Raw genomic sequence first — 115,028 nt, 5'->3', positions numbered from 1 at the left:
AATCGAGATCGACTCCAAGGCAGTTAACAACAAACTCTTTACAACGGGGACTGGCACTCAGAGTCTTCAGGGAAACAAGCTAAGATGCCTTTCTCTGAAGATTGCCAGCCACAGATGCTGGCGAAACGTCAGAAAGAAACTCCGCTAGAACATGGCCACATAGCCCAAAACCCCCCAAAAAACTAAGATACCTTTTGTTTTTGAGCTAGTCAGCTGAGGTTAAGGAGGCCAGACATCCCACTTTGCAGAGAGGTCTATGATCAATGGTGGGACTGGGAAATGCCCAGGTAATCCCTGCCATATTTCCCAGGTGAATGCAGGGCCTTGCCAGATGATGATATGTGTATGTGTGTATATGTATGTATGTGTGTACACACACAGAGAGAACAAAAGTATGTATGTGTGTTTGTGTATATATGTGTGTGCGTATACACACACACACATATATATATATATATACACGCAGACCTCTGATATACATACACACACACGCACACGGAAGTGCCAAGTTCATAGGCATCTCTCACTTGGCAACCCAAGGGTCCTTTTTCCTCCTCCTCCTCCTCCTCCTCCTCCTCCTCCATCCAGCTGTAAGGCTTTCTAGCAGCACTGGCTTCAATGGAAGCTGGAGAGAGGGACACTGTGAAAAAGACGCTGTCTGAAGCCATGGACCTCCTGGGAGCCTCCTGGAAAGTCCACTAGCCACTGCTTCTTCTTAGTTCTCCTGGGAACCCAGGGGCAGAGGTCCACCAGTTTTGGGGAGCCTTGCTCTTGAACACTTCCCGAATAATAATAATAATAAACCATTCACCTTTAAAATGATTATACTTTTAATTGTAAGCCTGAAGGCAGAGAACATCTAATTAAACATAATAATTGCAAGTCACTCTGATAGCCCTTAGGGCTGAAGGGCGGGGGATCAATACCATAAATAATAATAATAATAATAATAATGAGAATGCTCCACGTGCAAAGGAGGCCACGCCCCTCGGGAATAGGCAGCCAATGGGAGCAGAGGAAGGTCCAGGACAATTGATGGAGGCCACGCCCCCTCAGGAATGGGGAGCCAATGGGGAAATCACATGAGTCCCCATAGACTTCGGTTTTATTAAGATGTGGCTAATAAAGAACATTCCTGATCCAATGGCGCCCTCTTGTGGCTACTCAGGACACTGCAGCCTCTAGATCGATCCAAAGAGAGAGAGATCCCTCCCCTCTAGGGCTCCCCTGAAAGGCCCATTCTGCAGCAACATCTATTAAAAATACATACATGCATACATATATATATAATGTATTTATTATGTATATATCTATATATTTCTAATTTATATGTGTGTGTATATATATATATATATATATATAACTGTCTATTATATATGTGTGTGTATGTGTGTATATATATATATATATATAAAACTATGTGTAATATTATGTATATGTGTGTGTGTGTGTATATATATATATATATAATTATACACACACACATATTTAATTATATATGCATATATGTGTGCGCATTTATATACAATTATAAATATGTATGTGTAAAATTATAACTTTGTATATACAATTATATATGTGTATGAGTATATATATGAAACTCTGTGTTATACAGTATATGTGTATACGTAACTGTGTGCACAGGAGGAGACCATTGGAGCCATTGCTTCTGGCAAAGGAGTTGAAGGCTGCAAGGGACTCCTTCCTGGCTCTCTCTCGGGCGCCCTCCTGTGGCTAGCATTGGTTGACTTTTGCTTTCCTCTGAGGCTGGGAGTTATATATTGATGCAGTGCATGTACAAAGGGCTGTATGTGTGTGAGAAAGAGAGAGAAAAAGAGACACACTGCAGAAATAATCCAGTTTGAAACTGCTTTAACTGTCCTGGCTCAATGCTTGGTCATCCTGGGAATTGCAGTTTATTGTGGCACCATTGCCCTTGGACTAAATGTCTCACAGTACTACAATTTCCAGGATTCCCTAGCACTGAGCCGGAGCAGTTAAAGTGGTCTCAAACTGGGTTATTTCTGCAGTGGGTTTTGGACCAGAGAGAGAGATCTTTGCACTAATCTTCCTAGACCTATCTCAATGCACAGACCTTTCAAACTTCCAAGGTGATACACACTTTTTATACACCCAAAGCTGGTGCCACTGGAGTCAGCTAGCACTGATCCCACCCCAAATCCACACACACACACACACACACACACACACACCACATCTGAAGCCACAACCTTGCCAAGAATCACGTCTAGCTGCTTTTATACATATAGGAACAATATTTACCCTTGCGGAGGAGCCAAATGCAAGCGCCTATGAAGAAGGCATTGGGTGCTTTTGCCCATTCACAAACACTGCCTTCACTGTGCGGCAGACAGCAGGCCCCTTCAGCGCTTGCTGACATTTCGCCCCTCCGCTCCGGCTGCTGAAGCGGAGTGTCTTGTTATGTCCCAGGGTCTCAAAACCAAAATTTGGGTCATGCTTTTGCTGGAGAATGCGAGGCTTTGCCTTTTTACGTAACACTGCTGGAGGCTGAAAATCTGAAAAGGATCAAAAGAGGAAGACAAACTGAGCATTCCTAGCAGTGGCTCCAGTGGGTTCTTCGCTTGCAGCAGGAACTGGGGGTCTCTCAATCCCCCTTTATGTGTCTATGATGCTGTGCCTGAAAAGTTACTTTTTCCAGTTACAACTAGGGATAGCCATGTTGGCTATACAGCAAATCCAATAACTGCCTAACAATGGAGTTTATCACACAGGGTTTATTCCATGTAGAAAAGGGATTTAAAACGAGAAACTTGCAAAAGCAGACTAGTTTTCACACAACGTCAGGGGTATTGAGCATTAATCCGGCATTAACCCATACAGAAAGGGAATAAAATCGGCCACTTTTTCCTTTTGGGATTCGCTAGACCCATTTAACCCACGTCTTTTTGGATAAATCGATTCCACACAAGTGTGAGCCAGATGCGGATGTGAACCACGAGTGGGTTGTTTTATTTTATTTTGCAGCAAGAAAATGCGACCGAAGCAAACGTAATAGGAACCACGCTCCGCTGCTGAACTGATCCATCGATTTGGATCGCAAAGCGATTTATTTATAAGCGGGAATGCAGCCACAGCATGTACCATCGTGTCCTAAGCTTCAGGTAGCTGCAAAACAAAGGACATGGCATCACAACCAAGCAAAGCCCACAAAAGCACATTACAACGAAGCACAGCAAGACTGGTGAGTGTTTCTCCCTTCCAGCGGCTGGAAGGTGCCTCTGCAATTCCCTGTAATTTCTGGGTATATTTCTGGACGCTTGCTTCCGAAGGACGGAGGAGGCACAAGGCGAGCTTTCTAAGCTGTGGTTTCTCCCAAACTGGTGGAAAAGGAGGGAGGGGAGCCCTGCCACTCCTTGCCCACAGACAAACCCCAGTTCAAGGGCTGAATGTGCACACATGCGCCTAGATCCAGCAGTTAGTTCCAGCTAAAGGAAACCTACCAAAACCATAGGAAGCATAGGCTGAGATCCTGGAGACAGAGCACACCTTTACTCTCAAGGAGTGAGATGGCAGTTGCGTCGTGCAATCATTGACTAATTACAACACTGCAGTGTGCCTTCTGTATGGAAGTACGTGTGCAATGTACACCCATGTGCGCTTATGCACGAGGGCATCATGTTCTGGATTTCACTTCTGCAACCAAAATGTGAACCGTACTGAAAAAGTCCAGTTTGCAATTGGAAAGCCATTTATTGCCTGCATACGTCGCCAACACTGAGCCAGCATGATGCTGAAGTAGGACTAGGATTCTGGAGATCAGAGTTCGAATCCCTTGCTTGGCCATGGTTTAAGAATAAATCCAGATTTTGTAATCTCTTTTCTTTTTCCAACACAGGGGAGTAGCTAGAGGTATAGCTAATGTATATCCTTGGGTGAGTGGTTGGGGGTTGGAAAGGGGTGACCCCTGGCTCCAGGTCCCAAAAGCCCCTCTGTGCCAAAGCCAAGGCAGGCAAGGGAAGGAGCAAAAACAGCCACTGGGCCCCTTTGGAGGGGATGAAAATAAGGCAAGATGGGGAAGGAAGGAGGGAGGGAGAAAGGCCGGCCGGGGAGGAAGAAAAAGAAGGAGGAGGAGGAAAGTGTAGAGGTCTCCAAAGACCCAAGAAGGTCTGCCCCTTTCTTTCCATTGGAGACTTGCTGAGCTGCAAATCCAGCAAAGAGAAGGAGGGACAGCCAGGGATCTCAGCCACCTTCTTCCCACCGACTCTTCCTTTTTTCTCTCTCCAAGGACAGCTAAAGAAACTGCACCGAGAAGCTCTTTTCTTTCTCCCCCTAGGTCCAAAATGCTTCCCAAAACGGTGATCTTGGTGGTGACCCTGAGCATCGTCCAGCTGCCCCTGAGCATCACCCAGGTAAGAAAGTGGGGAAATTTTGCCTTGGAAGGAGAAAAGGTAGTGCCCTTGCCTCCAAAACACAGGGGCTATAGCTTGGGAGGTGAAACTAGGTGGGTAGGAGGCTTTGCAACCTAATAGCACTGGAGGACCTACAAATACATAGAGGAGTGTCCTCTCTAGGAATCTCTAGGTCCTCCGGTGTGACTTTGGGCAGAAGTTGACAATGGAGTCATGCTCTAGAAATTCTTAGAGAGAACATATTAATCTAATCCGTGAATAATCAAACCCACAAAACCGCAAATGTGGAGGGCTGACTGTAATTACAAAAGAAGTTGTAGCATTTCGTAGACAAAGGGGCCGGTCACACTTACGTTTTTTGCACGGAGAGATTCACATCTGTGAACCAATTCAAAATCGATTCACTGTTCCCACTGCATTTTAAGGTGGCAAATCTCTCCATGGCATCTGGTCAGAAGTTCCCATTGAACATCGTTCTGGATCAAAACGGAGGCATCTCCATTTCCCAAACGGTGGCTGTGCATTCCTAATTGATCCGATAGTGCATTCACACTTTCAGATGTGGTTCTTAAAAAAGGAACCGCTAAGGGAGCCAGTGCCAAATGCATTGGTTTAAATGGGCTTTTCGGTACCTACTCGGCAAACTTCACCAAGTGCAACTAGTGCAAGTCTGAACGACAGGGAAATAACCCAGTTTCCAAACCGAGTTATTTCATAGTGTGAATGGGGCCTCAGTCTGCTTTCTCAGATTTGCTATGCTTCAACCTCTTCCACTCAGACTTGAAGGGGCTATAAGATCCTTTTGCACACTGATATTCCAGACTATAATGGCTAGGTCCCTTACTGTTTACTGTTTACTCTTAGCTGCTCCGATCTTCTGGAGAAGTGAGATAGAAATAAATTTTATTATTATTATTAATTATTACCCCGATGGGAGTTGCGCCTGTAAGGCTGTTGCACTTGCAGGTGCAAATGTGGTTGTGTATTTCGTTGTGCAGCATTGACATTTAGGGGCTGTGCAGCACGATCGATGCCTAACAGCATACAGAGATCTATGCTAAGCAACTCCCAGCCACCAAAAGGAAAAAACATGAGGTGGAGAGGGAGAATATAGGATTGGGAACACAGGCTGTATATTCACACAGGCTAGCCGCATATTTCCAAAAACGTGTTTCCTTGAAGCTGAGGTCTGTAAAATTACACATTCATGCATAGCTAAAGTGGTAGGGTTTTCTGACCACTGAAGGAGTGGATGTTTATCTTGGCTCTCTCCATTTGCTCAAGAGGAACGGAGCCTGAAGGGATGGGATATGAAGAGGCTGCCTTGCTCTGAGTCAGAGGTCCTGGGTCTGTCTGCATCTGCAAGAGCTCTTCTGCAGCGGAACAAACGGCTTGAAAGGATGGTGGACTCTCAGTCTTTGGAAATCTTTAAACTTAGGTTGCAATTGGGCATATATCTGGAGCGCTTTAGTTGTGTGTCAGTCGGTCAATCATTTATTGCATTTGACTAAAAGCTATTGCTGTTGTTGTATGCCTCCAGATTGTTTCTGTCAAACATTTCTTTCTGGGCAAGATATGCTCAGAGGGGGTTTGCCATTGCTTTCCCCCAATTAAAAAAAATCCCAATAAAATCCAGAGAAAGAATGCATACATTCATTTACATGTTGTTGTTGTTGTATGCAGCAGGGGATGGCAATGGCAAACCTGCTCTGAACAATTCTTGCTAGAAAACCCCAGGACAGGTTCACTTTAGGGCTGCTCAACTTTGACCAAAAGTCGCACTGAAGGAACTATAGAGAGAACACTCCGCTAGGCATTCATTCGTAGCTTCTCCATCACAATTCAGTGGTCCATGTCTGGCAGATGCTTAAAGAATACCAGTTTGAGTGTTGGACTACAACTCTGGAGACCAGAGTTCGAATTCCTGCTTGGCCATGAAATCTTGGACTGGACACACCAGACCGGATGACCCTCATGGCCTCTTCCAACCCTGAGCTGATGCTATGAATACAATGCAATCCAGAGTTGGAGGATTTATGGGGCCTCTGGACCATTTTTCCTAGGAGTGTCACTCTCTGGCCAACTGCGGTGAAAGCACTACAGAAATGGCACAAGAGTCTAGTGATGGGAGCGCATTTGCAGCTCAGCCTGTGGGGATATGCCTTTATTCTCCTCTTTGGGAAACCAAGCCACCTTTGTTTGTTCAACTGTGCCTTTGGGGGTTTTCCTGACCTACCTTCCATCCATCCATCCAGGAATGCCTCAGCAAACAGCAAGTGGCCAACACCATCCGACAGGTCCAGAAACTGCTGTCCGCCCACGAAGCCTCCCAGCTCCAAAGCCTGCGCAACTTCAAGAAGCAGCTGACTGTCCTCCAAGGCAGTGTCCTCAAGCAAGGGACCAGGCGGAACGGTAAAAAGGCATATGGTTATTGCTATCTATTGTATGATTAAGGCCGTTTGCAACCGTTAAAAATAAACATAGCTAAAAAAAACAACCCCAAATACAAAGTTAAAAATATCATTAAACTATCCATAAAAACCAGTGCCATAGTGGTTGAAAAGCCAACAACAAAAATGAACACAGATAGATAGTACAGCACAATATTGCAAAGCCTATTCTCCTTAAACAGTCAGGCTTCAAAGTCTGCTCAAATAATAATACGCACCTCCCTCCACATTTGACTTTTGCATGTGATTATTCATGGATTTTTTAAATAATAATTTTATTAGGTTTTTAAAACATATTAAAAAAACAGTTTACGATCCTCCATAACATATCATAACACATTAACTACAATCTGCCGTGTTTGTATTCTCACTCATTGCTTCCTTACTGCCAGACTATCTTTTTATCCTAGCATTCTTAATTTCATGGATTTTATTAATACGTTCGCACTAGGAATCTCTAAGTCCTCCAGCGCAACACTGTGGTCAACTTTGACCAAAAGTCACACTGAAAGACCTACAGAGATTCCTGGGGAGAAGACATCAGTAGGCGTTTTTAGCTTCTCCAGTGCAATTCTATGGTCAATGTCTGGCTGATGTTGACCACAGAGTTGCACTGGAGGACCTAGAGATTCCTAGAGAGGACACTCCACTAGGCCTTTGTAGCTCCTCCGGTGCAATTCTGTGGTCAACATCTGGCAGATGTTGACCACAGAGTTGTATTCATACATTACTTGATCAGTGTGTGCGTGTGTGCAACATCCGTATGTGCATGTAAAGCTGTTAAAAATTTGGAGAACCACTGACTTAGAGCATCCAGAAAGCAGCAAGGTAGGCACAGGACACTTAGGGAGTCATGAGAAAGAAGTACCTTGGCTCACCTTTCTCTTTTGCTGTCTCTGGCAGAGAGTTGCGCTCTTCTGCCTGTTCCTGCGAATGGCCGGCGGTTGGGCAAGAAAGCGGCTGTGGGCCACGAGGTGCATTTTGTCTGCGATCTGGGCTTTCGGCTGATGGGTTCAGAGACACGGATGTGCTTGGAGAACCGGACGTGGAGCGGACAGACACCGTCCTGTAAAAGTATGTGCTGGGTGGCCTACTATCCCAGTAAGAGATGACTGGATTTTCACAGTGTCTTTCTTTTCCTGACATGCTTCCAAACCAATGGAATGAATAACAAATGTCCCACCCTTCTCACCTTAACCCAGACATCAACGATTGTGCCAGCAACCCCTGTGCCAATGGAGGCACTTGCGTGGATGGCATCCAAAGCCACAGCTGCCAGTGCGCCAGAGGCTGGTCGGGAAGCACCTGTCAGGTCCCACTTTATTCTGGTAAGCAATGGGTCACTGCCCCACTTCTTTCCTTGAGGAGGAAAAGAGAATTTGGGGATTTGGGGGAATTGGCAAGGTGGGTGCTGATGGAATCAGCTATTTATGAGCTCTTAAGGGAGGTTAAAGTGCATGCCACATTAGGTCTGTACTTGGTTGAATTTGGATGTGAACCTGGTGTTCCCCGGTTTTAATGCACAACTCTGATTTGGGGTGCATTTCTCTCAACCAACGATTCTGGCATTTGGGAAAATGACCTGACAGCCATTTCTTTCTCTGCAGATGGAGCGATTCTCAGCAATACATCCTTTAGCCGCCAACCGCGCTGCGCAGACAACCTTTTGGGGTCACGCCAATGCAGCTGTGACAGCGGCTTCCAGATGCGGGCGGGAGGCATATGCCATGGTAATACACACACACACACACACACATATTTATATATATACGATTTCCCCTACTTTTACATTGTCTTGTTTTAAGCAATAATTGACTTAATATAACTTTCATTGTTTGCCTTCAAGTCATTTCCAATGTAATGCAACCTTAAGGCAACCCTATAATGATGGAGTTTTCTTGGCAAGTTTCTTTAGAGGGGGTTTGCCATGGCCATCCTTTGAGGCTGAGAGAGTGTGACTGGACCATGGTCACCCAATGGGTTTCATGGCTGAACAGGAGGGGTATTTGAACCCTGATCTCCAGAGTCCAACACTCAAACCACTACAAGACTAGCCTTTTAAAAATATCGCTATTGTTTTAAATGGTCTTAAATGGATTTTAGAGCCAATGTGGTTTGGGTCTTGGACTACGACTCTGGAGACCAGGGTTCAATTCCCAGCTTGGCCATGAAACCCAATGGGTGACCCTTGGTCAAGTCACACTTTCTCAGCCTCAGGGTAAGGCAATGGCAAACCTCCTCTGAACAAATCTTGCTAAGAAAACCCTGTGACAGATTTGCTTTGGGGAGGTCACTGAAAGTCAGAAATGGCTTGGAAGCACACAACAATGACGATAGTCCAAAACAAGAGCTCTCTACATACTGATTCCACAGACTAACCCGGCTATATCTTTGTATTTTAAATCACATGGTTAGCTTGAGAGAGAAGAGTTGAGTTTGCATGCAGGAATTCCCTATCTATCTAAGGAGGGAGATTGCAAAATTCTTCCAACACTTTTCCTAGTCAGTCAGTGACTGTCAGAGGCTATGGAAGTCGCCGTGAAAGAATCCCATCACCAGCTCATGATGTGTTGAAACAGAACGTGGCACTTCGTCAAGCAGTGAACCACGTGGTGTGAATTCACCCTCATTTGTGCAAGAAAAGGCAGGAGGAAAGAGGGGTTTTCCCCCGCATTGGGTGACCACTCACAGCCAGGTCTTTGCTCCTTTGCAGATGTGGATGAGTGCCACGTCTTCCAGTCCAGCCGCCACACTCGCATCTGCCTCCACGAATGCGTCAACCTGCCAGGGTCCTACCAGTGCATTTGCCCAGAGGGATACCAGTTCCAGTCTGACCAGAATACCTGCAATGGTGAGTTAGATGTGACGGCAAAAAGGAGGGGAAAGAGTCAGTGGTTAGTTAGCGTATAGTGTACAGCATTAGTTAGCGAATATTATTTTTTCCCCGTGTGCCTTTGTAAGACATCGACGAATGCGCCGACAACCAGAACAACTGCAGCCGCGGACAGACCTGCGTCAATATCTTTGGGGGCTTTCGCTGCGTACGACCTGAATGTCCCAAGGCCCATCTCAACACCACTTACGTCAAGACTTCACCCTTGTAAGTATAAGCCCAAGATTCCGTACATACTGAAAAAATGGCTTTCTCCCAAGCAAAACTATCCATGTAGAGTCGTAAGCTACTCCTTCTGCTGCAGTAAGTATAGATTTGAGCCATTGTCCCAACACAGAACACAGTCTAACGTGGCCTTTCCCTCCCTGCTTCTTGCCCTGCTTCTTGCTCTGCTTCCTCCCAGGCAGTGCGAGCGCAGCCCTTGCCCCATGGACAGCAGGGCTTGCCAGAAAGCCGCCCACTCCGTCTCCTTCCACTACCTCTCCCTGCCCTCCAACCGCAGCGTGCCCAGGGTCCTCTTCAAGATGTCCACCAGCCGCTTCGTGGGAGACAGCCTCCGCTTCGCCATCTTAGGCGGCAACGGTCAAGGGCAGCTGATGGTCCAGCGATCCGACCAGCACGCTGGGGAGTTGGTCCTCACCCGGCCGGTGGTGGGTCCGGCCACATTGGAGGCCGAGCTGGAGATGAGCGAGTTTGCCCACAAGGTCCTCTTGGGGAAGCACATCTTCAAAGTCACGGTCTTCGTCTCCCAGTACGAATTCTGAAACTGGCATCCAGAACATGGCCTAGATGGACATTGAACAGCATCAGCAGCAACATCCTAAGGACTTGAGCCTCAACCTGTGATGCACAGAACAGCTGGAAGTGGCCTTCGAAAATGAAGCCACCCTCTGTGTGGGATTCATGCAGTGCTTCCATGGTTCCTGCTCCAAAAGGAGATGATTATATACAGTACGGGTTTCCAACATTTCCCCCATTTTTTTAAGGATGACTCCAGTCCTTATAAGATCGGGGAGGAAAGATACCCCAACGGTTGCCCAACAGAGGCCCTGCCAGAGCTGGAAAAGATAAGAAGGAACATGATTTCTATAAAGCACAGCCCTCTCTCTCAACATAGGATTGCCCTGGGCCATATTTACAAGGCTTTTCTCTCAGTGGTGAAGGAGGATCTATCTGCCCCATTATTCTGGGGGATTAATCCCAATTTCGCCAAAAGAGTGGGGAAGGAGACCCCTCAATGTTAACTTTTCCCTTCTATCAGGCTGCCCCAAAAGCTAAAGGCAATTACCCAAGTCTGAAGAATGATCAAAACCAGCAGATAAATCTTTCTGATCTAATAAGGAATGGTTCTTGAATAACAGCAGTGCAAACTCTAGAGATGGGTCTGGAAGCTCTGCAAGAAATAGGTTGTATCCTGAACGCTGTATGATGATACCTGGAGGACATATATATATAGACACACCAGCGAGGAGATATGCTCAAACCCCAAATTCTCTTGTCAGACATGTGCAAAAGGAATGAATTTCACCTGCTATACAAATTGTCATCGCTACATGCTCTAGCTAGGTACCAGAGGTAGAAAAGGTAAAATATATAGATGTTAAAAAAATCATTGCCTTTACTGTGTAGACACTGCCATTAAACTGTAATGGCTGAGTATTATGTCACATGGAAAGGTTTGTTTGTAAATCAATAAACCACCTGTAAAAATGCCATCCTGTCCCTGTTTTTAAGTAGCAGGTCAAATTATACATGGGTCAATGTAAGTATAATATTTTAACACACACACACACATCCATCTTTCGCTCTCTTTCCCCCAACATACGCAATCAATATGTGGGCAAATCCAACTCAGAGCTCAGCAAGTTCCCTGGATGTGCCAGGGAAAGAAACCAAGAGCACAAAGAGCAGCAGTAGCTAAAATGATTCTCTTTTATTATTGATATACAAACCAGGTAGCATTGAAAAAACCACTGTGGAACAGGACATAACTGCTGAAATGCCACATGATGAAGATGCAGCTTTCCCAGTGGCATGGGCAGGGATGGGAAGCTGACATCCCCTGCCCAGCCTTGCATGCTTCAGAAGAAGAACCCATGGTCTCTGAGAATGCTCTCTCTGCACTCCAGGCACATAAAGTCCTCTTAAATACACAACGGCCCACTTCCTCAGACTGTGAGAAAAGGCTAAAAGCACCCAAGGCCCTGATATATTGCCCTTCCCAGGTCAAGAAGCATCAGCAGAGTCAAGTACTGGAGAAAGGATGGAGCCGAGGGCACCCTCAGCCCCTTCCAGTAACATTCATGAGCGTGTAAGGCACTCTGAAGGGAAGGAGAGAGGTCTGCTTAGCTCCCAGTCTCTAGCACCTATTCCACAGAAGAGATGTATGCAACACCTTTGGAGTTAGAGTTAAAGTAATGCTGAAAAAAATGAAAGCAAACACACCCATCCCAGTTTTGGAGCCGATTTCTGGAGGGAATGGAAGATCGGGGAAGGGTGGCATGCAACCTCAGTATGAACAAATGTGTTTAAAAAGTGCACCAGAGATCCAAACTGGAGTGACCCTTCAGGCATGGGTATCAGGAGTGTAAAGGAAGGAAGAGGAGACAATTTGCTAGTGAAGGAATTCCCCCACATGCAATGTTTAGAAGAGGCAGGAGCTGCAAACTATGTCTGGGGTGATAAAAGGGGAGCTACCGACAGGGGCTTGGGAAAAGAGACAGCACCCTGGGATATGAGTCAGTTGTCCCCACAGGTCTTGCAATGTAAAATATATAGGACTGAAGAATCTCTGCCTTAGGACCAACCCCATATTCCTCCTGAAAAGCCTCTTTGGCATAAGAGCAGCCAGACATGGAATTTGGAGAGCGTCAAAGTGATATGGTAGAGCAGGAGTGACCAAGGTCAAAGGGTGCAAGGGTCAGTTGGTGCCCCTATGGCCCAGAGTGGGCTAGGAAGGAATCAGGACATCGACCTCTGGGTACCATTTTCAAAATTTGGGAGCTGATTCAATTCATTGGGATGGGCTTGGGAGATGCTCCAGAGGCATCTCCCTCACTCCTGTGGTCCTCCAGAGGTGACAATGAGGCAATCTGGAGGACTATGGGGAGGATCAGGGAGATTTTGGGAGATCCACCTGCAGCCAAGGGTCTGCAGTTTTCCCACCCCTGTGATAAAAGGCTTTGCTTTCACCCCATTTGTTCCAGTCGTTTCTAGTTTGGACAAAAGTCAATTCTCCCTCCACAGAGGAGGTCAAGAGCTGACTGAGACAGATTGACCACTTCTGTTGGATCCAAGGCCTGTACCTAATGCTTTTCTCTGCCTAGCAAGAGTCCAGAAACCATCTTCTATGTCCAACTCCCTCCAGTCCTTTCTACAGACTGAGGAGGTCTGAGAGAAGAGACCGCAGGCACTTCCTCTCTTCTTGGATCTACCATTCAGAAGATTTGAGGCTTCTTGTAGGACACTAACCCCGCACCCGGGAGGGAGAGAACTGACACTGACAATGCCACCACTAAATGATTGCACCATTTCCCACTGCAAAAAAATAACATAAAATAAATAAATGGGTGGATTTCCTTCTAGCACCTGCCAATCCTTTTGATAGACAGCCCAAGAGAAAGCCAGCTGCAAAGGTGAAGATGGAGGTGTCCTGTGTCCAAAAGGTTTTGATGGCTCCCTGGGCGATAGGATTAAGTGCCATAAAAGGAAAGAGGTCCCAAGGCTGAGCATCAAGGATTCCCTTTGATGCAACACAGCCAGCATTCCCAGAGCATGCTCAGGTGTGTGCGTCTTCACCTGCCCCATAAGCAGAGGCTGCCCTCCAGTTCCCAAGAGCCCTGGTGTCCTGTAGTCCAGCAAGTGCAACTGGGGAAGGCAGGAAAGGGCAGAGGATTGATGGGGAAGGATAAAAGTGAGCATTTACAAAATGTAACAGACCAAAAAGACGATATGGAAGCCTGGTAAGCAGCAGAGGAAGAGTCTGGAGCCGCTGCAGCTGCTCTTCTAGGATGGCCTCACTTTCCCTGGAAGCCGCTGAACTCCATCTCATCCTTGTGCCTCCGGGTGGTGAAGAGGGAGCTGAAGGGGTACAGCTTGGCCTTGGCCTGGAAACGCTGTCCTGCCAGATCGATCTCATATTCCCCCCGGTTGATGAAGTCGGGTGTCACCACCTGTGCCTCCCCAGTTTCAGGGTCCAGGTTCTGGATGAAGCCCAAGCAGACGTGTCGCTCCAGCGTGTAGCTGTAAGCGCTGCTGGTGGTCTTGCCCACATACTGGCCGTTCCGGTAGATGGGCTCCCCCCACCAGGGCCAGAGGTCCAGGTCAGTGTCGTGGTCTTCCAGGATGAACATGGTGAAGCGCTTGAAGATGCCTTCCTGCTTCTGGTGCATCAGTGCGTCCCGCCCAATGAAGTCAGTGCCCTTCAAGGGGATGGAATGCAGAAAGGAAAGTTAACCCATGTCTTTACAGAAGGTGTGGGCAGATAATGGGAATTCTATAGCCAGGGTTGTAATATCCATTTTTTCTATATCCTATGACAGCCTATCCCCCTTCTAACAATTACATTGTGCTCTCACTGAGTTAAGGGCCAACTACGAAATACACTGACAGATGCACACCCCGCCTTGCCCCTTCACGCACCTTCTCCAGTTTAACCCGGAACTCGTGCCCACATTCCAAGGGGGTGGTGAACGCATCCAGATCTTGGCCCCAGAAGGCAAAAAACTTCTCAATGCGTAAACTGCGGAGAGCGTAGTAGCCCGAGTTCCGGATGCCATACTTCTGCCCGACACTCATCACTTCATTGTACACATGCAGAGCATACTGCAGGAGAAACAACAGAGCAGGACCACTCAAACAAATCTGGTCAGAGGCAACACATCTTTGCAGCTCCAAAGAAAGAAAGAAACCGAGCAGCTGCCTTTGGCTACCAACACAACTGTACATGTTGAAAAACAATGGAGCCACAATTAAAGTTACCACTAGTAAGACACTTATGTTGGGATGGGCAACCAGTGTTCACCCATGCAAACTCCCAGCAGGCTGCAGTGCCCCACCAAGACAAAACCAGAAAATGAAGTAATGTTACGACTGATTTCACTTTCTAATTTCATTTTCATTTTGTGTCGGGGGATGTTGAGTTTTGGTGGGTTTTCACATTTGGAGAATAACTGGCATGTATTTTCTATTCATTAGAAACAGACACATCCCACATTTTAACTGTATCATTTTCATATTGAAAGCTGGAAGCTGAAAGGGCACTTTCCCAACCCTCCCAATTAATCCAATTAGCAGAACTGGTAAATAGAGCCCTTTCCCAAGAAACACCCCACTTTCTCAGCTAGTAATTCCACTGCTACCCCTATTCCTGGAAGCCAAAAAGTAAACCTCTTTTAGCAAACTAACAGGAAGCAAAGTCTGGCTACACAGGCAGACAAAAAGCAGCCTTGTGCAAGCTGCACCTCCGAGCCTCCAGCAACCAAATCTCTAGAGCTGTCTAATTTTGGGTCAGACTCCGGCCAGCCAAGTTAAGAGACAACGCCAGCCTTTCACATCGAATTTAAAATGAATATATGGCAAAGAAAGGCTGGATTGCAACCATGATATGAACTGGGGGTGAAGAGCCTGTCCTACCAGTGAGCCTTCAAGCCTTACATAACTTATCACGTTATGTAAGTTTACATGGACCACTGTCCCAATCCATGAAGGTACAATTTACATGGTCCTAATTTGTGTGAATTATTTTCTTCTTATAATTTAGCATGTGAGCAGGATTATGTAGGCTGTCTTCCCAAACCCCATAAATACACTTATTGACAAGCCTGAAAGGGCATTAAAAATGTTATTGCTGGCATATTCTAAGCAAAAACCTCTTTGGCTCATATTCTATCATTCTTCTGGAGTATATGTGTGTGTATGTGTAATTCATATATTCAATGGCAGCTGGGCAAAACCATCTTCCCCAAACCAGAGGGTTTGGTTGCTAAGATTACAAACACCTCTCACCTCAATGGGAATGTAGAGCATGAATCCAGGCTCCCCAGTATGCGTCATGCTCATGACGCGGATGCCATTGGCGTAACCCACACTCATCTCCTGCACAAACAAGATTGAGATGAAGAGGATTCAGGTTGGCACAGCACTTTACAAAACCAAAGACAGGAGAAAGGACTTAATACACAGGATCCTTGCCAAAGGTCTCAGGTTCTCAGGATGCATGAGCTGAGACTGTGCCTCAAAAACAGACGCTCTTTCAAACATAGAGTTTGAAAAACAGTGTAAGAGCCAGCATAGTTTTAGTATTGGATTATGACTCTGGAGACTAGGGTCCAATTCCCCCCGCTCAGCCATGAAACCCACTCAGTGGGCAAGTCACACTCTCTCAACCTCAGAGGTTGGCCAATGGCAAGCCACATTTGAACAACTCTTGTTAAGAAATTCCCATGTTGGTATCACTATAACATTGAAAGGACTCAAAAGCGCACAACAACAATCATGCCAAATGCAGCAGCAAGACTAAGAATGTCCACGACTCAAACTACAGTGTCAAGGCCACTGTGTCCTTCATGGGGCTTTTGAATTTTAAACCTCCAAGCTACCTGCCAAAGATCTACAGCCAGACCTTCCTCTTCTGCACAGTTCTGAGTTCTCTTCAGCCCCTGAACTATCTGCTACTCCTAAACTATCTTCATCCCCTCCTGATGTATCTCTTGCTCAAGCTGGGATCCCAAACCCAATGAAAGAGTCACATACCTTGCAAAAGAGGGAGGGGAAATGGTCAGGAGTCATCGGTGCGTAAGAGAGCTCTGAGAGAACGTCCACGGCACGCGGGCCGATCAGATTCAAGGCTGTGTAGAGAAAAGGAGAAGGGCTGCTACCTCTGAGCTATCTGGAGAACATGGTCCCACACAAAGAGGCCTTCCTCTCCTGATTCCTTGTCCTTTCTCAGCTCAACAACTTTGCAGTAGTTGCGAGAAGCAGATCCTTGCTTGGAAAGAATACCAAGCTAAGTGTAAAAGGATCCCAGGTGTGCCTACAGCTGGCAGCCATCATGTCCCCAGCTTGCCTCACCTGTGTACTTCCAGGTGACATCTTCCAAGAGCAAGCTGTTGTCTTCTGGCATGTGCTTCTTCAACCAAGCCCAACAATGGACTTGCTGGTCTGTGGGGGAAATCATGAAGAAGCTGGAATACAAGGAAGAGGAAAAACAATTCATCACTATGTTTAGGGAATTTCCAGTTTGCTTAGATTGGGCTCTGAGTGATCATTCAGCCTCCATGTGTTGGAGAAGAGCAACATCAAGTTAAGTGCATGTAAAAGGCGGGGAGGACTTTTGGATATGAGAGGCAGAAAACTGCCTTCCTCACTTGGATCGGCTGAACTTAAACTCAACAGTTCAATTTTTCTGGAGTGTCTCCTGAAACCAAACTGCAGGTGATTCAGGACAAGCACAAGGAATCCTTGCTTCCCATAGCATATTGCTGATTTACAAAATGGAAACTCTTGCTCCATTAGACCTGGGTGGATTTCTTCTTCTCTGTCTTCTCCCAGGTTTCACGCCATGAGAAAAGCCAGTGCAAGACAAGCAAAGGCAGAGCCCGGCTGTGCAATCTTACCTGCGTTTGTTTAAGCGAACGATGCTGCAGTCGTTCTCATACCCGCCATTGTGGTTGAGCATCCCTGTGTGTACGATGTGGCCAACCGGCACATCCAGATCATTGGAGAACAGATACTGTAGGACCTCCAAGGCCTGGTCCCCCATGCACTGCAAGATTGTGGAGAGGGTGAAAAGAAGATCAGACAACGCAGCAGGCTTCACCGTACATCATGATAGCTTGGAGGTGGAACCCAAGTCTTCCTATACACTTTATACACATAGCCTGAAGGTCATTTTATACACAATATTTATACACATCCCATTTCATTCTTTTGCCACACTTACACTTATTTCAAACTTGGTGAAAGAGGACATGTCGATGACGCAGATCGCCTCCTTGCAGCACTTGACCTCTTCCCCCACGATATCAAACCAGTCTGGCTTGTAGAAAGTCTTGCTTTGATCCAGAGCCAGCAGATCTAACAGGGAGGAAGGACGAGCCTTAAGCCCCGTGGGAAAGGGCTGCTTGCGCGGTTTCCCAGGGCCGCAGGCCAAGGGAAAGTGCCCTCACCTTTCCCGGGCGGAACAAAGTACTTAGCCCTCTCGAAGCCATGCTTCTCCATCCAGCGGGCTCCCTGGGCATCCAGCCGGTCATAGAGGGGCGATGTCCGCAACTGCCTTCCAGTCTGGAAATCCCAACGGGGCACTTTCAGATCATAAATCAGGGCTGGAGGGAGGCCACAGAATCACAAGAATCAGAGCGCTGGAAGGGACACAAATCCATCACCTTTCTGGGCCAAGAGGGACATCCTGCGCAGCCCTGAAAGATACCTGTCCCAACCTTGGATAGCAAAAGAACCCAAGGAAGGCAGGGAGGAAACTTCAGAACACTTTGCACCTCTGGCTGACTCCTCTTGGAGTTTGAAAAGTAATGTTTACTCCCAATTCATTACCCTGGGCCTGGTGCGCACACACAGTATGTTGATTCATTTTAACAGATCCTGTAACTTCAGCCATTTCTTGTACTCTGTTCCTCACAGCACAGCACTATATCTGTGTCAAGCTTACAGTTAACTTTATGGCAGAGCTTGGAACCTTATTGCACTAGCCCTGAAGCACTCCACTTAATATAAGTAGCAAAACGTTCATACAAGATGAAAGTGCTATAATTGTGTAGCATGAGTAACTTTATTCAGCCACACATTCTTCTCTGTCCATTTCTATGAGCCACAAAGCTCTGGCATCCACTGAACAAAGCATGCAACTCAACAGGGAAGTGGCTGTTGTTGGCAGCCTCTCCTCCACCTGCCCCAAGCTATCCCTCCACTAACAGAAGGGGCTGGCCACAAACAAGTTCAGCACCGGGCCACCTCACTTACGCATGACTTCCATGACGCGATGGCGGAGAAAGGTGCGGCTGCCCTGCAGAGCACCAAAGCGCTTCAGGTCCAATGGCCAGACATTATCCGAGGGATAGCCATTGACCATCCATTCAGCCAGGAACCTGTCCACAGAGGAAGACATGAAGGAGCAGGGATCAAATGATGTCACAGCAGATTTAACCAGATTAATTACAAATTGCAGCGAGGGAGGGAGCTACATAGATAAGACAGACAAATAGTAGGTAGGTAAGTAAGCAGAAAGGCAGAGATGAGAAAGCTAAACAGACCCCTAAAGATATGGATGGATGGGCAGACACCCAAACAGGGAGACAGACAGGGAGACAGAGATTAATCTTCAGACACATCGCTGTGTTGGCCTGGAATATCAATATGCAAAAGGATCTTGTAGGTCCTTTGAGACTCAGTAAGCAAAAGGCATTATAGCATAAGCTTTCATAGACTTTGTCTAATCTCTGCATCTGAGGAAGCAGACTAACACATGGGCACACAAAAAGAGACAGATGACTCTGAGAGAGAACAAGGCAACATTATTCAGCATGCAGCTCTTGAGGCAGTTGGGAACCAGGGCCTCTCCTGCCTTCTTATCCAAATGAGGACAAAACACAAAACACAGCTTGTAAAAAAATGTAGAGAGAAAAGGGAAGGAGACAATACTAGTCTCAATAAGCATCTGTTCTCTGAAGAAAGGGCATTTTGAGAGGAGCCACTCTGAAAGCTGAGAGGCTTGCAAATGTAAAAATCATTCAGCTGCAGCACTGTCAGTTACAGATGGTCACCCATTGAAGCTGCCTTATAGAATATGAAGAAGTGGACTGAAATCCAGAAAGGTTTCTGCTCAAATTAATCAGTTCATCCTAAAAAGTGCTGCTAGATTCTTCCTCCCACACTTTCAAGTAGCCCCGCAAATACAGGGACAAAGTACGCATGAACAAAGCTGCCCGCCCGCCCTCCAGAGAGTGGTGAGCCAACTTACTTGCCTGCTCCGCCACCAAAAGATGTGCCAGCTGAGTTCATGCCTGCCAGAACGAAGTAGCCTTGAACGTTGGGCGACTCTCCCATGATGCACCGCATGTCTGGAGTGAAGGATTCTGGGCAATTCACCAGCTGCACAATCTCCAGGGCTTCCAGATCCGGCATCCTCCGCAGAAGGGCACTCAGAAGGGGTTCTACTCCCAAAGCAAGACAGAACAAGGAAGCTTTAAATATCGCAGTAGTCTACCAAGGTAATTAACACAGACAGCAAACCAACCCACATACCCACCAGAAGAAACCAACTGCTCCCTTCCCAGCACCACAGCAAAGCCTGACGTTTCCAAAGATGTAAGTATGTGGCCAGGTTGGCTTGTTCAGAGCAAGGAGTGATTTTTCTGCTTATAGCTCCATCCACTCTCTACAGCAGAGTTATGCTGGGTTGCAGCATTCCCCAAGTGAGCAGAGCATGCATACATATGGGGCAGAGCTTTACAAACGAAGCTCCTCTCTGCCTAAAATTTTATTTACTACTTTGATTTATCGCACAGACTCTTTGCCCATGCCAATATTCAAGCATCTCTTGTCAGAAAGGAGCACTGACAGGATGGGGCCCAGCCAGTCCCACCGACATACCAAAGTGATCCCAATCCTCCTGCAGGTTCTGTATCTCGAGCTGGTTCCGACCCTCTGTGAAAATCGGCTTGGGGTTCTTCTCAAAGCCACCTGAGAGGATGCCCCCCTGCCAGTTGCGAATGTAGATCCTCCCATCAAGGTCCACAATAGCTGCAGAAGCAAAGGGAGAGAAGGGTTTGCAAGAACAGGGACAGATGGTCACCCCCAGGCTTCAAGCCATGGCAGAAAACAGGATCTGGAAATGTTTGAGGAGAAAGTGGGGGGGGGGGTTCCTCACTTGGTGTACTGCTGTCCAGGGGGGTCTTCAAGGGCCGCGTGAGGAGGTAGAAGTGTTCGCAGGCGTGCAAAGGAATGGTGACCGGCCCCTCATTGGAAAGGCCTAGCTCATATGCCCACTGAAAGCAAAGCAGGAAGGTTAGTGTCCCCCTAAACAGTAGGTAGATTTCAGCCCAGCATGGCTGACCATTCAAACACAACTGCTTCTAGGCTCTCATCATTGATTTATAACTTAATCTCTATTTGGCCTTTCTCTAGCTGCATCTGGACTACAGACATAATGCAGTTTGACACCACTTTATCTGCCATGGATCAATGCTACAGAATTCTGGGGTGTGTAGTTTTGCGAGAGAGCTCTGGTGCCTTACCAAATGACTAATCCTAGAATTCCTTAGCACTGAGCCATGACAGTTAAGATAGGGCTAAACTACATTATTTCTGCAGTGCAGATGCAGCCTCCTGCCATCTTCCCTCTCAGATTAGCTTAACTCTGTACACTCAGTCCATCCCAGACACAGATGGAGGAAGCCCACAGATAGCCTAGAATATTAAAAGAGCAAGAAACAGGAGTTCCCATGGTTTAAGGTCAAAATGATCCCAAGATCTCTTTGTTTGACAGAGCCACTTCAGGGAGTCACGGAGGTCATTTGCAACATCGCTGAGCCCACATAAAGGCACGCACATCCGCAAGCACGCCATGCAAGTAGCACCTGACCTGTCCAGCACAGTTAACAAAATACTGGCACTCGATTGACCCCCGGTCAGTCTCCACTCCAGCCACACAGCCTTTCTGGGTCACAACATGGATGACACTTGTCCGCTCATGGATCTGGGCTCCTGGGCAGAGAAAGGAAGAAAAAGAGGCATCAGAAGTCACCTCTTCCCAAGAAAAGCTGCTATATTTGGAGCCTCTCCTGGATCATGAAAGAGCAAAAACTGGGAAGCATCCAATGAAATCCACAAGAGGAAAAGGAAAGATGTCTCAAGGTGCTCAAAGCATTTCAGCCTGCAGCTTAAGGCCTTCTTCAAGTTTAAAAATGATCCAAAAAGCAAATCTTGATTTGTCGAAGGGATACCATTTTACTATGCTATTGTATATAATGGGACTTGAGCATCCACAGATTTTGGTATCCATGGTCCTGGAACCAAACCCCAGAGGATACCAAGATCCCACTGTACTGAAATTGGCTACAACTCCACAGGATCTCAGGAAGAGGAATTTCACATCAATTGCTGCCTTGTCTTTTAACTGGAGATGCCAGAGATGATGCCCTACGTGCAAAGCAAACTCTCTGCTACTGAGTTATAAGCTCTCCCCTATACTGCTAACTGAAAGAGCAAGAAGAGCCTCTTCACATCATCCTCATTCTTTCACAACCTTCCCCAGTAGGCATTTCTCAAGCTCCTCAGCTGAACAAAGCAATGCCTGGACACCAGTGTGGGGCTGTACCGTTCAGAGAAGCAGCACTGGCCAAGGCGTGGCTCACATCCGCGGATGACACAATGGCGTCTTCCGGCACATACATGGCCCCCACAAGGTCGTGGATGTTGATAAACGGATGGAGCTGCGCAACTCTCTTGGGTGGGATGATCTCACACGGGATTCCCATGACCCTGTCAAAGAAAGAACGTACAAAATGGAGGCCAACTGCCGCTAGCCCTGGAATGGTGGCCACGCAAGTCACCCCTCTGCTGCGCCACACTCACTTGAGCCGCGAGGCGATGCGCTTCAGGGAGATCAGCCGGTCTTGCGTCTGAGCTAGTGAGATGGAGCCAGTCCTCATGTAACCTGGAATGAGAACCGGCAGCCTCTCAGCAAAATGATCAGTCTTTTCCCTGAGAGGTTAGACTGGCAACCCCCTTGCTATTCTTCCGTAGGCAAGGAAAGACTTCTTCTCTCAGCTGGCCTCTGATTGGGACTGACATCGCAGAACAAAAGGGCCTCAAATACACTCATCCCTCTATATTTGCTGCTTTGATATTTGTGTTTTTGATAATTCACGGATGTGATTAATATGTCCTCTATAGGGATATCCATGTCCTCCAGTGCAACTCTATGGTCAACTTGAACTAAAAGTCCCACTGAAAGACCTAGAGATTCCTAGACAGAATACTCTACTATTCACTGCAGTTCTATGGTCAGTGTCTGTCGGACGTTGACCACAGAGTTGCCCTGGAGGACCTAGAGATTCCTAGAGAGGTGTCCTCTCAGGTAAAAACATGGTGTTTTTGTTATTTGCAATGTTTCCATATTCACGGGGGTCTTGTGCCCCTAGCCCTAGTGAATACGGAGGGACAAGTGTAATATGCCATGTTGTCCTTGTTTGCACAGATATGGGAGTCATACTGTATTGTTTCTGGAAAGGCAGTACACAACTGAAGTCATGCCTCCCATTCTCCCTGGAGCAACTTCACCCCAACTAAATGGTCTCACTATAGACGCCTGATCTCCCCCAGCCCTTACCAGTTTTTATCCCCGTCTCTTGCTCCAGTTGCTGATACAGCTTGTTGGAGTAGTCGGCCATCTTCAGCTCAATGGACAGGTGCTGCGCCGTGCTGACGATTCCCGCGCAGAACCTCGTGGAGCCAGCCGCCAGCCTGAAAGAGAGGAGCCATAGTGGCAACTCTGAAGCCGTTCCAAAGCGGAAGATCTAACAAGACGGATGGGGAGAAGGACCACAGCGCCAGTGAAACATTTCTCCTTTGGGCATTGGCCAGGAAACATGCAGCAGCCGCCCACAGTCCCCTAGAGCCGTGAAATGTGTTATAATAATAACAACAACAATAATAAATATCCCGCCTTTCCAAAAGGATCAAGGCGGGTTACAACAAAATCCATAAACAAACACATACAAATGCATGTCTAAGTGATGCCACCTCTCTTCTGCTACTCCTTGGGACCCTTCTGCAGTATTACCAGGGAATATCCCTTATCCAAAACGCTTGGGACCAGAAGAGTTTGGATTTTTACTACCTGTATCTGCATATACACTTGTCCCTCCATCTTCGCTAGGGCCAGGAGCACAAGAGCCCCATCGTGAATATGGGAAAACCGCATACGACAAAGACACCATGTTTTTACCTGAGAGGACACCTCTCTAGGAATCTCTGGGTCCTCCAGGGCAACTCTATGGGCAACACCTGCCAGAAAGTGACCATAGAGCTGCACTGGAGGCGCTACAAAGGCCTAATGGAGTGTTCTCTCTAGGAGTAATCTCTAGGTCTTTCAGTGCGACTTAAAGTTGGCCATAGAGTTGCACTGGAGGACCTGGATATCCCTAGAGAGAAGGCATTAATCAAAGCCGCAGACACGGAGGGATGAGTGTACAGAGCCTCCTTCTGGCCCTTTGACCACCGAGAGACGCGGAGCTCCTTACCTGCCCTGCTCCAGCAAGACCACGTCCCTCCATCCCAGCTTGGAGAGGTGATAGGCCACAGAGGTGCCCATGACGCCTCCGCCGCAGATGACCACCTGCGCATGGGAGGGCAGGGGCGCCAGGGGGGGCTCTGCACCGCTGGTGCTGCTCCGCCGGGCGCTGGGCTGGACCCTCCATCCTCGGCCGGCCCTCGGCCACCGGACGCCCGACAGCAAGCGCAGGGCCATCTCCGCCCAGGGCCTCAGCGCCGGCGCCTCTGCAAGAGATGCAAGAGCAAGGTGCGTTCCTGGGAAGCTGGCGCCCATCGATACAATAAGCCTCGACGGTGGCGGTAATTAATAACAACGCAGCAGTGTGGGAGTTAATAAGAGTTATCTCTCCAGCCTCACCCGCACTCTTTGGGAATCTCAACAACCTCCCTGCAAGGTAGGCCTTGGCGACGGCGCTGAAGCCACACCCATAGCTCAGCATTTGATGGTAAAGCCCCGCCCCCTCGCAGCGTATTTGCATGCCCCGCCCCCGCCTAGGAACCCCTCCCTGGGTTTGATGCCCCGCCCAATAGGCTCAATATCCCAGCACCGCCCACTTATCCAGGCTCATTTGCATGTCTAGGCCCCACCCACCAGTCATCCTCATTTGCGTGCCCCGCCCACTAGGCAGCTCACTTCTATATCCACGCCCCGCCCTTTAGAACGGTAAATTTGCATGCCCCGCCCCAGCTCTCGCATATTTGCATGCCCCGAGCCCGCCCACTAGGCTCGTTCAATGGCACGTCTCGGCACCGCCCACAAGTCACCCGTATTTGCATGCCCCGCCCACCAGACAGGTCACTTCTGTATCCCAGCCCCGCCCATTAAACCGGTTTGTTTGCATGTCCCGACCCCGCCCACTCATTTGCATGACTCTGCCCTACCCTCGCCGAAGAAATAAGGCCTTCAGCTTCCCTTAGAAGCCGACCAGAGCCCATCCGGGTCTCCTCACCGGCGCGCTTCCCGAGGCCGCGACCTTCCTTTCCTCTCCTCGATTTCCCCGCTCTCGCTTTACGACCAGAGTGCTTTACGACAGCGCCGTGGACGGCGCCGTACCTCAGCCCAGCGGCAGCCAATCAGCGCCAAGAGGGAGGCAGAAAGGGCGGGGAACAGGACCACACCCACCGCGCAGGCGCACTGGGATTCGTGGCAGGGGAGCGGTTATTGCGCCTGCGCGGCGCGCGCCCTGCATTTTTCTCTCAGGTGGCAGAATCTGCCAGCGATTGAAAGACGCAGATTCGTTCCTAATGTGTTTATAAATCCTTTTAAGTTCCTTTTCGGGGAGCCAACCCTCGAGAGAGGCCCAGGCCTGGCTTGGCCTTTGCTTAGAGGCCTTCAAACAGAGGCTGGATGGACATGGGATTTCCTGCATGGCAGAGGGCTGGACTGGATGGCCCTTGCGGCCTCTTCCAACTCTACGATTCTATGATTCTAGTGGCTTCACTCTTGTGGGGGGAGCTGTGTGGTTTGCAAGTAAGACCCAACGGCCCAGCAGTTGCCTCAGGGCCAGTGGCTGGGAAAGAGTGGAGGAGGAGGAAGAGGCACTTCATCCTGGCCAGCGTTAGACACGGACACACACTTTGCCTCATGCACAAAACTATGGGAAACATGGTGCATCGAGTGTGTAGAGAGCTCTTGCGGCCCCTCTGAGACTCAAGTCCACTTCCTCAGATCTCTCCAAATGCACCTGAGGAAGAACGACTTAAATGTACAAACGCTCCTGCTGCCAACTTCTTCCTTTCAATTAAGTCTCAAAGGGGCTACAAGATCTCTCTACATACTGATTTTACGGACTATTATTTCCTTTGAATAATAATAATAATAATAATAATATGCATCTGAGGAAGTGGACTTGAGTCTAGGAAAGCTGCTGCTGCCATCTTCTTTCTTTCAGTGAGTGTCAAAGCGGCTACAAGATCTCTCTAGATACAGACTTTACAGCCTAACACAGCTATATAGTTCCCTTATATTTCAACTTTTGTACAATGCCTGCACCTCTACTTCCATTGTGTCAACCGCCTGGAGCCCCAAGGCTGGAGAAAAGGGGGTTTACAAATAGAAAGAACTAACAACCGCCATGACGATGGGGGTACTGCCACCAGAGAACCATCATCTCCATCCATGAAGGTTTCCCAGGTTCAGAGACACTTTATGGGAGGAAACTGTGCTAGCTGTTGTTGGCATCGTTGTTTCAATGTTGGACCGGGGTTCGATTCCCGGCTGGGCCATGAAACGCCCTGGGTGACCCTGGGCAAGTCACTCTCTCAGCCTCAGGAGAAGCCAATGGCGAACCTCTTCTGAACAAATCCTGCCCAGAAAACCTTGTGATAGCTTTGCCTTAGGGTTGCCAGAAGTCAGAAAAGGCTTGAAGGCGCACAAAAAGAAGAAAGGGTGCTCAGGCAGAGCTAGCATGGCGGCAGGTTCCATGGCTTTTGTTCCCAAATGAGCAAAACGAGGGTCGGAAGGGCACTGGACACAGCCAGACCCCGAAAGCAGCCGGAGAGGATCCCCCTTTTTGCTCAGGGCTGACGGAGACACAAGCAAAACAACTAAAAACCTGCAGACTCTTTTTTATTAAATTCTCCCATTTCATCTGTACAGAAAAAAAATGCACATTATGTTCAGTTATCAGTAACAATTCAAAATTACACAGCATGGACATGGTAAAAACAAAGGATGGCCAGAACGGAAGAAAAAAAACATTTACAAAAAAACCCCTCTTGTTAATGTTACATTTTTTAAAAAGGGACTAAAGTCAGCCAACCTTTGCTGTATAAGCTACCGTTTCCTGTCTCTCCATTGGGCCAAGTTCTCAAAGGCTTCAGGAAGGGCATTCGGCAGAGAGCTCCTGCTGCGTCTGCCATATCCTGAGCGCATGCCTGTTGCTTCCCTCAAACCCAAAACATGTCGGTGTTGGTCAATCTGCAATCAAAAATCACAGTTTTGAGCTCCAAAGCATACCAGAAGAGAAAAAGACAGTTTGCCTCTGATGCGCGGCCAGGGACGCTATTCGCTTTGCAACAAACTGGGTATATCCAGATCGAAGACCTCTGCAAGTGTCAAGACACAGAAGCAGTGAATCCGGCCCTTACAGCCCCACAGAAAATGAACGGATTCTCAATGCTCTCTGGTCCCAGAGCTGGCAGGATGAGAACGAGCGGCACTGGCAGTTGCCACAACCTCCGTGCCAGATGCTACCGCTTCCCAGAAACACAATCCTATCATCCTGATCTTTAGTGTTAGTGATGCTCTGGAAGCACCACTGGTGTGCATGAACGAAGAGTGGATGGTCCAATCACACAGAGACAGAGGGGAGCAGGCTTGTTTTAGGAGAAGAGACACAATGCAAGGGCGACTATGCTAAGAGAAGGAAAGGCACTGCGCCTCAGATGCCATGCAATACCACTCTAGAGGATTGGAGGACCACTTCATCCCTTTTGCACTTCTCCTGCCTCCCCAGAGCAGTGCTCCACTTGGTTTTCATCTCCAAAGCATCCCATCCAATGGCTCATTCTTAATAAAGACAAGTCTCTTTCTCTCTGGAAGGAGACGTTTCAATGCAACGGGACCAAGAAGCCTGAAAACTGCTCAGATCAAGTGATAGGAAAAGCCCAAAGTGGCATGGACAGAAAGCGCTACAGGTTCACACAGGATAAAACACACAAACAGGAGAGCAGTGGATGGAAGCACACTTGACCTCATCCTTCATGAGTGCTTTCAAAACAGTCCGACTGCGGAGCTCAGCCCTTTTCACCTCCCTCCAGCAGCAGCAAAGGGCAAGAGCCCTTATTCTGATTCTGTCCTACCCTGAGACAGAGACACTAAAACACCCACAGTGCCATTCAATCAAGGCAGTTATCTCCATTACAACTAGGTCCTAAAACTCATAAGGCATTGTACTTCTAGGACAAGACAGCTCTGTCTCTTAAGCAACGTCTGAGGAAGAAGCCTGAATGGAACCTGCAGAACTTAAGCTCAGGAGGCTACTCCTCACCACTTTTAGGCTGCAACTCACTCACAAAAACAACCACACCTCCCTCTTAATTTCTGTCCCCAGTCCTGGATGGTAGCAGTAGGTTCAATCACACAGATGGCAGGATCACAGCCCCCAAAGTCCAGGCCAGGACCTTAGAAAAAGAGATCTGGTTTCCTGCTTCCATTAGCTTACAGCAGTACCCCCAAACTGCAGTGGCTTTTGCAGAGGGAGAAAGACTAGAGACCAGGAAATAGGCCAAGGAGGCGCTCTTTGGAGAAATCACAGCACAACCACGTTTTCAGGGAATTTGATAATAGCAGAAACAGGGGCAGCATCAGATTCATGATCCACTTTATTCCAACAACTCAAGTGGCCATGATCCAAGGCCCCCATCAGTAAACATAAGCAAAGGCAGATCAACTCGGCTGGCTTCTTAGCCACATCTCCTTGACTTTGGTGGTCTGAAACAGTCAGCGGTCATCAAAAAGCCGTGCTCAAGCCTTCCCAGTTTGCCATCTGCAGGGGTGCTAAACTTTACATTGCATTGCTCCCTTTCCAATAGGATGAAAAAAAAAGAACCAAAATTCCAGGTTTCCTAAAGCTAAAAACTTTGTCATCTTTTACGAACACTTCCAAGAGCAGCAGGAAATATTCACAGTACTGGTATGCAGGATGGTCTGTCCACCTCCTCACAGGCAGCTGGTCCCTTTCCAGAAAGGCCCCTCATTTTTACAAAAATTAATGCAGAGTGCTGAGTGGACATTTGCCTAGGAACTGCAACAGCAAAGCAGGGGCAGAGGATGCAACGGGGGATGGCACTCAAGTTTTGCTTTGGGCACAATGCCCAAGACTTACCTCTCCAGCACACCCAGGCAGCCAGGTCTGAATAGTTCAACAGATTCCCTACTGTGCCTACCAACGCCTCTGTGTCGGCTTTCCTCTTCCTGTTCTCCCTATGCTACCCAGTCATTCTAGGAGTGACACCACACTCAACACTAAGGGGTCTGCAGGAACTCGGCTTCAGCAAAGACGCTGCTGCCTTTCTCCATGTGACTGGGCCACAGCCCTTTCCTCCTTTCCAGAACTCTCTTCCCTCTTCCTTGCCTATCCCTCCCAAAAGACTCAAGACCCCCTTAACTGTTTTCTGGAGAGGACAGAAGTCTCACTCCAGCTGTTAATGCTAGCTATGTCCCTGGAATATCAGGGAGAAAATTTTTAGTACATTTGCCAATGACTTCAGTTATTTCCCAAGATGTGCCCCATCCTCTCTGGAGTGCCAAAAATCCTCTCTCTTACAAAACAACTTACTCGCTACACACCACCAAATCTCCACTCTGACTTGTCCAACAGCCTCCCTTGGGAGGCATCCTTTTTTGTGTGCGTGCCGGGGAAATTTGTACAACTGCTGGAGTTTATTAATCCCAAAGATGAAGAAAACAATGAAAGGCATTGCCTTTGGGCAATAAAATAAATTGAGGAGGAAGACAAAAACAAAAATAGATCACATACAAACAGAAGAATGGTAACAAAAGGCGATCAGAAGAGATAACGGACTCTGCAGGCAACTTCTGCTGACTGGTTAACAATTGGGGATGGTGGTTCAAGGGTGAGCCAGATGTCCAAAGCAAGGCCAGCTGTGAGCGGTGGGCGAGAGGCCCTTTCCCCTCCATTCTCCTGCCTAGCCAGAGCGCAAGACGTTTCCCCCACCGAAACCCGCTGCCCAACACTACGCCTGGAACAGACCTGTTAAAAATTTACTTTAAAAACTTTCTTGAGCTGCAGGTTGTCAGTCTGGTTTGGAGAGTGAAGGCAGTTCCAACAGTACGAGAAAAAAACAGAGAGAGAAAGAGAAAGAGAGAGAGAGACTTGTCTACAGGCAGGCAAACCACAGTCGCTAACGATGGGGTAACGAAGCGGCTGGCTGGGCCGGCATGGCTGCACGTGCCAACTCATTCCGAGGGTGGAGATGCTATGGATGAGATGGGAAACTCAGCTGGCACGTGCTGCTCTTCTAATTGGCTTGCACTCTTCAGAGAGGAGTGAGTTGGGCAGGAGACTATACAGAGGAGGGCTGTACAAACTGGGCAACAGGCAGGGCCTTCCTTCCTTCCTCTTTCCTCCTTGGCGGCGATCAAAGGCAGGCTCTACCTGTCCTTCAGCTCTCGTGTCACTCGCTTGGTGATGCGCCCACACATCAGGCCGATCAGGAAGAGGACGCAGATGCTCACGCTGATCACTGAGAGGATGTAGTTCTTGGAGGGAGAGGTCATCACTTGCATGGCAAGATCCGAAAAGCCTTCTGCAGGAGCAACCTGGCAGGTGTGGAAGGAGCGAGGCAGAAGAGTCAAATCAGCCCAACAAAAGGAAAAACATTCCTACCAACCCAACCAATGGGTTGCCCACAGGGATCCAGACTTTGCTAATGGAGAGACTGAACTACTACTATATGCTCTACATAAGGTTGCCCTTCAAGGTTGGTCTGTAAGCTGCAGCTAGCGCATCTGAGTAGAGCAACTTACATGGTTTCTCTGCTGAGTTTTCATGTTCTCTCCCAGCTGCCATGTCTCCCCTATGCATCCAAGAGGACTCCTCCACCTTGGTATGCCACAGAGAAGAATAAAGAGGCAGCTCCACTCTCTCACCTTGGCAGCGTAGCTCCACATTTCAATCCGGTCATTAAGGCGCTTCTTACACTCTGGCTGTAACCGTACACGCTTGTCCTCCAAGGCCTCCATCAGGCAGGACATCTCTGCAGAATGGGGGAGAATGTATTACAAAAGCTAGTTTCCAACTGTTTCCTCCTGTATTTGCTCATCAGCGCAAACAAGACATAGACCAACGGTCTGGGAAATACAACATGGTTCCCATGGCAAGCAGGACCAAATAGCCAGTAGAAGCTTGATACAACAAGCCAACACTCTACTGAATTGTGGCTTATCTAAGATATGACTCTATTCCAAGGAAGTGATAAATGCTGGACAGGTCCAGCACTACTCTGCCACCAAAAGACATCCATCTCCAAAGCAGTGGTGAAGCTGGGACTAAACGCAGGACAGCATGCCATGTTGAAGTTGCCTAAATAATGTGATTATGGACATTTTCCTTAACAGCTTCCTTTGGAGGTCAGTGAACACAGAAACCCTTCACGCATGTTAGATCCAAACCTACACTGTTAACTGACATAGATGGGGTGAAAGATAAGGGGAGAGATTGAAAAAGCACTTTATCCACATCATTACTCATAGTTTTAAAAGAAAAGCACCTGTGTACTTCTCTAAATTCTCCCTCAATATCTCATTTGTGGAATTAGGATGACAGTGTGGTCACTTTTGGAAAAGCCATGCTTTTTAATTGATCAAAATAAATATGTAACTTTTAGAATGGTTACATTCTTGGCTTTGGTTTTACGCTTGAATGGAAAAACCAAAGGAGATGTTTGTAATATATTTGTATAATGGCTGTCTGCTCGTTACAATAAACTTTTGACTGACTCATTTATGGAATAATCAGAAAAAGAGATTTTTGGGGAAGTGAGACATGTCCCAAATACACAGACATAACACAAACACCATCAGTGTTGCAGAAAGAATAGACATCAATCTTCAGGAAAGCACTCAAAGTGCAAATGTGTCCAGGTGTCTAAGAGGCATACAACACCAGCAAATGATGTGTATTACTATGCCAATAGTAAGTGGGAACTGGTGTTTCTGGGGCTCCACAATTAAAGCAAGACTTACGTCGCCCTCGTCCTGGTGGAATAGCAGCACAGTGGTGTTTAATGTCAAGGGCACACGCCGTATGAAGGACGGGGTCTACAAAGATGTCTGCTTTACTCTCTTTCAGCATGTTCAGCACCTCCTGAGAGGAGAGGAAATCACAATGCCATGAATATCATGACTTGAAATTGTGACATAATTCAGCCCATCTGATGGCCACATATTGGGAAAATGCACGCAACACGTTGGTGCCTTAAACAGTTGGAAATTATGTTGCTGTCATATATAAACATGGCATGATTAATTTGGTCGATTTAAGAAAACATCAGCACAATGAATACTCTGGATTTTTGTTTGATGGTCAAGATAGCTATCCCTGCAATTTAATTTTAATATTGTACCTAGTTTCTTTACCTTTTTGCACATGTCTGCTTTAATTTTTAGCAGGTTCACTTTCAGACACTCTTCCACTTGCCCCGTCTGCTCCTGGGCTGCCGCTTCTTCTGCACATAAACTGGCAATCTTTTAAAACATAAAATGTATTAGGGTGGCTTCCTGCCTCTGGGCAACAACTCTCCAATGTTTTGGGGGGAAGCTATCAGTGCAGCTAGTTAATATGAAAAGATGCAACAAGATAAGATTATACATAAAGGTAAGGGAAACAGTTACTCCACTTTCCAGGTGGCTAAGGGTATTCCCTGGTTTAAAAAAGTTGGCACAAATCAGTCCTAAGAATAGATCCAAAGGAACAATAGATCATACATACAGTATGTGTTGACTTGCCAACCTACTACTGATCCAGTAGGTTTACTTCAAGGGTGCATTTACACTGTAGAAATAATGCCAGTTTGACATCACTTTAAGTGCTGTAGCTCCATCCTATGCAATCCTGGGATTTGTAGTTTTAGAAGAGTTTTTTGCCTTCTCTGCCAAAGGCTGGTGCCTCACAAAACTACATATCTCAGGATTCTGTAGGATGGAGGTGTAGTTGTTTAAGTAGTTTCAAATTGCATAATTTCTGCACTCCACGAGTTACAAGAACTTGCTAACATATATAGGATGAAACAGGACTAAAAAGCAAAGTTCCTACCTCATCTGAGCAGTGCATCTGCAACTGTGGATCTAACCGATAATCCAGGGCAGATTCCTCAATAATCACTCGAATCTGGTCTTCACAGTCTGGAGAGAGGCGCTGTTTAGGGGACAAGACCGAGAAGAGTCATGCCTAAGGAAAAGGAACTGTTTGCTTGTCTCCATTTTTGTTTTCCTCTACTGCATGAGCAGCATCAGCCAGAACCGTCTCTTGATTTATGAGCTTGTGAGCTTGTTTTTTGATGCTCCGGGGATTAAATTGCAAACCAATAGATTAAAAATGGCAAGAAAAGGGATTCCACCTCAACATTAGGAAGAACTACAGAAACTGTAAGAGCTGTTTGACAGTGGAACACACAGGCTCTGGCTTTCCTGTACTTTGAATATGCTTGTTCACCGAGTTCAGCAAATGCACATTCTATGCAAGAGAACAAGCCAACCTATGGACCTCCCTGTCTCAGCTCTGGCTAACTGGTACGCACATGCCTCACTCACCTGGTCTGCATATTTCAGCTTCAGGCAGGAGATGACCTGCCCTTCCAGCTCCGAGTCATCCTTGGCCTTGCTCAAAATGCTCTGACAGAATTTTGGGATGTCTGCTTTGCAGGCCTTCCTGAGAACTGGATTCAGGCGGTAATCTACCAGGGAGAAGAAAGGAGCAGAATCAGTCTTCGGTTAGTCATTGGAAGGAAGGAAGGCCCTGTTTGCAGAATGACACAGCTTCCACTGAGCAGACCACAGCTGAAGTTTTCTAGATGAACAGCTTTTACTGCAACTAAATTAGAAGGGCTCTTTGACTTTCTTGGAGGTAAGCACATAATATATTGCATGCAGGCTGCCATACCATGGATAGGCAGCTTAGTACCCTCAACAGGTTTTGGACTACAACTCCCACAATCCAAATGGTCACAGTTTAGAGGACTCGTGGTCCAAAACATCTGGAGGACATCAGCTTGCCTATCACTGCACTATACTGCAGGAGTGCAGAAAAATGTGATAGCAAGTGTGAAATTCAGCTTCCCATCTTTCTTTAGAAGCATGTTTCCAGACCTCATGACTGAAAAGATGTGCTCCAAATTAGGTGTGGAAAACACCGGTTGAAATCTCAAAGGCCAGAGAGGTGACTAAATAAAATTAATTTTGTAAGCCATTTTGCAGCCTGAGTCTGTGGTCTTGGTAGCTTCCTGCTCAATGGCTGAGAGCATGGCCTCTCTACTGGGCTAAATCTATCATGTATCTGGCAAACAGTTTTGGAGCTTGCAAATTTGACAACACCAATGTGGATTTATTGGCAGAAAATAGAAAAGAGATAGTGGGGGACTGTTTTTACACGGGGTCTCAATGCTCCAAGTAAAATTTGCCCCATGCAGGCAACAATATAATAATAATAATATATAATATCATAGCACTTGCATTCAGGCCACTGTCCCCTGCTGCCTCACAGTTCCAGGAAAGTTAGCAATTACCTGTGTTCTGTGTAATCTGGCGCTTGGTAATCATTTGTTTGCATTTGGGATCCATCACTTCACTGTTCTTGTTCTGTTTCAAACACTGCAGCATGTTCTTTGCATCTGCCTCGGGACAAAATCTCTGCCAAAAAAGACAGAAAAGCTACGATTCCATAAGCAGTTCCCATCTTTGGCCATGAGTCTTTTTATCTTCTGGGAAGATGGGAAGAAAGACAAGGCCAGACATCTAGCCTTGGCATGCCTTCTTACAGTTACAGCATATGAGTTCAGAGCACTCCTCCTGAGTTTGGACCAAACTGTTCACTTTGGTTGCTTCTGAAAGCCACTTTTCCAAAGGCAATCACAAAGTCCAAGACCTGGTATATTTAGATCTCTAAAGTGTTCTTCCCCTGATGGAGTGTGCATACTCTGTGGGATACTGTGGAACACCTTCTACAGAGACTGTGCCCTCCATTAAAACAAATGTTGCTTGGCCTTGCTAACTTTGCACAAACCACTAGTTCTCTCAAATGGAAACAGGCTGCTGTTGGTGTATTTTCTGCACTCATCATACCCCAAAAATGGCTTCCTGGAATCCTTATTAAAAAGTGTAGTGTTTCATATTCTTAACCCAAACTGCCTGATTTCAGGTTGAACCACTTCACTACAAAGAGAAAATGGGCCAAGCATCTCCTTAGCAATGTGATCATTACCTTAATCATCTGCTTGCAGACACGCATAAGAGTATAATCCAGTTCTGGATCCATCATCTCTGTCTCCTGTAATTTGAAGACTTTCTGATGGCAGCGGGTGTTCAGTTGTTTCTTGTTTTCCTTCAGACACTCAATAATCTGCAGTTAAAGAGCATTGCTAAATACAAGTCTCAAGGGGAGCTAGGCACTAGGTGGCAGCATTGCTGAGATGTTGGAAGCCAGCCACAGGTAAAAAAGCAAAATGTTGTAGGACCAAAGGAAAACAGCCATTCCACTTGTAGGCACAACTGGACATGGGACCCAAGTTTAAATATAAAATTCATTTATGTTTCATATATACCTTCATATATACTACAACTCCCTTAATCTCCAGCCAGCATGACTATTAGAATGTAGTAGCTGTAGTCCAACAGCTCTGGAAGGTGCTAAATTAGGAAAGGCTAGGAGGGAATGTCAGACTAGAATTTGGAACTACGGACCAAATCCTCACTCAACCATGAAACTCACAAAGTGACCCAGAACTAGAGATCGTACCTGAGCCTAACTTCAGTTTACAGAGAAAGGGAGGAGAACTTGAGATCACTACCTGAAGTGTTTGGGGGGGGGAGTGGTTTATAAAACAGGCTTGTCACCTGAGCATTGCCGTAGGGCACATTCTGACAGTAGTTTTTGATGTCAGTCTTACACGCCTCATAAAGGTCTGGTTCCAAACGGATATCCTCAGTCTGCAAGACAAAAACCATCACATTAAAACAAGATTCAGACTCCCAAAAGGGTAGTTCCAAGCTGGAACAGGCAAAGAAACTGCCTCTGAAAACAGTAACAATGGATGTCAAGCTGGGCAATTGTGGTGGTAGAAATATCCCTGAGGAGTACTACGCATAATGCCACAAAGCAAAGGGTATGTTTGAATGTTCAACAGAAACCTTTGTCAGGCTGCAGGCAGAAGCACAGCAATGGGTGGAGGAGGAGAGGCTGCCTTGCTGCAGAAGCCAGAGTCTGCATTTAGACACTGCCTTCAGATGGAGTGTAGGAGGAGTAGACAGCTTCTAGCAAGCTACAATTAGCTCCCTGGATAATGCAGCCAACCCCAGCTGTGGAGCAAAGCACTCTACCAGTGTGTGTGTGTGTGTGTGTGTGTGTATACACTCCTCAATTCATGGTTGCCCAGAACAGCTCTCCAAAAATTCTCCACTTGTAAAGCAAGAGAAAAAGGGCTTTGCTAATTCTACTGGTTCCAGAGAGTTGGCAGTGCCAGACTCTCACATGGCAATTGCTGGGCATGGCCTTGGCTCAGGAAAAGGAGCCTCCCTCCTGGTGGCACAGTGCATGTAAAGGCCAGGAGATGCCTGCCACAAGCCAAATTTAGACTATCAGGAAGGATAATTAGAGAGCACTGAGTGGCAATGGAACAGTGAGGGGTAGCCAAATGTTTTGTGTGGGAGGGCAGGCTTAAACTCTGACGTGGCCCCAAGTCAGCTTGGCACTTTTTATTACCATTTCCAGCTCTTCCACGCGCAGCTGCTTGCGGCACTTCACAGAGACTCGGTGCTCCTTGGCATCCTGCAGTGTGTCATTGCGCACGGTGGTGCTCAGGCAAATCACCACATCCACCCTGAAAAGGAAAACAGGGTGTTACAAGGCCTGATCCAGAAGAGAAAGCCTTGCCCCTCCAAGCACACCCAACAGTATGTGATCTGGGAAGCCAAGTTGGGTCAGCTCTGGTTAGAATGAGAATGGGAAACATCCTCTTTCTCCCTGACCCCCAGACTGGGAAAGAATGCAAGCAATTCCCAGGGAGGTTCTAGGGGAAATTCAAGCCCGAAAACATGTACAGAGCCACTGCTGCCAGTCAGAGCTAACAACACCAAGCCAGATTGGCCAAGGGTCTAATTTATGTTCCATGTACGTTTGTGTGGTTAATACCACCCTACCACTCTGAATGCTCTCAGATGCACCAGATTTTGAAAGCTAAACAGGGTTACTACCTGGATGGTAGATCAAAAGGACAGAACAATATATGGGATCTCTCAGTAGGGCTGGGGAGAATCTGCCTGCAACTGTGGAGAGCCAGTCAGAGGTGAAAAAACTAGTTTAGATTTATGCAGCACTTCACAGCTTCCTACGTTAATCATGCACAACTATCTATGCAAAGCTTCCTATATTCCTAAATTTATCCACAATGCTTGGGGATGAGAACTTGCTTGGATATTGGATTTTTTTGGACTTCAGAATACCTGTATTTGCATATATACATATAATGAAGTAACTTGGGGATGGGACCCAAGTTCAAACACAACATTCATTTATGTTTCCGTGCAGAGCTAGGGAAAGGGTCCTGCCTGAAATCATGGCGAGCCATGGGCTGCCAGTCAAAGTTGACAGTGCTGGGTCAGATGGACCACAGGCAAGAATCCAGGATCGGGGCAGTTTCCCGCATATATTTCAACCTGGAACCAAGGCCATTCTTGTAGAAGGCCCTTGGCAGCAACCTGTTGGCTGAGGAAAACACAGCAGCCTCTCTATCTATATCCACAATTTCCCACTTACTTTTTCTTGATGTTGGGGCACAACTTCAACACATCCTCCTTGCAGGCCATTTTGAATTTGTAAGAGAATCGGAAATCCTTCATTTGAACCTAAAGAGGAGCAGGAGGGGAACAATGTCAGATGCAAGAACCAATATAGCAGCCTTACAGGATGTTTTCTGCATCTCACACCTGGTCGTCCTCCCTCCTTCAGTCCATACCAGATAATAGCAAGGACGGATTTAAATTCAACACCACTACAGATCATAAGGGTATAAAAAACGCATGTACTTGCAAGGCATGGAAATGGAAAGTCCCTGATCTGGCAGAAAGTGCCAGGAGTAAGGGCATCATCATGGTCAGAATTAGGAAGCTTATTACTAGCAAATAAGCCAGGAGAGCATTTAAAGAGAGGGGGGTCTCAATCCTGAAGAGCAAAATATCTAGCAGCTGGGGAAGCTCTGGTCTCTAAGGAAGAAAGAGAGAGTGTTTGCCTGCTTCCCCAGTCTAAGCCAAGCTTATAGGATGCTGGCAAGCCTGTCAAGCTCACCAGCTGAAAGTGTGTGACTCCAATGGCGCACTTCTCGTTCATCTCCTTCTGGTGTTTGTTCTGAATGAGGCACTCCATGAGGTCTCCTGAGTCGATTTGGTTGTCTGCCATTTCCTGAATGGGAGATTGAAGGGTAAGAGACAGACACGCTGACTACCTGCCAGGAATCAGCTTCCTCTCTGGCAGCCTCTGCGCTCCAGTCAAGGAAGAAATTGCTGCTGTTGTGTGCTTTCGCGTCAACTCTGACTTATGGCAACTCTATCTCAGGGGTTCTTGGCAAGATTCCTCCAGAGATTTACCATTGCTGGAACTGAGGAACAATAACTTGCCCAGGGTTACCCAGTGGGTTTTTCTGGCTGAGTAAGAATTTGAACCCAGAGCCCTAGTCCAACACTCAAACCACCACACCGGCTCTCAAGGAAGTAATGGAACCAATAGCATGGGAACAAATACAACTTCTCATTCTTTTGACTGTTAAGGTGACTTTTAAATGACCAGTCAGGACCAGATTAGACCCCATAGCTCTCACTTTGCTTGAAGGCAGGGAGTTTGGAGACCGATTTTCTGCCCAGGGTGTCCTATCTGTAGGCCTCACAGGCTGTCGAAAATGCCAAATGCCAAAAGCAATTCACCTCTCTTTATGGCCCGAGAAAGCCTGGGGAGCCTGGAGGGTCAAGGGTCACAAGAGCACCCTCAGGGGGCCCCATGTTGCCCACACCTGCCTTAAAGAAATAGATGCCAGGCCCTTACAATGCATGAGGACTGCTACATTCCTTAGGCTCCTGAGGGGAGAAAGATGCAAAATAGTTTACTAAAGGTCATCCAAGCATTTTGTAATACTATTAGGTGTGGCATAGTGCTTTGAGTGTTGGACTATGGCTCTGGAGTCCAGGGTTCGATTCCCGCTTGGCCATGAAACCCACTAAGTGGCCTTGGGCAAGTCACATGCTCTCAGCCTGAAGGGAAGGCAATGGCAAACCCCCTCTGAACAAATCTTGTCATGAAAACCCCAGGATAGATTTGCCTTAGGGTTGCCATAAGTCAGAAAAGATTCAGAGGCACACCGCACATATATCAGTGTGCAGCATGGCAAAAAACAACCCCAAATTTGAAACTGAAGTTAAAAAATAATTAGACTAATACCTCACAAAAGTTAATTTTGTGCCTAGGAAATCCAAAATGTTAGGCCAAGAATAGCTAAATTCTGCAATCTTAGGTTGCATTTTTTCCTGTTCTGCATAATTTATTCTAGTTGTAACCACAACTGGGATGGCAAATAGCTGTTGAAGGCACTAAATTTGTCCATTCTGACTACTGGAAATCTCATTCGGCTACCCTAGTTTCACTGATGTCAGCAAGTGCTGCCTGCAACAATTTCAAGCTTTTGCTCACAGCCAGTAACTTAATCTTTAAAAGCAAACAGAAACAGGGAATGCCATAAGAACAGAATTGCTACTGCTCTTTTCTAAGTCCCCTATGTACTCACAACCCCACACAGTTTTACACATGAGTGTTCCTTTAACCACAACTGCTCATTGCCCAACTGGCATCTGTAACGCAAGACTGCAAACCTCACTATTCTCCAACATTGCAGAATGAATGAATATATGAACAAATGAGGTAGGGAAACAATGCTGACATGTGTGGAACAGTCACAGGTAGGTCACGCTGCAGCACACCCTCATTTTATTGCAAATATAGGAGAACTCATCCATCACCAACTTGCTTCAATAATTCAGTCTTGAAAAGGAGACAGCCAGGCAGCACCATGGAAGAATCTGAATAGACCGTATAGTTCAGCATGGTTGTCCAGAACTAGGCCTAAGTTCAGAAAAGGGAACCAGGTATGCAGAGAAACCAGTTGTGCATTTGCAAACCATGGTCATTTTGTAGAGCAGGGGTGGGCAACTTCATGGTGGTCCAAATACTCCCAGCATTTTCCTTTCCAGTAGTTGTTGTGTGTCTTCAAGTTAGATTTCTGATGGCAATAAGGTAAACCTATGTCGGGGTTTTCTCGGCAGGATTTATTCACCAGAAATCTTCTATTGTCTTCCTTTGAAACCGACAGTGTGTGACTCACTCAAGGTTATCTAATGGGTTTCAACAGCTCAACATGGATTAGAATTCTGGTTTCTCAGAGACTGAGTCCAGCACTCAAACCACATTATGCTGGCTCTCCTGCTTTGGAGAATCTCTCAAAATGCCAGCCTTAGTGAAAGCCCACAACTTTATATCACCATTTTGAAAGAGACTGCACAGGAAAACAGAGGTATTTGGGGGTAGTATGTTAAAGGAAAAGGGCTCTAAGACCCATCCTTAATGGAGCCAGGAGTATGAACCAAAAGTCACTTACATGGCAGAAGGTCTGAATAATTGGCTCACACGCCCGCATCAACAAGGCTTCTATTTGGATATCCTGTAAGGGATACAGAAAGCATTAAATCCAGTTTGCGTCATTTCCATTTTTCTACACTAGCTCTAACCAAAGACAGTTTGCGTTGCTGGGCATTTGCCCATCAGTCTAATCAGTATGGTGGAGTTTTTCTGCCTGAATGCCTCCCTAAATAGATACCCAAAATGCCTCAAGTAAAAAGAAGCTCCCATATCCAAAGACAAATTCTTGAGATCAAAAACTGGTTATGATAAGTATCACTTCAACTTTGCTACCACAGCTTTGACCCAAGACAAGCAGATTTTGCCCAGAGCCTAAACGATGCTATCTTAAAAGATTACATTTTATTTCCAAAGAGTCCAGGCCTGGACTAATCTCAGGACATCTAATTAATGTCTGAAGTTTTATTGTCTTCTATTCATGTACAGAATATTATACAATGCCACCCACTCTAAGAAGTTGTTAGACGAAACACCAACCAACAAGTCTGTACCCAAAGAGCAATTGCTTACACAGTCAAGTATGAACACTATAGCTTTTCCTGAAAGACAAAGCCCACTTACCTCAGATTCCAGCTCTGTAAGGTTTCCAACTATGTCTCTGCAGTCAATTGCCAAATCATCTAAATGGTCCTGGAGACATTCTAGTTCCTACACAAGATAAAGAAACTTAACATGAAATATGAATATTTCACTACTTCTGTGAGAATCCCAGCAAATGCACAATTTTATGCCTCTGCTACAGGTTTTAGACATTCCTTTTCCAACCTACTTAAGTCCCAGCTCTACTTTGCTCTAAGTTGTAATAAACTGAAATAATACTAGGCACATGATTACTACTTTTGCTTCTACATTCAGTGAATTCAACTTGTTATTTATACTGCAGGTGTGACAAAGACCACTGAAACACTTGAAACAGGGTGGCTAAATCCTTACTAAGGGATGGAAGATGCACTTGAATTGTCTGTCTGTCAGAACCAGACTGACAAAATTAATCTCCATTAATTAAACCCACATCCTATTCCTCTGTGTAAGAGTCTGGCACCTGCCAAAGTGACAGTTCTTGATCACCCAAAACAGGACTGCAAATTGTTTAATTCCTGGAGCAACTGAGCATTCTCAGCCAATAACTCTCAGCAGCTGGACTGGCACAAACAGGGGCCCTGTCACATTATACATATGATAGCATTATGACTCCATTTAACTGCCATGGCTCCAAGCTATGGCATCTTGGGGTTTGTAGCTTCGTGTGAGACTGGAGGTCTCTGGCTGAGAATACTATAACTATGTATGCAAAAGAGACTAAAGGTACAATCAGAGGTTAGGAGAAAGCCATCATTCTCACTAAAAGTAGCAGAAAATCGCTGGAAGCCCATAACCTTGGAAAAGTTTATTTAAACCACCTCAGGATCCTGCACAATTTTTCTGTAATAGCACTACTAGAAGAAGGTGCTCAGCTTGCATATTTGAGTCCAATCCTACAATATTCATTGTCAATACCACAGCTAGCCCCATGCTGTACAGGACACTTATCAGTTTCATGTGAATAAAATTCCACACATGGAAAAGTCTCTTATTTCCCAGCCTGTACAAAAACACATTACCATCCACCATGGCAAAACTGTCTTCAAGCAAGCACTGATACCCCGCCCCGCCCCATTCCACCCTATTAAGGGAGTGTGGAAATTAATGTCAGAGATACCTGTCCTGTCTCCGTCTTCTCACTGCACCACTTCCCCAGATCTATCATGCACTTGTCCTGGAGAGCTGGATCTAGTTTCACGTCCAAGGCACGCTGGTGCAGAATTCGCTGTACTTCTGCTCTGCATTCTCTGGAGAGCTGCCAAACACAAGTGCACAGATTTGTTCCAGATGAACTACCCCAACTGCTATGATCTGGGCCTTTCCCTTCCAGATGCACCGCCATGCTATTCTTAGCCTCTTCCCCATGCTGGTCCTGGGAGTGACATCCCCCCAAATTTTTCTCTTCCTTGCAATCTGAATTGGCGATCCCCTATGTCCAGAAGATGCCTAAATAGGCTAAGTGGCACCGGATCCCATCTGATCTTGGAAGCTAAGCAAGGTCATATTTTTTGTATGATGTGAATTTTTTAGCTATATTTGTGCTAGAACAGAGAAAAATATGGAATAAAAATATTGTTATTGTTGTGTGCCTTCAAGTAGTTTCTGACTTATGATGACCCTAAAATGAACAAATCACAGGATTTTCTTGGCAAGATTTGTTCATAGTTGGTTTATCTTTTCCTTACACTAATAATAGCAGCAGCATCAACTTGGTGACATGGAGATTGGACTGTAGTCAGTTTATCTCCTCCATTTTCCCCAGAACTACCTTTTCAGTTTCACTGCTCTCTTACTCAAGAACTATCCTAAATTAGAAACCACAGATAAACCCACCACATGCTCCCAAGTCTGATAAAGGAGGACAGTTAAGGTAGCAAAAGACTACCTACCCTCCTCCCCTGTTCCTCTGTGCGGTAGGCATGTCTGTACAGGCAGGAAAAGACAGCACCAGGAGGCATAACTTCACTTGTCTCGTTCCAGCTACGCGCATGGCAAAGTCGTGATGCATCCCCCTGGCACTTGCGGTAGAGGACAGGATCCAATCTATCAAAGCATAAATCATTAGAAGTCACCAGGAGTATTCTATGTGCTCGTTGGTTAGAGTTGTGAAGGTCCAGGGGGAAAATGGGGGGAGGGATCTGGAGAGTTTTCTATTTTTTTCCAAAGCTTCCCACCAACCCTGGGCCCATCCGAGCATCCCACCTGCCCCGCTTAACACTCACTTCCAATCCCGTGAGATAAAGTACTGAAGTTCAAGAAGCCTGTGCTCACAATCCTCCACCATCTTCTCTGTGTACAAGTGTTCCATAAGGCAAGAGAGAATCCTAGAAAAGAGAAGTTGGAAAATTAGACCAAGAGATGTGGTGGTGGTTGGTAGCCTTCACCCCAGGTTAAGATGGTGGGAAGGGGTACCTTCTGGGTCTGGCGGCTCTGCTGGACAGGTGGGAATGTGAGCCTTCTCCTTTTCCTGCCCAGCCAGCAAGTCCGCCAGACCTGGAAAAGGCTGTTGAAGAGGAGGGGGATATTCAAAAATTATCTGCACCAAATGTCAGATATAAATGATATGCCACTGGAGCCAAGATCTCCCTTCATACATGCAACACCATGGCGACATCCACCTCCAATTTACAGGGTGCTTTTTAGACCATACTACACAAGCTGACTCACTACAAGTCAGAATGAGTGAACAGAAGCTAGAATACTTTGGACATATCATGATACGACAAAGCCCTTTAGAAAAGGCAATTATCAAGCTCAGTAAAGCGGAAGGGGGTAAGAAAAAGAGGAAGACCACATCACAGGTGGATTGACTCCATCAAGGAAGCAATGACATGACTACCTTGAGTTTGCAAGACCTGAGCAGGACCATTCATAACAAGGTCTCTGGGAAGTCTGCATTCATAAAGTCTCCAGAAGTCAAAGCTGACTTGATGGCACATAATAAGCACACACACAAACACACACACACACACAATGTAATGGAGTCAGAGGAGGGGGACTTCAAAGCTGCCTTCATCACCTACATGGGGTCTCCAGCCCGGATGTGTTTGCAGGCTGTCTGTATCACTGATTCGCATGCTTCATTCAAAGCTCTGTCGATGCGGTAATCAGCACCTGGGTCTGCCTCTTGGATAAGCGTTTGAAGCTGAAGGAAGAGAGAAAGAGAGGGGAAAATTTAACAACCATGACTGAGCAATTCAAAGAATTCCCTGGCAGAACTGTACAGTAAATGCACCAGATTCTGCCCTCCAGTTGGTTTCAGAGACTATCTCTGTAAGTGCAAAATATATTTCAAACTTTCCCATGGATATTAGCTGCTCCTGTAAATAAAGGGCAAAACCATTTGCCAAGGAGAAGCAGTCTCTGAGCCAATGATTTATCTTTCCAAGCCCAAAGCCTGCTAATCGCAACCAGCTGAGACATGCCAAAGAGAAGAGCATTCCCCATTCCCCAGCAGCAGTGTTTTTGTAGTGCTGCCACTTCATTTGCATCTGTTAACTGTAAACTAGATTAATAAAGGCAAAATGCCAGGCCATACAGTGGGATCTAGTTATTCTGCAGCCCAGGGGATTTTCCGCATTATCTCTTGTCCCCTCTCCCTGCTGGAACTGAAAGCATGGAGAGTCAAGAAAGAAATCCTTCTGGCCTCCATCAGGCCAAGCCTGAAAACCAAGTGCCCCTCTCATGTACTTGAGAAATACCCCCAACATTAAAGCAATGCTAAAGTTCAGGGGCCTCTCAGCAAATCAAGAAAGCCCTCAAATGACTAAGGATAAGTACATGACAGTTATCAAGCTAATAATAGTGTTGCATTCTCGGAATTGTCAAGGCAGACTGAGATACTTGGTTAAAGCTCTGGAAATTTTCCACCGATGCACACAAATCTTCATTCCGCTCAGATGGTTAGCAAGTGGGGTCCTGACTCAGACATTAAACATTGAAGGCCCAGAGAAGATGTATACACTCAGAGGTGTGGGGGGGAGGAAATTAATAAGGGAAGGATTTCCACCACAACCTTACCGACTGCTGGCAGTTGACTCCTAAGCTCCCCTTCTCTCCTCGAACAACTTTCATTAGGCAATGGAGAGTACGACCCTTCCGATGCAGCCCCGAGCAATGGTGCTCAATCTCAGTGCGGCAACCGAGGATGATCTCGGGGCTCAGCGAGAAGTCTTCCATCAACATGCGTCGGTAATCTAGCATCTCTCCCTGGCATTCGCTGCTCACCTGCCGACCTGAGGCAAGTCAGAAAAGACACAGGTTATCAGACATTGGCCTGAGCAAACCCGCACATGGCTGTGACACATGCTAAAAGTGCAATGGAATCTCATCAGAACAATTAGAGCTATTCTGGACTTAAGGCTATATCAGATGACCCACCAAAGGGGGAAAATTCAGGTCCATGTGGTTAATTATTTCTTCCCTCTAGTCTTTAAGAAGGCTTCCCCCATCCCCAACTTATTTTCAGCTATTTCAAACAGGAGTATTGAAATGAGTGGAAAGCATGAGCCGACTAGAACACACGATTACTCGGGTGAAAGCATTCCTGCAGGCAGACTATGCATACGGGGTTTAGAGCTTTAAAGGTCAACATCAACACTCTGAATCAGGCTTGGGAACTGACTAGTAACCACTGCAGTTCACTCAGTGCTAGAAGGATAAACTTAAAATGGCCAGTCCCCATGAACAGCCTCACTGCTCCATGCTGCACTAACTGAAGTTTCCAAATGATCTGCAATGGTACCCCCATGCATAACACACTGGAGCAATCCAGGAAGGTGGTTACTGGTGCATGGAGAACCAGAATCAAGCTTTCTCTCTATAGGCAATCGTGGCTGGTACATCTGAGCTGGACTGATGAGCTGCCCCAAAGTCACAACTTACTCCCTTCAAAAGAGTGTTACTCCATTTGGAAAGCCTGCACACCACTTAACCAGGTAGACAAACCACCACCTCACAGCATTTCCATCTTGTCTAGACTAAGTATCTTTTTACTAGCTCTCATCTTGCCTACTACTACATTCAAGCATCAGCTCAGGATACACAGCAGTGCCACACTTGCATTTGATGAAAAGGAAAGAACAGCATGCTGTTTAGTAATCAAACTAACAGCCTAGAAAACCTTTCTCAACTATTTCATGTAACCTGTTTCATGTAAAGCAGGGTGGGTACTGTGGGGGGACCAGGGGCCAATCCCCGCCACCCCACAGAACACCCCCTTCTAGCAAGCCACACTAAAATGCCTGCTTTTGATACAGAGTCCCTCTCAAAATGATCTGGAAATGAAATTACTTCCAGTCACCATTCTGAAAGGGGCACTAAGGAAAATACAAGTATTTGGGGGCTGGGGTGGCTTGAGGGAACTGGGAGTGATTTTGCACATTTCTGTGCATTTGGTGAGCTTTCTGTGCAAGCATTCTCCATGCAAAAACAGCACTAGTTTTATTTTTTATTTTTTAAGGGTTTTGGAAAGGGGGCAAGGGGTTGCGGCTACAATGGAGAGGTCTGGGAGGCACATGCAGACTGTGGGCTGCCCTTTCTCACCCATGATGCAGATGTTAAAAAGAAGAGAGACCATCAAAACAGAGTTTGTACAAGGCAGAGCAACGACCTTCCTCCCCTCAGCATTGCTTTTGGGAACTGACCATTCAGAGAAAAATGAGTCTCTATAAGAGAGTGTTTCCCACACTCAGCTGGGTCCTGCACTAGCCCAGAAGGTGTATCAAAAGCTGCTGCAAGGTCCAGGACAACCAAAAAGGATGCATTCTCTCTTGCCTTTCTCCTGGTCAAGGTTATCGCACAAAGCAAAACTGAGCCCAGAGCCAAACCGAAATGGGTCCAGGGACTCAGTATCATTCAGAAGCATCTGAAGCTGACTAGCCAATTAATTTCAAACTCCTAACTGTGAAGACATCCAAATAGGACTGCCACAGGGCAATGCTTTACTCAGGTCTTTCCCAGGGCTGCACAGATAAGGCAGGTGTGTGGCTGTCTCCTTTGGCTAAGGACTATTCAGCTGGGAAAAGCCTGAAGACATAGCCTTGGGCTTTTGAAACAGGAGATGGTTCAGCTACTCTCGCTCTCATCCTTGGCCTTCTTTCTAATTTAAGATATAGTGAGTTGCAGTGGGCTTCTAGAACGTGTTAAAGAAAGACTGTCAGAGGAAACAAAGAATCCAAACATCTATGTATATTTTGATTTAGGAATAGTCACAGTGTTCACAAATTCTTTAACCAAACATAACCTGGGGGCAAAGAAAGGGCAGGGTAGGAACTCTCTCTTTCAAAAAACATTATTTACAAAAGGAACAACAGGATGAACCTATAGAAGAGACATCCTAACTTACCTCTGTGCACAGCAGATTCCAAACACATGAGCAGATAGGAGAGCCGGGCCTCCCGGGAACGAGGAAGGTTCTCTACGTTACAACGGTACTTCTTCAGGTCACTTTTGCAGGACTTGGCCAAGGAGTAGCTGACTTTGTAATCTTGTGCAATCAGTTTTTGCCGTGTTGTCAACGCATCGCGACACTGAGGAGAAGAAGCAAGCTGTCAAGTGAAGTTCCACTGGAGTACAACACAACACATCACCTTTATCTTCCAGAGGTAAACTTCAACCATGCTCAGTGACAGAGTAAACAGTGGTTCTCAACCTTCCGAATGCCATGACCCTTTAATACAGTTCCTCATGTTGTGGTGACCCCCCAACCATACAATTATTTTCACCTCAGTTCCTAACACCATCCAAAATATGTGTTTTCCGATGGTCTTAGGCAACCCTTGTGAAAGGGTCGTTTGACCCCCAAAGAAAGACCATAGCTTCAAAACACACCAGATCTCCATAAGTCACTGTTTAAAAAATGAGATTCATCTCAAGATACTCAAAAGTCAGTTGCTTTATAGGTTGAGTCTCTTTAATCCAAAATGCTTGGGATCAGAGGTTCTTTTGGAATTTGGATAGTTTTTGATTTTGGTATACCTGTATTTGCATATATGCAATGAGTTATCATGGAGATGGAACCCAAGGCTAAACACATAATTTATTATTCATGTTCACTTTATATACATAGCCTGAAGGTAACTTTATACATAGTATGTTTTTTAAAAATAATTTTGTGCATGAAAACGAAGTTTGTGTACACTGAACCCTCAGAAAGCAAAAGTGTCACGAACTCAGCCACCCATGAAAAAAGTTTTGGTTTTTGTCAGATTTTGAAGTTCTGGATAAGGAAGATTCAATCTGTATTAGTTTAAAATAAATAAATAAAGCAAGCTTGACACATTTTGTTCTGTATGTACTCTTCAGGCCTTCATTAGGGGACTACTTAGAATCAAAGTTCAAACATTTCTGGACCAGGATCTCTCAAACCATTGACTAGAAAAGTTAATGTTTCCACTTCCTCATCCTGAAATTTCTGGACTCTGACTCTAAATAGTTCCCGAGGAAGGCTATTCAGGTTAAACAGGCCCTGAGGAAAGCTGAAACACATTGGGCTTTTTTACTAATACAACTACCATATTTTTATCATTTTGAGATATGTCTCCAGTTTCTTGTGGATCTCACCAGATTTCACTGTATGATCCCCAATTTCTGCTTCTATTATTTGATAAAAGCCATGCCCACCTAGAGCAGGACCAGGTAGCTAGGATGGGGAAAATGCAGACAGCAGAACTGTATAGTTCTTGAAACATTCCAACGAAGTAGCTAGGATAGTACAGGAACTCATCAATTGTCCACTGACATCAAGCTGTGTCTATCAAATGACTCCCCATCCTTTGGAAACAGCAGGTGATGAGGGTGAATAAGAAACAGAAGTTTTGGGGTCCAATCAGACACAGTGGCCAGTATATAATAGCTAGTCAAATGAATGGAACACCTACCTTTTCACTCATAGCCTCTTCAAATTTGTGATTGAAGAGACACTTGTATACTCTTCCTTCTCCAGCTTGAGTCTGTGCAAAAAGGGAACAATACTAATGAAAGAATGTGCTTGACAACACTTTAGGATGAAGACACTGCAAACACATGCACACACACAATTTTAACACTTTCCTCAAAGAAGTTAGGGCAGGGGACATACAATCCATATAAACCATGAAGAAGGATAGACTGGACATGTGTTTTAGGCTACTCAGTGAGTGTCAGAATCCAGCAGCAATGTGTGTGTCCAAAAAAGACCTGTCTTAAGATGTGTGTCAAAAAAAGACCTGTACTTTCAGATGTACTCATTTTTGTTAAACGTAAGGGAAGTGTATGCTATTCTCTTTATGTTATTACAAATATACAAATTTTTAAAATTCCACATAAATCTTTGTATATGTTTGAATAGAACCTTTAAGGCAAATGTGCCAAACCAGCTAACAGTATTAGAAGCATTGGACAACCTACATTGCCTATGGCCAGTTCCTGTACCACAAGGCAAGGAGAGGTGGGCCTTTGTCCAAGGAAAAGGAGATCACACTTACGTTTTCACAGAAGCGTTCCCTGTCATCCCGGCACGCAAAGTAAAGATGCCGATCAAGGTGGAAGTCATCTGAAGAGAGCTCAGCAACACGGAGAATGGCCTTCTTGCATATGTCAGAGACTTTTATTCGGGGCTCAGTTTCTTCTGCCTCCTTCACCAGGCCTTTTTCCAGGCAAGCCACCACTTCTCCTTGAGAATGGGCATCCTGACATTAACCAACAGAAGTTAATCAATGAAGAAGGAAGTTAACCAACAGTAGGATATACTCGCATTCTATTACTTCTGCCTGCTGCTCCAAGCAGTCTACCAAAGCATGAAGGCAGCTGAAAGCAAGTGGCTCACTCCAGCCCATAGAATTATTGAATTATAGAGGTGGAAGAGGCCACACAGTCATCCAGTCTGATGGCTGCTATGCAGGAATAGATAACTAAAGCACTCCTGAAAGATGGTCATTCAACCTCTTCAAAGACCTCCAATGAAGGCGAGTCCCCCATCCTCCAAAGCAGTCCATTCCATTGTCTAAGAGCTCTTACAGTTGGGAAGATCTTCCTAATGTCTGCACTTTTTATCTGAATCCATTGGTTCATGCCCTAGCCTTGTGATTATCAGAAAACAGGCTCACTCCATCTTCTGCATGGCACAACATTAGATATTTGAAGATAGCTATCATGATCCCTCTCAGTCTTCTCTTGTCTATGCTTTTCCCAGCTCCCTAAGCATGCTGCCTCTCCAGCTGCTACATTATGCAGATGAACTTGTAGCAACTCCTGATCTGGGAAGAAACTACATTTGGCCTTAATCTGAAGTCGCCCTCTGCTTATCATAGCCTTCTTAAAATGATCTTTCAGAAATCACCTTGGACTCACTCACTAGCAAGACATTCTTCTGCGAAATGCTGATAAAAATCAAAAGAATGAATATGGATTTTAAATGTCATCCCAGCTGTGGGAATCATGGGGCCATCCAGATGTTGTTGGGCTGCAACTGCCAACAGACCTAACCCTAATGGTGAGGAAACCTGAGAGTTGTAGTCCAAGATCCAGAGGGCAATGTGATTTTCAGCCGCACACTAGCCACAGAACTTGGTTTTAGTCCTCCAAACGCCCTCTTTGGAATTGAGATGACCCATCCAAGTGAGAGTATTCTCCCACCTCTCCCCCAACTGCCATTTTAACAGAGCCAGCATCAGACCCATGTGAGACCAGATTACCTTTTCACCAGGATGGATGCTGCCACATTTCAGGATATTAATATCATTCCTACAGTCATCCATGAAGCCACAGATCAGGCGGTAATCGCTGAAAATTACAGCTGTCATTTTGGTGATGTACTGGTGACACTGGTATTCTGTGATGTTTCCTCTGTGGTCTACCAAGCAGGACACCAGGTAACCTTTTCCAATTGGCTCATCGGCACACTCTTTGATCTGGAGAAGGGAAAAGTCCATACATCACCCAGAATGTAGACAAATGCACTGACTGCCTCCCCATTTAGTGGCACTAAGGATCCCAGGATTAGTGTCTTCTCTTGCTGGAAGAGATTATGTAAAAATCATGACAGCAATTATAAGCTAAATAATTATAAGAGAAACTGGGTATTCCCTAAAGGTACCTGAAGAATGAAATACCTGTACCTGCTCATCACTCTGAGGAACAAAGATGAACAACTGAAATGAGCACATTCCACACCAAGAGGACCATTATAGCAAAGATGTAATCAGTCAGCAATTTAAGAAGCAATTATCAGAATTTCTAGAACAGAAACGATGCTTAAGGACAGCCAAAGAGTAGGCAGAGAGTCTCAAGAACAGCCAAGCCTGGATTGCTCAGGTCCTTGAAAACCAACTTAAATGTAATCTTCAGGCAGACAGCTGAAAAAAATAAATAACTCATGAACGCCTAATCCAGGAGCCTAAAATCCATACAGAGTACGGCTGCAAAGCCATATACATCTCACATAATATGTTGCGCTTTAATAAGCCTGGTGTTCTCTTTTAGCATTTGAGAAGTTGCTTTGCTTGGCATCGGCTTCATGAGCCAGCAAAGCCAGGTGTTAAGGCTGCAGAGAATAGAATGAGAGGTCATAAGAAAAGGTCCCATTTCAGGGAAGGGAGAAGCAAGCTGTTATTTAAGAGAAAAGGAAGAGACGACGATAAAGGTAAGGAAGAACTTTACTACAGTGGAAGGTACTGTTGAGCAACAGAAAATTCAAAGAGTGATGTCCCAGCCAAAAATAAACTTAACCAGCTAAAGGTCACTGACAGACCAAAAAATTAAGGCCATGGGATCCCTCTACCTTTCCTAGTCAGAAGAGGACCTAAAGCCTGCCTTTTGGATGCTTGATTCCCACCAGAGAAGCAATATACCTGTACTTGGTGGCTTAAATATATGCAGCCCTGGAGTCCTGCTCATAAAGTTAAAAGGGAGAAACATGAGCCATTTAACACCAAGGGAAGCCACTTTTTAAAGCATTTGCCTAATACTGACATAATCTGGCAGCATTTACCTTGCTCTCGCTCTCTTTCACACACAGAGAACATCCTAATGCTAGAAAGAAAGCTTAAAATCTGCAAAGTTGACCCAACAGCCCAAGCAAGATGGGAGACACCAGCAGTGAACTGAACAATTATCAAGCAAGAAAGCAAAGCAAGTGTTTTGTTAGGGTAAGCAGTTCATCAAGCGGAGAAGCATTCCCAACTTAACCTTGAAAAATCTCTCTACAGCATGCCTAGGAACGTAAGACATCAACAATGACTATCTGAGAGGTTCACTTTGAGTTCCAGTCAAAACAGGTTTTTAAGCAGATGCCACTTTTTTAAAACGTCAACTATTTGCAGCCTACTCACTTAGGACACTAACCAGAATTCAAAAGCTATGGAAGTTACCCAGGAAGCTCCCATCATGGCCCCTATATCTCAGTCTTCCATTCTGCCTGAACCTCTTCCAAAAGAAGACTGTCACTTATAGGAGTGCCACAATGTTCTCCTGGATGCTGAAGTAGCTCCTTATCCAATGTTACCCAAAGTGGTGGTCCATGGACCAGGGCTGGTCCACAGGCCATTTTAGCTAGCTGTCCCTGGCAATTCCCCAGGAAAGAAACAACAGTACCCAATGGGCACAGATATGGTACCAGTCCCTGGCACATAAACAAAAAATAACTGCCACCCTCCCCAAGCTGGTGGCCTCCATTTATCTGAGGGACTGCAATGACCATCATTCCCTGGGGCCTGGCTCTATCCAAAGTGGCACATGATTTTAAATTGTTTTAATTGATTTTAGCTGGTTTTAAGCCGTCTTGTTTATAACTTGTCAAACTGTTTAATATGCCTTAGTTGTTATTGTTTTTTGCCTTCAAGTCGTTTCCAACTTATGGTGACCCGAAGGCAAACCTATCACGGGGTTTTCTTGGCAAAATTTGTTCAGAGGGAGGTTGCTTTTGTCTTCTTCTAAGGCTGGGAGAATAAAACTCGCCCATTGGTTTTCTGGAGTTTTAAAAGGGACGTTACCTTTGGTGCAACAAGGAAACATTTAATCACTAAAGCCAGGTACAAACAATTTGACAGCAATAATGAAGGGTAACATTATGTACACATTAGGGCTGGAATTTAAATGGTCAACACAACCTTTGGCCAACCGCTGTTAAACAGACATGCATCTGAAAGTATGCTAACTGCAAAACCTAAAATGTTTCCTAGAACATTGCAAACCTTTCCAGTATCTCACTTAGCTCCAAGATATGTAAAATAAGCTCACTTTGCACTCAACCAGCACAATGGGCTATGTAGTGCTTGGCTGTGAGACTTGTGCCACTCTAATGGAGGATGCTGTGAAGATGGAAGGTAGTCGTTCTTCAGAAAAAACTGCAAGGATGGATGCTCCTAAATAATGGGACATATGACCCCAACTCTTGCAGGACTGGAAAGAAGAGAGGCCCTTAATTTCAGCAATGCTATCATGAATGAAATCACGTCAAGAGCAACATTTGACAACCAGCCTGCTTCCTACAACTAGCACTTACAGAGACATTTGGTGATACTCAACTAGAATCCCCCCAAATGATGAGATTTGGCCATTAGCTCCAGCCTTTCACCTGGAAGTGTAGACTCCACACAATCACACTGCATGTATCACCAACATCTACTCTCCTGGCAAACAGCCCCCAATGCTCCTAAACTCTCACACTTGGAATTAGTAATAACCTCACTGGCTAACAGCACCTGCCCACCCCAAAATGTATTTTATCCATTCAAAGTGGCCTCTAAGACTACCATGATTTAATAAAAAAATTTCCAAGTTTTGTCATCTATACAGAAGCTGCTTTGAAGAATAAAAATAAAAAACATAATTAGCACTGACTTGCCTTGAGAGGAAAAGTACTCAGAACATCCTCAGCGGAGCAATATTAAGAGAAGCATTTTACTGGAAAATCTAGCAGTGACCTGAAGGCAAACACTTTCAGCAATTAGACAAGCAATTATGGAGTCATCAATGGCTGAGCCTATTCAAGTAAACATAGCATTTCACCCTCCTTTGCTCCAAAACTGGTGAATACATACAAGCTAAATAATTACTTAAATAGGGAGGCTATCCACAGTTAACTATCACCATAAAGGTGACTTCCTATAGCACAATTTTTTGTCAGATGGTAGTGAACAATCTAGACATTTTCTTAAATCCTGGAAAACACCCAGATTAGGAATTTACATTTACTAGCATCATTCTGGAAAAAATGAGCAATCTAAATTGTTCTGTAAATTTTACATTAGACTTGTAACTGAAATCAAAGTAAATCAACAAACTATCTACCACCAAGATTCTTTTAATCATAGATCTATTTAGTATGTGAAGAGATCTTGTAGCACCTTTGAGACTAAGTGATAGAAAGAAGTTGGCAGCATCAGCTTTTGTAGACTTAAATCTACTTCCTCAGATCCATTTGAGCAAACAATTAAAAACCTTTACAATCACTGTCTCCATATTTCCCTTCTCTTGCTGCTGCTAGCTTCAGAGGATCACTTAGGATAAACATTAACAGTGTTTTCTTGGTAGCCTTTTCCAAGCTCTGGAAGTCCCTGCCAAAGATTTTTAGGTTGCCTGCCCCAAGTTCTGCCTGCAGAAAAATACATTTTTAAAAAAGATCCAGGCAGACTTTTGACATGTGGTTTGTTATCAGTTGCGTGCTATATGATAAGTCCTTTATTGTTTTAAACTGTTCATTTAATTTGGCTCTGCTTCAATCACAGTTTGCATCTTAACTGTATCTTTCTTTCACTACTTCTGCAAAAAAAAAAAAATCCTGTTTTAGAAAAGGAAGGTGGGGAAAAATCCAGTAAATTAAAAATACCATCAACTGTATAGTCTACCAACAGCAGCACCATTGCTTTTTCAGAAAGTCTTCTATTAGGCTCAACTAGCCCATGAATCTAGAGACCAGACTCTAATCATCCCCAACCTCATTAGCATCTGATAGACAGCGTTAGTTATCATCGCTCTAATCAGCCTAACAACCTTGTCTGATCAAGCATTATGCCCAAGAAAGGGAGAATATAAATTGGAAACTGGAAAGGCTGAAATGGCCCAAGGAGGCTCCTTTTCAATGATCTGATTATTTTTAAGGTACCCAGGACTTCCTCTAACGAAAAGCATTCATTGCATTCTACCTTAAAAATGGATCGCTCTCCCTTCATTATATGTGCATGCTTTTTTGTCTGGACCCTGAGATGGTAACTGGAACTCCTTCAAGCAAAAGCAATCGCTATAGCCTCAAGTAGTTGCGACTCTTCCTCAGTTCACAGCTCTCATGTACTCCTTGACAAGCAATAAAACGGTCTGATTCTAGAAAAGAGGGCAGGGAACCTATTAACAGGTTCCATTCACTCCATCAATGAGGAGGCAGTCTCAGAAAAGAAACAGCTCACAGTCCCAGGCTGCTTGCTGTACAACGTTAATAAGGTGCTTTCTTTAAAAAAAAAAAACCACGCAATGCTATCATCTCAATCAATAAGACTTTAGCGTTTTCTCTGATGAAAGTAACAGTCAATCTCTCCCTGCCAGTCTTACCTCTGATATGGTGGATTTGCAAACCTCTCGAGCCACTGTTTCAAATTTCGGATCTGCAGTCAGGTTCAGCTTGTAGTTCCACAATAGCTGAAGGGAAGGTAAGAAATGTAAGACAAAGCTCAGTTTTTGCTTTTATGTTACCCAAGTCTTTCACAAGCCAGGATTTGGGTACTGACTTAAAACAACCACCCAGTCTCATCTAACAATATTTTCACCGTGGCATTGAAACTGCACAGCTCCAAGTCAGATTCAAATCTATGTTGACACAAGTAAGTCAATGCATTTGCCCCAACAACAGCTTTCAAAATATCCTCACAAAGCATAGCATTAAAACAGTGAAGCTCTAACATTAGAAGAATACTAAGAATATAGATGTTAGAGAAGAATGTGGCTGCATATGCAATTCAATTTCTCCTATAGTTCCATGAGAACTTACATTTAACTCTTCTATCATGAATTAAAATAAATAAGAGGGAGCAATGGTTTGTGGACTGGGCTCCTCCGTTCACAAGAAGATCCATGACTACTAGATCTTATCCAATTGCCACCATCACCTTATGTATGTTGCTCTCCACAATTTTAAGTGCTCTTTGATACAATAATAGATATTATTTCTTCACTGCATGACACTAAATAGCCATTTCTGGCAGATGTGAACCATTTAAAAAAACCACACAGAGACACATAAATGCATCATTAGTTCACTGCGAAGTCCCAAAGCCTTGTTAGTCTGTTAAAGTATATTGTAATTCTGGACAACATGCCACACATATGAAGGGGAATATTATTCGTGCAAGGCTCATGCTATGTTAACACTTAACAACAGCCAAGATGACTTAGTAAAGATCCTTCATAAATACATAACTAAGGTGAATTTAACACAAAGTTTGAGAGGTGATGTGGTTGCTCTCTTTAAATACCCCAAGGGATGTCACAGAGCTCTCCTCTCTGCTGCCCTAGAGGTTAAGACTAGGTCTAATGGTTTTAAGTTACAAGAAAATAGATTTCAATGTAACTTTAGAAGGAACTTCCTGACAGTGAGAGCAGTTGGGCAATGGAACCAATTGCTTATAGCAGTAGCAAGGTCTTTTTCTTCAGATGGCTTCAAAAAGAGCATGGACACCTACCGGCCGGGGATGCTTTAGCTGGAGATCCTACACTAAGCAGGATTTTTCTATCATTCTTATACCCCAGTTAGATTTTACTGCAACTTAGCAAACAAACACTATTGTTCACCAACATGGATGTTCCTAACTTCTTTGTCCTCTTCTCACAGCATCAAACATTGTAATACTAAGCAACTGCAACTGTCAGTTTCCCTTCCAATCTCAATTCTGCTGGTATCACCATGGAAAGAGAAAAATAAGATTTTACCATGTCCACAGTGTGGGCTTCTTTTGCCCATTTGCCTTGCAACTTGTGCTCTTGATTAATGTTTTATCTGGGGCGGCTGGACACACTGTGAAGCAGGGCACTTGCAGTGAGACAGCTCCGGGCATCTCACATCATAATTTTCCAGGAGTGCCTCTGGGTCCATGTGAATCGAAGTGGCGGTCAGCTGGAGCCTCAGGAGGGCACATACTGCACACCTAGCCACTGTATATAAACTGACTGCTGTCGTTTTGTTTCTTTAAAAGACCTGGCAAGCAATTGGGATGCAGTGAGGAAGGAGGGCAGCCATGGCCAGCGGAGTGGAAAGCAGAGCGAGAGGGAAACCAAGAATTCAGGTGTGGGATGAGTTGGCAATCAAAAAAGCAAAGGAGTGGGGAAGAGTGAGTTGCTTCTTTAAGATAGGGAAGACGTTTGGAGCTGGTTGGATGATAGCGCCACAAGGCTGCTGATTCAGCTGAGAGTTAATTAAAAGTAATTGATTTGGTGCAGAATCTATTATTTATTACATTTCTCTACTGCCCAGCAGAAAAATCTCTGGGCAGTTTGCAAAATGAAACTTAAAACTGCAGAAGAGAAACAGGAAGCAAAACGTAATATAGAAGTCTTTAAAAGTTTAAAACAGAATGAAACAAAAGCAAACCCTTTAGGTTAGAAAGAGAAAGAGATCAAGAAACACCAGTGGAGGACAACAACAACTCTTCAAATGTTTTGTTTATGCACTTTAGAAGTTGCAAAACACAGACGGGGGGGGGGGGGGAAGCATTAAGAAAGATCAACATCACAGTGAATAGCAGAAATCAATATGGAGGAAACTGATTTGGGCAAATAAATTAATTTCAAATGACGGGGAGAAAAACATAGAGATCTTGTGGCACCTTTCAGACTAACTCAAAGAAAGAACTTGGTAAGCACAAGCTTTGGTAGACTTCAGTCTACTTCCTCAGATGCATTTAGTGGGGTAAAAATTTGGGATCTCGTGGCCTAGTACTTTTCAGTGTATTTCCACAGCCACGCAAAGATGGGCAGGACTAGTGGAATAGCCACTACCTGCCTCTTCACTGCCGCATGTGGGCGACTGCATAGCTCATTAACTAATCAGCTATCCAGTTTAATTAAGGTATTCTCCAGTGGTCCCAGGATGAAAAGATCACACCATGCTGTGCTGTGTGCTGGGACATAGTACAGATGAAAGAGGACGTTGGTGACCATGCATTTAGCTGGAAAGCAACATCTCCCTTGTCTGCCTAAGTGGCCGTGGAATGGTACAGAAAAAGGACACTTTTCTACCTGGAAGAACTGGCCTAGGAGCGCCTGTGCCAAGAGCAAATGCGATTATGTCCTCTTAAGGAGAAAAATCTCAATCCCCCCCAAAAAACAGTAACACACTTACATGGTTGCAGTCCGACGAAATTTCATTGTCCGGCTGGAAAAAAAGAAAAGAAAGATAATGACATTAATTCAGAGGAGGTCAGGATATACTGCCTTCATTCCACACTAACAGACAAATGCTATTGTTTCAAAATAATGAACATTATGATGGTTAGCAGCCCACAGATTAAACACACATCCATCGCAATTGAGATCAAGGGACTGGCCTTGACTCAAAGGCATCAGGTATGTTGCTTTAAAATGGTTCCCTTATACTGCATTTCTTCACGAAGTATCATAGTCTGTACAAGGTGGAGGTTTGTATGGCCTACAAGAATTGCCACAAATAGAAGCCAGTAGCCACTAATGAGGACTCAGTGCCTCTCATGGCCTCGACAGAGTACAGGACATGCAGGTTCCCCCTGCCAACGTGCCATCATTTATAAACAGGTTTTATATTGTTACATGAAAAGATATGCCAATAAAAACTTCAAAAGGATTGCTTTGTCCCCATATAAAACCGAAAGCCCAAGTGAGATCTCCCCAGCTGGCCTCCTTGCATCAAGACCCATGGGGTCTCCTACCACAAAACCTATTGCACAGAAAGGAATATCCTCAAAGCGAAGAAGAGATGGCCATTCAATCCAATTCCCATCCTATCCAGTTCTTCAATAGGACTTTAATAGGTCTTGCCAATTGCCTCCCAGCTGGGAAATTACCTCCATGAATCTCCTGTAATGCTCTCACAGTCACTGTGACTTCAAACCCCCCTCTCTAAACCTGTTTATTTCTGTAAAGGGTTGAGCGACGGTCATTCCTAACTGCTTGTGATCACATCTGCTCACATTCTGTCCTTCATGGTCTTTTGCTCTCCTTCCTCTCCCTCTCATCTTTTCCAAATACTAGTCTTTGCTTCTTATACTCTAAAACAGGGGGTCCAAGTGTGTCCCAAAGCACAGCCCTTGAAGCTCCCCAGGGACTCAAATCCAAAATTTAAAAAAGGATGGTTTTTACCCAAACCCCTCACATCCCTTAAGAGCCAGCAAGAATATGTAAAAATAGGCCAAAAACTTGTCAAAATCAAAATCGGACGTAAAAAAGTGAGCAATATTCTTGTAAACATCTAAAAGAGTCTAGGGTGGCATAGTGGTTTGAGGGTCACACAATGGGCCAGGGAAGCCATTCAGCAAAAACACTGTGCTCTAGCAAGGACCTCTTTTGACTTCATCTTAACCTTAGATGGTCCACTTACTCCTAGTGATTCCTCTTTACAAGAGCCAGTTCTGTAGGCTACATTTTAGAGGAAGGCAATGGCAAAACCCTAGGGCTTGATGAGAGATGCAGTCGCCTACGGCTGTTTGAGAAAAGCTGTGCTGCCTTGTTATTTGGAAGGTTCTGGAGGAAAAGAAAAGGTATGCAACTATTTCATTTTAGTTCTCAAAACACATACACACACACCAACAACAACACTGAGTGAGGACAGTGAGACAAGCTTTATATAGCCTTTCAATGAGATCTGCATCCCGGCAAACAGGATGTGGTATTCTCAACAAAAGAGTCCATTTCTCCGAAAACACTTTGCCACAGGCTTATTGAGCACAGCTAGTGGGCAAAAGGAAAGTGCCGCTATAATCCATGGCAGTCCTACTGCTCTCCTCTCCAAAGCCGCAGAACATAGAAGCCTGACCATGTTTCTTCTCATCGCTTGGCATGTACAGCGGACCCTTCCCATTTGTGAAGGTTCGGTTCTGCTCTTCCCATCCCCATGGACAATTGGGCTCATATTATTCAGATCTGCAGATTGCCAGCCCGCCAATGCAAAGGGTTCGGCTGTACTGTCAAGCTAAGCTTTCAACAGCAGCATAATTTCATTCATGCAACAACTTTCAGGCTCATATACCAAAACCTGACAACACATTTTATTTAAGAAGAGCAGGAGAGATACCTATATTTAGCCAGAAGCTATTGTTCAAGGGTCTAAGGGCAAGTCCCAGAAAATATATTTAGAATTTATAGCCATCTGCATCAGCAGTTTAGCAGCATGAGTGACCAAGCACCTAGGATTTTTCCAGTACTACTGACCTGCCTAGTCAGGTAAGCCACTGGAGAATGGCTCATGTTTGCTTCAGGGGTATATGATTGGGGTTGCTAAAAGAATCACCGAGTTTCCATTTGAGAATTAATGTCTGGAACCATTTTTGGCTTCAAATATGGTTCATGTAGAACAGTGCTTCCCAAAGTTTGGTCCGTCAGATATTTTGGACTTCAGCTCCCAGAATTCCTGACTATTGGTCAAGCTAGCTGGGATTCTGCAAGCTGAAGTCCAAAACACTTGGAGGACCAAAGTTTGGGGATCACTGAAGCAGACAAAACCTTCTTTTGGCCCCACATCAAAACATTTGCCTCCCTTTTGGATTACAGGTTACCTTTTCCTTTGCTGAGCTAACCATTTCCCTAGGAGTGTAGAGCAAAAAGTGCTTCCAATTTTTACCCAGGACAGAAAATTGTGCCTCAGGTACTAGAAGTCTGGGAGACAGTAATTCAAAGTTTGAAAGGTGCTAAGCAGCCAACTGGGTTGTCCTATAATATTCTAAATATTCTATAATATTGCCCTATATTCTCAAAGGGTTTTCCTGGAGATCCCAGCAAAGATGCTGCCAATTTGCTTCTTCAGATGCCCACTACTTTTGTGGTGGGCAAGACCAGGGATTTAGGGCTTTGGTGCTGTCATGGTCACAGAAGAAGAAAGACTAAAGGAAGAAGTATCAACAGATCTTGGTGGCCCCTAAAAGGGTGAAGAACAGTGATCATCCCTTCCTGAAAAGCAAGGCCCAGGGATGTTGATGTTAAAGCACGCCCCACATACTTCACATTAAATGAACCACATTAGAGGGCACTTCATGACTCCATGGAAAAAAGCCCAAGTCCCTATAAGACAGGTCAGAGATCCAAATAGCTTTAGCTGGGTCTCAAAGCAACTGTCTGAAGAGGAAATCAAGACTGCACACTGCTTTTCTTTAGCACCAAGGCTCTCTAAAGTGCTTTGTACATACATGCTCTGACTAAAGAGAAGAGCACAAAACCGGAAAGGATGTTCGACCGATTGGCTGACTGCAGGGAAGTGAAGTCCCTGTAGAGATGAATTCTGCAAGCCTCCGTTTTTACTGTGCCAAAGTGGCAGAGGGAAAAAGAAACACCTCTCAAACAGAACGATCAAATCCAAAAGGGAAATAACTCTGCAATTATGGGAAGTTCATACCCAGTTATAAGCCAAGGTTCTATAAGTATCTTGGTTTATTATGCCTGAGCAACACTGCTTGTGCGCAATGTTCAGTTGCTCCCAACCAGTTCCATCTGCAAGTGGGAGCAAGTAAGCAAACCATGGACTTTGCATTTGTGGTTTACTTATCATGAAGTGCAGTGTATAATAGGTAAAGACGTTGCTTAAAACATTAATTATAGACAAATAAAAATATTATTTAAAAACAAATATTAGAAAACTTTTTTTAAAAGACAAAGCAGTTTTCTAAACAAAGCTTAAGAGTCAGAGAAATCAACTGTACCTATTTGCCAGAAGCTCAAAAGGTATGGAGGCTTGTCAAGATGTTCTGGATCACAACTCTCATAGTCCCTGACCAATGGCCCTGTTGGCTAGGATTTATGGGGACTGTAGTCCAAAAACATCTGGAGGACACCCAGTTGCTTAGTTTTAATTACAAACTTCTTGTGCACAGGCTTGAATGTATTGTACAGTTACTTGCATTGTTGCTATGGATTTCTATACAGTACTGCCGTTTAACTGCTTTTGCATTACATTACCTCACCATTATTCCATCCAGATTTTATCATTCCTTTTTTAGTTGCCTTGAGCTGTACAAGCCAGGCACAATGTAGTAATTGTAAATAAATCCATAATGATATCCCATGAAGTCTTAATTGTCTATTTACAGAAATCATGGCTGTTGTGGGAGGGGGGGGACTCAGGTTAGCTGCACTAAAAAACTGCCAAAACTGTTATACCAAGAAACCCCAACTCAAACCCTGTCCTTTTACTGGTGGCAAAGTTCTGCCAGACCCTCTCATTCAAACGCAGGAGGCTCTTTTGGGATAAAAGTCAGTTCAGGCTCACGCAATCGGAAGACCGACAACGCAGCTCTTGCGACTATTGTGTTGAGCGTAGCTAATGATGCTTTTGCTTTTCGTACTGTCTTGCCCCAGCTTTCCTTTCATTCTCTCCCATGCCAGTTCACCTCAGGAAGAGTTGTCCCTTTTACTTGGCTTAAGTTAACTACAGCAACACTTTTGGTGGCTTAATGATGTCCACAGCCCCATGGTTTTGCCACTCTGCTGTCGCCTGCCAAAGGTCACACTAGCAGCTGGACATTACAATATTTCTATCCACCTTCTGTCCATATCCCAAGTTTTTGGCTTACAAGAAGCAGCCCTGCTTGATATCAACGTGGCCTCCAATGCTATATAATACATTTATGGGAAGGAGTGAAAAGGCCATGAAACTCTACAGATGTTCATTGATATAAGCTCTTTTTCAAGATTCGCACTGACTTTCAGCTTCCAAGGACCATGGCATTGCCGGTTTTCGTATTTTCATTCCTTCCACAAGTGAGCTAAGTGGGCTGGGCCCCAATGCTAACAGAGGAGCCTGCTCCAGGATAAGCCTCCAAGCTCTTATTACCTTCTGCTCTGAACTCCATCCTACAAGGAAACTTGAGTAGTCCTTACTAGGAATAAGACCCTCTCTCCAGAGGCCTCACTGTTGTGGAACTCCCTGCCAAGAGAGATGCGTAAGACCACTTCTTCCTCCCTGAACATTCAGTCATCGTCTGAAATTTAATGAGGGCGATGGTAGTGGTAGGTCTAATCATTATATGGATTTTGCTCCTGCGCTGGTTCTCTATTTCATTTTTATAGCTTGGCTTACTTAGATTGCGTTGTCTTATGGTTACTGCTTTCTACCCTTGGGAATTGCTTTTTAAAATCAATTTATAATAAGCAGGATATACACTTAATCCAATGCAGAGGAAGTTCCTTGCCAATCCAAATGATCAATAAGACCGTAATGCACGCACGTGAATTAACATTACATTTTACACTTTCAGTGATGTTTTTGGGCGCGCCCACATTTCCACTGAGTTCTCTACATGCCAGCCATCCCTTTTTTTTGTCGTAGAAGAGACCTCCTCAATGTGACACCATCCAGATGTTTTTTGGGGGGTGTAGTTCGAAACATCTGACAGGAACCACATCAGGGAAGCCAATCCTACAGAAAGAAAATACATTTCTTAATGGAATACAAAAGTATTTTTGTTCCTAACAGGGAATGAGTCACTGATCAGAATTAAATTCTTAAGGTCTGCCCAATGTAACCTATTTCTACTCTTGATAAGGTGACGCTTCTTGCTTCCACAACTGCTCCAGGGAGACTTTTCAGTAATTTTATTAAACAAATGAAACCTCCTTCAGTTTTAACTCCAAACTTGTTTGATAACAAAACTACAGTCTTTTCCTTTTCTTTCTGTATACATAGAATATAAATAAGATGGCTCTGTTCTCTCTGCTATCTGCTGCTGATATATTTCTAAGTAGAAAAACACAAAGCAGTGATGACTCTCAGGAGCTTCCTCTTGTCTAAAGTTAATTATTCCAAGTTTCCTCCTTTTCGACTCATACATACTCCATCATTTCGCTAAGTACATAAGTTGGATCTTCCCCAAAATACAGTAACACATTCCCTTAAGATTGTGAGGAGGCATCAAGCATGAACTCAACCAGGCGCTGACTCATAATCCTTGGACAATTTGCTATACTAGTACTTTTCAGTATGACCCACCCTTTTTTATTACATATTCATTTGACTATAGAGTCACTTGGGTGATCTGAACCCACATTATGCAGATTGCAAACATTGCACCAGACAGACTTCAAACACATTTAACTATGCAGCAAATACAGAGAGCAAAATGCCACTGCTTACTAATATCCAATTAGCTATTAAAAATTTATGTACTAAATGATATGCAGAGGTTCTTTATCTCATAGTCCACTTTCAATGATATGCATCATTGAGCACTCAATTATATACAGCCATCCACTGCATCATCATTGCCACTAGATCCTTCATCTCTGCAATGCTGTACCAACCATTATCAGTGAACTGTCATTTCTCTTTCATATCCACAAAATGTTGTGAGATACAGCAGTGTTAACATATGTATAGAGTCAGATCTGCAAACGTTAAGCCAGTTAATTACACTGGTAGCCTTATTCAAAATGGAAGTGCTTGGGGGAAGAAGATAATCATAATGTGTGAATGTGCCTTCAAGTTGCCTCTCAACGAATTTCATAGTGTTTGCTTAAAGGAAACCTCAGAGATGGTTTTGCCAGTTCCTTCCTTGGAAATAGTGCCTACAGCATCTAGGATTTGTTGGTAGTCAACCAACCAAATGCTAACTAGGGCTGACCCTGCTTAGCTTCCAAGATCAGTCAGCTGCTGAAATTCACTGCAATGTTTGGAGAATGGATGAAGCCCAAACCTTTCCGCAAATGTGACACAGTTGCTGGGTCCATGGTCAATACCATCCTTTTATTCTCATTTTTTAAAAAGAAAAATTGCAACAAAGCCTCAGAGGTGCTTCTTTTGAGAGAACAATTCATCAAACAGCTCAAGGGTTGCAAGCTAGCAACCAATCTTGGCAATGCACACAAAGCGACAGACCCCAAAAAATGTGAAGAGAGAGACAAAAAAAAAAAAAAAGTCCTATGTGTTCCATGTTTTTCCAGATACTGGATCTCACACTTTAATTCTAACAGCCCTTTGCCCTTGTTCCACTTTGAATTCTTCCTCTTTGGGAACTGATGAATAACACAAGGACAAATTATTCTGCAGCCTCTCTATCATTTTGTAAAATAGTGTTGCTGCTTTTCTATCCCTGGCACAGAATTCAAGAATCCCATCTACAGTGTCATCTTTTGATCAGTCAATACTGCAAGCTTTCTTTCTTTCTTTTATCACTTCCTCAAGACACATTAGTTTGCCTGCAAATATATAGTCTTAATCTTGCACTAGTAATGAGCTGCCATTTTACTCAGTGGTTTTCCTCGGTAGTTCAGATCCCGGTTTGTCTTCACAGCTGTAATAAATAAATAAGGCCAGTGCAGAACTTATTAAACATGAAGATAATACAAACTGGCACCCAGCTGCTTTTGCACTTAAAACTTCCTACTGAATATTCATCTTCTAATGGGAGGTTCAGCTGTGTCAATATTGGTTAATTGAAGACACAGATCAGTGAAAGATAAATTATAGCTCTGATGAAGGAAAGCTAATGCAAAAGAGGTGGGGGAATGACTCTACGCTGGTCCAGTTATTCTCACTACATGGATGAACCGTGGCTGCAGGTTAAACAGAGGTGCCCCAAAAGATGTAGGGTTAGGGCTAGGTTTTATGAAATGCAAGGAACTGAGCTGCAGCAGAGCAAAGAAGGAAGGGCCCTTTCTGCCCTATGCAGACATCAATGCAAAAGTGATGAGAAAGATTGCAGGCAAGGGCAGCAAGGAAGCTGGGCAAAAGGCCCTTGAAATAAGAAGCTCTTAGAGCAGCTCCACCAGACTCCTTTCATTGGGTAACCTGATAGCCACGTCTCAGATTCAATCTCAGCTAGTTTCACGTATTTAGCATATTTATATCTCACCCTTTGCCCCCAAGGAGCTCAAAGCAACACACACAGCTCTGCCATTTTTGCAGACTCCTCAACCTTGAGGAAACAGTCCGAACCATAGCAACCATCATTTTCATTTCTGAGTATACAAATCAGCATGTAAGCCAAAAGGCAAAGGAGCAGGTGGGACGTCCCACTCTCTCCTCTTGACCTAAACCAATTACTCAGAGGCCCAGAGACTCAGCTGTAGCTGGAATGACAGCCTTCTGGGAGAAGAGAATGAATGAAGACTGCCAAGGCAGTTCAGCTGGCGCATGGGACTTGAATTATATTGCTAATCTCACATACATAAACACACTTCCCATATGCGTTCTCAGGAGAAAATTAGCAAGGCAGGGCCTGGAACCCAATGGACAAACCAGATGTGTTGCAAGACAACTCCCATTGTGCCCAGACTCTACATGTATAAGGCCCCACACAGCTGCACAGCACTTACGATCTTTCCAAATGTTTAAAATGCTGTCAAAAGATGAGGAATGGAGATCAGAGACATAGACTGACTTTAGCATTATGAACCAGTGTAGTGGCTGGTTTGAATGGGACCAGTTCTTCCAGATGATGATGATGATTATGATGGTGATGATGATGATGATAGTATTTGCACATACAAAACCAGTAGCCAGAGCTTCATGGTGGGAACAGTGCATTGACAAAACCTATTTAGCCAAAGCTAAGCCCAGGAAGACCACAAGAATAGGAGACCATTTTTCATTAGCCATCTGATCCATGAAAATGGATCAGTTTATCTCAGAAGGTGTTCCAGAGCTTTGCCACCAACTTACTGAAGAACACAAATATCAACATCATGTTAAGATGCCGAGAGAGGCCAATTCACCCCCAGCTACTCTTACGCTGCAAACATAGGTCTTCCTTCAGATGCCAATATTCCATGTAGTCATTTACACCTAGTAAACTGTCCGACAGAGGAAGAAAATTATGCTGAATCCAAGAAGACATTCTTTGTGTGTTCTACTGCACACATGTATGGTGGTAAGCATAAGCTTTCATAGACTTGGTCTACTTCCTCAGATGCAACACAGACCAAATCTGCATAAGCTCACACCACAACTTCTTTCCCACAGTTAGTCTCAAAGGTGCTGCAAGATCCCTTTGCATATTGATATTTAATCTACACCAACATGGCTAGGTCTCTTAAGAAGCTGAATACAGTGGTCCCTCCACATTCACTGGGGTTTGGGGTGACAAACCCCCATGAATGTGGGGAAATTGCAAATAAAAGAACACTATGATCTTAGAAAACCCCTCTCTAGGAATCTCCAGTGCAACTCCATGGTCAACATCTGCCAGAGGTTGATCACAGAATCATGCTGGAGGACCTACAAATGCCTAGAGAAGTGTTTTCTCTAGGAACTTCTAGGTTCTCCAGCACAACTCTATGGCCAGCCTCTGGCAGAGTTGCGCCAGAGGACCTAGGGATTCCCAGAGAGAACATATTAGTGAAAACCAAAAATTATCCAATCCGCGAAAGTCAGATCCGCAAATGTGGAATTTCTATTTGCTGAAGAGTCTTGCTTCTTGCCCTCCCTGCCACATCGGTGCAGCAAAAGGAACCTTCTCTCAAACCTACAACATAAAGAAGGGAAGATTAGCAAGGAAGTCCCAAAGAACAGCTTTCCTAGACATGTATTCAGGATTTGAATATGCGTTTCTGGTTTAACTGTTTTTTAAGCCAACCGTTGAAGCTTCCAGGCAACCGCAGTTAGAAAAAGAGCTTGAGTCATCACCACAGCCATTATTATCGTGTGGTTACAAAAAGGCAGAGGTGGAGATCTGTCTGCTTCAGCCAAGCTTCATTGAAAGGCCACAAGAAAGAATAATTGTCTCAAGCAACCTCCCTTTCTTCAAGCAGACCAGACCAGACCCAGGCTGCCTGTGCATAACTTTGCCATGGCATCGCTTCATACGTCTCAGCCTGGCTACGCATGCGTGACCATGCATATCTTGTTCACGTTCAACTGGAAAGAGGTTGACTACCTATTTGCTACACTTTGATTAGATTCTGCCCATTAATGAGCCTTAACTAATGAGCCAAACAGCTGTACTAACCACTTAATGGTCAAAACTATTCCAGTGGCACTGCTGATGATCTCCAAGCACCATCTGCCTGGTTGAATTTATTAAGAGAGCGTGCCTCTCCTACCGCAAACTTCACAGGGAAGCCAGAGGGAACCATTTTATGCCGGCACCCTCCTTGCAGCGGAAAAAACTAGATGCCAATTCTGAGAGAACATGAAGCACCCTCGCAAGGACTTCCTCAAATCCTCCTCTTGCTCACAAATACAAAGATGTCTGTATGGAAAGGGTATCCATGGAGCTTTTAAGGACACAAAGTGTTCCAGTCAAGCCAATTTGGCCCAGCCCTCCTAAGAACCATCTCCTGTAGTAACCATTCTTCTCTCTTATAATGCAATCTTCAGTAATGTAAATTTTACCTATTTTCCTCTTCTTCTTATCCAGTTTTTCTTTTTCTGTATCTCATCTCTCTGATTACATTATTTTGTAAATCAGCCTGAATACTTCAGCAGGAACGAAATAAGGAGAATCAGTGTAGTATAAATGGGAAACCAGGGTTTGAATCCCTGCTCAGCAAGTCACCCTTTCTCAGTCTCAGATGAAGGCCATGGTGGCAAAACGTCTCTGAATATATCTTGCCAAGAGCAAGTCTCTTCTGCATGAATCTTGCTAAGGAAACCTAGGATAATGACAACGACAACGACAACAACAACAACAACAACACAGCAAAGGCTATTTGCTACCCAGCAGATAATGTGTCAAGTTAGAATGGAATGAGGGTATTCAAATCTCAAATCCTCACTGTGCCAAGATGTTACATTCTCTCACCCTTAATGGATGAATCTAAACTGCAGAATTAATGCGGTATGACACCGCTTTAACTGCTGTGGCTCGATGCAATGAAACTCTGTAGTTTCGTGAGATATTTAGGCTTCTTTCTGAGAGAGCTCTGGTGCCACAACAAACTACAAACCCCATGATTCCACAGGAGGAAGCCAAGACAGTTGAAGCAGAGTCAAAAATGCAATAGTTTTGCAGTGCAGATACAACCTATCACCTCCTAAAAAAATTTTGATTATATATTTATATCCCTTCCAATTAGAGCAGATCTCAACAATCGATATCTCAAAAGAATAACCAAATCGATACAAGATACAATACCCACAAAGAAATGTAGATTTTGAGGGAAAAGTCCTGAAAAGGAAAACCTTTTCTATGCTCTACAGCATCTGAACGGCTATATTTGCTTTTGTAAACGGTGTAAAGTATCAAGCCTATTGATTATTCCTGCTACTCTCATTACATTAACACTTAATCGCACGTGACCAATTCTAAACTGGTTGATTAACCAGATCAATAATGCTTTCCAGTTTGTAGGGAGGTCACCCATATTGCAGACAGAGGCTGAAAGAGTTATTACAATACCCAGGGGTCTCGACAGCCTATTTTAGCCCAGAGACAAGCCGCTATAACTGAAGGCTTTTGTAACTCAATATCAATGCATGTTCACCGTCCTAATTTATATGGAGGAATGTGATTGTTTTGAATATTGAAATTATGTCACTCTGTTCCCATCTGGGAGAAACACAATATTTATCCATTGTGCATTGCACTTACCTCTGCAATTTTATAAATGAATTCAGAGCCATTGGGACCAGTATGTTAAATGAATGAATAACTTCAAGTTTTATAAACTCTGCATTCACCTTCCGGCAGGAGAGAGGTAAAATTTCCTGAAATCCTGAAGTCGTGTGGGAAGAAAAAGTTTTTCCATGCTTTCTCCCCAAAAACAGTTATTTCAAGAAAACTGAAATTACTTTCAAATCAGTCCCAAACTTACTTTATCATTTTCACAACGTAACACATTTTATTCATATCTTAGCATGTAAACTGTACTGGCTGACATATTTGTCCAACTTAAAAATATAAAAGCCTTACGATCATACCCTACACTAAAAAGAAAGCTGAAAACCACTGTACCCCTATGCTACCTAAGAAGATGTTTTCTACCTTGTAGTAAGACCCACTGAACAAAGCAGAACTTATTCCTGCTACACAATACATCTACACATTACCAGGACTATGCAGTTACTTTGGCTATTCTTGCATTTCCTTAACTTTGAATTCTGTCTTTTAGTTAAGGATATAGCAAGTACAAAGCCTTCTGGACAAAGTACGGCAGAAACAACACAAAAGGTATTGTCCAATATAGAGGTCTAAAAAAATATGTTGACTGGTAAATTTTTGTGCCTTTTGAAAGTCTGCATCACTTATTTAGAGAAGCGAACAAAAAAGGAATTGTTCCACCAGAAGGTACAAGGAAACATCCAAGGAAGAGACGCAGTGGTTCAGCTCAGACTTAATCCCCTCGGTTCCAGCTAATTTATGGTTTATTGGAGAGGGAAACAGTAAAGACGCCGGGCGACCTCCCCGTCTTATACACAAGGTTATGGAAGAACGTTTCTGGTTTTTAAAACTAGTTCCCCTGGTTCAGGTGTCATGGGAAACTGTGGTTTACCAAAGCAGTACTTTTCGTCTGCAACCCACCAGTGAGAAGATGATGAAGAAGAAGAATCATAATCTCTATATGTGACAACAGCTTTTGTGTTATTTCTGCCATACTTTGTCCAGAAGGAGCTGGTACTTGCTAACTAAGGCCCCATACAGACAGGCCAAAATAAAGCTGCTTCGGGACACTTTGGAGGTATGCTGTTTAAATGTTGCATGCGTCCTAAGAATCCAGAAGCCACATCAAAGTCATGATCTAGTCCTAAGGACTGGAGCACAGCTTTGGTGCAGGTTCCGGACTCTTAGGACGCATGCAACATTTAAACAGCAGACCTTCAATGTGTCCCGAAGCAGCTTTATTTTGGCCTGTCTGTATGGGGGCTAAAAGACAGAATTCAAAGTTAACAAGGAAATGCAGGATAGCCAAAATAACTGCACAGTCCTGGTAATGTACAGATGTACTGTGTAGCAGAAGTAAACTCTGCTTTTTTCTTACACACAAGGTTATGGAAGAATGTTTCTGGTTTTTAAAACTACTCCATATACTCATGTATAAGTCTAGAAATGTTAGTCAAAAAATTGACTCCAAAAACTCGAGTCGACTTATCCACGGGTCAAAGAAAGTACTGTACTGTGCTTTAATTCTTATTTTAAAAGGATCCATCCCCTGGTGAAAGGCAAGAGTGTCATCTGTTCTGGAAGCACTCACATCTCCTTTATATTCCCTTACCCATGAAGCCTTTAGTATGAGCACAAACAGTGATGCCTGCTGGAATGTTTTAAGTTTCCTGGCACTGTTTTCCTTTGCAACCTTGGGTATAGACCCCTAAGGTTTACTTTCGGCATATCCAGGAGTCATATCGAAATCCGTAATTCTGGCTTCAAAACCTGTCCTCGACTTATACTTGATGATGACTTACAGTTGAGTAATTCCCTGGTTCAGGTGTCATGGGAAACTGTGGTTTACCAAAGCAGGACATTTCATCTGCAACCAAGCGTGTGAGAAGACAAAGAAGAAGTATCTGAGCTCAGTGTTTGCTTCCACTTCAATAAACTACAGTTTATAGCACCAGACACAAGGATGTTACTTATGAACCATGGTGAACCAAAGGCTCTAAAAAGATGCCAGACAAACCAGAATCCTATATATCCTACAAATATTTTCACCAGCAGAATGGCAGCTCGTAGAACAGTGGTTCCCAACCTGTGGGTCGGGACCCCTTTGGGGGTCGAATGACTCTTTTATGGGGGTCACCTAAGACCATTGGAAAACACCTATTTAATTACAGTTATGAAGTAGCAACAAAAATAATTTCATAGGTTTGGGTCACCACAACATGAGGAACTGGATTAAAGGGTCGCGGCATTAGGAAGGTTGGGAACCACTGTCTTAGAAGCTAACAGATGCTGCCAAAAGCAGTCTTTGTTCATCTCTACCTCCAGACACACGTGATGCTATCTAGTGAATCTAAAGGTACCTGACAGCTCTTGCATACCGAAGTCAGGCGAGGACATGAGTGACACTGGAAGCTAAAAGAAATGAACCCCGTGGGTGACATTTCGATCTGAGGGGATTTTATGATACCACTGCACACGAAATCTCCAGGCTATAAAAGGAAGAGTCAGAAAGGAAGGACACTCGGCTCGGAATACAAGAAAGAGAGGAGGAGGAGGCAGCATCCCTCCTTAAGCGATCAATAATCTTGTTTGTTCATATCCCCGAGTTCTGAATAAAGCAGAGGATGGCTGCCATCTCACTCCATCAAGTCCACCTAGATCTGCTCTCACATCATTGCTACCTCTGGGAGTATTTAACTGGTGGCAAAAGGCAAGATGCCAGCACAGAGATGTAACATTTCTAGACGTGGTTAACCATGGGGAAACTTACCAGAATGCATCAGAAAATGTAGGGGAGCAGCAAAATTAAAATGAAATCCCAGACATGCCTATTTTGTAACCCTTTTTAGTTAAATGGGGCAGCCAAGGAAGCAAATGCTGGTAACGACTGCAACATAAATGAGAAAACATTTGTGTAGTATTGAATCCCCACTCAGCCATGGAAAGCCACTGGGTGACCTTGGAAAAGTCACACTCTCTCGGCCTCAGAGGAAGGCAAACTCCCTCTGAACAAATCTTGTCAAGAAAACCACACAGTATGATCGCCAATTTGGAAGCACATGACAACAACGGATGAAGTGTGCACCTGTATTTTCATGGGTTGAATGTGCAAGAACTGAATGCATTTCATGTCAATGAAGTGTGTAAAAATACAATGCCTGGAGTGTTGCCATATGTGAGAAGAACATATATGTGTGTGTATATATTAGTGAGACAGTTCTGAGGAAGAGTGGAAGATCAGAAAGAAATCTTTGAAAGCAGGAAGGAAGGAAGGAAGGAAGGAAGGAAGGAAGGAAGGAAGGCTGCAGGGAGTTTGCAGGATTTAAACAAGCATCTTGAGAAGTCAATGGAGGACAGAACTGCAGCCAAAGTCCCCACAAAGCTGCATCTTAGAGGAGCAAGCGAGTGGCACACTGCAGAGGAACAAACCAATCCTACACTGGGAGTTGGGGAAGAGAAACCCACAGCTCCCACGCTGCCCTGGACTTGCGTCTGTGGCTCTTCAATGCCCTCAGCACACTAATAGCAGGCAGACAGGAACATGAGATGGTGGACCCCACATAAGAAATGTGCATGCAAGGACCACTGCAGCATCCAGAGCACAAAAGAAAGGCCTTTCATTGGGGACACTTTCCTCAGCAGGAACTATTTTCTGTTGGGATAGTCAATTACTCCACAATGATAACAAAGCCACGTCTCCCTGCAAATAAATTAGAACTGCTGTTTCCCTTCCAGGCTTATGACTTGTTTTCTAATTTTGGGAGTTCAAAACAAGTTTTGTTTTTCAGTTGGAAATAGCAGCGGTTGTAATTTTTTTTAAGGAGGCAGAAACGATGTTGGTTATTTTTGCAGAAAAGAAGCCTCGTCGACTACACGAAAGGAAGGTTTCACCTGACATAAACATGTGCTGTTGTTGTTGTTTTATCCCCACTGGAATTTCCATGAGATCAGAAAATAACTCAGAAGCCTTTCAATGCAAGGGTTTTTTAAATCAACATGGATGAGGATCAGATAAAGGCGGGGGGGGGGGGGGAGAGAGAAATACATGTTAATCCTTTTGTGTGAGATGCAAACATTTCTTTTTCTACGTTAGTCAAGAAGCTTTAACACTCCAAAAGCAATGTAGGGCTTCCAATATTCTGTCATATGCCTTTTGCTGAGGCTGAGAGTGTGTGACTTGCCCAAGATCACCCAGTGGGTTTTCACACACCTGCGATAAACAGCTCTGCAACTTCTTTTGTGGGCAGGGAGAAAAAAGAGTGTTCAGCTTTAAAAGGGGGCCCTATACTATTATATGCACTAGAATGTAATGGCAGTTTTATCCCATATACTTGATGTGCTTCTACTTGCAGAGGAATAATTAGGCCTTTTGTGGCATTCATATTCCTAAGCTTCCCGCAGAGCGAAGAAGATCTTAGGGTCATTTAGCAGTTGTTGGGTGGAGAGGAGGAGGCTGTTGAATAAATGAGCAGCTTAACACATTAAAAGTCGAGAGATATAAGAGACTTCAATCTCCAGATGAACTATGAATGGTGGAGGACTGAAATCAGAAGGAGCAGAGGGAAGAGGAAAAACAAAAATTGGAGGTAGACAAAAAAAAATCCTGCCTGAACATCAGTAATCAAGAAAAGAAAAGTTGTAGAATAATACAGACATCCCTGCATAGATAAGCTGATTTTCACTGCCTATATGTCTGCAACTGTAAAAGGACCGCCAGATCTTCACAACGCTGTAAGCTTTTGCATATGAATGCAAGTGCCACAGAATGCCTGAGATGTGTGCTCATTATTCCTACGCAAGTAGAACCATAGCAAGTGTGAGATGAAGGTATCATTAAACTCCAGCACACGCAAGAGAAGATTTCTTTTAAGCCAATCACACATTTTTCTCCCGGCCCACAAAAGAAGTTTCGGGAGCCATCCATCCCAGGTCTCTTTTTAATACGGCGACACTCCGTCAAACTCACATGCAAGTGGAATATCAGTTCCCTGGCCATTCAAGCACACAAGTGAAAGACCGGCTGCAAGAAGGCAGAACAGTAAGTTTTGAACAGATCTTGAGATGGCTCTTAAGTTGGCATGCCTGGAAAATTAAGGGTTACAGCGTTAGAGAGGTGCTGCACAGCAGCAAAGAGGCTAGACTTTGACTCAGAAGTCCACTGTTTGCACTTCAGCTCCGGCTTTACAGCCACTCAGCCTCCAACTGATACACTGGATAAAAGTACTGATTTATATGGCAGGGTTGTTCTAAAGAATACAATTCATTAAAGCATCTGAAGCACTTCAGACCTTTGAAAGCACTATACACAAAGGTTAAGAAGGAGGCCACAGTCCAGATGGACATGCCCATCACATCTTGTGTGATTCCTGCTCACAAGGAAGATAGATTTGAAAAGCTGCTATGAAATACGAACTGCACCTCCCATCAGTCACAGTCAGTATAGCTGGGGCAAGGGGAGGTATTGTGTGAATTACAATTCTACAACATCCAAAGGACCAATACCTTCTACATCCTTATATAAAGCTCAGTTGCTAGAACTACATCCCATGCAAACACAAGAGAGAGAGAACTGCCGAGAGCAGTGATGGTCTAGGGACCAGCGTCAGCCAATGGCTTGTGGGCTGGTGAGTTCCCAGGAAAGAAAAGAATAATCATAGCCACAGAACAAATTCTGTACGGTTCCAATGGAAACACTGGTAGTGCAAACATCAGATAGCCTGAGAAGTACTGATTTGGACCAGTGTTACTCAAAGTGGTGCCTTGTGGATTCATTGCCAATTTGCAGCAAGGGGGAAAGACAGTAGTAGCCAGTGGTCCCAATGTGGTACTAGTTTTTGGCCCATGAGGAGAAGAGGAGGAACGGTCCCACATATCAGACAGGCAGAGAAACACTGATTGAGACCAAGGCATAATATAGTCCAGTGGAGGCAGACCACTTGCATGCAAGGATATCGTTGCTGGTCCCTGCTTCTCTCTCCTAAGTTTGCTGGGGTATGGCTATTTGCTGTTGGTGGTGGCGGCGGTGTGCCTTCAAGTCGTATGCCTTATCACTTCAGATTTGATCATTTGAAGATTTGATGAATATGCTCTCTCTAGAAATCTCTCTAGGAATCGCTAGGTCCTCCAGTGCAACTCTGCCAGACGTTGACCAGAGAGTTGTGTTGGAGAAGCTAGAAGTTAGTAGAGAAAACACTTCTCTAGGCATTTGTAGGTCCTCCAGCATGATTCTATGGCCAACTTCAGGCAGATGTCGACCACAGAGTTGCTCTGGAGGACCTGGAGATTCCTAGAGCGGGGTTGTCTTGTGTAAAAATAATTGTGTTGTTGTTTTATTTGCGGCTTCTCCACATTCGCAGAGGTCCTTCAGCCTTAACCCCAGAGAATGCGGAGGAACCACTGAATGCACAACTAAAGCATCCTGAAAAACGGCTGCCTAACCTCTCTGCTTAAAGACCTCTGAAGGAGAGCCCATCATCCCCAGAGGCAGTCTATACCTCTGTCAACCTGTTCTTCATCTTAAGCTCAGTGCAAATTACTCTTCCCTCTGCAGCCACTTAAATGAACCTGTTAAAAGCCCACAAGTATTACCAGCTTGCCTGCATGCAATCATTAATCATTTGCGGCACAGCGCGAAAGAATCAAACAAGACACACTTAATCTGTGGCAACTGCCCTCCTTGTGCCCATGAAGAAGAGCCTCCCTGTGCCACAATGAGCTGCTGCCAAGGCTGAATTATAGGATCAGACTGTCCACTTCTAGAACTGACAAGGCTGACTCACTTGAGACGGAAAAGCGACCAAGCGTGAGCGCACTAACTAAGCGCAATCGCTTCCTTGCAAACCTTTGCCTTTGACCACGCACAACTTCGGAATAGGAAAAGGGTTGCATCCTGATACAGTCATTAGAATCCATATCCTCTAACAGAAACATTTATTCCTCCCACCGCCGGCTTTTAAATATTGTTCACTGAACACAAACTTTGTTCCAAAGTACTGTCCGAAACAGCTGCAGAAATAACCCAGTCTTGACCCCTGGGTCAAGGCTAGGGGATTCTGGGAACTGTAGTCCTGTGAGACGTTTAGCCTTCTCTGTGAGAGAGCTCCATCGCCACAATAAAGGACAAGTCCCAGGATTGTGTAGCACTCAGCCAGGGCTCTTAAAGCGGTCTCAAACTGGGTTATTTCTGCAGTGTGTTTTGGAGCGATGGCTCTAGCGACCAGGGTTCGATTCGGCCATGAATCCCACTGGGTGACCCTGGGAAAGTCACACTCTCTCAGCCTCAGAGGAAGGCAATGGCAAACCTTCTCTGAACAAATCTTGCCAGGAAAACCCCTTAGGGTTGTGTGGCTCAAAGGCACACAACAACAACAGCAAACTCTGGAGTCTCAGCATCCATTACAAACAAGGGCATTAACGTGGATGCTTGTATTACAAGGTCCAATCTCTCTCAGCCTCAGAGGAAGGCCATGGAAAGACCCCGCGAAGACAGTCTGGCCATCGGCAGGAAAGGGACAACAACTGGCTGAAAGAGGCAACTGGCCCAAAAGACGCTCTCATGGGTCGCCATCAGTCAGAACCGGCTTGGAGGCCCAGAACAAGAAGGGCAGCCTCAGGAGCCCCACTCTCTCGGCCTCCTCTGAAGAAGCCTCGCCAAGGAAACTGTGGAAGAGCTGTGCCTCAAGGTCGCCATCAGTCAGAAAGGGGCTAAAAGCACACAACCACAACCACAACCACAAGGGAAGTCAGCGGAGTCACGCTCTCTCGGGCTTCTCTCCTCGGTGGAAGCCAGGCAAGCCCTCCTTCGAAGAAACCTCGCCAAGGAAGCCCCGGAACAGTCAGGAAAGGCCACACTCTCTCAGCCACGAAGCCACCTGGGCCCTCAGAAGGGCGCCTCCTTCTCCCTTCTCCCTTCCCTCCCTCGCTCTCACCTCCCTGACGTCCTGGAGGCACTCGAGGACGGCGAGGTTGTTGGCCCAGGTGTGTTTGGGGCAGACGCGGGACACGTCCTCGCGGCACACCGCCTCCTCCGACAGCTTCCAGCCTCCGCCCGACGAAGACGCGCCGCCGCTTCTGGAGCCCCGACCGGGGCCTACTCCGCCCGGGGGCTGCTGAGGGGGCTGCTGCTGCTGCTGCTGCTGCTGGGCTCCCAAGGCCTGCTGAGGCGGCTGCCCGGGGAACCCCCCTCCTCCTCCGCCTCCGCCTTGCTGGGCCCCTGCCGCCCCGAGGCCCACGAAGACGAGGAAGAGGAGGCGGCGGAGGCCCGGGACACGTCCGCACGCCGCCATCTTGGATGCGACTCCCCGACTCCGACGGGGCCCCGGCCCGGCCTCGCGACGCCTTCAGGCCACGCCTTCCGAGGCCCACTGCGCACGCGCGCCCCGATGGCGCCACGCCCATCGAGGCTCACTGCGCATGCGCGCAGGGAAGCGGGTGACGTCGACGCGCAGGCGAAGAGGCGTGACGTCTTAAGCGGAGCGCCACCTAGGGGCCGCCTCCGCCGCTTTGGAAAATGGCGCCTCCTCCTCCTCCTTTTCCGCCGTCGCCTAGCAACCGCCGGCTCGCCTCAGGAGGCTAGGCTTCGGCTTGGAAAGTTGCTCAATAGCGCCTCTTCTTCTCTTTTACTGCGTCCCGAAACACAAAGCACTATATAATAACACTACATACATCCTGTTGAGCCCTTTTTAAAAACTGCCCTGGCTCAATACTAGGGAATCCTGGGAATTGTAGTTTCCGTGAGACATTTAGCCTTCTCTGTCTATGCACCAATGAACTACAATTCCCAGGATTCCCTAGCACTGAGGCAGACCATTTAATAATAATAATATTACAATACAAAGGGCAATAAATGTAAAGTTGGTCTCAAAACTGGACTATTTCTCAAGTGTTTCGCACCCGCTCCTGCTGTTACTACTACAGTGGTCCCAAACGCTATTCTTTTACCTGAGGGAACGCCTCTCTAGGAACCTCCAGGTCCTCCAGAGCAACTCTATGGCCAACACCTGCCAGAAACCAGCCAGAGAGACATCCTGGAGGAGCTACAAATGCCAAGAGAAGCGTCTTTTTCTAGGCATTCTCCAGCACAACTCTATGGCCAGCTTCTGGTAGTCTCTAGTCCTCCAGAGAGGCTCTATGGTCATCGTCAGGTCAAGTTGCGCTGAAGGACCTGGAGATCCCTAGAGAGAACGTATTAATCAAATCCACAATCAAATCGGCAAAAGCCAAAATGTGGAAAGCTGACTGTTATGATTATGAAAGCTGAATGTACATTCGGCTGGGAGAGGCCCTGACCAGAACCTTAGCCTAAATTTCGGCGTACGTACATTGTCTCTCCACAAAGACCAACAGCATCTCTTTCATGTTTTCTAACCACGCTAAATACCAGACAAACTACGCATCTCAAATACGCTCTGTCAAATGTTCAAAAAATGTCTTTATTTATTATACAGGTGTTTATAATCTCAGAGCGATCCAATTCCAGTAGCAGAGCCAGTTATAATCCTATTTACATCATGTTCCGTATCATGTACTTTAATATAAAGTGACTGGCTGCCTCTTAAAAGCTAGCATGCTGTGCGTTATTACTCTGTGTAGATGTCACAGCAAAAGGGCAACATCTTGCCCTGTAAGCGATGCCTTTCATTTTGGGAGGAAATGCACCTGCCAACATTTATAGAAAGTCAGCTGTTAGCCAACAGTTAAGGACCAGCTCCCTTTCCAGATTCACTGGCCAGAAAGAAGCATCCCAAGACATTGCGGTGCATAAGAGCATTCATTCAACGTTCCTCACTACTTCTGTGTCTGTGAGGAAGGCATTGACAAGAGCCCGACTGTGTCACAGCTCTGCATCTTGCAAGTCTGACACGGTTTTCCCCGACTTGGCGTTATTATTGAAACAGGTCATTGTTCTTTCTGTGTAAAAAATATAGGAGAATGTGGTTATTATACAAAGATAAGAACAGTTCGATAGGAACTGGTAAAGTTTTAGGTACATGGATGAGCCACAGAATTCAACCTTAGGAAAGCTGGTCTGTGGTTTAGTACTGCAACTCATCAGTTCAAGCAGCACCAAAAAAAAGTGCCATTTCCACTCGCTTTAGGTGGAAGTTTTCAAATCGGATCAGGCTGATATCACAGTCTTAATTGTTATCATCTCCGACGAAACAGAAGCATTAAATTATGATACCAAATTCATTCATAGCACAGAAGACATTTGTTCTCTGTAGATTTTAAGCAAAGTTCTGAAATGATGTCAAGTTTGAAGTCCCTGCTCATAAGCCCAACAGTTTGGTCAGTTCTCAGAGAAGGTCCAGGGCACATCTCATAAGCAGCAAGTGGCCAAGACCTAAAGCTAAGATATGTAAAGAAGACTTTGATTTGTCACCCAGCCAGAATTGTGTTTTTCCAGTCAAAATGCAATGTAGCAGCCAGGCATCAGAGTTTGTCACGTCTTTCACCAAGGTCCATCAGGATGAAGAGATGTGTCACAAGCAAAGTCACTTTCGAGATTCCACTTTTCTTATGGGGAGCTGGGCTAGTTCAGAAATGCAAAATGCCTTCTACTCCGTGCTTGACACCAACTCGAGGAGCACTGCCCCATGCCAATAATCTCCATCCATTTTCAGCAACCACCAATAGTAATTTTCCAGGAAATCACCATGACAGGCAAATCGCTTCTCAAGTTCCATACATTCCCCAGACCAATAAATCTAGGAAAGCAGATGATCCATTAAAAGATATAAGCATATTGCTCTTAAGAGCATGGAGCAACAACTGTCTGTATACGATGCTAGACAGGGAATGCTAAGAAACAAGAATAAGGAGTTGGGGGAAGTTACCCTGAGCTGCATGGATTTGCTTGTACAACAGTGCTTGTCGATTCCACTCCCATCTTAGGCAGCTACCAACCAGCTAGCAGCAAAGCTGGCTTGTGAGATATTGGCTCTCTTCAGAGATCAGCTCCTGAGGGTCGCATGCACCAAGCGGTCATTGCCACTTGTAGACTTTCACCATCTTCTCTGTCAAGGTAGCGAGGAAGCTGTTGCGATTCACCTCATAATGGCAAACGTCTAAGACAGGTAGGTCAGCTGGGAGCTTCTGCAACAAGGAGCCACTCCCGGCATCCCAGAGCTGCAGGGCAAATAGAAAGAGGTCACTGGACATCTTGCCGAGTAAAATATGGCTCTGTAGCTGCAGCACTGCAGAGGGGGAAATTTAGCAAGGAAACATGCCACAGTTTTAAAAGCAATGGCTGTGCCTGACACAGCAGCATGTCCCTCTTCCATTTCCATCTCCAGCAAGTCTACCACAACAAGGTTTTTTTTAAAAAAATTCACAACAAGCAAGCAAATAAACTAATTATGGGAAAATACATGTGAAATGTAACTTATGTTCAAGGAGGAGGAACGACCAGAAGTAGTAGCACAGATTCCTTCAGTGTTGTTCCACGAGGGAAATGAGGAAGGTTAGCAGGGAAGTTCCATTCCTACCTCCTTGCCATGCTGTGAAAGCAGCACTACATTAGCCCCGAGGAAACAACTGAGGCATACAGATCCATGCTATTGCAAGTCTGGTCAGATTGTAGAGTAGCAGAGTCAGGTGATTTGCTCAGTTTAATGGTGACAAAAAAATAACTTCATTGGCAGGGAAGTAGATTCACGTATGAGCTTCAGTTCAGATACAGGAAACAAACCTCTCAGCTGAGATTATGCTCAAAGGCACCATGCTTTCCAATTCTGTGTTTGTCTGATTGAACCATCTGGATCTAGTTTGGGGCTCTAGTGAAGATCAGTGCCTGCTCTCTCCTGAGAGATGGTGTGTTCAGGAGTACAGGGACTGAAGCTCTTTTTCCATGGACACTTCAGCACTAAGGTCAACTTAGGACAGGGAAAATGACTAAACTGCTCTCCACATGCATATGCACACCCCACTTCTAGCATTGTAGTGTACAAAAACAGGAGCTGCCTTGATTGCCTTATTCTTATAGCAATAAGGAAAAAACCCAGTACCATGGCTGAATTTGATGCTTCATCCCCAGCACAAACGAGAATGCTGCCATCGTCTTCTGGACTCTGGAAGATGGCATTTTTTGTCAGGAGTTTGCATGTTGGACCTGCAGTGAGAGTCTGAACTGGACGACAGGAACAGACAACATCATCGGCCCCCTCTGTCAGCTGAGTAGAGGTCAGCTCCATCACCACACACCTCAAGCAGTTGTGGTTTCTATCTGTGGGATTAAGGGAATGAGGTGAAGATAGCTGATACACAGGCCTCGGCACAGGAAGTGTTAACAGCACACAACACTGTACTCAGGGTTACATCCTCCCTGGGTTTCCAAAACATCTATTGCTTTTTAACCATGGGTCATTGCAAATGCAACGGAATGCAATAACATGTTCACTGACATAAGCAAACATTAAAAAAAGAAGAGATTGTAAGAACTGTTTACAATCTCTCACTAGTGTCAATGATTATGCAGATTACTCAGGGATTTAGTAAAAGCCCAAGCAGCAACTTACTGGGCCTGAATGTTGCAAGGCAGTGTCGCGTGATGGCCTCTGTCTGAAGGTCAATGCAACCTCCAGGCTCCAGGAGAAGGTGGTGAGGCCGGTAGGAGTTGCTGGTTTTCTGTTCCCAAAAGCAAGCCCCTTCCAGCGTCCCAGACACTAGCCCACCATAGGGCAGTGAGGCAGAGGCCATTCGAGGCAAGTAAGACAAAGACACCACAGGACACCTGGGCAGGAGAGAGGGAGAAACAACAACCAGTGCTGTCAGACCATTCCAGTACTCATGAACAAGGATGTATTTCAAGAGCTGGGAAATTTAACACACTCACCTCTGTTTAAACAGAGTGGACAACTAACTGAGGTTGGGGACTGTGTTGTCTGTCACAGGGGTCCCTAGAAGGTGTACCACTCTGTTAATCCTCCCTGCCAAATACTAATACCCACAGAGGGTATGGAAGCATATTCATCACAGCTCTGGTTACAATTATTCTACCTTAGGCTGATGAGAAGCTTTTTTTAAGAAGAGAAAGCGTGCTGGAACTTTGTCATTTAACTATGGCATATCCTGTGTTCTCAATTTAATCTGATGAGGCTGCAGTTTTACCTAGACTTCTGTGGAGCAAGCTCCTGGACATGAGAGCTTGTGTCTCGCAAATCATACACCAAGACAGAACCATTGACCAATCCAGCATAGACATAGTTGGTGTCATCAAGGCACCAGCAGCAACTCCATATGGGGCGACCAGTATTATACGTCTGCACAACCGTGTTGGTTGTCAAGCTGAGGGGAGAGCAAAGCAGCATTAGTATCCCCATCTGGGATTTTGGCATGCTTTCCCTTGGCCCACAAAACCCAACATTTCCCCAGTTCTGAGGATAAGATTAGAGCTCAAGCTGTTCTGAAGAAAGAAAGAGTTCTTACCAAAAACACCTTATCCCAATTCCTGAGCTATTGGGGTGGAATGGGATGGGGAGTCAACCTCTGTCTCATTCTCTGCACTCACCTTGTGAGTCTGAGGGTATGGTCCAGTGCAGCAGATAGGAGCAAGCCATCTGCACGGTTGCTGAAGGCCAGGCCCCGGATCTGCTTGCTGTGAATAGGGACATACTGGCTGCTCTTCAAGTTGACAGCACTCATCATCTTGATCCCACAGCCTGATACAAAGCAAAAGATGAGATGGAAGACATTCTGTGACACTGTGGAAATCCAACTATTCAATATTTATCTTCTACCCTGACCAAGCCAACAAAATAACCTGTTTTCATCTCCAGAATTCAAGGACTTGCCAGAGTTTCCAACTCACCAGGAATGAGGGTGTTTTGTGGAGAGGGCTGAGACACCACAAGGCAGCTTAAAGGGTCACAGTATGCCATAACCCGGCAGCTGCCCACTTGAGACACCAGAAAAGCTCTCTCAAAATGGTACTTGTGCTGGCCCTGGCTGGAAGAAAGGCAACCCGGGAAGCAAGAGCGAGAGTTGCTGGGCTGCTGAGAGGAACCCGTGTTGTGCCGGGCCATCAGGGTCTTCAGCTCCTGCAAAACGGAAAGCTGGAGATGAGAGGGACACAGCAAAGGCATCTGTGGGGTCCAGCACACTGGATACTTCCACAGGCAGGACACCTTTAAAAGTCAGGACTTATTCAGCCACAGGACTCGACAGCTCATTGCTATACTTCAGCTGAAAGCATCTTTGCAAACTCACTGTCACACTGTCATTGAACCTGCTGACATTCTTCACTTTATAGTGTTTCTCTGGCTGAGTTTCTTCACTCATGTCCACTGTGAAATCTACCTTTTGTTCCTTCCTGTGTTGGGCAAGAGATGTGCAATTCCCTTCACACAGGATGGAGGCTGGTACAGAGAAGTGTTCTTTCAGAGAGCTGCTTCTGGAGACTGTTTGGGGGGAGTCTGGGAATGCCTTGTATGGAACTGACATTCACCATACAGCTACCATGGAGCAGAGACAGGAAAAGACAGGGATACTGTGATATTCATTCTATGCAGCTCCACATATCCACCAGCCTCACCTTTTTAACTTAAAACTACTGCTATTTTAGAAGGCTGCCAAGTGGAAGTCATAATTCTGACTCCATGGCTAGGATGTCCTCTAATTGTGCTCCTCCTATACCTGTCTGAAACAGAACGTAAAACGTGACATGCTGGATTAGACAAAATGCTTATCTAGTCCAGCATTCTTGTTCACACAGGCCACTGGTTATCTACAGGAGAACAGCAGGACACACATCAATCATGCTCCCTAGCAACTGACATTGCCTCTGGCACGAGAGGGAATACCCAGACACAGACCCACAACTAGCACGTTTTCATCTATCGCTTTGAGTAAAATGGTGCAGAAGCATGGGAGGGAGAATTCTGGTTGCACTAAGACAGAAAATAAAACACCCCTGCTTTATATGCAAGGCACTTAACTGACTGCTCAGCACAGCCACACCTTTACGTTAGATAAGACTGCATTACATGGCTCCGGTCCTATGTTTATTCAGAGTTAAGCTCTATTGTTTCCAGGAGGGCTTATTCTGAAGTAAATACACAGTGGATTACAGCTTAATTCTATAATCTTTTTTGCAGCTAACTTCTCTTCCAATCTCGCAAAATTCAGGGAGGAAACATGAGCAGTTCAAGGCAGTATCTGGAATCTGCAAACTAGAGTGAACCCAATCAGAAAAACTATGGCTAAAGAAAAATATGAATCCAGTCTAAATCCATTTAGTGTAGTACTGTAGCCCCAAACTGAAAATATGTTTGACTTACAATTTCTAGCAAGATCAAGGAATGAAACCATATACTTTTCTGGGAAGGCGATGAATGACCATTAGAAAGTCCTGCTTGATGCACTGTGGCTAAACCTACCTGAACTTGTTGGCGAAGTTTACTGCACTCATCTGTCAAGACCTGCAGCTGGAGGCGACTCTGTGCCGATTCCAACTCTGCTTTCCTTCTAAGCATTTGTTCTTTTTCTAAAGAACTGTAGAGAGACAGTAGAACAGACTCCGTCTCCAAAGGCTCAGATTCTGCTACCTTAAGGAAGCTCATCAGGCAGTCCCTGCCCCTCTGCCTTACCTCCCACAATGGAAGGTATGCACATGTCTCCATGCCACCAGTTAGGATGAGTTTGAGAGTACGTACCTCTTCATGTGCTCCTGTTCAATAGTGTCTAATGCTTTCAAAGTACGGGCATAAAGGACAACAATGTCCGAACGCTTGGCTTTCTTATTGCACTAGGGAGAGGAAAAAGTGGAACAATGTGATAGTTTTCCCCTTTCAAGGTCCAGCATTCATCACAGATTAAATATATTTTATCAGGAGTGCATATGATAAGATCCCAAGTCCTCAATCTTTTATGCAGGTGAAACATTCCCGTACAAAAGGGATCTCTGAAACAAGCCTGGAATTGTAGTTCCATCAAGCAAATGGCCCTCTGAATCCCACCCATCCCTCCAAACCACCCATAAACTGAATCCCTCTTCACTGCAAGGCCAATTTTTCAGAGAGACAGTTCCTGACAAGGCACACAACCTTTACCTGTGGGCACTTCCCAGGCTGCCCCTTCAGCCACCTCTGAATGCAGCTGTAGCCAAAGAGATGCCCACAGCGCAGGGCAGAGAGACGGTGCTCCCCAGCATTTGTCCACTCTTCAAAGCAAATGGCACAGGTATCACCACTCTCTTCCTCCTCCAAGCAAAGCGGGGGCCCAGCCAGATTGGTTCTTTTTACTGGAGTCGTCTGAAAAAAAGAGAATAGTGCAGAGATGTCAAGGAAAGCACAGCATAAATTACTCAAATCCGTTGAAACTCACTCTAAAACCCCACAGGTTTTCCCACCTTCTTCTGCTGGGCAGTGGTACCTCCAGGGTCAGGATGCTCTTCTGGCTCCCCAGAGCCTTCTCCCGACGGCGCTGAACCAGAGACTGCAGAGGAGAAACAAAAGAATTCACTCACAGAACCTCCCCTTGCAGCACCTTTGAGACTAACTGTGCAAAGGAAGTTGTAGTATGTGTAAAGTTATAGCATGTCACTGCAGCGTTTGCCATTTCTGAGGGCGGAAGCTCACTTAAAAGACGTAGAGCCAACACAAACCTCTCAAGACGGCTGGCTCCAGGCCCTCTTCAGGGGCTCCCTCTGGCTCTTCTTCATCCTCTTCCACTTCAGTGGAGCTGCTGCTGTCGCTTTCAGAGTCGCTCAGGACCACGGTCTCGTCCGAACTGTTCCCGCCGCGAGCTGCCAGGACGTTTGATGATGCGGCCGCTTGGGTCCGGCTGAGCTGGAAGTAACTATCCAGTGGTACCGTGGCCCTGAAAACACAAAGCGTAGATGTTCGTTAGCTTGATGTGAAAGAGGTGGCAGCAGCAAGGTGCTGGTTATGACCCTTAAAGCCCTCCATGGCTTGGGTCCAACTATGGGATCGCCTCCTTCGCTATAATGTGCCCCATGCGCTCAGGTCCTCTGGGAGGAATCTGTTGCAACCTATAAAGACCAAAGGACCTTTTCTTCAACCGCTCCTGGAGGAGATCCATCATGTGCCTCGTTTGGGTTTTTTAATCATTTATTAATTTAATTGTACATTATCATTGTTGCTGGTTAGTTGAAATAGGAGTTTAAGGGGACTGTGCTGTTTTATCTCATATATATTTTACACTGATATCGTTATTGACGTGTTTTGTGATTGTAACCCGCCTTGATCCTTTGGGAGAGGTGGCCTATAAGTAAACTTATTATTACTATTACTATTATTATAATGACCAGTTTGGAGAGCTTTTAAAAAGGCTGTCAAGACGGATCTCTTCTGATAGGCCTTTCTTGTGTAGCAGACCTGGCCACCGTTGCATTGACTCTGTTTGCCGGTCTCTAGTTATTTTAACGGGTTGTTTTAATGTTTAGATGTGTTTAATTGATTTTTTGGGGGGGAATAACTGAGGTTAATGTTGTATTGTATGCATTTTTATTGTAAGCTGCCTTGAACCCAATAATAATAATAATAATAATAATAAGCCCGCCTTTCCCTGCGGATCGAGGTGGAAATAGCAAGACATAGTAAAATACGTCATGCAGTAAATTATAACGTATTGCAACGGAAAGGCTGGGCAAAAATAAAAGTTATATTATTATTATTATTAATAATAATTGATTTATTCTTATTATTCTTATTTATCGCACGTTTCTAAACCGCACAGTCTTTAGCATTTAGCGAAGGAGTCTCTATTCGCTGTTCTAAGGCCCAAAAGGCACTGCGAAAATCATCCACTGCGCTGAGTGCCAGGGAATCCTGGGAGCTGTAGTTTCCTATGGCGCCAGGAAAGGCTGGACATCTCGCAAAAACTACAGTTCCCAGGGTTCCCCAGCACTGATTCCCGCCTCGTCGAGGCGATGCTGCCTTCTGTGCCGCCGTGGCTCCAACAACCTGCAAGCGAAGGAGGCTTAAAACGTGCTTCACAAGCACCTGAGCCACTTCTGCTTCTCCACGTCGGATCCTGGGATCTGTAGTTCTGCGAGGCACCGAGCCTTCCCTCTCAGAGAACTACAAATCCCAGGGTTCCACAGTGCGGGCGCCGCGGCCGTTGAAGCCGCCTCACCTGGCTCTGGCCGCCCGCTGCCCGTTGTTGCCGCCGCCGCCTCCTCGGGCTCCCTGAGGGCCCCTCTGCGGCCTCCTCCGCGCCCTGGGCGGCCCCCTCCTTGGCTCCGTCCCCGCGGCCGAGGCAGAGCGGGCAGCGGCAGGCCCAGCCCCGGAGCCCGAGGCGCCTTCCTCGGCCGCAGGGACGTCAACGTCCATCGCCTCCTGAGCCATTTTGCCTTTCTTCCCTCAAGCGCCCCGCCGCCGCTCTCGCCCCGCCTACCGACCTCATTGGCCGCCCCGACGCCACGCCTCGCCCCCCATTGGCCGAGGAGAAATTTTCCTCCTTCCTATTGGTCAGTCTCTCTGTCAGTTTTTTTCCTCGAGGAAAGGGGCGTAACCCGAGTGACAGGAAAAGGTGAGGCGGAGCCGTTGTGGACGCGCATGCGCACTAAAGCGCACGTAGACTAAAGATATAGAGGTGCAAAAAAGCCGAGGTTCAAAGAGTCTAAAGATGCCTTCGCACATAGACTAAGGTAGTAGAGTGATAACCAGAGTTGATAATTCCGGGTGACATTCACCTTATTCTTACACTGCATTAACAACAACAACAACAACAACAACCACAACCACAACCACAACAACAACAACAACAACAACAATAATAATAATAATAATAATAATAATAATAATGATGATGATGATGATGCTCTAACTGCCTGGATCAATGATAGGGAATTCTGGGAACTGTACTTTTGTTAGACATTGAGCCTTCTCTGTCACAGAGAGCACTGGGGCCACAGTAAACTACAGTTCCCAGGATTCCTCAGTGGTCTCAAACTGGATGATTTCTGCAGTGTGTTTCTGGACCTTTGTCTTTTTTAACTCCTCAAATCTGTGCAATATCTGCCTTTGTTGCTTCAACAACTTTTGTTGTTGTTAACTGCCCTCAAGTTGGCTGGAGAATGAGGCAGTGTGGTGTAATGGTCTGAGCTACAACTAGGGCTTATTTATTTATTTGGAGTATAGTATTTGTACCTTGCTCTTCAGTCACAGAAGCTCTCAGAGCGGCTTACAAATTGTGAATGGGACAGAATTCCAATTCTGAAAACAATAGAAAAGTAAACTCATGCTCCAAATGGAGTGCATTTTGGGATTCCTCCTGGACAGAAGGCTGAAAAGTAGGACATACCCTGGGAAAGGAGGACGTGTCTGTCACCTTGAGCTAAAAGCACAGAAGTTCCTGCTTCTTAGTCCTGCTCAAAATGGAGGACATTTTGGGATTCTTCCTGGACAGAAGGTGGAAATGTAAGACATCTCCTGGAAAAGGACATATCTGCTCACCCTGCTCTTCCCCTTCTGCCCGACAGAGGTCCCCATTGAGTCGCCTTTTGAAAGCAGCAGCCGGCAGCGGGCTCCAAGCCTTTGCCTTGAGCGGCCAATCAGAATCCTCCGTTCGGCTCCAAGGGGCGGGGCCTCATTGCGGACCAGAAAAAGCAAAGGTTTCCCTCTGGTCCGCCTCTGGGACATAAAAGGCTTCGGCCGGGAGCACTTGGCTTCGTTGAAAGAGGAGGAAGTTAGCAAGGAAGCCCCTCAAAGAAAGGTCGCCGTTGGGATGGTTTGCTGGCAGGAATGCTGGGCTGCTGACCGCTGAAGCAGCTACTTTTATTGCTTTATGCTGGTCCTTTGCTTGTTTCCTTTGGAGTGGAAGCCATGTTTTTGTGGTTTAATGTTTTGTAAAAGGCTAGGAAGGCCTCAGATTCAGTCCTGAGTGTCTGTCTTTCTGAGAAACAAGATCTTTAATATGAAACCAAGTTTTGGGTGCACCTTTGGTTTATTTTTGGTGATGTCAACTTAAGCATCCAAGTCAGTGCTTTTTCCAATAATAATAATTAAAAAAAAATATCCACCAAACTGATACCTTTATAGGGCCAACCAAAATGCACAATATACACGTCGGCAAGCTTTCAAGCATGGTCAGGTAAAGGTGTTTAAAAACGACGACCATACAAGTGTCATAAAACCAGAAAGGAGTATTCAGGAAAATAAATGGAGAGGATGCAAGTTGAAGATGCTCATAAAGCCACATTTCAGTTACATCAAACAGGAATAAAATCTGAACAATCAAATCTGCAAATGTGGAGGGATACGTATATATATATATATATATATACACACACACACACACACAAATATGAATTTTGCCTTAGCATTATGTGCAAATGCAGTGTTCCTGTGAGCAAGGCTTTTGTCAAGGACAAAGAAATGACATGCCAATGCCTTCTGTGGTCATGATGCCTGTTCTTGGTTGACAAGGAGCCGGTTGACAATCACTGCAAAAGGAAAGAAAGAAAAGGGCCCATTTGGTGTTTAGAATAGCCTCTTCCTTGTGTCTTCTCTTTCTTTTGCAACACAAGCAATACCCAATGCTGATACTGCCTTTTAGAGGAAGGAAAGGATACAGTGGGTGGGATGCCTTTAGGCGTCACGGCTGGGACAATATGATCCGAGACCTTCAGGTACCCAAGTGGCATCACTGGCTGGGGTCATGCGATGCAGGTACCCAGCTGGACCATGGCATGTGGTATATGGAAGACTAGCTTTCCATCCATCCCAATGACCCCAAGCCAGCCACCTGCTGCCCAGCTGGACCATAGCTACGGCCCCCAGATGCCCATTTAGGATCCAGTATGGCTGCTTGCCAATAGCTGCACCTGAACGTCTGGTAGGGGATGCTGCAACCTCCAGATGACCGCTACTGGAGGGCAATGCAGCAGGCTTCATATGGCCCATTCAGGGTCTGATGCAGTTGCTGGGTGAGAAGCTGTCCCAGATCCTGAATATAAAGCACCACACTCCCATCAGCAGCCACCATTGGGTATCACTACTGCAGCTTCTGGACAGCCCTTTCAGAGCCTGGCATGGCTCCTGGGTAAGGAGGAAGGGAGGAGATACCTTTCTTGCTTGTCCAGAAGCTGTGCCCGTCCCACCAGGTGTACCCCTCTGCCGAGTGTACCACCCCATAAGTTGTACATCCGCCACAGTGTGATCCATATGCCATGCACCCCGCTAGTGGCGCCCCTGCAGATACCTTCGGCAGATGGACGCTTGGAGGGCTCATAGTCCCGACATTGGCTGATGACCTCCTGCAGGAAGGATGGGCAGTCTTCCCCCAAAGGTTCCTGGTACTTCTGTCTATGGACCTTCTCATAGATCTCCTCTGAAGTGCAACCTAAAGCAGGAAACACAGAGACAAGCTTTGGGCCTGAGTGGATTCACATGCAGTCCAGATATACAGCTACCTGATCGATCCCATTCCTGGTTTGTTTCTGCAAAGCATTTTTACCCTGTTTTCCAGCCAAATGGCATGCAGATCAATCTAAAGCAGGACACAGCCTCCACTTTCAGGCTTACGGTCCAAATGATATGAGGCATGAGGAGAAGGGGCTGGAAATGGCCAAGGAAGGTAAGAAAATCCAGGTTCCCAGTCTTAAGGTTTCTAGCAAGAAGCTGAGTTGGTGCAGGACGGAGCCAGGGGTGGATGTTGCTTCAGGGCCGGACATCCTTCCATTTTGCCCCATCCTCCAGCAGATGGAAAGGAGGTTCTTCCCAAATGGCTTTCTCCATTTCGGAGGACACTCTGGTGATCCACCCACTAAAGAAGAGGCCCGGTCCCGGCTCATGTAGCGCCTCACCTGCAAATGGGATCTTCCCGGTTGCGATCTCCCACAGCACAATGCCAAAGCTGAAAGGAAGCAAAGAGAGCCCAGTGAGGTGACTCCTGGAGGGTCAACGGGGGTCTCCAGACCAACAGCCATGAGTGCAGACAGACAATGGGACAGATTTGACAGGAAGTTCCTGTGTTTGTGCTTTGAAGCCACTGGTTCAGTATTGTATTCTCTGGAGCCCTCCATCACCTCTGATATTTAAAGAGGGGTACCATGTCACCTCCTGGAGGAAGAGGAGAAGATAAAGGAAGAGGAAGGAGAAGGGTGAGGAGAAGGAGAAAAGGCAAAAGAGAAGAGAAAAAGAAGAGAAAGAGGAGGAGAAGGAAGAAGAAAAGAAAAAGATGGAGGAGGAGAAAGAAAAGGAGGAGGAAGAAGAAGAGAAAGAGGAGGAAGAGAAGGAGGAAGGAGACGAAAAAGATGGAGAAGGAGGAAGAAGAAGAAGACAGAGAAGAAGAAGAGGAGGAGGAGATGGAGATGGAGATGGAGAAAGAGGAGGAGGAAAAAGACAGAAAAGGAGAAGAGGAGGAGGAGGAGGAGGAGGAGGAGGAGGAGGAGGGAGAACAGTAAGATGGAGATCCACATATGAGAGTAGGCATCCCCTGGCAATCCTGTGGGATGCGTACCTGTATATTTCGCTGGCCTTGCTGTAGGGATGGTTCACGGATGCTAGACCCTCGGGGCAGATGTAGGCCGAAGAGGCCACTTCTTTGGGCGTTTTCTCCTTGCGCTTCCCACTGATGGACGACTCCGTTTGCTCCAGCTTAAACCCAGACAGCTGAAGGGAGCAGAGGAGATGCCCAAGGAGCAAGTCACACAGGGATACAAGAGCTCTGCTGGATTAGACTCAACACGGATACACATAAACACACACATGGATCCCACCTTCACACAATAGCCTTTTGCCACTAGGAAGTTGGTGCTGTTGATGCAGCGGTGTAGCTGGCCCTTGTCGCCCATTTGATGCAACCTGCAGCCGAAGAGAACCAAGAGCAATAGGATGTATTTTTATCTTGTATTGTAACCAACCTCGATCCATAGGGAGAGGCAGGCTAGAAATAATAATTATTATTATCATTATTATTAATAGCAATAGCATGCAGTATTGCAACAAGGGTGCATCATTCAGGGCCCAGCTTACTATGCAAAGACATCCATTGCTTTTTAGATGCACAAACAACAATATTTCTCACCCAGACTGAGCTCAGAAAAGACTTGGGTCTCCTTCAAGCTACATAATTATATTGCCTTGATTCCGCTTTAACTACCATGGGAGCCTAGGACTTGCAGTTTGCAGAGCTCTCTGAGAAAGAAGGCTAAATGTCCCACAAAACTATAAATCCCACATTTCCATCGGCAGCTAAAGCAGTGCCAAATTGCATTAATCCGGCTGCGTAGACGCAACCTCTTCTCCTCCCTCGCGTACCTGTACAGACCGGCCGCGGCATCAGAGGCCATCTCTGTCCGAATCTCCCAGGATAAGCCGGGTTCCTTCTTCAGGACTTCCCTCAGGGTCCCCTTTTCACAATACTCCGTGACAATGGAGTATTCGGGGATCGAGCCTTGAGCAAGGAAATGGTTCAAGAAACAGATGTTGGGTTTTTGCTTCGGTCAACTTGCCGTTGTCTCGTGCCGTCAAGTCATTACCAACTTATGGCGACCCTAAGACAACCCTATCATGAGGTTTTCAAGGCAAGATTTCTTCCAAGGAGCTTTGCCATTGCCTTCCTTTGAGGCTGAGAGAGTGTGACTTGCCTAAGGCTACCCAATGGCCCTGCATTGAGAGCCCCCAACTCCACAATGCAGACAAACCCATGGAAAGCCCAAAATATCTCACCCGTTTCATCAATGCAGATGCCATACATCCGAAGGATATAGGGAGACTCCAGCCTCTTCAGGGTCCTGATCTCCTCCTCAAAGATCTTCCTCACCTTCCTGAGACGGGTTCGAAAAAAGGCTGAAACCATCTCATTTTTAAAATTTTTAATTTTTATTGACACTAAAATTCATACAATGAATGTTACACAATACATAATCCTGTATACTGTATATATATATATATTGTATGTTCTATCACCCCTTACCTGAATACCTTTTATATCCCACCTCAGTGCTCCCCTTCCCTGGAGCCATTTTTCACCCTTTTATTCCATCCAAAATCTCAGTTCCTCTCGTTGGAGGTCATCTTTCATCTTCTTCTCTCAATAAATTCTTTCCAAATTCCATCAAAATCACTTCTTTTCCACAATCCCTACCTATAGACAGATCACTACATCTACTATAATCTTTCTAGCCAAAAGAGTAATGTTATTTATGGTGCAAACGGGTAACTTTTCCAGACTCTGTGCCTTAATTATTATTTTTTGGCTTCCCTCTTCTCTTATGCTCACTTTTGCACAAAGAGGTCACAAACGCCAGCCAATATTTGTTTGGACTGAAATAGTAACACAGTTATTATTAATAAACTATTATCATTTTATAGGATTTTTGTGGGTTTTATTGTTTTTGTGGGTTCAGAGAAGGCGACGTCCGCAGACGCTGGCAAAACGTCAGGAATAAACTCTTCTAGAACATGGACACATAGACCAAAAATCTCATGAAAAACTATGGATGCCAGCCATGAAAGCCTTCGATTTCATATCATTATGATGATTATTACGACTAGTAGTAGTAGTACTACTACCTGCCTCTCCCCATGGATTGACGTATGGAACAACAATAGACACGTCGCATCAGTTAAAACACAAAATGCACATCAATTTAAAAGGGCATACATACAATCTACTCCATGGAGATCGAGGGCAGAGAGGGCACTTCCTTCCCTAATGAACCAGCCCTGCAATTACCATAGACAGGCCTCTGGCAGCAGATTTTGAAGAACTTGAGAAGGAAGCAAATGTCTACTTTTAATTTATGGCCATGTTTCCGCTGCCAAGATTTGGGAGAGGCACTTCTACCAGGTGTAAAATAATTTGACCATCGCTCCGCACTTTGGGAACAGAGCGCACCATCCTCCGCTCTGCCAAATACTCAGATCCAAAAAATATAAGCTACCTAGAAATTAAAACCCTCTTACTTGCTTTTTGTTTTGCCTAAACCCAAGCGTCAGGCGGTGGCTTCTCTGGAGCCTCAAATTCACTTTGCGTTTCAGTCTGAACTTTAAAGAAGTGACCCAAGGTGCTGAGCAATAAGTGCCAAACACTCTCAGCATCATGGATGGCGCCTTTAAAGTCTGGGCTATAATCCATTGTACACTCATCCCTCCATATTTGCAGCTTTGATATTGGAGGATTTGATTATTCATGGATTTGATTAATATGTTCTGTCTAGGAATATCTAGGTCCTCCACTGCAACTCTATGGCCAACTTGAACTAAAAGTCGCACTGGAAGACCTAGCGATTCCTAGAGAGAACACTCCGCTAGGCATTTGTAGCTCCACCGGCGCAACTCTATGGTCAGTGTCAGTCAGACGTTGACCACAGAGTTGAAATGGAGGACCTAGAGATTCCTAGAGAGGCATCCTCTCAGGTCAAAACATGGTGTTTTTGTTATTTGCGGTTTTTCCATATTCACGGGGGTCTTGTGCCACTAATCCTATCAAATATTCCCCTCCAACTCTGGATTTCCCAGAGGCACTCACTGTGTGTTGGTGGTCAGCGGGTTTCTGAAAACCTTTACAGCCACCGGAGACTTGTAATATTCCCCTTTGAACAGCAGGTATTTCTTGGCTTCCGTTAGGAGGGTCTTGTTTGTGATCAAGCTCTTTTCGATCTCTGTGATTTCCATCGGAATATCCACCTGTTGTTCTAAAAGGACGATAAAAGAGTTAGAAATAGAAACATGCCACGGAAGGACAGATGAAGGAGGAGGAAGGGGACAATGGTCATTTGGGGCGATCCAACAGCCCCCCAAGTTTTTAACTAGCAATATTTTCAAGAGTGCTCATTAAACGGTGCAGAGGCCCTTCCTTCCTTTGCGATGTTGCAGAGGATGCTCTCAGCTGCACAAAATACCCAAGTATTCCAAATACCAAATACCAAAATAACAATCAAATACCCCAAACTGTCTCCCACACAACAGCTTCCTTGCAATGTGCCCAAAAGAAAATGGTTTGCAAAGATGAGGATGAACAAAAAATACTTGCACATACCTGATTCTTCCCCTCTCCTCCCTTTGCACACTGGCTTCAGAGCATCTTTCCTAATTTCTTAAAGGGTTCGGATTCAGTTTCAGGATTTGGTTTAAAATAAATTGCTTCCAGCGCAAATGGGAACCGGATGCGGATCGGAATCGGTTTAGGATGACATGTGGCAAAGCAGAAATGGATGTCCTGTGCAAGGACCAATTCTATTTTAACCAATTCATTTCCCAATGTGAACCACCACAATTGGGTTATCTGTCTCAGGAACCGGTTTAAATAGACCAATTCATTTGTGAATGGGAACCACAAGCGGGTTAATTTTATTCGATTCCGTGCCAGAAAATGCGATCGGGGCAAATGTAGCGGAAACCACGATCCGATTTAGAATCGCTTCATTGATTCAGAACTGAAAAACGATTTCTGCGTAAGTGGGAATGAGCCCCATGTGTTTTGGACTTCAAATCCCAGAAGCCCCAGCCAGCTTGGTCAACAGTTAGGCATTTTGGGAGCTGAAGTCCAAAACATCTGGAAAACCAAAGCTTGGCTGAGAAGATCCACATGAGACTTAGAAGCACCTTTGAGCATCTCCTTCAAGGAGACTTTGTCCTCCGCAAGGTCTTGGCAGCCTTCCTTGCTGACAACGCTCTTCTCAAAGCAAGCCAAGATGTTCTGCTCCACTTGAAGCTGCAGCAACAGCCCTTCGCCAATGTCCCCGAGGCGCTCATTCAGGTCGGCAAACTTGTCCAGCATGTCTCCGGCCGTCAGGATCTTCTTTATCTTTTTCTGGCCATCGTACTTGTCCAACAGCTCCTGGGCTTCTTTCAGGAGGTCCAGCATCCTTTCCAGCATCCATTTCAGCTCCAGGGACATCTCAGGCTGAGCTCGGAGAGGTCGAATGGGCCGCAGCAGGATCTCCGTCCGTTTCACCAGACGCTCCTTCTGCTCCTTGCAGCACTTCATGTCCTTTGCTCGGCTGTAGATTATTTGCGCCACCGCCAGGATGCCCTCCACGACTTCCATAACTGCAAGACATCAAGTTTGGGGATGTTATAAAAATACATATTAAAAGATGCAGTTGGAAACAAAATGGATAGCCAGGGGGGAAAAATGTGCAGTTGGGAAATTGATAATGCGCAGTTGGGAAAACGGAAGGGAAAGCAGAAATGTGTATGTGTAAATGCATTAAATTGAAAGGGACAGTTTGCACACAAATTGGTACTCGGTTCCATAACAAATGGCCCAGATCATATCTAAACGCTTTCTCCTTCTTTCCTTCTTTTTATCTACTATTCCTTTCCTCCTTTTCATCTACACTATTCATTGCATTATGAAATGGACTGCAACAAAACCCCAAAATCCACAGGAGAGCGATACGTTCATTGGCCAACCAATAATGCACAAAATACATCATGCAAGCTTTCGAATCTCCACTGGCTTCTTCATCAGGCAAAAGATGTTTAAACATTAATTAGATCCTACAAAAGAGCTTTAGGCCTATTCCAGACTGCCAAAATAAAGCTGCTTTGGGTCTCTTTGGAGGTATGCTGTTTAAATGATGCATGCATCCTAAGAATCCGGAAGCTGCACCAAAGCTGCACTCCAGTGCTTAGGAATGGAGTGTGGCTTTGGCACAACCTCTGGACTCTTACGACCCATGCATCATTTAAATAGCATACCTCCAAAGAAACCTGAAGCAGCTTTATTTTGGCAGTCTGTAACAGGCCTTAGTCTCTTCCATCAAAGTCCAGGGAATGTGGCAGGATTCCTTCTCAAAACCCAGCTTACCTTAGTCTCTCCAAACCAAGCCTTTTCTTTCTCTCTAGCTGTTTAGGATCAGGAACTCGCTCCAAAACGCTTTGCGAAGTGTCTGTACTTCCTTTTCCTCAAAATATCGTTCCTGCCCACAAAGCGGATATTGCAGCTCCAAAAGCAAATGACAAACCTCTTCCGACAAAGAGCCAGCGCTTCTGTTTCGTTTTCAAAAAAGGAGTGCAAACTCAGTGGAAATAATATTGTAATAGGGAAGTCCCTAGCAGAAATACCATATTGTGAAGCTATCTTGGGAAATTCAGTGGAGACTTAAAAAGTCATATATTCCCCATTCCCAGGGGAAAAAAATCCTTCAAATTCCTAATTGCTGGACTTTTCGTGTAGAAGATAAGCAGCATAGATTGGATGAATAGTAAAATCAGAAAGTAAGAGTAGTAAAATGAGAGAAGTTCCGAGTCTTGGTTTCATCTCCAGATTTCTTCAGCTATATCCAGGGTTGCCATAAGTCAGGACCTCCAAACCGGGACAAATGTAGGACAAATGTAGGGCAACATTTTCAAACATAGGACACATTTTATAAAAATGGAGGATACGCAAAAAAATTGAGGGTTTTTTTAAAATGTTAATATAAATGCATGTTTTTTAGGCATGATCAAAATGGAGGACATTTTGGCATTATCGCTAGACAGATAGCAGAAATGTACTTGCCTTCGGGTTCAACTGTACTTCTCAGAAGTGTGTACTTGGGCAAGGGACTGTGGCTTTCTTCACTGTGCATGAGTTTGTAAAAATCACAGCAAGTTACATTGGCCGTGCCTCAGAGGCTTGTTGATATCAATATCACCATCATCATCATCATCACCACTATAATTGTCCAAGAAAGGCAGACTTGTTAGCATTCAAAGCGCCATAAATACACAGAAAATGTACTTGTATATATTTAATAATAAAAAATAATGAAAAAAACAAAACAAGACAGGGTTGTATATATTTAATAATAAAAATTAATGTAATAAAATAAAAAAACAAGCAATAATAAAAATCAATGAAATAAAATAAAATAAAAAAGCAATAATAAAAATTAATAAAATAATATAAAAACAAGCAATAAAATTAATAAAATAAAATAAAAACAAGCAATCATAAAAATAAATGAAATAAAATAAAAAAGCAATAATAAAAATTAATAAAATAAAAAACAAAAAATAAGTATTTTATATTTTTAAAAATTACTGTAATTAAAAAAAACACAAACCCAAGGCAGACCTGAAATGGCCACTGACTCACTTTTCCACCTCCTCCTCCTCCTCTTCATCCTCCCTATCTCCTCCTCTTCATCCTCCCCATCTCCTCCTCTTCATCCTCCCCATCTCCTCCTCTTCATCCTCCCCATCTCCTCCTCTTCATCCTCCCCATCTCCTCCTCTTCATCCTCCCATCTCCTCCTCTTCATCCTCCCCCTCCTCCTCGGTGCAAGGGCTCCTTGGGAAGCTCCGTGCGAGGGCACGCAAGTGGGGGATGCGCGCGCGCTGCCGCTGGCCCATGCTGCAGCCGGGGCAGCGCGCGCAAGGGAAGAGGAGCCCGTCTCCTTTGGCCAGCTGGCCAATGGCTGGCTGGCCCAAGGGGACGAGCTCCTCTGTCATAGCCCCACCACGGGTGGCGCCGCAGTGGCGGCGCTGGCGAGGAACAGGAGGGCGGTGCTGCCCAAGAAGAGGAGGAGGAGGAGGTGGGTTGGCGGCCAGCCACAATAGCGGCCACAGCAATGGCCGCATGAGCGGGGGCCCGGAGCCGGGACAAAGGCTGGGGTTGGGGGGAACTGGACCGGGGCAGGCAGGGGGGCCCCAAAAGTGGGTTTGTCCCGGGGGCCACCGGGATATGGCATCCCTATGCCCAGGTTGAGAAAGGCTGCCCTTTGATTTGCACTGAGGCTCTAAACTGTAACTAGAAATGTTGTCTTCCCGTTTGAGGCTCAAACATGCCACTGAAGCGCAGCAAAGCATTTGATAAAGTCTCCCATGATATTTTGATTAGCAAACTGATTAGATGTGGACTAAATAGAAACACCATCCTCTGAGGCTGAGAGACTGTGACTTGCCCAGGGTCACCCAGTGGGTTTACATGGCCAAGCCGGCATTCGAACCCTGGTCTCCAAAGCTGTAGTCCGACACTCAAACCACTACCCTTACTCATTCAGCCAATATTCCTCTGGCCTGTTTAATTATCTAGGGGCCCATTCCCACTTGCACTTTAAAGTGATTTCCGATTCGGCTTTGCTGCGTGTTGGAAATCGATTCCAAAAGGTCCCTTGCTCTCATTACGACACCAGATCTTTTCCTTACCCCAATGTAATCGCTTTCGTTGCCACTAGTAGCGCCGCTTTAAAATCTCCCATCAATCATCTGTGACCTAAACAACAGCCAGGGCAGCCTGGCATGGGAATTTGGGGGTGGAGGGGGGGCAAGACTTCTTCAGAGGAGGTTTGCCCTTCTCTTCCCCTGAGGCTGAGAGAGTGTGACCCACCCAAGCTCACCCAGTGGGGAACGAGGCAGGAGGATGAAGGCTTGGAAATGGGGAGGATGTCAGGGATGGCGCAGATAGGCTGGGGACAGAGGATGGCGGAGACGGAGGACACCGAAGATGGAGGAGGCAGGCCAAGAACGGAGGACGACGAGGACGGACGAGGATGGGGATGGAGGAGGCAGGCCGGGAATGGAGAAGACAGGCCGGAAACAGTGCAGGCAGGCTGGGAACAAGACAGGAAAATCCCGAAAGTAAAAAGTGGCCGATTTTGTTCACTTGGATGGATCGGTGCAGGTTAATGTTGGATTAATGCTCAATGCCCCTGATATGTCTGTAAACGATCTCAAATTTGCAGGATATTCCCAGAATTTAGATCCAGTTTCTGCACAGGATTTGGGCACTTAGCCTCCCGTGTGTGATAAACCCCTGTGTCAGAGCCAGTGTTGCCAATTTCACGACTTTCACACGAAAATGGGGACTTTTCAGAGCTTTTTGTGTGATTTTCACACCTGGCTCTTTTTCAGTGCCTTTCCCGCGACTTTGGCCCGTTTCATCTCCAGACTGCTGCAGAGCAACCAACCCTTTGGAGCGTAACAGTTTTCAGCCAAGAGGGCTGGAGAAAAAACTCTCTCTCTCTCTCTCTCTCTACTGACTCCCTCTGAATTCCTGAGCTTGGGCAGAGTGCCCCAAGCCTACCTCTCAGGGTCGTTGTTGTACTGTGAGGTGGACCATTTGGGTTGACGGGAGGAGAATCTAGTGGAGGGGAAAAGTAGAAGAATAGAGGAGATGTGAGGAGAAAAAGAGGTGGAAAGGTGATTCTGAGCATGGGCAGAGCACCTGGGTAGAAAAATAGATGTTTATCTCCATCTTCCCTCCCTTCCATGGGCTGCCCTACTAGTTGTGTGATGTGAATGTGATGTCCCTGAGAGTGTGTGTGTGTGTGTGTTAGTGATTAAATATGCCTCTGAGCATGGGCAGAGCACCTGGTAAGTTGGCATCCCTGCCCTGTCTTCCCAGAATTTTGTTTTGTGGCTCTCTTTTTCGTTCTCTTTTCCATTGCTATCCATACTGCAGAAATAATCCAGTTTGGCACTGCTTCTAACTGCAAGGCTCCCTGCAATGATGGGATTCTGGGCACAACAAACCACCAAGCCCAGAATTTCATGCATGGAGCCCTGGCTGCCGGTAAAAGCAGTGCCTCAACATGTCACAACAAACTACAATTCCCAGGATTCCCTGGTTGAACAAGGGAATTGCCTCCACACTTCCAGATGCCAGCCCCAGAGAATGAGTCTACAGGATATCAGTGTTGCCAGTTTAAGTCCACTTCTTCAGCTGCATTTGGATTTAATAATGATGATAATGGTGATGATGATAGAGAGATCTTGTATCACCTTTGAGTCTCACTGAAAGAAAAGTTGGCAGCATGAGCTTTCCTAGACTTAAGCGTATTTCCTCAGATGCATGGGAATTGTAGTTCATTGTGGCACCAGAGCTCTTTCTCACAAAACTACAATTCCCAGGGTTCCCTAGCACTGAGCCAGGGCAGTTAAAGCAGTCTTAAACTGGTTTATTTCTTCTGTGTGTCTTGGACCCAACTCAGGCTGCATCTTCACTCCAGACTCCAGAGACAATCCAGTTTCGTACCGTTTTTACTGCCATGGCCCAGTGCTATGAAATCCTGGGAATTGTAGTTTGTTGTCACACCAGAGTTTGCTGAGAGAGAAGGTTAAATGTCTCCGAAAACTAGAATTCCCAGGATTCCCTAGCACTGAGCCATGGCAATTAAAAGGGTGTCAAACTGGATTTATTTCTGCAGTGCGGTTGCAGCCTAACACGTTTCTATTTGGCACAAAGCTTCCTGAACCCCCTTCATGTCAAAATAAATATCTTAAAAGGACTGAAAGATTCTTTGTTTGGTTCAATGGTGATTTTGAGGGTTGAAATAAGTTACAGTTATTTTTATTCAATTATGTTTACGTTTATTTGCAAAACATCCGCCATTTTAACATTATGGGAATTTTCCGGGAATTGTGACTGAATATTCCGTGTGATGTGGGGGGATTCAGCGGGTTTTGGACAAACGTTTCCGGGAATTATCTTCCAGGCTTGTTGGCAACATTGGTCAGAGCAAGTCTGAGCGATTTCATCTTCTAAATGGTGGACAAATTCTTTGCAGTGAGCTGTTGAGGGGCTCACCTTCTCCTCTGGACCAGATCCCAAAAGATGCCTGAAACCACTCAGCTGAACCGTTTTGTGCAGTTGCAATAGCTTTAGCCACAAGATACAAGGTTAACAACATGAACAATAACAACAACAAGCAGGAAATAAATAATAAAGGGAATATACACACCAAACCTGGCTTGTTTGTAGGCACTGCTTGTTAGCTGGTGCCACGACACAACAGTGGCTGAAATTCCCTGTTCTACACAACCATTTAAGGTACAAGAGCCACATAGCATCATGGATGCCGGCCATGAGCCTTTGACTTCAAATAAAAGTACCCTTTGCCCACTCCATCTCATCAAGTTCCTTTTTGAATTGCTTTGCCCAAAACTGGACACAGTATTCCAGGTGAGGTCTGACCAAAGCAGAATAGAGTGGCACTATGACTTCCCTCGATCTAAACATTAAACTCCTATTTATGCAGCCTAGAATTGCATTGGTGTTTTTAGCTGCTGCATCACACTGTTGGCTCATCTTTAGCCTGTGGTCTACTAAGACGCCTAAATCCTTTTCTTATGTACTGTTATACTGGGGCTCATGCACTGGGCAAGTGAAAAAAGACTTTGTATAACACTTCACTGTCAGAGACTTTCTTAACTGAGATGTGTCTGTAGTCCACAGCCAACATGACTACTAGCCATTGACAGTTACATTTTGCATGAATTTGTCCATCCACTTTTAAATCGACCCAAGCTGGCAACCACCAGCAAGTCTCCATTTATTACATGCACCTAGAAACCCCCCCTCCCTTGCTTTCCGTTGTCATAGCATGGCAACTGTGATGCTTGCTATGACTCTGTATTGTGATGCGCTTATGGTTCTGGCTACAGTTGCATTTCATCAGTTAAGCTCTTGCTGGGAGAATGTAGGAAAGCAGAGCCTGGTTCCCCAATGAGTTTAAGATGGGAAAGGGAAGAGTAAAGGATAGGGTTTAGAGACAGCATGGTGTAATGGTTTGAGCATCGCACTGCATCCCTGGAGACCAGGATTCAAAGCCCTGCTTGACTATGGGGTCCAATGGAGTGATCCTAGGGAGGTCCCAAAACTCAGAGTAAGGCAAAGGACTTAGTTTTATTCCTCGTGTGTTTGGAGAAAAGACCTGGGGTAGGACAACAAAGGCAGATGTTAGTTAAAATCATTTGGATGAGGAAAGTAAAGTATTTTGTCTTCTGTTACCAAGGAAGATATTCAAGTCAGTATCTCTTAGTGCTAAACTAATGAGATGGCATTGGATCATGATTTGTTTGGGTTTCGCTGCCAGTTAGAATCCATAATATCCAAAGCCCACAAAGCAGTGATACCTTTATTGTCACAATTGAAATGCACAGAATACCTGTTTTGAAGTCTGACTGGCTTCTTCTTCAGGAAAGATGCTAAGAATCAGACAGGAGGAAAATATATATGATAATATTAGTTGAGATATGGCTGTTCCCAGTTCAGATGGTATTGGAAGGAAATTCATGAGGGTAGATATCCCTCTTCTTCAGGACATACAAACATTAAGTTCCATTAGCAAGACAAAATGATAATCCATTTTTCCTTACCTGATGCAATATATCCAGGTATCCTCTTCTTTTTTTCTCCCCTCCTAACACTTTTAAATTCACTTTAGGGTTGCCATAAGTCGAAAATGGCTTGAAGGCACCTCTTTGTTTCAGTATTTTCTCCAAACACATGAGGAATAAAATTAACATGATAATGGCACAGCTTATAAAAATGAAAGAGCCAAAAATGTCTTTGTCAGAAACCTAGAAATGCCAGACCTGAGATTGTATTATTACGCGTGTTGCTTAAATTGGATAGAAAATTGGATAGACCTAAATGATTAACAGTTGTTAGATTTGGAAGGTTTTAATTTGAGATATGGCTGGCATGCCCACCTCTGGTTTGGAAAGGTGGAATTCAATGCAGAATTCAAAGACCATATAGTAAGGAGAGCCCTATGGAAGGTATGGAATATATGTAAAGGGAAAATATATAGACAAATGCCAGATTGGATATCACTCCAAGAGGCGCTGATGAAAAAGGGGGGAAAAGAAGGAAAAGAATGGCTAAGATATAGAGATATACTCAAGACAGAAAAGGGAAAGGCAAGGATCAGAACAAAGGAAGAATTAATAGCAGAAGGGCACGACATCCATTGGTTTTTCTACTTTCAATTAGATGAGAGATATAAAACAGACATTAAACAATATGGCATAGCACAAAACAAGAAGGAATTAGATCTGATCCTAATGGATAGGAAAGGGAAAACAATTTCCAAATCCTATAATTTGTATATAATATATCTTGACAAGGCCTACAATAATGATGGAAGAAAGAGACTGTGAGATTGCCACCTTCATCTCAACACATGAAACAGGTATAGTTTAAAATTATAGATACCTTGCACCCCGAAAAGGAAATTAAACTGTCACCAGAGGTTTTCTAAGCATAGGATTTAAGAGATAAGATTCTGCACACTCTTAGTAATGACTCAAAAGAGGAGCCGCATAGTGAGATAAAGGCATGTATTTCTTTATTCGGGGGACTATTTAAGATTGTAGCTGATAAGAATAGTAACGATACAGTATAGAAACAGAAGAAGGGGGGAGAAAAAGTATGAATATCAATCTAAAATGTTGAAACAAGAAGAGATTGTGCATTTTTTAAAATGTGTAAATATTTCAATAAAGATTAAAAATTTAATATTAAAAATAAATAAAAATAATTTAAAAAAAAGAAACCTAGAAATGCTGCGTGAAGAAGAAGCGGCTTCTGTAGTTACTTTCTGAGTAGTTACAACTATAGTTTTAGTGCCTGATATTTAATGGTTTCGGTGGTATAAGTATCTCTGAGAGTTGCTTCAGGTAGGAAGGTGGCAAGGTCAATCAATTACAATGCCAGCCTGAAAGGATAAGGCAGAATGAACATCGTCACAGGTTGGCATTGTTGAGATGTTTACGAGGATAACAACAAGCATGTAGAACTTATACAGACAAATATGACCAGCAATATGATTGACAATGCATTTTTTCCAGCCTTGACCAAACGCACCTGGAAAACACAGGTAAGGAACCCAAGTCAAGCGACGTGAAAAGTCTGGAATGAATCAGGTATTGTATTTTACCTATGCAGTTCTTGATAGACCCTGATTCTCAAGAAAGAGAGGTAAGTATTTTTATGTGATTTTATTTTGACATTGCATTTTATTCCAGCTTTGACCAAATGCACCTGGAAATCACAGGTAAGGAACCAAGTCAAGGGACTTGAAAAGTTTCCTAAATGCTCATTGTTCTAAATGCTTAAAAGTACTGCAACATTTTTAGCTGAAACTGTAGCCAGGTCATTAATTCAATTTCTTCCCGAAAGGAAAAAGCTGCTGTTTTTCTCCGTTTTACCTTCAGTTTATTTTCGTGTTATTTCAGGTTTGCAGGAATGTCGTGTGACAGACTTCACGCATTTGTGGGTGCTTTTCCCCCCAATTCATTAAATCTAGTTTAAATCCCGTTTCTGAACAGGATGTCGCTTGTGTGATAAGGTCCAATGGCTGCTACCTGTCTTGAAACCTCTCAACTCTTGCAGATGATCAAGATTAAGCATTTCAGTAACTAAATTCTTTTGCAATTCCTTTTCTAGGCCAAATGCACCTGGAAAATACAGGTAAGGAACCCAGATCAAGGGATGTGAAACATTTGGAATGAATCAGGTAATGTATTTTATCTTTGCAGTACATGACAGACCCTGATTCTCAAGAAGGAGAGGTAGGTATTTTTTATCTTATTTTATTTTATTTTACAGCGCTCTTTTTTCCAGCTTTGTCCAAATGCACCTGGAAAACACAGGTAAGAAACCAAGTCAAGGGACTTTAAACGTTTGGAATTCATCAGGTAATGTATTTTATCTATGCAGTTCTTGATAGACCCTGATTCTCAAGAAAGAGAGGTAGGTATTTTTATTTTATTTTATTTTACTTTACAGCGCACTTTTTTCCAATTTTGACCAAATGCACCTGAAAAACACAGGTAAGGAACAAAGTCAAGGGACGTGAAAAGTTTGGAACTGATCAGGTAATGTATTTTATCTATGCACTTCTTGATAGACCCTGATTCTCAAGAAAGAGAGGTAGGTATTTTTTATCTTATTTTATTTTATTTTACAGCGCACTATTTTCCATCTTTGACCAAATGCACCTGGAAAACACAGGTAAGAAACCAAGTCAAGGGCCTTGAAACATTTGGAATGAATTAGGTAATGTATTTTATCTATGCAGTACATGATAGACCCTGATTCTCAAGAAGGAGAGGTAGGTAGTTTTATTTTTATTTATTTTATTTTACAGCGCTCTTTTTTCCATCTTTGTCCAAATGCACCTGGAAAACACAGGTAAGGAACCCAAGTCAAGGGACTTTAAAAGTTTGGAATGAATCAGGTAATGTATTTTATCTATGCAGTACGTCACTGACCCTGATTCTCAAAAAGAGAGGTAAGTATTTATATTTTTATCTATTTTATTTTACAGCGCACTTTTTTCCAGCTTTGGCCAAATGCACCTGGAAAATACAGGTAAGAAACCCAGGTCAAGCAATGTGAAAAGTCTGGAATGAATCAGGTAATGTATTTTATCTATGCAGTACATGACAGACCCTGATTCTCAAGAAAGAGAGGTAAGTATTTTTATGTGATTTTATTTTGACATTGCATTTTATTCCAGCTTTGACCAAATGCACCTGGAAATCACAGGTAAGGAACCCGTGTCAAGTGACTTGAAAAGTTTCCTAAATGCTCATTGTTCTAAATGCTTAAAAGTACTGCAACATTTTTAGCTGAAACTGTAGCCAGGTCATTAATTCAATTTCTTCCCGAAAGGAAAAAGCTGCTGTTTTTCTCCGTTTTACCTTCAGTTTATTTTCGTGTTATTTCAGGTTTGCAGGAATGTCGTGTGACAGACTTCACGCATTTGTGGGTGCTTTTCCCCCCAATTCATTAAATCTAGTTTAAATCCCGTTTCTGAACAGGATGTCGCTTGTGTGATAAGGTCCAATGGCTGCTACCTGTCTTGAAACCTCTCAACTCTTGCAGATGATCAAGATTAAGCATTTCAGTAACTAAATTCTTTTGCAATTCCTTTTCTAGGCCAAATGCACCTGGAAAGAACAGGTAAGAAACCCAGGTCAAGGGATGTGAAACATTTGGAGTGAATCAGGTAATGTATTTTATCTATGCAGTTCTTGATAGACCTTGATTCTCAAGAAAGAGAGGTAGGTATTTTTTATCTTATTTTATTTTATTTTACAGCGCTCTTTTTTCCAGCTTTGTCCAAATGCACCTGGAAAATACAGGTAAGGAACCCAGATCAAGGGATGTGAAACATTTGGAATGAATCAGGTAATGTATTTTATCTTTGCAGTACATGACAGACCCTGATTCTCAAGAAGGAGAGGTAGGTATTTTTTATCTTATTTTATTTTATTTTACAGCGCTCTTTTTTCCAGCTTTGTCCAAATGCACCTGGAAAACACAGGTAAGAAACCAAGTCAAGGGACTTTAAAAGTTTGGAATTCATCAGGTAATGTATTTTATCTTTGCAGTACGTCATTGATCCTAATTCTCAAGAAAGAGAGGTAGGTATTTTTATTTTATTTTATTTTATTTTACTTTACAGCGCACTTTTTTCCAATTTTGACCAAATGCACCTGAAAAACACAGGTAAGGAACAAAGTCAAGGGACGTGAAAAGTTTGGAATTGATCAGGTAATGTATTTTATCTATGCACTTCTTGATAGACCCTGATTCTCAAGAAAGAGAGGTAGGTATTTTTTATCTTATTTTATTTTATTTTACAGCGCACTATTTTCCATCTTTGACCAAATGCACCTGGAAACACAGGTAAGGAACCCAAGTCAAAGGACTTTAAAAGTTTGGAATGAATCAGGTAATGTATTTTATCTATGCAGTACGTCACTGACCCTGATTCTCAAAAAGAGAGGTAAGTATTTATATTTTTATCTATTTTATTTTACAGCGCACTTTTTTCCAGCTTTGGCCAAATGCACCTGGAAAACACAGGTAAGAAACCCAGGTCAAGCAATGTGAAAAGTCTGGAATGAATCAGGTAATGTGTTTTATCTATGCAGTACATGACAGACCCTGATTCTCAAGAAAGAGAGGTAAGGATTTATATTTTTATTTATTTTATTTTACAGCGCACTTTTTTCCAACTTTGACCAAATGCACCTGGAAAACACAGGTAAGAAACCAAGTCAAGGGGCGTGAAAAGTTTGGAATTAATCAGGTAATGTATTTTATCTGTGCAGTTCTTGATAGACCCTGATTCTCAAGAAAGAGAGGTAAGTATTTTTATGTGATTTTATTTTGACATTGCATTTTATTCCAGCTTTGACCAAATGCACCTGGAAATCACAGGTAAGGAACCCGTGTCAAGTGACTTGAAAAGTTTCCTAAATGCTCATTGTTCTAAATGCTTAAAAGTACTGCAACATTTTTAGCTGAAACTGTAGCCAGGTCATTAATTCAATTTCTTCCCGAAAGGAAAAAGCTGCTGTTTTTCTCCGTTTTACCTTCAGTTTATTTTCGTGTTATTTCAGGTTTGCAGGAATGTCGTGTGACAGACTTCACGCATTTGTGGGTGCTTTTCCCCCCAATTCATTAAATCGAGTTTAAATCCCGTTTCTGAACAGGATGTCGCTCGTGTGATAAGGTCCAATGGCTGCTACCTGTCTTGAAACCTCCCAACTCTTGCAGATGATCAAGATTAAGCATTTCAGTAACTGAATTCTTTTGCAGTTCCTTTTCTAGGCCAGACTGCTGTCGCCACCCAAAACCTTTGAAGGAGAAGGCGAGAGCATCATTAGCTAGTGAACCGCTTGCATATGGCTCTTTCTGACATGCCCAGGGTTGCACTGACCGCCACTTTTGGGGTCGGGAAGGAATTTTCCTCCAGGACAAATTGGCCAGAGATCCTGGAGGTTTTTCGCCTTCCTCTGGGCATCCAGCAGGAGTCACAGATTTAGGGCCTTCGCGTTTATTTTTTAAAGAATAAATGAATAATTTAAACAAGAATTTTCTTAGTCATGGTCTCATTTCCTATGTTTTATTCATGAATTTGCAAAAGTCAAAGCAGACTCTTGGGATCCTACTCTACGAAATGGATTTTCCCTTGCAATGCTTTGCCTCCTGACTCCCATTCTAGAGAGCTGCCATTTTGCCCCCATTAACCCAAACTACCCTTTTCCAACCCAGGTTACACCAGAAGCGTTGGATGGTCATTCAATATGACCGCTACCTGGAGTGATGGGAGTTGTAGTCCAAGATACCTTAAGGTGCCACATACACACACACACACACACCCCAAAGCAAACCTTGATTTTGCTATTTTATATAAGGCATATGTTTTAAATATTTTACTATGCCATTGTATTTAATGGGACATAGGCATTCATGGATGTTGATATCTATGGGGTGGGGTGGGGTCCTGGAAGCAAACTACAATGGGTACCAAGGGCCCATTGTATTTAAAAGGAGAAGAAGAAAGAAAGAATTCATGTCAAGTGTAAGGCTAGCTGGATCTATGTACAGTCGCCCCTCCTAATGCACAGATCTGAGATCTGCGTTCTTGGATATGTGGGGGCGACCTCCACTAATTGCAGTGGTGCTCACACCTGTGCAGTGCTCACAGGAGTGTGCTCCATTCAAACCTATGCGGCTTGAATAAGTGTGAACCTGGTTTTTGCGGTGTGTGTGTGTGTGTGTCTGGAATGGATCCTCCATGAGAATGGAGGGCCAACTGTATTGTCATTTTAGAAGATTTTGCATGTATTTTTGGTAGGTTCATTCTAGCTTGCTTTTGCATTAATCTGCAACACCCTCCCCCATTACACATACATAGTTTAGATGTAATTCCTGAGAATAGTGCACCTTTATAAATATAGGCTAAAGCAGTCATGGTGAACTTTTTAGAGGCTGAGTGCCCAAACTGCAACCCAAAACCCACTTATTAATTGCAAAGTGCCATGTCCCTCTGGCTTTCTTGTAACAAACTCTGGCAAACTCTGTGCTGGGGCGACGGCACATGTGCCCACAGAGAGGGCTCTGAGTGCCACCTCTGGCACGTGTGCCATAGGTTCGCCATCACTGGGTTAAAGTCTTGCATCAGATGTAGGGCCATGATGTTGTGGATACGATCTCTCTCCTGATCTGAGCCCTGATGCCCATCTAAAATCCAACCCATTACACTGAGGGATGGAGTTCTGTGATGCTGGTGAGCAGGATGATGTTTCCAACCTCTGCTCCAGTCTAAGGAGCTGTGAGAGGATCTTGCAATGGTCCATGTGTCTGATGTCAAATCAACATTTGAGGGTAGGAGGGGACTAGACATGTTATCCTTCAGTACTCCGCTTACCAGCAGCATAAAACTCTGTCCTTCATTATGGTTGGTTGGATTTTAAGTTGGGTTTTGCACATATTTATGATTATGGCAACGATACCCCAATTGTAAATGTGAACTGACTGTTACAAGGTTATAAGTCGAACGTAGAATATTGTAACTGACTAATAGGATTCCAGCCTCATTTTCTATTAAAGTATTTATTTTTTGTCTAAAATATGCCTTTTTAAAACACATCCTTTTTGGCCCTTCACTCTTCCCCTCTCTCGAAATGACATTTGGAGAAATGAAACATCCAAAGGATAACTGAATTCCAATCCGCGTATTAGTTCAGGTTGAGATCAGATTGGTTCACTTTGAAATGGGGACTGAACAAAATCCTTGAGCATCCCCAGCCAGGAGCAATCAAAGCAACGAAAGCCAACAGAATAGATACAATAACAAATCTCCTTTTGTCACTGGAGAATAATTGGCCCCGAGCAATCAATAAGAGAAGCAATTTTACTTAATCGTGTATCATCCAGTTGGTAGTAAGCTCCCCAGAGACATGCGAGCTCTTTATTTTACTCAGCAACTTGTCTGGCAATCCTGACTGCTGCTACAGAAGGGATTTCTCAACTCCATTTCACTCTTTGTTTTCCAGAATATTGGATCACTGCCTCTGCTATAGGAAGCCATACCTTGGCAATTGCAGGAGGCTTGTAAAGCATCGTTGTGCAAGTGTTAATTTGCCACACTGCACTCTTGCACATCCTGAGCAATAATGATGGCAGAGAATGGGAGTGAGCAAGAACTATAAAGGGATTGCATCTTAAAATATTAACCTTTTTTAAAAAAATGCACTTCTGCCTAAAGTGATAAAGATGTAGGTGGGTAGTGGATAATGGGGACAAGTAAAAAGACATGGGAAGAACTAAAGAAACAGTAATGAAAGATGGGAAGCACCTCAACTGGTTGCAAAGAAGCCAGATATTGCAGTTTGGTGGGTATGACAAGGAGCTGTTAACCTGGAAGACCCTGATTCAAATCTTAACTGTGTTGGAAAGGGCCTTCTCTGTTCCGGCACTTTGGTTGCCCTACTAGAAGTATCACTGTTTTTGGAGAGAATACATTGGAGAATGATTCTGTATTTAGTAACTGCTGCCAGAATTATATTGGCCAAATACTGGAAATCCCCAAAAATACCTACAATAGAAGAATGGATAGGGAAGGTTTTAGAATTAAAAGAAATGGATAAAATAACCATATGGGATAATAAAAGATCAACAGACTATTGGGAAAAGGAATGGGAACCTATGAGCAAGTGTCTAAATAATAAATGGGAGTTAAGATCAGATGTGTAGGGATGAAGGGGAAAAAGGGCATGTTCAAAGTATATTTAATGTAAAATATGGATGTAGGACTGTTTTGATTTATTCTGCTCTATCGGTTTACATGTCTGTTTATATTTTGGGGATAAAATCGAATATGAGGATGTAAAATTTTAGAAGTTAAGAAAGCCTATAAAATGGCAAATGAATGTTTTGATGTATCCATATGCCAATATGGATTATAAACATTTATGCATATGAACCAAAGAGGTGGTGCAAAAATAATAGACACACATACCAACAATATTACATAAAGATACAGCCTACTTGCTCCATTACAGCGGCTACAGCTCCATTAATGTGGAATGTCATGAATGCAAACTCAAGGAGAGAAAGTGCTCTAGGAACTGTTTTAATGGATGATGTGCAACACCTGTGAAACATTAGGCAAGATGGTAAAATAAAGGTACACCATCATGCTGCACCGACATGGATCTTCCTAAAGAAACCCTTTGGGACTTGTTTTTCATTTGTCGGTATCTGAAATTTTTGAAGGATAAACTGCCAATATGGATAACATTTGAAGATGTACCTCTGTTGTTCTGTATCGACATAAAAAAGGATGCAACACGTATCTCCATTTCTGCATCTGATGAAGTAGACCCAGGATGCATCTACACTGAAGAATTAATGCAGTTTGATACCGCTTTAGCTACCAAGGCTCCATCCTACAAAATCCTGGGTTATTTTAGATTTGTGAGGCCCACCAGCATTCTTTGGTAAAGGCTTTGCAGAACTAGAAATCCCAGGAGTCCATAGGATGGAGCTGCTGTGGTTTTCAAATTGACAGGCATGACTATATTCTTACTGTTTACATCCTTGTCTTACAAAAAAGTTTCAGGGTCTGTAGACAAAGGTCCAAGACACACTGTCGAAATAATCCAGTTTGAGACCACTTAGCTGCCCTGGCTCAGTGCTAAGGAAATCTGGGGGCTGTGGCTTTGTGAGACATTGAGAACTCTGGTGCCGCAATAAACTACAATTCCCAGGGTTCCCTAGCTCTGAGCCAGGGCAGTTAAAGCGGTCTCACACTGGATTATTTCTGCAGTGTGTCTCTGGACCAAAGTAATCGTATATAAACCTGTGCATTTCCCTTGACATAGTATGTATCTGATTTCTCTCAGGCTGCTTCTACACTGCAGAATTAATGCAGCTTGGCACCGCTTTAACTGGTACGGCTTGATGCTATGCAATCCTGTAATTTTGCATGCTATTTAGCCTCCGCCGTCGGAGAGCTCTGGTGCCCCAACAAACTACAAATCCCAGGACTCATTAGAAAAGACAATAATGCTAGGAAGTGGAAAGAGAAGAAGCCTGCGCTCCAGATGGATAGACTCTATTAGGGAGGCCCTGGGTCTGCATTTGCAAGGCCTGAGCAGAGAGCAGTGGAGGACAGAAGGTCTTGGAGATGTCCCATGTCACCATGAGTCGAAGTCGATTTAAGAGCAGCTAACCAGGGACGTAGCCTGGGGGGGGGGGTCCTTGGGGTCCGGACCCCCCCTTCCATTAGAAAAATGAATGGTGCGTGCTGCTGCGCCACCGCACCCAAGCCCCATTATAATGGTGGCACTTAGTCTGGACGCCCCCTTCCTAAAATCCTGGCTATGTCCCTGAGCTAACAACAACAAACCTAAATCTGTATGTTGTTACTGCAACCACCCAGAAGAAGGAGCCTCTGCTCTATGTCCTTTTGCAAGGGAGTCACAACACTGAAGATGCCTGAAGTTGGCAGTCCAACTTGCAACTCAACGGGGCTCCAATGATGCCAGGGTCCAAGAGTATGCCCTGACCACTAAGCCATATGAAATACAGTTTTTTGTGGGTTTTTCAGGCTATGGGGCCATGTTCTAGAAGAGTTTATTCCTAATGTTCTGCCAGCAGCTATGGATGACATCTTCAGAGAATTTATACAAGGGAAGATGCCAGCCACAAAAGCCAGTGAAACGTCAGGAATAAACTCTTCTAGACCATGGCCCCATAGCCTGAAAAACCCACAAAAAATGATGAATGCCGGCCATGAACGCCTTCGACTTTTATTAATATGCCTTAGCTATTGTTATTGCATGCCTCCAAGTCGTTTCTGACTTTCGGTGACCCAAAGGTGTACATATCATGGGGTTTTCTTGGCATGTTTCTCCAGAGCTGGTTTGCCATTGGCATCCTCTGAGGCTGCAAGATGGGTTTCCATGGCCGAGCTGAAATTCAAACCCTGGTCTCTTGATGTCCTAATCCAACGCTCAGACAAGGAAAATGTCCCCTCTGTTATTACGTTATGTGTCATTCTTTGCAACCTTGTCGAAACTGGTAGTACCCCATCCCCACTTTTCCGTCCCACCTTGCCTCCCCTCCAGTAGAAAGATCTCAAACAAGACACAGCAACGTACGGTTCAAAAGCTTTATATTTATAGATATCTCTTTTCCCCAAAAAATATACACAATCTATATACAATTATCCCATCTCTATGGCTTTATATAATTCCATTCCTGTTTCCAAAAGATGTAGGCATTAAACATTAGGGAAAGGAGTGGCTCTTGGTAATCCGAACAAGAGCGGACTTAAATGAATGAATGGGATTTACAGAAGCATGTTCAACAATTGATTTATTTGGAGAAGACCCCACACTCCAATCCTTGCCAAAGGTTTTGGAGTCAGCCTCCTTTGACTGATTTGGTGGAAGGAAAATGCCAAGAGATGAGGATCCAAGAAGCCTTCAAGAGAAGCAAGTTCATTTCATGACCTCCAACTGCTGAAAACATCCTGGAGAAACCCAGAAGTTACATCCAAGAAGGGACTTCGGCTTGTGATTTGGGGCTGAAAATGCAGTGCTGAGGTCCATTCCAAATGCACTGGGACAATAATAACTGCCCCTGCCATAGTTGCCCAGGGCTTAAATACTCTGATGGCACCGGATCACAAAAGCTAAGCAGGGCCAGACCTGGCTAATACTTGGATGGGAAACCACCAATGAAGACCAGGTACTGTGTCTTATATTTCAAAGACCCGTATATGAGGATTCCTTGTCTAAGAAAACCCTATGAAATTCATGGGGTCACCATAAGTCGACAGATGACTTGAAGGTGCATACGAACACATACAAGGCACCAGATACCATCTGAACT

The 115,028-nt window shown here is 44.8% G+C and overlaps 5 protein-coding genes across 6 annotated transcripts; 1 reads left to right on the top strand and 4 right to left on the bottom strand.

The window, feature by feature from the left end:
• Positions 1-3,071: 3,071 nt before the first annotated feature.
• Positions 3,072-11,365, top strand: LOC149306090 (fibulin-7-like). Its single transcript, XM_089540538.1, has 9 exons — positions 3,072-3,223; positions 4,268-4,391; positions 6,647-6,803; positions 7,745-7,915; positions 8,044-8,169; positions 8,449-8,571; positions 9,555-9,692; positions 9,803-9,941; positions 10,138-11,365. The coding sequence occupies exons 1-9, from the start codon at positions 3,105-3,107 to the stop codon at positions 10,496-10,498; spliced, it is 1,458 nt and encodes a 485-aa protein (XP_089396664.1). The 5' UTR covers positions 3,072-3,104; the 3' UTR covers positions 10,499-11,365.
• Positions 11,366-11,668: 303 nt separating this feature from the next.
• Positions 11,669-25,106, bottom strand: LOC149306089 (pyruvate dehydrogenase phosphatase regulatory subunit, mitochondrial-like). 2 transcript variants are annotated; one of them, XM_089540162.1, is made up of 18 exons: positions 24,906-25,106; positions 23,993-24,248; positions 23,080-23,213; positions 22,323-22,404; positions 22,066-22,229; positions 21,331-21,452; positions 20,617-20,734; positions 20,340-20,489; positions 19,708-19,900; positions 18,711-18,835; positions 17,903-18,058; positions 17,677-17,810; positions 17,351-17,499; positions 16,806-16,918; positions 16,488-16,582; positions 15,741-15,830; positions 14,376-14,558; positions 11,669-14,155 (listed from the first exon to the last, which is right to left on the bottom strand). In XM_089540162.1, the coding sequence occupies exons 2-18, from the start codon at positions 24,217-24,219 to the stop codon at positions 13,751-13,753; spliced, it is 2,640 nt and encodes an 879-aa protein (XP_089396288.1). In that variant the 5' UTR covers positions 24,220-24,248; positions 24,906-25,106; the 3' UTR covers positions 11,669-13,750. The 2 variants fall into 2 exon arrangements, with proteins under 2 accessions (XP_089396288.1, XP_089396289.1); XM_089540163.1 differs by having other exon boundaries at positions 24,974-25,008.
• A 1,469-nt stretch (positions 25,107-26,575) lies between these two features.
• GLG1 (golgi glycoprotein 1) lies at positions 26,576-78,003 on the bottom strand. Its single transcript, XM_089476797.1, has 27 exons — positions 77,628-78,003; positions 58,326-58,358; positions 55,544-55,630; positions 50,695-50,910; positions 49,486-49,689; positions 48,901-48,972; positions 47,367-47,550; positions 45,041-45,255; positions 44,044-44,165; positions 43,243-43,344; positions 42,910-43,063; positions 42,138-42,275; positions 41,000-41,086; positions 40,398-40,460; positions 38,045-38,158; positions 37,517-37,605; positions 36,464-36,581; positions 35,599-35,691; positions 34,967-35,104; positions 34,272-34,395; positions 33,301-33,443; positions 32,804-32,905; positions 32,128-32,235; positions 31,735-31,855; positions 30,640-30,746; positions 30,146-30,309; positions 26,576-26,943 (listed from the first exon to the last, which is right to left on the bottom strand). Exons 1-27 carry the CDS (start codon positions 77,982-77,984, stop codon positions 26,913-26,915), a joined length of 3,486 nt encoding a protein of 1,161 aa, XP_089332923.1. The 5' UTR covers positions 77,985-78,003; the 3' UTR covers positions 26,576-26,912.
• A 1,106-nt stretch (positions 78,004-79,109) lies between these two features.
• RFWD3 (ring finger and WD repeat domain 3) lies at positions 79,110-88,022 on the bottom strand. Its single transcript, XM_089540608.1, has 12 exons — positions 87,793-88,022; positions 86,300-86,514; positions 86,045-86,130; positions 85,746-85,946; positions 85,350-85,441; positions 85,074-85,188; positions 83,507-83,735; positions 83,207-83,357; positions 82,807-82,983; positions 82,215-82,429; positions 81,705-81,922; positions 79,110-80,826 (listed from the first exon to the last, which is right to left on the bottom strand). The coding sequence occupies exons 1-12, from the start codon at positions 88,002-88,004 to the stop codon at positions 80,683-80,685; spliced, it is 2,055 nt and encodes a 684-aa protein (XP_089396734.1). The 5' UTR covers positions 88,005-88,022; the 3' UTR covers positions 79,110-80,682.
• Positions 88,023-89,964: 1,942 nt separating this feature from the next.
• Positions 89,965-97,506, bottom strand: MLKL (mixed lineage kinase domain like pseudokinase). The gene is made up of 10 exons (XM_089540605.1): positions 97,423-97,506; positions 96,213-96,659; positions 95,137-95,302; positions 93,333-93,430; positions 92,922-93,057; positions 92,381-92,465; positions 92,122-92,273; positions 91,466-91,515; positions 90,862-91,002; positions 89,965-90,103 (listed from the first exon to the last, which is right to left on the bottom strand). The coding sequence occupies exons 2-10, from the start codon at positions 96,655-96,657 to the stop codon at positions 90,060-90,062; spliced, it is 1,317 nt and encodes a 438-aa protein (XP_089396731.1). The 5' UTR covers positions 96,658-96,659; positions 97,423-97,506; the 3' UTR covers positions 89,965-90,059.
• Between the last annotated feature and the right edge of the window lie 17,522 nt (positions 97,507-115,028).

Source organism: Sceloporus occidentalis, unplaced genomic scaffold (genome assembly GCF_023333645.1).
Source record: "Sceloporus occidentalis isolate IW3139 unplaced genomic scaffold, rSceOcc1.0.p SCAF_10, whole genome shotgun sequence".
NCBI classification, from domain to species: Eukaryota; Metazoa; Chordata; class Lepidosauria; order Squamata; family Phrynosomatidae; genus Sceloporus; species Sceloporus occidentalis.
The sequence above is the reverse complement of the archived record's forward strand: the minus strand, read 5'-3'. Positions and strand labels throughout refer to the sequence as shown.

Coding starts and splice junctions, on each gene's coding strand:
- LOC149306090 (XM_089540538.1), top strand. CDS start 3,105: ATGCAGCCACAGCATGTACCATCGTGTCCTAAGCTTCAGGTAGCTGCA. Junction 4,392..6,646: donor TGCCCCTGAGCATCACCCAG/GTAAGAAAGTGG, acceptor CCATCCATCCAG/GAATGCCTCAGCAAACAGCA. Junction 9,942..10,137: donor TACGTCAAGACTTCACCCTT/GTAAGTATAAGC, acceptor GCTTCCTCCCAG/GCAGTGCGAGCGCAGCCCTT.
- GLG1 (XM_089476797.1), bottom strand. CDS start 77,984: ATGGCGGCGTGCGGACGTGTCCCGGGCCTCCGCCGCCTCCTCTTCCTC. Junction 42,276..42,909: donor CAGAGGAACAGGGGAGGAGG/GTAGGTAGTCTT, acceptor TGTGTTTGGCAG/CTCTCCAGAGAATGCAGAGC. Junction 32,906..33,300: donor AGCTGAAATATGCAGACCAG/GTGAGTGAGGCA, acceptor TCCCCTAAACAG/CGCCTCTCTCCAGACTGTGA.
- MLKL (XM_089540605.1), bottom strand. CDS start 96,657: ATGGAAGTCGTGGAGGGCATCCTGGCGGTGGCGCAAATAATCTACAGC. Junction 93,431..95,136: donor CCGCTGACCACCAACACACA/GTGAGTGCCTCT, acceptor AACCCGTCTCAG/GAAGGTGAGGAAGATCTTTG. Junction 91,003..91,465: donor CGGGAAGATCCCATTTGCAG/GTGAGGCGCTAC, acceptor TTCCTGCTTTAG/GTTGCACTTCAGAGGAGATC.
- RFWD3 (XM_089540608.1), bottom strand. CDS start 88,004: ATGGCTCAGGAGGCGATGGACGTTGACGTCCCTGCGGCCGAGGAAGGC. Junction 85,442..85,745: donor AGCCTGGGAAGTGCCCACAG/GTAAAGGTTGTG, acceptor TCCTCTCCCTAG/TGCAATAAGAAAGCCAAGCG. Junction 83,736..85,073: donor AACTTCGCCAACAAGTTCAG/GTAGGTTTAGCC, acceptor TCCGTTTTGCAG/GAGCTGAAGACCCTGATGGC.
- LOC149306089 (XM_089540162.1), bottom strand. CDS start 24,219: ATGGCCCTGCGCTTGCTGTCGGGCGTCCGGTGGCCGAGGGCCGGCCGA. Junction 22,405..23,079: donor AGAGACGGGGATAAAAACTG/GTAAGGGCTGGG, acceptor TTCTCATTCCAG/GTTACATGAGGACTGGCTCC. Junction 16,919..17,350: donor GTTCGCTTAAACAAACGCAG/GTAAGATTGCAC, acceptor CTTGTATTCCAG/CTTCTTCATGATTTCCCCCA.